Source organism: Amia ocellicauda, chromosome 3 (genome assembly GCF_036373705.1).
Source record: "Amia ocellicauda isolate fAmiCal2 chromosome 3, fAmiCal2.hap1, whole genome shotgun sequence".
NCBI classification, from domain to species: Eukaryota; Metazoa; Chordata; class Actinopteri; order Amiiformes; family Amiidae; genus Amia; species Amia ocellicauda.
Window position 1 is genome coordinate 10,939,474 of NC_089852.1, and position 144,179 is coordinate 11,083,652.

Consider the following 144,179-nt stretch of genomic DNA (forward strand, 5'->3'; position numbering starts at 1 on the left):
GTACACAGTTGCCTCCATTGCAGCCACTTGTGCCTTTAATCTCAATCAGCACTTAAACGTCGAAAGAGTGTGGTCACTATTCAGCAGAAAGTACAGATCCAATTTACTTAAAGCGGTGATTCAAAACAAGTTCAAGCACATGAGAATGAGCACATTACCAAGAGATGAAAAAGCAAGACTTTGACAAATGTGCTTCAGCCCTGAACAACGCATGGTCCAATATATACCTAGGTCAGTTCCTTTTCCTTTTTCATTTTATAGTCAGCAGGATCATTTCTGTCTTTCACACCAGTGTGAATTAAGTCAGTTTTACTGGATGTTCTTAAAATCCCCATTTAGACGACCAGCTGGTTAGTTTTACAGCATTAACAAATTTAATTGAATTATGATTAAAAAATAAACTGCAACCACTAGCTCATACAGAGGCCAGGCAACAGTTATTGTATAAGAATTTTTTCTTTTTAATATATATTTGAATTTCACCAGTGCTTTAATGATGCACACAGAATAAAAGCTTAGTGTTGTTTAGAGCAATTTAATATTTTCTCAGAGTTGCAACCAAGTCTCATACAGAGTTCTTTAAAATATTTAAACATCTGAAGTAAAAATACTGTTTTAACAAAGAACATCAGGTTTGTACTTTTTACAGCACTATTCTATTCATATTATGATGAGGTATAATATTTTAAAAATCCAAAATGAAAGACAATTAAAGAAAATAGAAACCTCTCTGCCTTTCTAAATACAGTACAGTAAACAGCAGATTGTTTATTTATGTTATTAATATTATTGAAACAGATTTCTTCAAATGACATAACTGTGCTTTAGGAAGAGTGTTGTTTTATGAAGCACAACTTAAAGGGATGTGTATAAGGTTGGTTACCTAATCAGTGGTAGAAGAAGACTTTTTGCACTTGTCAGTTTTGATGGACTATCCCCATTTTTCTGACTTTCTTTTGTGTTGGGGAGCATTCATTTAAGCAAGTAAACTTAGTATCAGTGTAGCTAGTTAACCTGAATTTAAAAAATGAAATCAACCAAACAAATAAATAAATAACATGATGCTAATGTGAGTTCTAATTCAAAATCCCTTACATATTTTCCATAGTCCTTTGTCTGTGTGTTTGGAGGGGGGGTGGGGAGTACAATGTTGCCACAGTTGAGGCGAAGCGAGAATGATTTTTATGCTGTATGATTTTTTTTCTCTCATACTTCAACTAACTTTGTCCCCCAGGGTACTTCTTTTGGAATCTATGAACCTTTTACCCCAATATAATGCTCATGTTGTGCATGTGCCGATAGGAGCTTCTGTGTAAATAAATAAGTAAATAACCCAAGCAAGAGATTTACTAGAGTAGAAAATTAAACACATTATTACAATAAACTAAAATCGCAAAGCATATATTAATATTCGTTGTTGCTTAGTAACCATATCAAAAGACAAAATCCCTGATTTTACAATCAATGAACACTGTCAGCTTCTTCAAAGCTAGAGTTTCAAATGTTTTCATTAAAATGCACCACATAGTCTATTCTACTGAACTTTAAATATCTGTTTATAGGAAGAGTATATATTTTTGTTTAAAAATAAAGTAATACAGAAAAATAGGTCACGTTACAACACCTTACTTGCAGAATTTCTCTAGTATATCTGGTAACTAAGATTTATGAGAATAGCATATCTATTTCAGTATATCTTTCCATATTAAAGTAATAAATCAAGTGCCAATTCTACTCTGCACCTATGTATCTTATCCAATCTCACTTTGATAATGGTATTATTAACACTTAATTAGCTCTCATTTATACACATCATTATCTTAATGCATACTATTTCAGGTTTGCTATAGCAGCCAGAATCCACCCCACCAGTTGAAAGGGAATACAAATAACCAGTATACAAACTTTTACTGATTAATTTAAAAAATACCAAGGAGTTTTTCTTTTGGATTATGATCACACTAAACTAAAGACAATTTACTTTCCACAGAAAACGTGTGGAATGTTTATGTAAACAAATTTAAAAGTGACAATAGAGAATCCAAGCAATTCAACAAAGAATCCAGCTGGAATTCAACATTACACTCAAATGAATGTAATCTGAATATAATTCTCTTTGACTTTAGATACCGAATCACATCACATCATCGCATAGCACCACTCACCTCCAATGTCATCAACTGACATCCCAAGGCAGCATTGACTTATCAGTTAAAAACATCATGGTTGTACTCTTTGGGGGGGGGTGCATCAATGGGTATAAATGTCCTACTAAATTAAGTTAATATGTCAATTTCTGCACAAGTGCTTTCTATGTTTAAATAATAAAGGAAGCTTTCATCCCTCCTCTTGAATATTTCACAAAGGGAAGCTTCCCAGAACAAACCAAGGAACTAAATAGCTTTCTCAGCTGATTGGGTATAGCATACACTGTATGTCAAAGTGTCCGACTCTTATTAGATGTTTAATTTTGTTTTACCTAATTAAGTGTGCTGTCAACAACACAGCAGGATATTAATTAACTGAGATTGTTGATTATTTAACCCCTTGGAGACAGCGCTTTTTACCCTTAAAGTAGAAATTAGTGGCAAGTGATTAACCCCCCGAAGGTTAACCTGTAATGATCACAAATTATCCTAATTTCTATCCAACCCTCACTAATTAAAAAACATATGCATTTTTAATTCCCATATTCTGAAACATTTTTTAAATGAATAGAATATGAGGCAAATAAAAAGCAAAGGGTTCATTATTGAAATTGAACCATCATATTTACTGTGAAAAACAATTCAAGCTTTGGCATTTGTTTACCACCCAATATTGCTACCTTATTATGAGTGTTCTTCGTTGGGCCACATGTTTCAGGTCTGAAAGTTTCTTATAACTCTTTCCAGAAGCAGATTGTTTTAAAATATCATGCAATATTTTCCCCCCAAAAGTAAATAAGGCTATTACGTTCAACTCAAAATCTTTTTTGTTTTACATGAATCATTCATAGATAATATTAAATCCCTAAGGTGCCTTTCTTTAACTTGTTCTCTGAGTGCGAGTTGAGCATCAGAATCAGTTTCCATCCAAGCATTTAATTTCTTTGAGGCTCTCTGTCTTCTGAGACAGCGTCCTCATTGCTCTGTGGACAGAACATATTTTAAAGATATGTACCTAAAGGAAAGATTTGTCTTTCTCTTAATATTATCGTAACCAAGTAAACTTTTTTTTTCAACAGGTGACCTCATAGTGTGCTGACATATTTCATATCCCAATGCAGATCATATCTCTCAAAAAACTTAGCCCTCTACTGATACCATGCCACTCAGCTACTGTGCAGTCATTAAAATGAATACCCTAGACTAGAGAGTTAATTATGTGCTACCCAGGAGTAACAAACACATCAACTAAATATACAAAATAATATCAGCAAAATGTTAATTTGTTTTCCAGTTTCCTAAAAAGCATTTGAAAATAGATGCAGAACCATCCCAATTCAATTAATTTCCTCTTGAACAGATATCCTATTAAAGATTCATGGGTTACATCTAAAACTACATCCATATTTACATTCTGTATAGAACTCTCACTTTTGTTCCTGATATTTTTCTTGCTTTCATAAACTCAGGTCTGTCATTGGCATACCGTGGCATTGCTTCCACCATCTGAAAATTAAGTGCTTCAACCAGTCAAAACACATAATAAGGCTTTAATTATATTCACTGAAATTAATTTAATAGCATTGCTGCAATTATGTAATATTGTGTTGATGTAGAAAATGTTATGCTAGTCACCAATATAAGTTGCCTTGGATAAAGGTGTCTGCAAAATAATAATAACGATGAATTATTATTATTAATAATAATAATAATAATAATAATAATTCATCGTTATTATTATTTTGCAGACATATTATTATTATTATTATTAATAATATTATTATTATTAATAATAATAATAATAATAATAATAATAATAATAATAATAATAATAATAAATAAATACATAATTAAATACATGTGAACATAAGAAAGACCAAGGCAGTGATTTGCTAAATTGTATATGAACATCAATTACACTGCCCATAATAGATATAAATATGTTTTTAATATATATATAATATGTGATTATCGCTATTCTCTGACTATAAATGGCTAATTAATCATTTCCAAATAAATAAACAGTGGTTATGCAATAAACCTCACCGCTTTTACACATGTTGATGATTTGCTTTCAGAGCTGTTGCCTTGGAGATGGAACAATTACCACAGTTAAGGGCTTGACTATAACAGGTTTTAGCCTCCACTGCGATACAGCTGAGTGACACAGAGAGGTAATAGAAGCCCATCTAGGTATTTGAAGATCTGAGGCTTCGTTTCATAACGCATTCTGCCGTGGCCGAGAGACGCTTTCTTTCTGCCCATTTGCACTTTTTGAGAAAGAGATTTTTGAGTCAGCAAAGAATATTTAATCAGGCACATAACATGGCACAAGCTATTTAATTAAAAATTAATTGTGTGATACGTATTAGCCGAGTCAGATGAATAATTAATCCCCACCCCCTGCCCAAAGGGATTCGACTCAAGGAAAGTGAACTTGCTGCTACTCTACTTGTCTGATAAGGAGAGCAGAGGGGCCAATCTCCTGAAATATACCAAACACCAGTGCAGAGCCAAAAGAGCCCCCAGCAAAACAATGTCATCTACTGAGGAACACGGGAATGGGCCCAGTCTCTTTACTTTGATTTGATTTAACCCATGCCACCAACAGCTGGAGGGTGTGGAGGTCAGAGGCAGAAGAGGAAACACATGCACAATACACATAACCCCAGGACAGTACACACCACCTTCCAGGTATCCTGCTCCTCAAGCAGGAAAATCACCTTTTCTTCACTCACCTTTTTCTAAGTCTGGTTTGACTTTGACTGAAGCCAGTTCTCTTTTTAAATGACAGCACTTTTTATCCACAGCAAATGTTCCAAAAAGTGTGACATTGGTAAAAACAAGTGACCGCCAATCCTAATTAAACCAATACAGAACCTGCTGGTTTTGAACTGAAGAATGTAATTCATACAGATCGGTAAACCTGTCATACTGTTTCACAAAGAATGGGACCCAGAGGATATGAATCATACATGCAATCACTTTATATGATAATGAATAATTGAACATTTGATTTTGTTACATCCTTTTACAAAAAAGCTATAGAGAGAGGAACAAGATGTTGATCAACTTATTATTATGATTATATTTCTTAGCAGACACCCTTATCCAGGGTGACTTACACTTGTTACACCATATTGCATTATTTTTTCCATACAATTACCCATTTATACAGCTGGGTTTTTACTGGAGCAATCTAGGTAAAGTACTGTGCTCAAGGGTACAGCAGCAGTGTCCCCTAACTGTGAATGAACCCACAACCCTCCACTGAGGAGTGCCTAGAGCCCTAACTACCACACTGCTGCCCCGTGTCCAACCTGTTGTGATTTATTAATAACGAAAAAAACTTAACCTGATCTTAAAAACTGGATATAGCAGGAGAAATAATGTATTTTATCAATTCTATTAGTGAATATTATGTGTCATTGAGAATAAATGTCTAATAGGCACTGATGATAAAAATGAGACTGAGATAGGGCACAGAGGCAGTAAAAGACATCAAACCTAATACTAAATTAGGTTAATAACAACTTCAGGAAACAAAAGGTAATGGACAACATGCATAATTAGAGATTGCAGTGAGATACACAAAAGAGACAAAATGATCTATCGTGGTGAAGAAACCTGACTCTTTCACAGCATGGAAGACAGTTCAGGCAAATGGTGATAGGGTCTTTCACTTGGGGGGAATATACGTATATGTGCAGTCTAAAAACAGACCATAGCAGAACACTGACGTTCTTTGCCTTGGCTCTGAGATTATAATTCCCACCCTGCAAGTTGTTTTTACATCATGTGGATTTCTGACAGCTTTAGACCAATTACAAAGTAACTGCAAAAAAATGGGTTTAATACAGCTTCCTCTGTGAGTGCGCTAGTTAAACTTAAGCTATGGATCATAACAGGCAATCCCTGAGCCCTACAGATAAAGGAAGCTATTCCCCATTTAATAATTCATTTTCCACCAGAGACCAGGTAATATAGTCTCAGGGTTAGGTCTGAGTAACACTAGCAGGATAATATTGAACTCCTGCATTCTTTTCAAAACCACAAATGAGATACCTGGGCTAACAGTTGTAGCAAGACGTCCAAGTCTTGCAATTGTTTAGGGAACAAGAAGACTATCTTGTTTGTGTTTAAGGGCAATTTCATAGGCCCTGTAGCAGCTCTGACGTGTGCACCACACTGAACATGGAGCAGAGAAAGCAAAGGAGAGAGTTGTCTGAGGAGATCAAAAAGAAAATAATAGACAAGCATGATAAAGGTAAAGGCTACAAGACCATCTCCAAGCAGCTTGATGTTCCTGTGACAACAGTTGCAAATATTATTAAGAAGTTCAAGGTCCATGGAACTGTAGCCAACCTCCCTGGGCGCGGCCAGGAAAATCGACCCCAGATTGAACAGAAGGATAGTGCGAAGGGCAGAAAAAGAACCAAGGATAACTGCCAAAGAGATACAAGCTGAACTCCAAGGTGAAGGTACATCAGTTTCTGACCACACCATCCGTCGCTTTTTGAGCAAAAGTGGCCTCAATGGAAGAAGACCCAGGAGGACTCCACTTTTGAAAGAAAAATATAAAAAATGATGATGAGTCAAAACTGGAGCTTTTTTTGGCAAGCCACATCAGCTCTATTTTTGCAGATGAAAAAAATTAAGCTTTCAAAGAATAGAACACCATGCCTACAGTGAAACATGGAGGAGACTAAGTTATGTTTTGGGGCTGCATTGCTGCGCCTGGCACAGGGTGCCTTGAATCTGTGCTGGGCACAATGAAATCTCAAGACTATCAGGGTATTCTGGAGTGAAACGTACTGCCCAGTATCACAAAGCTCTGTCTCAGTCGCAGGTCATGGGTCCTCCAACAGGATAATGACCCAAAACACACAGCTAAAAGCACCCAAGAATGGATAAGAACAAAACATTGGACTGTTCTGAAGTGGCCTTCTATGAGTCCTGATCTGAATCCTATCGAACATCTATAGAAAGAGCTGAAACTTGCAGTCTGGAGAAGGCACCCATCAAACCTGAGACAGCTGGAGCAGTTTGCTCAGTAAGAGTGGGCCAAACTACCTGTTAACAGGTGCAGAAGTCTCATTGAGAGCTACAGAAAACGTTTGATTGCAGTGATTGCTGTGCAACAAAATATTAGGTTGAGGGTCCCATCATTTTTGTCCATGCCATTTTCATTTGTTTTATTATTTACAATATTATGTTGAAAAAAAAAATCAAAAGCAAAGTCTGATTTCTATGGAATAAACAATGGTGGATGTCAATTACTTTTGTCAGTTTCAAGTTATTTCAGAGGAAATGGTGTGTTTTTTGTGGAGGGGTACCAACAAATTTGAGCACGTCTGTAGGTGTCCATGTTAATGCTTGTTAGATTTGAATTGAGTTTGAAAAGTCAGGTGGTGCAACCAATAAGTCAAATGGTGCAATCAGAATTACAGATACACCATGGAAAAAAAGTCATGTTAATTCATGTTTTTGAGTATAGTAAATACATAATTATAGTAAATAAAGATCATCTTTCTGTATGATATAAAGTTATTTAAGGGCATCTATTTTAATTCATTTTTGTTTCAAAAGAAACACCTGAACTAAATAAATTATCCCAGCATATCATTGTGAACCTCCAGTCCACAGTGACACAGAGTCATACACGAAAGAATGTTTGATAGTCAATGTATGTAATACACTGAAGTTATGGTCAGACTTATAAATTCATACAGTTCTTGTATTTCATGAAAACTGTGATTTTGATTTGTATTTTTGCATTTTGTGGTTCGAATTTTCTTTAAACTTTTCCACATAGGTTAGGTTATTTCAATTGCACATTATTCCTTTATTTCTTATACTATTCTCAACCGACAACTTCTACATGTGAGTGGTATTTCAAAATAAAATGTACATCTCAAAATGTCCCTTAATGGAGGAAAAGGTAAAAAATGTCTGTTTTTGTGAAACAAACTTGGTGCTAGTGTAATATAGTTTGTCTGATCATGATCAACTATGCAGAAAATTATAGTACAGTTTGTCTATTTTCATTTGATAGGCATCACATACCTGTATTCCTTATAATGTCATATTAAAAATGTATTAATATATATATATATATATATATATATATATATATATATATATATATATATATATATACTCACCTAAAGGATTATTAGGAACACCTGTTCAATTTCTCATTAATGCAATTATCTAACCAACCAATCACATGGCAGTTGCTTCAATGCATTTAGGGGTGTGGTCCTGGTCAAGACAATCTCCTGAACTCCAAACTGAATGTCTGAATGGGAAAGAAAGGTGATTTAAGCAATTTTGAGCGTGGCATGGTTGTTGGTGCCAGACGGGCCGGTCTGAGTATTTCACAATCTGCTCAGTTACTGGGATTTTCACGCACAACCATTTCTAGGGTTTACAAAGAATGGTGTGAAAAGGGAAAAACATCCAGTATGCGGCAGTCCTGTGGGCGAAAATGCCTTGTTGATGCTAGAGGTCAGAGGAGAATGGGCCGACTGATTCAAGCTGATAGAAGAGCAACTTTGACTGAAATAACCACTCGTTACAACCGAGGTATGCAGCAAAGCATTTGTGAAGCCACAACACGTACAACCTTGAGGCGGATGGGCTACAACAGCAGAAGACCCCACCGGGTACCACTCATCTCCACTACAAATAGGAAAAAGAGGCTACAATTTGCACAAGCTCACCAAAATTGGACAGTTGAAGACTGGAAAAATGTTGCCTGGTCTGATGAGTCTCGATTTCTGTTGAGACATTCAGATGGTAGAGTCAGAATTTGGCGTAAACAGAATGAGAACATGGATCCATCATGCCTTGTTACCACTGTGCAGGCTGCTGGTGGTGGTGTAATGGTGTGGGGGATGTTTTCTTGGCACACTTTATGCCCCTTAGTGCCAATTGGGCATCGTTTAAATGCCACGGCCTACCTGAGCATTGTTTCTGACCATGTCCATCCCTTTATGACCACCATGTACCCATCCTCTGATGGCTACTTCCAGCAGGATAATGCACCATGTCACAAAGGTCGAATCATTTCAAATTGGTTTCTTGAACATGACAATGAGTTCACTGTACTAAACTGGCCCCCACAGTCAACAGATCTCAACCCAATAGAGCATCTTTGGGATGTGGTGGAACGGGAGCTTCTTATATATATTCTTATATATATATAAATGTAGTCTAAGAAGCTTAAAACAAGTGAAAATGGGGGTGAGTTAAAAGCCAAAAGAAACCAGAATAAAATGCATGAACTTTTTTCTTGTTAATTTGTGATAATCAACTGTTATTGAGCATATCGGGTGGCACAACCAGTCAGGTGGTGCAACCAACACATTTATATTTAAAAAAATCTATTTTCAATCTATTCATTCAAGTCATGAATATAGTTTTAACACCATATATAATGTATACAAATAATTTGTACAGTTTTAAAAAAGTTTTTCTTTCTCCCTATGGGAAATTGGATGCTTAAAAACATAAATAAGTGCCATCTTAAAAGCTATAAAACAAACAAGAATACATAGAATACATTCTTGTGAACATAGAAATGTATTCCACATCCATTTTGCTGTGCTTTTTTTTTCATTTTGAAAACACTATTTTTCATTGACCCGCATATACAATCTAGAGAAGACATTAGAAATAAGAAAATAACTAAAAAAAAATAGATACTGGAAATAATACATTATTAATATGCAAGTTTTGGAAGATCTGAGCAACCAATAACATTGCCAGCTAGTTATGTAAATGTGTGGTGGAACATGTTCATATGTCGAAAAATAAAATGAAACACCTATATATTCTGAAAAAAAAATGTTCCACTTAGAACTTACTAGAAAACTATTGCGTGGAAAAATAATTTGTTGCTGGTTTGAAAAAATTACAGCTGTTTTGAGTTCTCTACTTAATTATTTTCAGTGAAGTGTTCTTAGTTCCTGTTTTAAGGACAAAGTAGGGGAGTTTTACTGAACATCAGAAACAATTGCTCAAGATTTGCTATATTAATATGAGGACAACAATTATAGCAATTCATAATATAGTTTAATAATTAGACCAAATCACACAGGCAAGCATTTCCTCTAAATGTTCACTCCAGGTAGAATTACATTCTATAACTTTTATTGTTGAGCATGTTATATTCTATCAGTGAGGGCTGAGGTCAGAGAAGGACACATACTATTAGGCTGCTTGAGGAAAATGACTTAGCTTGCACTGGCATTTCAATGAATAAATACTCATCTGTGTGAAAATTGGTCTTTGAGAGTTGAGACTTAAAGGCCATGCAATAGCTTGATTTCTTAATCATACATCAGGCTTAGATGCCAACTCTTTGATTTGATTACTTTCTTTACAGCACCTCCAATTGCCTGACATGAAGCAGCAGTATAATGCAAAACCTATTAATGCACTTTACACTGCTGTGGGAAAGCAAATCACATGTTTCATCAAAACCCTCTCATGTCCCCCCACCCCCACCCTACTCTATTCTTATCCACACAACCAGGTCTTGAGAGGAACAGAACAATCTCAGATTTCTTTCAGTAGGATTGAGGTTCTCTCACCATTCAATAAAGAATCATTTTAAAGAAGACATCAATAAAAACAGTTCAGATATAGTACTGTGAAACGCAAGAACATATAGTATTGCCCTTATCAACAACAGATGATGTTTGCATCCCGTGGAAGCATCATCAGCACCAATTGAGAACATCATGTGAAGGAAGCTTAAGCAGCCTATAATAAACAAGGGGATAGCTATTCAGTGAATTTATTAAAATAACCTTTAACATTGCTTGTTGTGGAATCTATCACAAAATATGACCATAGTTAACCAATGTAGAAACTCGAGAAAATATATGACTCAGTTTCTTTTTTCATGCTTTGTTGAAGCTCTGCTGCAACTGTTCCAGAATACTTGCACACATATGTACATCATGACATATTGTAGCACAAGAAAAACATCATAAATAACATATAAATTTCTGTCTTGACCTCTAAAGCAAAACTATAATGATGTCTCAATAACAGGAAATAGGTATTCAAATCAGTTGTATTCACTTCTTGGTGACAGGGGTTGGCTAAGGACAATCAGTGAAAAGAACGCAATAAATGGACAGGAAAGAATCCTAATTTGTCCTTACTGTTCACTTATTGGCATGGGTGCTCAGACTCTGAATAACCTTCTTATCATGTTCAATAAGTAGTGATACAGCATGACACAAAGAGCTGGCGGCAGTAGTGCTAACGACCAACACACCAGGGATACGAATATGTTAATTCTTTTAGAGATTTGAAAAGAGCTCTCTCACTCTCTCTCCTTATTTTTGAATGCATGCCTCTGTACAGATCAGCTATACAGCTAACCCCCACTCTCTTATGTTTCTTTTCTCTGTGCAAAATATCAGTCCTGGCCAGCTGGAATCCTTGCTATGATAACCCTGAAGGAAATATCTTCATGTTCATACCCAGCTCCCGGAGGCCCTCTCTTGAATTTAGCCCGAGGCTGAATCTTTTCGAAGGCCATTTCGATTACTTTATTCTGCATTATTCTGTTCCTGTATATTTCCAACACACATCAGTTTATTAATGTAGGTCAGGCTGTAAAATGTATTAATAGTTACAGAAGTAGGAACGTCATCATGTATTTAGTTAATTGAAGAAGATACAAGGACACTACATTGTGCAAAGTATCATACCTGACTCACCTTTTTAAATTGTTATGATCTTTTTTTTCACATCATATACATATTTTGGATACCCTGCCTTACACAGAGCAAACAGTAAGGGTTGAACAACAATTATCATGTCAACATTGAAGTGGTCCTTCTGAAGACAAAAAAGAAAGAGGACACAAGTGTAGCTAAATAACCAAGCTTGTGTAATTGCTCTACAAATAAGATAGCAGTACCTTTTGTTTCTTTGATGAAAGCCATTCCATCATGCTCTTGTTTATCTCCCATAGGTGAATGCACAAAGCTGTGCAGAGAAACAATACTCCAGGAAAGATACTAACACAAAAGCTTCCCTGGCGTGGTTTGGCAGGTTGGACATACTGGCAAATTTGCTAAAACCACGTTGGAGGCTCATGAAACATGGGACCAAAACTTTTGCATTTATATTTTAGTTCAGTGTAACTCTCAGTCTCCACTATGACATTTGTGAAGACTACCTGTGGGTTATTCAGGTTTTACAGTGCACTGGTCTATTTGATCTCACTGAGAATTTATAGGTGGACGAAAATGAAAAAGTATATCGTTTTGACATTAAAGGCAAACCCATTATGGCCTTAAACATTCATTGCAAAGCTGCGATTCATACGAGAAAATGTCTATTACAGAAGGGTTAAGCTTTTGAAGATCACCATTTGAGCTGCAATTCAGTTAGTGTTTCTTGTGAATAGGCAATGTTCCCTCTGTAAAACAAGGAATAAATCTTAATTTTGGCTAAAGCTTTGAAAAGCAGGCAGGCACATCATGTTGACAATGTCAGGATGTCTTATGTATTTTGCTATTCATTTTAAATGTATCATTTTAATGGATAGCTTTCAGGTACATTTTATTTCTATACTACAGTATACGTTTATACTAAAGCCTTGAGTCAATTTAATACTTTTGTATTTGCCCAAAATATACTAACCTCCCTATGTATGCAAAAGCTGTCTCTTACATTCTGAAACCAGGATACATTTAAACCAAAGGGCAGGGGAATCAATTAATATCTAAGTCTGCTTTGACCTTTAAGATTTCTCCATTACTCGGATCATACATGGTCTCAAGGATAAAAAAAGCAAATTGCTTTTAAAAAACAAGAAAGGAAAAAGAACCAGGAAGGCACATTAACAATGGTAGTAAGAAATCGTGACTCTCCAAAGCACATCTCTTAAAAACACACACAGAAACCCCAGAACTCAAGAGGCACCTATGAAGTCAGTATAACCTAAGTGACTACATTATGGTATGTCTAGACTCCAGCAATTCAGTTAAAGATTATAACAACAAATAGTGTAAGAATCCCTTGGACACTTCTTCGAGGTCGAGATTGTCCTGTTGTTGTTTAAATGCGTACCTTTGAACAACCCCTTGGTTTAAATGCAGTTTTATATAAAAAAAAATTGTTCGCTACCTATTAAAAACAAACTAGCGTGTACAATATGAAATACAGTTGCTAATATATATTATAGCAAATACACAGACTGTTGGTTACTGGAGTAGCTGTGACAAATCAACAAATCTGTGTGATATCTGTGTGATACTTTGAATGAGCACTCATGATCAAGACAAATAAATGTAGTTTCAATACCACCAAAATTGAATCCTATCAACAGGTCTGCAAATATATATCTCATATTTATATAAAAACCTGAATCGGAAGAAAATCTGAAAAGCAGAAAATCCTTCCTGATCAAAGTTTATGTAACTGATTTATGTACTGTTCCTACAGTTATCTTTCAATGGCTATGACACGTAAGATTACAACCTATTGTATGGTTAAGTTTTAACACAAACCTTCGTGGAAATAGCAGACAAATCCTGTCACAATGTCCAAGTGATGATGTTTCAGCACACAAATGCATTCAAATTTTTAATTAATTTGGGTGGGACAGTAATGCTCGTAAAATAGAATATATTTAGAGAGAAAGCAAAAAAGGACAAAACAACAGAGAGAGGAAGATGCCTGATTGATTGACAACATTAAAATGCCTTCACCTGCATTGAATAGAATGAATTTTATGCAATGCAATTAAGATTGGCTGATATTTCATAAATGGCAACATCAAATTAAAGCAAGAGAAAGAAAGACAGGGAGAATTATAAAACACATGTATCATAAAACAGTTAATTGTGTAATGGTGCTGTGTCATGAGGTAGCTGTGTTATAGATTGTGCCTTGGGCTGAGTGTGTGTAATGGTAGAGCTCTTATCTATGCTACAAGCCCACACTCTGACAGGAGCTAAAGTACTCGATATGGCAGTGCAAGGCTGCTTCCAATTATTAAAAATGTATGTTGTTATATATAGCACTGTACACTAACATGTTCTGCAGCACAGTGCTGATTAAAGCAGCCTCCTCCCTCATCAGGGTTTAATGAGTGTTATGGTGTCATTTGGGGGAAGAGTCATGTGACGTCATGGGAAGGCAGTGGGAATAGATGAATGCTGGCCTATAGCTTCTTTTATTTAGTGGTTAAGAAACTCACCTGCTGTAAAATCCAAAGAGATTTCTCTGCTTCACCTGCTGCAACTGTCAATAGAAACATAATGAACAGCTTCAAATACTGCGTGAACTGACATTATATTCATATGACGTACATCATCAATATGCAAATGCAAAGCTTTGTTTTTTATAGATACATATATATTTATTTGTTAGAGTTTTTGAAAGCCTAGATCCATCTCCCTCTTTATCTCTACAGTTCAGGAAAAGGAGAGGATACAGAAAGGCATTTTCTGTTTTTTTCCCTCTTTCCACAGACTGCATGTTCTTTTGATTCAGAAAAAAAGAAAGGGGAAAAAAAACCTTGAGCACTGCTGACTCAGACTTCGATAAATTCAGCTTCTTAAGGTCTTTTGAAGAAGGATTGGCAAAAAAAAGAAAAGAGAAAATCACACAAATAAAACCTCACATGCACACAAAGACACGCAACGCCTACAAAACAGCTTCAAGGTGAAATGGGACAAAGAAGTAATTGGGAAAGCTTTAACTATTATTTTTTTCTGAGGCAAGTTATGCATGTGCATATAGTCCAGGTTTTACCTGAGTTGCCCTCAAGTCCGTATTAAATAGGTTCTTCTAGTTATGACTTTGTAACATATAAGATCTTCTCTGGGTTTTGAATCATTATGTAATGAAACACTATGAGAATGTATATATTGCAAACAAATGATTGCTTCTTTACAATTTGATTTACTATCCTGTAATTGAATGTCATGTAACCACGGTCAAATTACTGTGACATAGACTGTATTGACAAATCCATATCTTACAAACAGACAATTTAATATGTGATTTAATTTAAGTACTTCTGGCAACGTTTTAAATACTAGATAGACTTGAGTATTGTTGCTAGCTAATATCTACTACTTATCTTAAGGTTGTGCATGCATATTCAGAACAATTAAAAAAATCAGAAATAATAATAAATGCTGGGTTATACATTGATCTAATATAGACATAATGTATATAGTTTATGTATGAATATCACATGATTATTCTCTATAGTGTCCGTCCTTTAGTCAGAAATTAAAAAGTCCCTTTACGTTAGAAGTCTGCGTAGTGAAACTGTATGTATGTATGTGTATATATGCATGTGTATATATACAGTATTGTGCAAAAGTTTTAGACAGGTGTGAAAAAATGCTGTAAAGTAAGAATGCTTTCAAAAATAGATGTCAATAGATTATATTTATCAATTAACAAAATGCAAAGTGAGTGAACAGAAGAAAAATATACATTAAAATCAGTATCTGGTGTGACCCTTATATATTATGTTATATATTATATTATGTTTGCCTTCAAAACAGTATCAGTTCTTCTAGGTACACTTTCACAAAGTCAGGGATTTTGTAGGCATATAGTCAGGTGTATGATTAAACAATTATACCAATTAGGTGCTAATGATCATCAATTCAATATGTAGGTTGAAACACAATAATTAACTGAGACAGAAACAGCTGAGTAGAATGAATAAAACTGGGTGAGGAACAGCCAATCTCAGCTAACAAGGTGAGGTTGCTGAAGACAGTTCACTGTCAAAAGTCATACACCAGGGCAAGACTGAGCACAGCAACAAGACACAAGAGGCACCTATTAATTTCAAGGCACACAGAGGTTTCCAGATGTGCTGTCCAAGCTCTTTTGAAGAAGCACAAAGAAACGGGCAACGTTGAGTACCATAGACACAGTGGTCAGCCAAGGAAACTTACTGCAGCAGATAAAAGACATCATACTTACTTCCCTTTCGCAATCGGAAGATGTCCAGCAGTGCCATCAGCTCAGAATTGGCAGAAAACAATGGGACCCTTCATAGAAGACTTGCAGCCAAAAAGCCATACCTCCGACGTGGCAACAAGGCCAAGCAAAACTGCCTAAAACTTTTGCACAGTACTGTATATATATATATATATATATATATATATATATATATACAGTGAGGGAAAAAAGTATTTGATCCCCTGCTGATTTTGTACGTTTGCCCACTGACAAAGAAATGATCAGTCTATAATTTTAATGGTAGGTGTATTTTAACAGTGAGAGACAGAATAACAACAAAAAAATCCAGAAAAACACATTTCAAAAAGTTATACATTGATTTGCATGTTAATGAGGGAAATAAGTATTTGACCCCTTCGACTTAGTACTTGGTGGCAAAACCCTTGTTGGCAATCACAGAGGTCAGACGTTTCTTTTAGTTGGCCACCAGGTTTGCACACATCTCAGGAGGGATTTTGTCCCACTCCTCTTTGCAGATCCTCTCCAAATCATTAAGGTTTTGAGGCTGACATTTGGGAACTCGAACATTCAGCTCCCTCCACAGATTTTCTATGGGATTAAGGTCTGGAGACTGGCTAGGCCACTCCAGGACCTTAATGTGCTTCTTCTTGAGCCACTCCTTTGTTGCCTTGGCTGTGTGTTTTGGGTCATTGTCATGCTGGAATACCCATCCACGACCCATTTTCAATGCCCTAGCTGAGGGAAGGAGGTTCTCACCCAAGATTTGACGGTACATGGCCCCGTCCATCGTCCCTTTGATGCGGTGCAGTTGTCCTGTCCTCTTAGCAGAAAAACACCCCCAAAGCATAATGTTTCCACCTCCATGTTTGACGATGGGGATGTTGTTCTTGGGGTCATTCCTCCTCCTCCAAACACGGCGAGTTGAGTTGATGCCAAAGAGCTCGATTTTGGTCTCATCTGACCACAACACTTTCACCCAGTTCTCCTCTGAATCATTCAGATGTTCATTGGCAAACTTCAGACGGGCTTGTACATGTGCTTTCTTGAGCAGGGGGACCTTGCGGGCGCTGCAGGATTTCAGTCCTTCACGGCATAGTGTGTAACAATTGCTTTCTTGGGGAATATGGTCCCAGCTGCCTTGAGATCATTAACAAGATCCTCCCGTGTAGTTCTGGGCTGATTCCTCACCGTTCTCATGATCATTGAAACTCCATGAGGTGAGATCTTGCATGGAGCCCCAGACCGAGGGAGACTGACAGTTATTTTGTGTTTCTTCCATTTGCAAATAATCACACCAACTGCTGTCACCTTCTCACCAAGCTGCTTGGTGATGGTCTTGTAGCCCATTCCAGCCTTGTGTAGGTCTACAATCTTGTCCCTGACATCCTTGGACAGCTCTTTGGTCTTGGCCATGGTGGAGAGTTTGGAATCTGATTGATTGATTGCTTCTGTGGACAGGTGTCTTTTATACAGGTAACGAGCTGAGATTAGGAGCACGCCCTTTAAGAGAGTGCTCCTAATCTCAGCTCGTTACCTGTATAAAAGACACCTGGGAGCCAGAAATCTTGCTGATTGATAGGGGATCAAATACTTATTTCTCTCATTAACATGCAAATAAATGTATAACTTTTTTGAAATGCGTTTTTCTGGATTCTTTTGTTGTTATTCTGTCTCTCACTGTTAAAATACACCTACCATTAAAATTATAGACTGATCATTTCTTTGTCAGTGGGCAAACGTACAAAATCAGCAGGGGATCAAATACTTTTTTCCCTCACTGTATATATATATTATTTGTAGTAAATGTGTAATTACTAAACCCATATGTAGTTGTTTTACTGAGATCTCAGTGTGGACTATACTAAGCAAAGATTTCCATTTTAAATTAATTAAGAGTCTTCTAAAATATGAAAAACAAAAATGGTTTATGGTGTATTATTAATGATAAACATATTTTTGAATGAACAAAAATCCAACCTGGCAGGATTTTTGTTTTCCAGCAACATGAGTAGACCCAAGAGCGTATTACTAACAGTATTGTGTTTTAAATTACACGAGTAAAAATATGAGAGAAAATTTAATAATTATGTATCCCTCTTTTGAGAAAAACAAACAAATAAACAAGAGCACAAAAGAATGACGTGACTGAACATAGCTGTACAGGATGCTCTAGATATTAGAGCACGGTGTCACTCCTTTCTGCTTCTTGCATAATAACCACTTCGTTTTTTTAAAAAGCTTGCATAACCTGGTACAGTTTTGTTATCTTCTCTTTCACTGAAACTTAAAAAAAAAGGTTATAAAACTGCCCGCCTTATTTTTGGTGTTTAAAACTGGGGGGCTGTGTCCCACATCGTACACTCGTTCCCGACACCCTTTGACAATTGTGCATTTTGCGTGATGCTGCGCTGACGTCTCAGAGTGTGTATTAAGTGAGGAGGGTGTAGGTGCAGGGCGAAGCTAAACGTGTAAATGGGACACACTTCAGTGTCACCATTCAGCGCCTTTACCTTTGATGGATAAAGTACCTACGCAGTCTTTTCTTGTCAGATTGTAGTTTTAAAGAATGGAGACTGCAATAGCATGTTGCACTGTCCCACTTCCAAATAACTTTTTCAAGGATTTTGCCAAATAGGAGATGTCTTCGCTGCGTTAGTGGCCTACTGAGCGAAACATTTTACATGCATATAGTTATATTTAAACTTAAAGATAATTTAAAAGACTTAAAATGCAGACTTTACCTCATCTTACAAACATAACAGTTTAGCCCGCTACGTATTTTTAATTTTTTAAATAATAGTAAGCCTATATTTTACTTTAAATTCAATGTTGTATATAATAGCCTAATACTAATGACAATAATAATGATGATAATGGTAATAACAACAACACAGCATAATTTGCAACACGGAGCCGAATAAGTAGAAGGGTCTCTTCCTCTGTGACTGTATTTCATAAAAATATATAATAATTTGGAAACATAGGCTATTGCTCTCCATCAGTATTTAAAAAATTGATAGGTGTCAGTGTTATGAGGAATCCGGCACCCCTGGATATCGAGCATCCCCTAGCAATCACCTTGATTTTGCTCTAGATTGATTTGATACGTGCTCCAGGGGGTGCCAAATATTACAGCAGGTATACTGAAATATTTCAACATTACAGTGCATCCGGAAAGTATTCACAGCGCTTCACTTTTTCCACATTTTGTTATGTTTACAGCCTTATTCCAAAATGGATTAAATTAATTATTTTCCTCAAAATTCTACAAGCAATACCCCATAATGACAACGTGAAAGAAGTTTGTTTGAAATCTTTGCAAATTTATATATATAAAAAAAAGCACATGTACATAAGTATTCACAGCCTTTGCTCAATACTTTGTTGAAGCACCCTTGGCACCAATTACAGCCTCTAGTCTTTTTGAGTACAAGCTTGGCACACATATTTTTGGGCAGTTTCTCCCATTCTTCTTTGCAGCACCTCTCAAGCTCCATCAGGTTGGATGGGAAGCGTTGGTGCACAGCCATTTTCAGATCTCTCCAGCGATGTTCAATCAGGTTTAAGTCTGGGCTCTGGATGGGCCATTCAAGGACATTCACAGAGTTGTCCTGTAGCTACTCCTTTGTTATCTTTTGCTGTGTGCTTAGGGTCGTTGTCCTGTTGGAAGATGAACCTTCGCCCCAGTCTGAGGTCCAGAGCGCTCTGGAGCAGGTTTTCATCAAGGATGTCTCTGTACATTGCTGCATTCATCTTTCCCTCGATCCTGACTAGTCTCCCAGTTCCTGCCGCTGAAAAACATCCACCATGCTTCACTGTAGGGAGGGTATTAGCCAGGTGATGACCGGTGCCTGGTTTCCTCCAGACATGACGCTTGCCATTCAGGCCAAAGAGTTCAATCTTTGTTTCTCATGGTCTGAGAGTCCTTCAGGTGCCTTTTGGCAAACTCCAGGCGGGCTGTCATGTGCCTTTTACTGAGGAGTGGCTTCCGTCTGGCCACTCTACCATACAGGCCTGATTGGTGGAGTGCTGCAGAGATGGTTGTTCTTCTGGAAGGTTCTCCTCTCTCCACAGAGACACGCTGGAGCTCTATCAGAGTGACCATCGGGTTCTTGGTTACCTCCCTGACTAAGGCCCTTCTCCCCCGATCGCTCAGTTTGACCGGGCAGCCAGCTAGGAAGAGTCCTGGTGGTTCCAAACTTCTTCCATTTACGGATGATGGAGGCCACTGTGCTCATTGGGACCTTCAATGCTGCAGAACATTTTCTGTACCCTTCCCCAGATCTGTGCCTCGATACAATCCTATCTCGGAGGTCTACAGACAATTCCTTGGACTTCATGGCTTGGTTTGTGCTCTGACATGCACTGTTAACTGTGGGACCTAACAGTGAGAGACAGAACAACAGCAAAAAAATCCAGAAAAACGCATTTCAAAAAAGTTATAAATTGATTTGCATGTTAATGAGGGAAATAAGTATTTGATCTCCTATCAATCAGCAAGATTTCTGGCTCCCAGGTGTCTTTTATACAGGTAACGAGCTGAGGGAGTGCTTCTAATCTCAGCTCGTTACCTGTATAAAAGACACCTGTCCACAGAAGCAATCAATCAATCAGATTCCAAACTCTCCACCATGGCCAAGACCAAAGAGCTGTCCAAGGATGTCAGGGACAAGATTGTAGACCTACACAAGGCTGGAATGGGCTACAAGACCATCGCCAAGCAGCTTGGTGAGAAGGTGACAACAGTTGGTGTGATTATTCGCAAATGGAAGAAACACAAAATAACTGTCAGTCTCCCTCGGTCTGGGGCACCATGCAAGATCTCACCTCATGGACTTTCAATGATCATGAGAACGGTGAGGAATCAGCCCAGAACTACACGGGAGGATCTTGTTAATGATATCAAGGCAGCTGGGACCATAGTCACCAAGAAAACAATTGGTAACACACTACGCCGTGAAGGACTGAAATCCTGCAGCACCCGCAAGGTCCTGCTGCTCAAGAAAGCACATGTACAAGCCCGTCTGAAGTTTGCCAATGAACATCTGAATGATTCAGAGGAGAACTGGGTGAAAGTGTTGTGGTCAGATGAGACCAAAATCAAGCTCTTTGGCATTAACTCAACTCGCCGTGTTTGGAGGAGGAGGAATGACCCCAAGAACACCATCCCCTCCGTCAATCATGGAGGTGGAAACATTATGCTTTGGGGGTGTTTTTCTGCTAAGGGGACAGGACAACAGCACCGCATCAAAGGGACGATGGACAGGGCTATGTACTGTCAAATCTTAGGTGAGAACCTCCTTCCCTCAGCCAGGGCATTGAAAATGGGTCGTGGATGGGTATTCCAGCATGACAATGACCCAAAACACACAGCCAAGGCAACAAAGGAGTGGCTCAAGAAGAAGCACATTAAGGTCCTGGAGTGGCCTAGCCAGTCTCCAGACCTTAATCCCATAGAAAATCTGTGGAGGGAGCTGAAGGTTCGAGTTGCCAAACGTCAGCCTCGAAACCTTAATGACTTGGAGAGGATCTGCAAAGAGGAGTGGGACAAAATCCCTCCTGAGATGGTTGCAAACCTGGTGGCCAACTAAAAGGAACGTCTGACCTCTGTGATTGCCAACAAGGGTTTTGCCACCAAGTACTAAGTCGAAGGGGTCAAATACTTATTTCCCTCATTAACATGCAATTCAATTTATAACTTTTTTGAAATGCATTTTTCTGGATTTTTTTGTTGTTATTCTGTCTCTCACTGTTAAAATACACCTACCATTAAAATTATAGACTGATCATTTCTTTGTCAGTGGGCAAACGTACAAAATCAGCAGGGGATCAAATACTTTTTTCCCCCACTGTATATTGTTATGTGTTCAATGCAACAAATGAGTATACATTGACTGGGTATATACGTTTTGTTAGTCTCTATTTTCGTCCCTTTTTTGTTTTTAAGCAAATCTGTAATCTGTGCTAAACCTGCTGGTGTTTAAATTAATGCAGATATTGGCATTTATACTTCATATTGTATAATAATAATAATGTTATTGGGATGTCAAATAAGCTTAATTCAAATGGAAAACAGCCTTGGTTTTAATGTGTTGATACTCAGCTACAAAACACATATTAAATGCAAATAACCTGCAGTCCGTTGATTTATTATTTTTTTCTTGATACCTGCCTCATCTGTCAAAAAAATCACCAGCTGCCACTGCCACTCAAATACTGCCTCATAAGTATATTATACATGAATACTACTTTTAGTTGAAGTTCTGAATCCATAGCTACCAAAAACAATGTGGTTCATAGAAAAATCATATTGTTTATAAGCTACAATGTAAAAGTCTGTTTCTCTCTCTTCTCTGCGCTCTCAGCTAAGGCTATGGAGCAGCGTGTAACCTGACACCTGCCTTATCAGCCGAGTTCCAGGGCTTTCAGAGGGTCCTTTGGATTGGCTAGATATTCATAGAGTCACAGTCTGTAATTGGTTAAAAAATGTAAGGGCTGCGGATATTTCATAGTAACGTACTTTCTATTGGACAGTACCACCCCCATGTTCTGCAGTTGCGCACTGGATTGCAGACCCCAGGAAAGATGCAATTTAAACAAACCGCACATGTTCCTTTTAATCGAATCTCAGGTACAAAATAAACATGTCTCTATCACAAATCATTTCATACTTAGTAATACATGCCCCAGTTTTGGTAGAACTGATATTATACACCGATCGATCAGCCATAACATTATGACCACTGACAGGTGACGTGAATAACACTGATATTCTCGTTATCATGGCACCTGTCAGTGGGTGGGATATATTAGGCAGCAAGTGAACATTTTGTCCTCAAAGTTGATGTGTTAGAAGCAGGAAAAATGGGCAAGCGTAAGGATCTGAGTGACTTTGACAAAAGCAAAATTGTGATGGCTAGATGACTGGGTCTGAGCATCTCCAAACCTTCAGCTCTTGTGGGGTGTTCCCGGTCTGCAGTGGTCAGTACCTAGCAAAAGTGGACCAGGTCATGGGTGGCCAAGGCTCATTAATGCACGTGGGGAGCGAAGGCTGGCCCTTGTGGTCTGATCCCACAGATGATCTACTGTAGCTCAAATTACTGAAAAAGTTAATGCTGGTTCTGATAGAAAGGTGTCAGAACACACAGTGCATCGCAGTTTGTTGCGTATGGGGCTGCGTAGCTGCAGACCAGTCAGGGTGCCCATGCTGACCCCTGTCCACTGCCGAAAGCGCCTACAATGGGCACGTGAGCATCAGAACTGGACCACGGAGCAATGGAAGAAGGTGGCCTGGTCTGATGAATCACGAGTTCAAGGTGTTGACCTGGCCTCCAAATTCCTTAGATCTCAATCCAATCGAGCATCTGTGGGATGTGCTGGACAAACAAGTCCAATCCATGGAGGCCCCACCTCGCAACTTACAGGACTTAAAGGATCTGCTGCTAACGTCTTGGTGCCAGATACCACAGCACACCTTCAGAGGTCTAGTGGAGTTCATGCGACGATGGGTCAGGGTTGTTTTGGCGGCAAAAGGGGGACCTACACAATATTAGTGAGGTGGTCATAATGTTATGGCTGATCAGTGTATAGCACAGTAGCTACGAGTGATTAAGTATTTTGTTAGCTAATGACTACTGAACTAGCAACATACCTTTGTAATCTGAAATTATCTGTCTGCCGTCTCCTCTTGCTGCCTTCCTTCCTTCCTTCCCTTCATGATGCTGCTGCTTCACTGGTCTGGTGGAGCACACAACAACAAGTGCAAAGACAACTTTTTCTAAATGTGCACACGCTAATGATACAGTAGCTATCTTTCGTCACCCTCCTTCGCCAGGTTTAAGTGTTAAATCGACCAATATGAGTTCAAACTTAATCTAGTCACTTATTTTGACAAATGTGTTTTCTAATATCATCACCAGCCTACTGTTTCACAAGGAGTCTCTATGAACAATGAACAGAAACTATTAAATAGTCACTTTATTTTCAGTTCAGAATAGTGACAGAATATTTTCCATATCAGCAAAAATATTTATCTTCACTACCACAAGCACCTACATGTATATGGCCTTAGGGATCCTATTTGTACATATTGGGCCTACTCTCAAACTTCATATTGAAGGGATGTATGTCATGATCGATGGCCGAGCTGTAAAGGAGGGTGTGAGCTTCATATATACTTGCACAGGGTAGAGTTTTTGAAGCTGCAGATCAGTTCCAGTTAATGTAGTCACATGCAGCCTTTTGTTGATTATATCCCTTATTGTTTTCAAAATCAAAGATCTGCAATTAACCAGGGCTGCCTGTTCCACAAGAAGTCAAGTGTGTACATTTCCAAAAGAGGGTTTATCTAGTAATTACTAACTAAAAAAACTTTTCAATGATGCTCTTTTATTCCCCCACAAACAAGTAAAAAAATTTAGCTGATGCTAGAGACAAAAATTAAAAAACACATAGACAACTTAATATTATATGTAGTGCAATCTACAGAAAAAGGAAAATATTCTACAGTGGCCTGTGAGGGTGTTTGTGACAATATTCACTTAAATGAGTCCAGAGGAGCACTAGTTAAAATATGAATGGTTCAGTAACATTTTATTGCAATTCTATTACATACAGCAACATAGAACACCAATACTGCAGGTGATTTACAGTAAAAAGTGATCACATTTTAAATCTTACATGTATTGGAAAAACTTGCAAGATAATATATATTTTTAGATATATATACACTCACCTAAAGGATTATTACTGTGTTTGACCCCCTTTCGCCTTCAGAACTGCCTTAATTCTACGTGGCATTGATTCAACAAGGTGCTGAAAGCATTCTTTAGAAATGTTGGCCCATATTGATAGGATAGCATCTTGCAGTTGATGGAGATTTGTGGGATGCACATCCAGGGCACGAAGCTCCCGTTCCACCACATCCCAAAGATGCTCTATTGGGTTGAGATCTGGTGACTGTGGGGGCCAGTTTAGTACAGTGAACTCATTGTCATGTTCAAGAAACCAATTTGAAATGATTCCACCTTTGTGACATGGTGCATTATCCTGCTGGAAGAAGCCATCAGAGGATGGGTACATGGTGGTCATAAAGGTATGGACATGATCAGAAACAATGCTCAGGTAGGCCGTGGCATTTAAACGATGCCCAATTGGCACTAAGGGGCCTAAAGTGTGCCAAGAAAACATCCCCCACACCATTACACCACCACCACCAGCCTGCACAGTGGTAACAAGGCATGATGGATCCATGTTCTCATTCTGTTTACGCCAAATTCTGACTCTACCATCTGAATGTCTCAACAGAAATCGAGACTCATCAGACCAGGCAACATTTTTCCAGTCTTCAACTGTCCAATTTTGGTGAGCTTGTGCAAATTGTAGCCTCTTTTTCCTATTTGTAGTGGAGATGAGTGGTACCCGGTGGGGTCTTCTGCTGTTGTAGCCCATCCGCCTCAAGGTTGTACGTGTTGTGGCTTCACAAATGCTTTGCTGCATACCTCGGTTGTAATGAGTGGTTATTTCAGTCAAAGTTGCTCTTCTATCAGCTTGAATCAGTCGGCCCATTCTCCTCTGACCTCTAGCATCAACAAGGCATTTTCGCCCACAGGACTGCCGCATACTGGATGTTTTTCCCTTTTCACACCATTCTTTGTAAACCCTAGAAATGGTTGTGCGTGAAAATCCCAGTAACTGAGCAGATTGTGAAATACTCAGACCGGCCCGTCTGGCACCAACAACCATGCCACGCTCAAAATTGCTTAAATCACCTTTCTTTCCCATTCAGACATTCAGTTTGGAGTTCAGGAGATTGTCTTGACCAGGACCACACCCCTAAATGCATTGAAGCAACTGCCATGTGATTGGTTGGTTAGATAATTGCATTAATGAGAAATTGAACAGGTGTTCCTAATAATCCTTTAGGTGAGTGTATATATATATATACACACTAAAGTTTAAATAACAAAACCTGGCACAAAATGAAAAGGGAACATGTTAAATATATAGGTCATCAGCAAATATTTAAATTGTAAAAGTTTCCATTAATAACAAAAAAAGGGAAAGGGTCCATTGATGATCCCCTATATTTAGAAGGCATAGGTATTGCCCTGATATGAAGCACACATCAATAACTCAATTAGCTTTGACTATGGCATTTATTCCAAGTTCATTTTGTATTCAATGCCACCTTGGAATTGAAATAAATCTACTTCTCTTGGTCTTACGCTTGTAATCAAGTATGTTGTTTTTAAAATGAAGTTCCAAAGCTGTAAATAGTATGAAACTGATCTTCAGTAAAAACAAAATCTTGTACAATAGATTTGTGAAAACAAAGACAATTTAAGTAGATCAAAAGATACTTGAAGATAGTCTTCAGTCTTCCTTGGACAACAAATATGCACAGATGGAGATTTTATGGAAGAAATCAAAAGAGTGAAAATGGGATGGTGTACTTTTGGAAGAAAAGGCACACTTTGAAATGAAATATACCCAGCACAATACCAATGCTCATCCATGGCTCCAAAACCTGATCACTGAACACAAACATAATATAGAATTTGTCAACAACATAGAAGCATGGAAAGATGTATGCTTAGAATAAGAAGAGAAAAAATGTATCCGAGAACAAACAAAATATGGACAAAAGAAGCTGGCCACACACATGGCAATAGTGTCGTGACTCAGATCAATGAGACTGATTCCGTTCAGTCGCTGAGGTTGCTGCGGAGGAGTTTAGAGGGGGAGAGTGACATGGGGTCAAGGATGAATGAGCTCATTACGGTGATATAAACCCTCTCTGCATGAATTAGAGTATACAAATCCCCCACATCATGGGATAGCTCGTTTGGCATGGTGGGTTTGTCACTTTGCTGGCAAGGCTGTGCGGAGTGGGGTGCTCAGAGGTGTGCCTGACAGATGGCGAATCCAAATGGGAGCTTTGGCCACACACACTACATATACAAATATGTGTATATACATATATACACTCACACAGACACACACATTTTTATCATATACACCAAGAATTATTTAACACACACATAACGTACACACACACATAGGGTATATTACCAGTTAAAATACTGCTCCTTTAAAGGTTACATTTAATAAGATAAAGAAAACAAAGCATTCAAAAACGTTGTTACAAGGAGGGTGGCTTGTCTACATGCTGCTTTTCAAAACCCACTGCATATTGTTTGGTTGTGTGTGGGCGTCCCATTCTGAATGGCAGAAATATAGCCTTTTGTCTTAATTAATACTGAATAATTTAAAGCTAGGTTACTGAACTGTCCGCCCTGTATTGCTAACGTTAATCCAGTGTTAACCCTCTATGAGATTTGCTTATGTAAATTACACACAATTAGTGGGTTTATAATACAATTTGATTACAAAAAGTTATGTATGTAATTGTGAAATTAACCTATGTTGAAGACAAATGTATGTATATATTAGGATAATTATGAATCTCAAATTTTTCACAAAACGTAATCACAGATATGGAAATTAGCCTATAACACAAGTTACGCTTTCAGTGAAATGTTTATTCAGCATTATGCATGCATTGTCACGAATTTTGCGATCAGTGACAACTTATTCTATATTCAGTGCTTAGAAAGTGAAGGCATAATAATTGAAATACCCCTACCTACTCTTCATAAGATTATACAGATCCTTAATACATACAATGCTGGCCTTACTGTATGATCTGCACACAGCAGCTCCAAGGCACCTTTCATAATTTAGTACTATCTTGGGATGGTGATACACTGCTCAAAAAACAAGTAGTGGAGAGGCTTCTGTATGGCACTATGAGATCACACATAGCAACTGAGAGTGTATATAATGTTGTAAATAGGCTTTCTTGTTGTCATTTTGTAGAAGATAGTTTACGTTTCAAAATGTGACAAACCTTTAAATTTAAGTGATGAAATAGCCTACATAATTTCAAGATTCAAGATTTTTATTTGCCAAATGCAACAAGTACAGTGGAATTCATTCTCTCCATGCATTTCCACAGAAACAAAGTGCAAAACAACATTTTATTTTAATATAAAATAAAAAATAAATTATATGCAAATAGATCAACAGTTGTAAAGTTATTTGAAGTTCATCAGCCAGTGGTATGTAATAGCTGTATGGCTTGTGGGAAGAAACTGTTCTTGAACCTGTTGGTCCTGGCTCGGATACTTTGGTACCGATGTCCAGACTGCAGCCGACAGAACAGTCCCTCCCCAGGGCAACTGGGGTCACGGATGATTGCACAGGCCTTGCTCCGGCATCTGGTCTGATAGATCTCGATGTTCAAATGTGTGCACCCAATGATCTTCTCTGTTATCCTCACAACCCTCTGGATGGCTTTTATGTCTTGGAAAGTGGTGTTGCCCATGATGTATGGCATACGTCTTTCACCTGCTCAGTTCCCCACTACTCCCAATCCACTCCTATTGGAACACACAGGCACATGAAACATTTAAAAGGAGGTTTGCCGACTAGCTTTGATAAAACACTCAGTATAGTTCTTATAATATTATGTTTTATGGATGTGGATGCTGTAAGGCATGTTCTGCTGTAAATAGGCTTCTAACACCCAAGAGGTTTCTGAAAAAACTAGCCCCTGTGAAGTCACTGTTGATGTCTTGTGTAATTAATAGCTTACATTGAACTGAAGTACATCTTGTATTAACTTTTAATGTAAAGGACTAGGATGGAGCATGGATGAAATGTTTAAAAGCAATGCTGGTAAAAAGAAAAACATTGCACATGGTGATAATGGAGATAATACATTCTGCAGGAACACACACAGAAAAAGGTGAAAATTGGAAGCTGAAAATTGGGATTTGGCATTATTCCAAAAGTCAAAGAGCATTAAAAGGTCAGGGACTATGAGGTGCATGGTTTAAAGTTCCTTAAGCATTTGAATATAATTTACTAACATACCTTGAGACACCGATTGTAAGGCTGATACTAGGAAAAGCAAATCAGGATTTCTGCAGCCAAGCATATTGAATATTCTCTCATCGTTTACAGCAGTACAGGACAGCCACTTACTCTCTTCTGGCTTGTGACTGGAATTTTTAAAAAATGCTCTAAGGCTGACAGGGTTTACAGAATGTTTTCACCCAAGGGTTTTGTAATGTTGTTTAATCATTTGCAAGTCATTATTTTTGAGATGATAAAAAGTAGCTTATAGTAACAACACAAGCAATCACTGGAATGGAATATTTGAGAGCAATTACCTCAAATACTCTTCAGATTAAGATTTAGATGCGGGAGGTGAGAACATGATCATCATTGATTCGGTTTCCCAATTTGTTTTGAATTTGTTAATTTCCTAAATTGGCTGTACATTCAGTTTAGACAATTGAAAATGACAATGTGTGTGTGTATATACAGTGCCTTGCAAAAGTATTCAGGTCTGTGCTGACTTGCTTTGAAAGCTCCTTGGTCTTCATGGTTGAGTCTTTGCTTGATATTCACTACAGAGACAGGTGTTATTAATCATGAGTACCACTATTAGTGCCATGCAGAAGCAATGCAACTAAATGTGTGTCTTGTTAAGGTCATTTTGTGCACCTGAATTAATTTATGTTAGCCACCCCAAAGGGTTTGAATACTTATGAAATCATGAATTTTCCCTATATATTTCATATTAACTTCTCTATTTACTTATTTCTTTTTGTTTTTACTTTGAATGTGTGTGTGAATGTGAATGTGAAAACTGTGAGAGGGTCTGATCACTTCTGCAAGGCAGTGTATCTATCAATCTATATACAGCTCTGGAAAAAAATAAGAGACCACTGCAGATTTTTCATGAATCAGCATCTCTAAGTGCATGGCAGCCATTCCATTCCATTTATATTTTTATTTGGAATTGGGGAGAAAGGTTGTCAGTAGTTTATAGAATAAATGTTCATTTTACCCAAACACATAGTAAAACCAGAGAAACTGATAATTTTGCAGTGGTCTCTTAATTTTTCCAGAGCTGTATATTCCTTTATATAATAAATTATCATCTGCAGCCATGAAAAGCCTTTGCCTTTACGTACAAAATCGGTCATTAAAATACCTGAAAATTCCTCCTAGCTGTAAATCAAGTGTTATTTGTTATTCAAAGGCATTATAAGGGAAAAACAAAACTTAAATTTCAAGTCATTTAAAGAAAAGGGGTCTGAATAGTTATCCATGTGTAATGTAAATCCATGTGTGCTTAGGTAAACTAGTAAGATGTTCAGGGAGTAATTTTCCATACTTTTCATACAAAGATGTCTTTTGAATCTTTGGCAGTAAATTTGGAAGCAGAACTGAGGGGGTTAAATTTCCTTATGAAACAAGCAGAGTACTTTAAAAAGCTTAATCAAAGCTTTAGGTGCTGTGTTAGTCATAAAAGGACATGGGCTCATAAGCTCTACAGCTCTCGAGCTCTGCTCTGTGGAGGCTTTTGTCTCTCCTGAGCAGGTGAATCATGCCCAAGTACTCAAAAAGGCTGTGCTCAAAACGGCCAAAAGTTTAGTGATTGACAGATTCCCAACTGCGAAGAGGGGGGCTGACAAGGGGCTGTCTGGAACAGCAATCCCGTTTTAGTATTTTTCTATTTCTGTCCAACAAGTAAGCTCGCCCACCCCCCCTTAAAAACTAAAGTAAACTAAAGCAAACCAAACTGAGCACTCTGCAACCCCCCCCCCCAATTGTATCCCCCTACTTATGACTTTCACTCTAACCTCAAAGAGAAGAAAGCAATAGTTTTCAGCAAAGACTATCCAAACATTAATTTGATCAATATTTGCATAGTAAATGTTAACCGGTTGGCTGGTTTTAAAAGACAGAAATGCTTACAGAGGAACGAATGAAAGTCACATCAAGATATTTCTTATGTTCAGAGCATAAATGTATTCATTTGCCTTAAGTGTTGTTACTCCATGTTTCTCATCCGAATCCATACATTTTAATGATTAAAGGGGAAGTAGAAGGGGTAAATAATGACATCATGCATTTCCATTTAATCTTCCTAACTTGGAATTATCACTGTTTTCATTTAAACCTGGAAGTGATGTATGCATATATTCATAGTCAGTGAATATACAGATCAATCTTTTTAAAGTTTTATTGCATAGCTTTTAATGCGTATAATCTCTCCCCTCAACCTGCTTTGAAAACAATTAATCACGCCATACTAATGTTTTGAGTAAACAAACATCCGTCATTACAGAGGCAAAAACCTAAATCATTTTTTTAAGAAAACAATATCTACCACACTAATTGTTTCTATCAGTCAGCAAAGTAGGACATTTGTTGGCAACATTCTTATTTTGAAGTAAATATAATATATATAATTTAAAGAATATAATAATAAAAATGTGAATTGTATTATCCCTGTAACTGCAAAAATTATTACTTGAGATGTTTTGCTACCTTTTTTCTATTCTAAAAAGCAATAACAGAAATGCAGAGTTCAGACTGAGACATGAAGTTAAATGACAAGAGTCCTGCTGATCCCCTTGCTGGCGTACAGTGCCTTCAACTGCCACACTGCCTTGGCAGAAGGAGCTCTGGCACCCAGTCTCCAAGTAAAGTCTGCCAGCTAAGGGTTAAGGCAGTACTTTGTTGGCAGATCTCAGAAATGTATGGGTCAATACCATTTGAGAGTGAGGTCAAGATGGTGTGGAAAAGACACTGTGAAGCATTAACTAAGAAGCAAACTCTTTCACTTGGGACACTCATGCACTCAAATGCTGAAATGTCACATGTGACAGTAAATGTGTGGTGTAGATGTGTAACAAAGAAACTGAAATCTGAATTTTTTGTACTCTCAACTGTGAAATAAGAGTTTATAAGTAAAGTGCAAACAGCATGGTTGTAACAGAATTGTAATTTGTCTGCATGTATATTTAACAGAAAAGTATTTTTTTCACCATAAATAACACTTTTGTTTATGTAACTAATCCATTCCTCAGAAAAACAGCATGTTCAATCCTTAGTGGAAAGGCTTTGTTTTAGCCCTGTAAGCAATTATCTTCTGCTAAAGTGCTGCAACAGATTTTTTTTCACTATTTATTTGCAATGCAATACAGAATGTTTCTTAGGGCATTGAATACAGCACACAACACATTTATCAGCATCAGCATTTATCTTTCCCATGGTTGCAAACTGATAAAGATATGATTTAAATGTACAATTCCATTGCAGAACTTGTTAAGACAGGTTATCTTGCTTGCAGCAGAACCTAGTCAGAGTATTTAAATGACAGAAAAACCCTGTTGCATTGACAGTGGAGGTGTTTTCAAGCACCACAGTGTACTTTGTGTTACACGCACAGTGGTCGGATGTATACATATAACGTGCTTTGTGTACATAGTGGTTGTGTGCAAATTCTCTGCTTTTACAATGCTGATTGAATCACAGAATGCCAGATCTGTTATAGTGGTATCCTTAGTAAATATCCCAGATGGGCTCAAGTCTCGCTTAGTCAAAGATCTTTTTCATTTCTTACTGCATATCTCTTCAATTTCAACCCGTTCAAATTTTGTGAAGCAGAAACAAACTCGGTTTCATGTCACACAAACAAACCACCGATAAATTCCCTACACTTCTCACTCATTGCCCTTTTGTCAACATGTCATGCCATGATGCAAAATAAATCTTCTTTTCTTTCTTATAATTAACTTCAGTTAAAATGACAATGCAAGCAGTTTTTGTTTTGTTTTGCTTGCTTGTTTTCTGTGGCAGAGGCTTATTTCTTCTCATTAAAGTACTAGATTGTAATTTGGAGGTTGGGTCAAAGTTTGTATTTAATGCATTACAAGGTGTAGCTTTACCACTGCTGTATCAGTCAACTGATGTGTTTTTTGTATAAATTTGGAAAATACATTATGATCCAAGGTACGTGTTGTATTAAACTAATTTCTTCATGTATATCGAACTCGAAATGTCTTCAGACCAAACTGCACCAAGTTTAAGATCCCCACTAGGGGATTTGCAAAACTGAACAAATATCTACCTGCTTTCTGACCCAGAAAATACATTTCTTGAGCTGCAGACCTGGACCATTTCTGAAGGTAGAGGACAAAGTTTCTGCCATCCAGTGATTTTCTGTCCATGTCTGTTTGCGTCAAACTGTGGCCAAGATAGCATGCTTGTAAATTCAACCTGGGATAGCGAAGAGCTGTAATCAAAATGCTTTCTCACTTCATACTGTGTTTGTCCGCCTCAGTTTGTGAAAGTGCAGATGTCTCCATGAATCAGTATGATGGCTCCATGAGTCAAGGATATTGCCACAGGGAGCAACAATTTAGACTCCATTACAGCCATTTCCTTAATATGGTTTCCATTAAATGATGTACGTACCTATACTTTTAAAGCTGTGAGTTGGAACCTAAATGAAAGTCTTTCTGTTAGGAAGAACACATCACACAAACAAGCAGGTCAATAGCTGTGTTCACCATGTAATGGTATATTTTTCAATTTGTCAAACAATGTGTTATGTTGTATATACACTGAACGTACTAACTTGGGCATAATTTTGAACTGCCAATGAATGGAGTCTGCACATGCGTTGAGAGATTACTGCTAAAATGAGCTGGCTGAGTGGATTCTGGGAGCTTGGTCCATCTCCTCTAGAAAAGTTTGTCTTTAAACCTTGAAGACTTAAAATATGAAGTCCTATTTATTTATTTATTTATTTATTTATTTATTTATTTATTTAAGAGTTTATACCTGGCATGTTTTAAACTGGCTGTTCGCCTGATGTGTTTTACTGCAAACGTATGGACTCTTTTGAATTGTAAACTCTATTCTTTTAGAGGTCATATCGTTTGGTTACATAGCTGTTATGTGTCCCATGTGAATCTTTAGAACTAACTCCTAGCTGTAGGGATTTAGAATATGGCTGATTTCTGTCAGTTTTAATTGTATTTCAAAACACCCTAATACAGTGATCTCCAATACTGGTCCTGGGGAGCCCCAGTCCACTTAATCTTTTAGGTCATCTTAAATCATCGATTTCTAAATACTGAGGACCAGGTGCATAGCCAGGATTTCAGGGCAACACGAAAGAAAAAAAGTACGGTTCCGGGTGGGTGCTGACGAAGTGCGTTCTGGGGGGGCGGTGAAGTGTGGTCCAAGTCACGTACCTGCTGCACGGGTCCCACCGACAAGACGTGCAGGGCCCCCCCCCCCTCTCAGGGTCCCCTGAATCGTCATCATCATTCACCCCTTTACTACGCCGCTGAGGGTAGTAAGCTGCGTTATTAATCAATTAAGCAACTCAACCAAGGGATTTGACCCGAGAGACTGTAGGCAGGGGTGAACTGTGCGGTCCGAGGGAAGGGGGGGGCGCCAGGGAAATGCGGTCCCGAAGGCCAGTCCGTCTATGACTGTAGGTATGCAGATGATTGCTGCAAAGGTTTCTAAATGACTGAATTTACCAAACCACCGGCTTCATTGTTTTGAATTAAATACTTTCAGGTGTTTATAAATTGATGATAGAAGGATGACCTCCAAATCCTGCTGGATAGGGGATCTCGAGGACCAGGGTTGGAGACCACTGGCCTAATACATATAATTAATCATGATGCTATTTTCACTACTGAGGAATGGCACATTATTAATAAATGATGAAAAGGATATAACATAAAGCTGTCTAGGCAGGGTGCAATAATACGTCACACGAGAGAAATCACCAGATGCCACTTATTGGCAGTAATTTCCCAGTCATTAGACACTGAAAATCACAAACCATTTGGTCAACTCATGAAGTGAGAAAATCTCATTGAAAAAATAATGTCAGTGTTAGATCATCAATTATCTGATGACCTTAACATTGTAATAAGTTTATTTATCTTTGAATTTTTTGCACATTGAAGACTGACAAAATTTCACCATAAAGGTTTGTTCGAAGAATAAAATGATCTCCAAGGAAATGTAGCTATGTATTTTAGGAAAAATGAATAAATAATAAAAAATGTGACCCTGTTAAATGCATAATGCAAGTATGGCCAGGGCACACTGCATATTCACAATAATACTTTCTGAGAGCTAATCCATGCTTCAGGGCAAAACATCGGTGCAGATTGCTTAACACTCCTTGACAGGAGCCAGCACAATAGGAGCTGACCATTCAGACAATGTCCCACCGAATCCAATCATCGTGTTACAATGTGTTTTTAAACCCTCAGCTACGTTCCAAATACATATGCCAAGGATGCTACTTTCTGGACTGTAAAATGCATGCAAATGCACTGAATGTGTGACACTTTTGGCAATTATGAAGCATGCAGACCACATCAGCACAAAGATGTCCGTGTTGTTTACTGCATATAACACAAGGCACAAAACATAGCAGTGAGAAAACTGAAAAACACAGACCTGAATATATTCATTCATTCTGATTGAAGGGGTCTGATTTGAGGGTTTACATTGTAACACTGCAAAATACACTCCATTCTGTAGCAGTATATTTTATAGTAGTATAGTTCAATTGAATATTTATTTTAAGAAAATAGGCTTTATACTGAAAGCTTTTTCCACAAATGCAGTATTATAATTCTTTACAGTGAAGGCTTTAAAGCCCTATACAAGCCACCACATGCCAAATTGTAAAATAAATGTGCTGTGACCTGCTGAATTTTGTTTATTTTGTATTTTATTCTTCTTAGAATATAGTCTCAGTAATATACAATTTGTGTTAAATCGGTAGAATATAGAGCCCAATTTACTTTGCATATGTGGTACAAAAAATATCTTTCTTGGGGAGTAGATATGCTTCTCTGGGACTGTGTGGTCTAATCTATAAAAAGTCACAGATGAAAATTAGAAAAGTTACCATACATTTAATTAATTTGAATGTATGCAAGTAGCCAAAACATTTGCCATCTGCTCCATGTTTTGTTAACTCTTGATGACTAGACTGAAAGAGAAGCAGACTGTAAACTAGGCAAGGCTGTCAAGCTTTTTTATGTGTTTTGTTATGTTTTTGATAACCAATTAATGACAGTAAGTATTGATGCCACCTGTAACTTCAAAAAGTCAACATGAAACTATGCCCTGACAGAGTTTTTCTACTGTAACATTCAGATTCAATACATCTCCCCAAAACAGCTGAATAATTAAATAAAAATAACATTTGATATAGTCAGTAATTTTTTCAACATTTAAAGATTGACTGGCAGAAAGATTTCATGATAAATAACTTCCCTTCATAAGAGATTCACATTGTTATATTTGTGATTGCCTAAAGCAGAAATTCATCTAACATAATACTGCACTACAGACGAGTTTATTATTTCCCAAATTAATTATATAAACTGGGGGGACAGCTACCTGAGGGAAGACTATTTTATCTTATGAAAATACGAGGGTTATTGAAGCTGACAAACACTGTTAACCTATTTTCATATTGTAGTTTTGATAACAGTTAGAAAAGCATCATATAGTTACAGAAGAGGAAGAGAAAGAGAAGGAGGAAGAAGAAGAAGACAGGCAGGGGTATAATTAGAGTAATTAGGAATAATTACAGAATTATTAGACAGTACATTTTGCATCTTCAGTCTACACCTGTGTAAATAATGGATTCCTTTAATAATTGTATTTATACACACTATATATATATATATATATATATATACAGTGAGGGAAAAAAGTATTTGATCCCCTGCTGATTTTGTACGTTTGCCCACTGACAAATAAAAGTCTATAATTTGAATGGTAGGTGTATTTTAACAGTGAGAGACAGAATAACAACAAAAAAATCCAGAAAAATGCATTTCAAAAAAGTTATAAATTGATTTGCATGTTAATGAGGGAAATAAGTATTTGATCTCCTATCAATCAGCAAGATTTCTGGCTCCCAGGTGTCTTTTATACAGGTAACGAGCTGAGATTAGGAGCACTCCCTTTAAGAGAGTGCTCCTAATCTCAGCTCGTTACCTGTATAAAAGACACCTGTCCACAGAAGCAATCAATCAATCAGATTCCAAACTCTCCACCATGGTCAAGACCAAAGAGCTGTCCAAGGATGTCAGGGACAAGATTGTAGACCTACACAAGGCTGGAATGGGCTACAAGACCATCGCCAAGCAGCTTGGTGAGAAGGTGACAACAGTTGGTGCGATTATTCGCAAATGGAAGAAACACAAAATAACTGTCAGTCTCCCTCGTTCTGGGGCTCCATGCAAGATCTCACCTCGTGGACTTTCAATGATCATGAGAACGGTGAGGAATCAGCCCAGAACTACACAGGAGGATCTTGTTAATGATCTCAAGGCAGCTGGGACCATAGTCACCAAGAAAACAATTGGTAACACACTACGCCGTGAAGGACTGAAATCCTGCAGCGTCTGCAAGGTCCCCCTCCTCAAGAAAGCACATGTACAGGCCCGTCTGAAGTTTGCCAATGAACATCTGAATGATTCAGAGGAGAACTGGGTGAAAGTGTTGTGGTCAGATGAGACCAAAATCGAGCTCTTTGGCATCAACTCAACTTGCCGTGTTTGGAGGAGGAGGAATGACCCCAAGAACACCATCCCCTCCGTCAAACATGGAGGTGGAAACATTATGCTTTGGGGGTGTTTTTCTGCTAAGGGGACAGGACAACTGCACCGCATCAAAGGGACAATGGACGGGGCCATGTACCGCCAAATCTTGGGTGAGAACCTCCTTCCCTCAGCCAGGGCATTGAAAATGGGTCGTGGATGGGTATTCCAGCATGACAATGACCCAAAACACACAGCCAAGGCAACAAAGGAGGGCTCAAGAAGAAGCACATTAAGGTCCTGGAGTGGCCTAGCCAGTCTCCAGACCTTAATCCCATAGAAAATCTGTGGAGGGAGCTGAAGGTTCGAGTTGCCAAACGTCAGCCTCGAAACCTTAATGACTTGGAGAGGATCTGCAAAGAGGAGTGGGACAAAATCCCTCCTGAGATGTGTGCAAACCTGGTGGCCAACTACAAGAAACGTCTGACCTCTGTGATTGTCAACAAGGGTTTTGCCACCAAGTACTAAGTCGAAGGGGTCAAATACTTATTTCACTCATTAACATTAAGGTTTTTTTAACATTAATCAATTTATAACTTTTTTGAAATGCTTTTATTCATAAATATTACCTGCTGTACAATATACAACATCATTGTGGTTTATACTGTGTAGCTAAATGTCTGCTATAGAGCAGGGGCGGCTAACCCAATTCCCAGAGAGCCACAATCCTCCAGGTTTTGCAGGTCTCTCTAAATCATCAATCACTGGATATCTTGGACACATGGGAGGTTTGACTAATTAAGTCCAATAATTGTATCAATTAAGTATAACGATCTGAATAAAGCAAAAACCAGAAGGCATTGTGGCTGTCCAGGACCAGGCTTGACCACCCCTGCTGTACAGTATATAGCAATTTACAAGTGTTCATTTAAACTGTCTGTCATACAAGTTTGAGATAAGGCAATCGATACATAGTTTTAATCTTTACCTCTGGAAACCTTTTCTAGCATGCTAGGAAAAACAGACAATAAAAAAACACTTTGGAAATGAAAATTACAATTTATATTTTGACAGACCTGAAGAGATCCTATTTTGAGCAGATTAAAAAAATCAGCCCATGCGCATCGGGTGTATAAACTGCAACAGCATCAACCATGCATTCCAGGACTGTAAATTATACATGAGGGGATGGAACATTTATAAACTGCTTCCCGAAAGAAGAATCCTTCCGGTTTTACATTCTGCAGAAATTTGTTTTAATTTAATTCAGAACGGTGAATTGTTTTAACTCTGACTCTTGTAATGGCCTATTTTAATGGCGATATCAGGAACACGGGAGATGGACCATGGTGGAACGTATGGAATACAGAATTCTACTACTGCTTTGCAATTCCCATTGATATTCCAAATCTTTGTCAATTCTGTATTAAGTGCATGTAGCCGGGTGCAAAGTACACATACCAGACACATGACTGACCTATAATATGAAGAGAGTGCCCTCAGAGAGACCAGCAAAGGAAAGGTATTAGTATAATCACATCTGGTACTGTGGAAGAAGGCTAACACAAAGTGACCTTCTAAAAGGTCTAGCACTGTTCACAGAGCTAACTGCCAAATTACCAGCTGCAGTGCATAATTAACCACATCGTCTACTATCTTCTGCCAGCTCTCCAGTGCGGTCAATGATACACATTAATTGTACTCCTCCACAGGTTATTTCCTGTTGCAAATACTTTCAATTGATTAATTGTCTCATATTGAGTCTGGGAGGGAGAACACGATGCGTCCATTTAACATAAGGGTAGAGCTGTAATTTAGCAAAAGCAGTTATACGAGAGTGCATGGGGCCAGGGAAGACGGATGTTTGTTGAGGAATTTAAAGTACAAGTACAAAAGTCAAGCCTACAAACACGTTCAGAAAATTGGAGCAGTGCACTCTGTTTTTTGTTTGGTTTTGGGCATAAGCTTAATAAAGTATTTATTATAAATGAAAATTTGAATAAGAGTTTAAAATACTGATATAGGTCACTTCCCAGTCATAAATAAGAATGCAAAACATAAATAATAATTAAAAAAAAACACATTTCCCCTTAAATACATACAATCTCAAAGGTTTGACATAGGCACACACGTAACCTATTTGAGCCTGTGCTGTGAGTAATAATGGGACTTGGCTGTGATCAGAAAAATAAATCAGTCGTGTTGCATTGGACCCGTGTTACAACTGTCCCCAGTCTCCTCCTCAATGATGAAAAAGAAAACACTCAATAAGATGCCAGTGAAAAAAAACCATTGACACCCTTTGAAAACGTCCCATAAAAGAAATCTCACTGAAAGAAGTCTTCAGCAGCGAATTGCCTTCTACAACCATTGGTAGAGAATCTTTAAAATGCCTTCAGAATTTCATTAGCAAACCTCTTGAGTTTTCAGTATATTTAATTTGCCTCAAGGCACAATTGCTTCATCTGATGGCAGGTTAACTACTCCCAATAAACCACAATATTCTAACCTGGAAGCATGACTTACTGGAGTTCTTACTGGTTCCAAACTCTCCAGTTCTCTCCAGTACCAATGGTTTGCAAGCACACACACAAGAGAACCATAACCTTTTTATTAACTGAGGATGTAATTGTTCTGTTATAAAATGTTTATTTTTGCTCACAGATATTTCCAGTATCTTAAAGAAGTATATATATGCATTTTTTAATTATGTTTAATGAGCCTGTAATGAAGACTGCATTAGGTTTAGCAAGCTGATGGAAGTTCATTGCAGTCGCTACATAAAAAGGAAATGGAAGTGTCAATCAAAGGTGAAAGGTCAAGGCATTTATGCTGATATGTGGGATGAGGCTACTCCCGGAAAGAAAAGTCCATCAATCATAACATGATGAAGATAATTAGATTAATTTAATAGGAGATTCTGTCCACTTGCATTGACTTCAATAGCGTTCCTGTCTCCTCAGCTCTTTCCAACTTCTTTTTTTTTAGATGGTGAAGCACAAATGTCATTTTCTTGACATCATATCCTGAGCATAAGTTACAGAATGGATAAAGTAATTTAGACCTGTTGTTGCTTAATCAATATTTTGAAATATTACAATATTCTACTCCCATACTTAAGCTGTTATTAGCTTCTCAGTGTAATTCTCATTTTTGCACATATGTGCAGGAATAATATACCTGTTTTTTTCTAGAGTGAATTATTTATAAGCTTAGTACTTGAAAAATGCAGGATACATGTCTTTTGAGACTCAAGTTCTGCTGTAATTCAAATAGAAAATCATAATGGAATTCCTTGACAATGTTCAATACTTATACATATATAACTGTGCCTCAACCTGTGCTGTCGGTGCTATCTATTGGCTGGCAAGGTCATTCACCTTTCATTTCATATTCATGTAACCATTTCTTCCAACACTGCAAAAGAACTAGCATTTTATTTTATAAGTTACACTACATAATGGTAATTATGGAATACATCTCTTGTGTAATGACCTTGCTTTATAAAATAACTGATGTTTGATTTTAAGATTCCTAGAACAAGTTCTGGGTGTCTGCTAATATATAAATATACAAATAAATAAATACAATAACCAGTTCTCTATTCCCTGAAAAGAAAGAATATCAGGGAATTAAAAAAAAAAATCTCTTACCAGGCACATTAGTCTTTCATACTACAAACAGTTTAAGACAATACATGTCAACTTATTTATTGTTTCTGAACTTTAGATGAAAAGGATCAATCAAGTAACATTCATATATAGTTTTAGTGTACAGTTTTTAAATATTTTTCTACAAAAATAAATATTTCCCCCAGTCACTCTACACTGCAATAAACATCATGAAAATTGTATTGGGGAAAAAGAAGCCTACAAAAGAATTACAGTATGTGAAGGTACTTGTCATTATTCAACACATTACGGAAATAATTTTCTGGGTACAGTCAGTTGCCTTGTGTGGTCTGTTAAACCTGATCCATAGGTGTCAAACTCATTCAAATCTTAATTCTTGCTCTCTCAACATCTTTAAATACCATGTGTGTAATTATTTAAGATTCCCTCTCAGAGAATCATACTGATTCAAGCATTTTCATGGATTGACTTCTGGGGATGTTGTCACAGTAAGTATGTATTACTTGAAAGAATTGTCATTTTCTAACCTCCGGGATCTCACAATCTTGGTGTTTTTTTCTTTATGAAAAAGTTTTGTATGGCAGCATTAACATTCACAACTGATCTCTCTGTGGGTGAATGGAGAAGTGGTTCATTCTGCATGGCTGCCTCTCAGCTGGGATGTCTCACAGGGCAGTATATAAGTTTGGTATTCCTCATAGCAAACTCAACACTATTACACAAGGGAACTAATATGGAGCTCACAATGTGGCACGGAATCTGCAATGATCTGCGGTAATCTTTGGGTAAACTTTGCATGCAATTGGTAATGCTGTAGTCATCTCATCGCATCTCATTTTAGCCTTCTCCATGTGGTTCAGAAGACATTGCATGAGTCCAGAATAATCCGCTAAAATCAGCATGTATCAGTTGAGATGGAGCATCTGATTTTGCAAGGTCACCAGATAAAGCCCCCAACCCCAATGATACTATTTAAGCACGCCACAGTAAAAGTTATTTATCTTGATTAAAAACTGAGAGTAGCATGTCACATCAGTAAAACTGAATATGTGTACAATATTTCATTGCAGTATTAAACTACGGTTGCTGAGAAAATCATATGTAGCACATGCATACCAACATTTCATGACAGTTTATAAGAAATTTGTATTTAAAACATATAACATCAAAAACATAATAATATTTTCTATGATAGGAGAACTAAATCAGCAGAGGTAATATCAATTATGGACAAATGCAAAGTGATGGATCTAAAATTTAAATCCAAGGGGAAACGAATGTCTTAAAATGAGCTTAAAGTAAATAAACAGAGAAGTGTTGTTTTTTCTCAGTTTCATATGAAATCGAGTCTTCTACCCTGCAGGACATTCAGCGTGGATCGCTTAAAAAAAAAAATCAATGCATGTCTAGGCAACAATCAAACGCTGTTTCTCACAGGATTTTACTTTTATTCTACGTTGCTCCAAAACAACAACCAACCACCATAACAGAGGAAAATCATCATCTCAGATACACGCTGTCTTCTCAATTGCATATTTTCTTGGTCTAGTCTGCTCTCATGTGTCTTTTCAAACACTGTGCCTTCACAGACTATACTAGGAGGAATTATCTGTGTATTTTCTAGTTACAAACTAGAGGTGGGAGAAACAACCTGTTCTAAACATACAGTCTCTTAAGCATCATTCTGCTGCCTACAAAACAATAGATTTCATCAGTGTCACTAGCCAGGGATAAGCAGCAAAAGGAGTGGTCAGCAGCTTGCCATGTGAAGAAAAGAAAAATAAAATATTTTACTAAAACACTATTTGGAACAGCAAGAGTGACGGATTTTGCCAGTCTTGTATCCTGGATCAATGGCTAGAACAGACAACTGGAGAAATGTCACAGCAACACCAAATGAAGATAGAGTAGCACTTTGGATAATCTCGTTGCCCCCCCCTCAAGTTATACAATGGCAAGTGTTCCAGCGAACAGCAACCTCAGTGGAGGAGGGTCTTGGCATGATCGGAAACACATCCGTGTCTTTGGAAGGGCCCCCTAGTGGGAATTGAGTACAGGTCAGTGAGTGTCCAGAAACCTTGCTAATTAATGTGCAGCTTCTGCAATTCTCTCCAAGTGAGGCAAGATGTGGAATGACTCTAAAGACTGATTTTCAGATTTGAAAGTGAAGCCAAAAGCTAAATTTAATTAATTCCTGGGTGCGCAAAAGTTACCAGTGTGCCTGCTCTTAATTACTTGGAAATACAGGATTATGATAATTAATAATACATATGAAAGCCAAGTTAAGGCTAGGATCTCAACTGTATTTTTTTTTTCTATTTTTTTTTAATGAGGGAGAAATACATTTCTTTTGGGATTCACTGGTTATTTTATAGTACAATGTTTATGTTCTTTTAAAGGAAGATACTCTCTGGTAGTTAATACAGTGCAGGTTTGAAACCTAGGATGTGCTGAACTCTGGTGGAGTAAAAAAGACACACAATTATGTAAAACTGTAGCAGATATATTGGAAAAACAGTCAGATGAAAAGTTTTAGAGGAAACTATCACATTTAATTGTTGTTTCAGTATCAAATACTCTTCATAGACACTATTACAAAATAAAGAGGAATATGATACGTTTCCCTGCCTGATGAGCGAAACCATACAATTGACGTAAGACAGAGGCTTACAACAGGTCATTTTTAGATAACTAGATAACACGTTGGGATACTGCAAACTGGAGCAGCTATCTTGCAGCAGACCATACTCAATTTAACACTCCTATCCCTACAACATGTAAATTATTTGTAAAGAATTTTAGAGCGAGAAAACTAACATTAATTCACACTTGCAAAAAATTCCTCATCGGCTAAATTCAAAGTAACTTCGTAAAGCCTGGAGGTGCTAAAACAGGCTTTCAAATTCGGAGGGATTCTAAAAATGTACATACAATACTGGTACCAAGTGCTGTTAGTACAAGTAATGTTGATGCACCAATTGTCGCAATACATTTAAGGGAACAACCAAAAAAAAAAAACTATTTACCTTTGTATGCATAGACAGGGGGAGGGGATAGGATGTGGTGTCGACTGGAACTATCGGAGGGGGGGGGTGTTACCTTGATTGGAAAAGGTGGGTGTATCATTACTGAACTACCTGATACCAAAACATAACAAGGCTTTAACACAATAGTGCATTTAATAGGTTTTCATGCCCATATTTATTTATTGTCCTGTGTAAAAATAAAAATAAATCATAATGCAGAACGATAAATCCCAGTTCAGTTCCGAGAAAACTGTTTTTCAAGTTTGTTTCTTTACAGTGACACTTGCTTCATGAAACCGACTTGACAGTTTTGTCAGCTAAGATTATGGTTAAATATTTCCTCCTTCTTTTTCACACTTTTGCAACAGCAGGTAGGCTAAGAATGGATTGCATGAGGACAAGGCAGCCGTTATTAAAATTTTAAAAAAAAATTAAACACAAGAGACCTGGGTGAGTTAGGATGCCACTGTACTACACCAAAGGAGACACATACCTCTGGAACCAACCGGGTGCAGAAAACAATACAAACTGAATCAGTTTTACATTTTATCTTGTGCTTGCTCTTGGCATTTCAAATGCTGTTGCAGCTGCAAAAACAGCAGCGGCTTCAAACATACAGATTTAAATAGATCAGTCATAACAAGTTCACAAGTCCTGAAAAGCAATGTGCTTCTTGTACATCTGCACAGCGAGAGCTGTCACAAGAGTTTAAAAAAAAAAAAAAAAAAAACCTTTGTGCCATCATATAAAATATACCAAATAATGAAATGTGCTATAATCTTCGTAAAGTGCATAGGAAATGTGATGGGCAGACTGCACGAGACAAGGAATCCTTCTGACTGTCCACAGCAGGTAAGCAATCCCCATCATTGTCACACAAGAGTGCTTAAGTCCTGTCCCAGAAGGACTATACTCACCGAGAGATTAGTTGTGTCAAGAAACCGCCAGCTATTGTATTTCATCTCCCTTCTGCCAAACAAGATGGCCGGATGCCTAGTTGCTGAAAATAGTGTATGTTCCGTCTCTGACAGATGACATAGGATCCTTGCCATTTGTTTTTGCAGACTTCAGATTTAAACCTAGGCCTTGAGAAGTCAATGCCTAGCAAATGAGCTCTCTGTCGTCAAACTTGAATATCTATAGTGCGTATCCTCGTCACTAAAATGGTACACCATTATTTTTTCTGTTCAAGATATTTGACAGCCTTCATCTGAAATGTCTTGCCCTTTTACCCCTTAACATTTTTTTTAATCAGCATTTCAAATATATAAAACTATGCCAAAAACAGAGGAAAACAGCAATAAATCAGTGGTGACATTTCAGTTGATGAAATATGTACAGTGCATGCCATTATCACTTTGCTATTCTAATGCCAATACCATTTTAATTATATCTGCCTAGCTGGATAATCCATTTTGTTGGTTCTTACACAGTCTAATGAATGAATAAATAATCAAGTCAGATCAATAAAATATATATTTTTAAATCTTTTTGGGTGGAACGAAAATGCATATAAAAACTTTTTTACTTTTTTAAATAAAAAGGCTATGCTGTTTAAGTTGTTTTGATCAAAAATATACATACAATCACAACATTTCAAATATATAGATATTCATAAAGGTTTGCAAAACATTCAACTGATCTTATTTACAATGCACACAAAGCTCTTGCCACACACACTAGTTTAAACAGCAGAAGTTCCCAGGAGAATCCTCTTCAAACTGGTCAAGAAAACATCTCCCTCCCTTACAGAGAAACAAAAATACATCAGGTCGTGTCTTTTCAGGACACAGAGTGCAGCTAGCCACTAAGGAGAACCACTAACAGAAGAAGAGGGAAAATTAGTGCACTAACTAATTTGCTACTACTGTCCCATCTAGGGATCCATTTTAAGACATCCTTCATTCATTCCAGATTCATTTTTAATCAAGTAAATCTGAGGAGGAATGATGTGTAAGTTTCTCGTAGATGGTCCATAAGGTCCATGATCTTCCATGTTACTCTTCACCGCCCTCTTCACAGTCTTGGATCCAGTTTCCCATTAATCAGACAAGTTTTCAACCTGGTGTATGTTTTTAGATCTCACTTCCTTCTTGTCAGCTAATGTCAGAATTTCAGTTCTATTAAAAGCTCCTCTACCACAAAGCTGGAGTGTGACGGTCACGCCGAGGCAGAAGAGTCGCACTCATCTGCAGACTCTGTGAGGGCAGGGTAGGGACGGGGCTGGTCCAGGTTCACATAAGTGACTTTGAGGCTGATATAGTGCTCCCCCTCTAGGCCTGAGAGAATCTCCCGCACATCGCAGACGAGATTAGCGAAGGTGGGCCGCTCTTCGGGCTCTGGGTCCCAACAGTGAAGCATGATAGTATACCTACAGATACAAGAAGCAAAATTAGATAAATCCTCCTGCACTCAAACATATTAACAGCTTTCACATACAATTGAATTCAATATATTCACCAAACCTTTTATGTTTTGGCGTTTTCTTTTTGTATTGCCAATATGTTGAAACAATGAGAGGAACAGTTAGGGTAAGTACTTGTATACAGTGAGGGAAAAAAGTATTTGATCCCCTGCTGATTTTGTACGTTTGCCCACTGACAAAGAAATGATCAGTCTATCATTTTAATGGTATGTGTATTTTAACAGTGAGAGACAGAATAACAACAAATAAATCCAGAAAAACGCATTTCAAAAAAGTTATAAATTGATTTGCATGTTAATGAGGGAAATACGCATTTGATCCCCTATCAATCAGCAAGATTTCTGGCTCCCAGGTGTCTTTCATACAGGTAACGAGCAGAGATTAGGAGCACTCTAGTCACCTGTCCACAGAAGCAATCAATCAATCAGATTCCAAACTCTCCACCATGGCCAAGACCAAAGAGCTGTCCAAGGATGTCAGGGACAAGATCGTAGACCTACACAAGGCTGGAATGGTCTACAAGACCATCGCCAAGCAGCTTGGTGAGGAGGTGACAACAGTTGGTGTGATTATTCACAAATGGAAGAAACACAAAATAACTGTCAGTCTCCCTCAGTCTGGGGCTCCATGCAAGATCTCACCTCGTGGACTTTCAATGATCATGAGAACGGTGAAGAATCAGCCCAGACCTACACGGGAGGATCTTGCGCCCGCAAGGTCCCCCTGCTCAAGAAAGCACATATACAGGCCCGTCTGAAGTTTGCCAATGAACATCTGAATGATTCAGAGGAGAACTGGGTGAAAGTGTTGTGGTCAGATGAGACTAAAATCGAGCTCTTTGGCATCAACTCAACTCGCCGTGTTTGAAGGAGGAGGAATGCTGCCTATGACCCCAAGAACACCATCCCCACCGTCAAACATGGAGGTGGAAACATTATGCTTTGGGGGTGTTTTTCTGCTAAGGGGACAGGACAACTGCATCACATCAAAGGGACGATGGACGGGGCCATGTACCGTCAAATCTTGGGTGAGAACCTCCTTCCCTCAGCCAGGGCACTGAAAATGGGTCGTGGATGGGTATTCCAACATGACAATGACCCAAAACACACAGCCAAGGCAACAAAGGAGTGGCTCATGAAGAAGCACATTAAGGTCCTGGAGTGGCCTAGCCAGTCTCCAGACCTTAATCCCATAGAAAATCTGTGGAGGGAGCTGAAGGTTCGAGTTGCCAAACGTCAGCCTCGAAACCTTAATGACTTGGAGAGGATCTGCAAAGAGGAGTGGGACAAAATCCCTCCTGAGATGTGTGCAAACCTGGTGGCCAACTACAAGAAACGTCTGACCTCTGTGATTGCCAACAAGGGTTTTGCCACCAAGTACTAAGTCGAAGGGGTCAAATACTTATTTCCCTCATTAACATGCAAATCAATTTATAACTTTTTTGAAATGCATTTTTCTGGATTTTTTTGTTGTTATTCTGTCTCTCACTGTTAAAATACACCTACCATTAAAATTATAGACTCATCATTTGTTTGTCAGTGGGCAAATGTACAAAATCAGCAGGGGATCAAATACTTTTTTCCCTCACTGTAAGTGTTGGAAACATAAAGGATCATTTGAGTGTTTCAGTTTATTCACCGTATGCCCCTCTTCCTGCCAATACAAATGTGTTACTCATCAGATCCAAAGAGAATCTCAGTGCTCCTGAACACTGACATGATACTGTGAAGTTTAATAATAAACCAATGTCCACTTGAAAGTTTGAGACAATGATGAATCTATACGGTGAGATCATGAAATACATTTTTGAAGATTATTTGTCTCCCGAGTAACCCATACACATGTCTCTCAAGTATTCCAGGGGTGTTATTTATTTCCATGTTAGAAAGTGATCATTAACTTTTGCTACTGAGATTGATGTAGTTTAGACTGCTTTGGGCAGCTTTTGAAATACAGTGGATCATTGAATTGACCTTTTGTGCACCATTTTAGCCACTTCATAAACGGTTAGCAATTTCTTTCAGTTAAAATGGAAAAACACCGGGTGTCATTCGGAAACCTGACAGCTAGAACTCAGGCGAACAGCTTAAGTGCAGCTTAGCCATTTCTTTCTGATTTTGCAACACACTTTTTCCTCTTTCAATAAGCAATTCGGTAAATGTTTTGAAAAAGCAGGACACAGCAGGAGGATGTCATATGTAAAAGGAAAAATCAACAGGATTAGTGAGGGAGGCTTGAGAAAGTTTACTTTCAAAAATGTCTGAAATGATTTGACTACATTCAGATGCACTTTAAAAAAAAAAAAAAAAAAAATCTCCACTTGATACCTATGGTGTTTAGCAACTTCCTCAGATATTTTGGGAGTACACTTACAGTGGATCTGGGCAGTACTGAGGCTGTGGCAGTCTGCGGCCCTTCAGGAGGTAGTGAGTGATGTCGTAGGGGTCTACCTCAGGGTAGGGACTCGCTCCTCTCGTCAGCATCTCCCACATCAGAACACCAAAGGACCACTACACAGAGAAGAGCAGCAGATTGACATATGGAGCAACTTCCCTATTCACACTGGTTACGTGTGTGTGTTTGTGTGTGTGTGTGTGTGTGTGTGTATGCGAGTGTGTGAAATTGTGTGAAATAACTTTTGTCCTCCTTCACGTGGGACTCCAACAAAAGTGAATTTACCCCAGAAATGTATACAGAAACTTTGCAGTTGGAAAGCCATATCAGCCCAATTTGTGTTAATAGGGAATCAAGCCCCTACACAACTGAAATTAATCAGCCTTTGACAACTCAAAGAGAAAAAAAAATCTGTTACTGATAACTATTATCTTCTTAATTATTGATTAACATTTTAAGGTTTGATGGTTATTAGAAGTGAAGAAGGAGCAATAAAAACATCCTGTGCCGGCCCAGGTTTTTCAGTAGGAGCTGTGTTCCTGATATATAAACTTTGGTATATTGGTAAATCCTGCGGGAGTGTGAACTGTAATTACAATTTACAGGATGTAAATCTGAGGTGCATATAATCTATATAGCATGGTACAGAGACAAGTCAATTTACCATGTTAACATTAAAAGTGATACAGCGCCCTCTTCAGAATGGAAAGTGTGTCTGCAGCTGGGCAGAGTACCTTTTCTTAAGGCAAAGCAGTTGTGAGAAAATTGATTGTTATAGAAAGGTCCCCATTTAATACTGAAATGTCAAATAATCCCTGTTCTTACCACGTCAGACTTGGTGGTGAATTTCTGCGTCTGCAGGCTCTCGATTGCCATCCACTTCACTGGCAGCTTGGCTTTCCTGTGGTCTTGAACGCTGTAGTATTCCTTATCAAAGACATCTCTTGCCATGCCAAAATCAGCCACCTTTACAGTGTAGGACTCGTCCAGCCTGTCCAATCAATTGGTGATTAGAGTTGGCCATTTTGATACCGCAATCAGAAGGATGATCATACATATTTATAGTAAATTAATTCCACTTATAACAGCTTTGCACAGAGAAATAAAAGTGTAGTGAAGAGGTGATTTCAGTCAGTTTGTTAGCACTTCATGTTGTATGACCTGAAGTAAGATTACAGTATATCAAAATCACTCCCTGTCTATTTCAATTTCAAATGTATTTCTGTAAATGCACAAACGGTGCTTTCCTTCAGAATACATTTCTATGCATAAGGCTGACCAGTCCACAAAGCCGACACTGTGACCAACAGCAGGGCTCCACCTCAGTAAAGGTGAGCTGGTGCCTTGTAGGGGGAGACCGTTAATTGTTTTCTATCAGGAAAGAATTAACTCACATGCAGTTCCGCGCGGCCAAGTCTCGGTGAACAAACTTCTTCTGTGCCAAGTACTCCATCCCCTTGGCAACCTGCAGTCCAAAGCCAATCAGGTCCTTCACTGTGGGATTCTGGGAGGGCAGACAGGGCATGAGAGGAGAGCTTAGAGACTGCCATTCAGAAAGAAAATTATAGATTGTTGAAAACCACAAGTTCACCTCTTATTTTTCAACATAAGAAAAAAATGCCCTTGGTGCGTCCCTGCCGTGCTCACCCTCTGCTCGGAGCGGATGAAGTGGCGCAGGTCCCCGTGCTTCATGTAAGGCAGCACCACCAGGGGCAGTCCCTCGTGAGGCAGCAGAATGCCCAGCAGGGAGAGGACATTGCAGTGGTGGAAGCCCTTCATCAGGATGCCTTCCTTCAGAAACTGCTCCACCTCCTCCACGTCAGTGATCCCTGCAACAACAGCTTCACTGCTTAAGGCCGATTTATATTTCTTTGTAAGTACACGTATGCGTCTCTGTGTAGAAACACAGAGCAGGAGTTTGTGTGTAAGCGTAGCCCGCAGAGGTCCGCAGATGCGCTGACACGCATTATTATTTTTGTCATTTAGCTGACGCTCTTATCCAGGGCGACTTACATTTTGTACCCATTTATACAGCTGGGCATTTTACTGGAGCAAGTGAAGTACCTTACTCAAGGGTACAACAGCACTGCCCCACCCAGGATTTGAACAACCTTCCAGTCATGAGTCCACTGACAAAGAAATGATGAGTCTATAATTTTAATGGTAGGTGTACTTTAACAGTGAGAGACAGAATAACAACAAAAAAATCCAGAAAAATGCATTTCAAAAAAGTTATTAATTGATTTGCATGTTAATGAGGGAAATAAGTATTTGACCCCTTCGACTTAGTACTTGGTGGCAAAACCCTTGTTGGCAATCACAGAGGTCAGACGTTCCTTTTAGTTGGCCACCAGGTTTGCACACATCTCAAGAGGGATTTTGTCCCACTCCTCTTTGCAGATCCTCTCCAAGTCACTAAGGTTTCGAGGCTGACGTTTGGCAACTCGAACCTTCAGCTCCCTCCACAGATTTTCTATGGGATTAAGGTCTGGAGACTGGCTAGGCCACTCCAGGACCTTAATGTGCTTCTTCTTGTGTGTGTGTTTTGGGTCATTGTCATGCTGGAATACCCATCCACGACCCATTTTCAATGCCCTGGCTGAGGGAAGGAGGTTCTCACCCAAGATTTGACGGTACATGTCCCCGTCCATCGTCCCTTTGATGCGATGCAGTTGTCCTGTCCCCTTAGCAGAAAAACACCCCCAAAGCATAATGTTTCCACCTCTATGTTTGACATAGGCAGCATTCCTCCTCCTCCAAACACGCCCAGTTGAGTTGATGCCAAAGAGCTCGATTTTGGTCTCATCTGACCACAACACTTTCACCCAGTTCTCCTCTGAATCATTCAGATGTTCACTGGCAAACTTCATACGGGCCTGTACATGTGCTTTCTTGAGCAGGGGGACCTTGCGGGCGCTGCAGGATTTCAGTTCTTCACGGCGTAGTGTGTTACCAATTGTTTTCTTGGTGACTATGGTCCCAGCTGCCTTGAAATCATTAACAAGATCCTCCCATGTAGTTCTGGGCTGATTCCTCACTGTTCTCATGATCATTGAAACTCCACGAGGTGAGACCTTGCATGGTGCCCCAGACTGAGGGAGACTGACAGTTATTTTGTGTTTCTTCCATTTGTGAATAATCACACCAACTGTTGTCACCTTCTCACCAAGCTGCTTGGCGATGGTCTTGTAGCCCATTCCAGCCTTGTGTAGGTCTACAATCTTGTCCCTGACATCTTTGGACAGCTCTTTGGTCTTGGCCATGGTGGAGAGTTGGAATCTGATTGATTGATTGCTTCTGTGGACAGGTGTCTTTTATACAGGTAACGAGCTGAAATTAGGAGCACTCCCTTTAAGAGAATGCTCCTAATCTCAGCTCGTTACCTGTATAAAAGACACCTGGGAGCCAGAAATCTTGCTGATTGATAGGGGATCAAATACTTATTTCCCTCATTAACATGCAAATCAATTTATAACTTTTTTGAAATGCATTTTTCTGGATTTTTTTGTTGTTATTCTGTCTTAAAATACACCTACCATCAAAATTATAGACTGATCATTTCGTTGTCAGTGGGCAAACGTACAAAATCAGCAGGGGATCAAATACTTTTTTCCCTCACTGTATAAACTTTTGCATGTCACTCCATAAAAAGCTATACATAACATTATTTAAGATGAAGAGTCTATATAAATTCATTAACATCCACTAGCTATAAAGCATTGGGCTTTGAAAATTTAGTACTTGTACCTAATTATTCACCTGTGAAAGTAAAGTTCCGGGCAATTAGGTTCTCAAAAATGGATATGAGTTTCTTGCATGTAGTAAGCTGTACTGCCCTTAATTTACTGCCATTATCAATCCCATTTATTATACTACATAAATCAATGTCTTATGCCCTTAATAAAGTTGTATCTTGCTTACTTTGCTCTCAATCCAAAAATATTGCTTCCAATTATTCATCTGTCCCAAGATGCTCCCCAGATCACTACAATCTGACGTGTTTATACAATATACTGGCTATATGTCAGCAAAGTTAAAGCTCCTCGGCACTCAAAGGATATAAATATGAAAAAGCAGATGGACTCACTGTTCAGTGACTTAACAGCACAATGGATTTCTCTATTCTTGGGGTCCGTTAAATAGCCATGGTAAACTGTCCCAAAATGGCCTGAAGAGAAGACAGGAAAATTATTGCAGATGTCCGCTAAAACACAAGATCCGCGTACGTTTATCAACTCTCGCACAGAGCAACAATCTTTTATTATTAACCCAATAATATGTATGTCATGGATATCCGATAATGCAGTATCTTATGATGTATACACATTACAAAGACTTTCAGTAATTCATACATTTTAAAAGCCAATGACATCTTATTCAGAATGTAAACAGTACAGCTGATTTTAATCGGACCAGTTTAAATCGCACAAATTTATCCTGAAGGAATAAAGACAGCTTTCAAAACAAATGGGAAAGAAAAAAAACTGACAACACATATAGCGCAGCATTAGACAATGTCAACAAATTGTACTGAAGGTTTAAACCCTTTGATTCTCCTAAATTATTTTGATAACATTTATTTTCAAAGTATTAACTTAAAACAATGAGAGCGCACCCTTTCCAATGATTTGGTCCCGGTGCACATTGAGCATCTCAGGTGGGATCAGCACATCTTTCACCTCTTCCAAGAGCTCTGGCCGGAAACTGCTGATGGAGATCTTCTCATTGGGCATGAGGGGCATCAGGCTGGCATCAAAGTTGGCAGTGTAGACCAGGCCTGGGAACACCACTGACCCTGCACTGGGGTTGAGGACAAAGTCCGGAGCTACAATGCAGACACATGTGCAGGGTCAGCTGTACTGTGACCATAAAAAAAACATACAGTATGAAGAAAAATATGATGGTCACTTTTGAACTGGTTAGCCATATGCAACTTTCCTCAGAACAGTTTTTCTCAAAGATCACCATGACCTCATATGGCCACATAACATAAATGTTTTTTAATGGAAAGAAAAAACATGATTAGAAGTACAGCAATAAACCTTACCTTCCCTGTAATCACCCATTGGAGAGAGGTCCAACTGACTGCCTGTTCTGTTGTGATTAGTGCTGCGAATGTGAGACAAGCGCAACTCTGCTTTTGGTACTGCAAAATGAAAGAACAAAAACAAACAAACCACCACACCCAAAAAAACAATTAAGATCAATGGTGAGACAAAACAACCCATTTACCACATTAATACAGCTCTCCAGTAAACCACAAATATAAATGTATTACACCATTTAGTTTGTCTATGTACAAAACCCCCCTGCTTTGTAAATTATAATCAGCAGGTGTGTCGAATTCTTAGAGAAAAGATCAACTCTCCTTAAATATTAACATAAAAAACTAACAAACTAACAAAAATTACATATTTTACCTTTCTTCTTCTTTCTTAAGTGTTTCATCACCAGGAAGGCAAGTACAGCCCCAACCACCAGAGCCATGATGATGCCCAGCGCAATGCCCAGCACAGGCTGATTCTGATTGACAATCACCACTTTCCCCAGGTCCTGCAGCTTGCCATTGATGTAGATCTGAGGAAAACAGATAATTGAAATGGATGATCTTCATCAATGTTTTTTTAATTATTTTGTTCATTAATTTCCTACTTGTTGTATACAAACGTGTGCATTTCTTCTTACTGATTCTTCACTGTGGTTTCTGCTTCTCCCACAGAGGATCTCTCTCAGATCTCAATTGCAAGGAGATGTTGTGAAGCATTTGAATATAACCTCACCTTCACTGGTAACCCTTCACTGGTGATGGTGACGTTCTTGGGAATTCTGCAGGTGATTTCATTGTCCAGGACTTTAGCATTGCAATCTACTCCTCCCACCGTCATTACAATTTTCATACATTCGCTGACCAAGTTCAGCTTCTTGTGCTGAAAAACAACATGAGTTTTTGAAACTTTCACGCTTGTCATCTTTGGTTGCGTTTACTGCATTTTAGGGCAGTTGCAGTTTAGAATTACTTTTTCTAATATCTACCTTAATAAAAAAAAAAGTACTGATCATAAACAATTTGCTCATCCAACAGAATATTGCATTGACAATTCTGTTCCCTAATTCAACAATGAACTTATTCTTCCTTATATTGGGCTTTGCAGAATGCCCTCCAGGTGCCTACAGTGAAGCACAATTCTTCAGTTTACTTACATGTAATGACACCTCATCTTGACCAGGATGCAAACGCAGGACATTGCCTTCCTGTTCAAAGGGGATGACCTCTGTGGCAGGGTGGTATATAAACTCCTTCTTCCACAACCCAACAGCTCCATCCATATTAAAAGACAGCACCCCCTCCTCCGAATCCTCTCTGATTGTTAAAGAGGGGGTATTACACACCATCTGCATGGGGCTCGATGCAGTAGCGCACACCTGTATGAAAGTCAGGACAAACCCTTCTTCACTCACTTAAAGTATCACACAAGTAATTACCAATGTTGGACAGCTTACTATACTACTTATTATCTTGTTTTACATGTCATAGATAGCTTAATGTGTTGCTGACTTTTCAAGTTTCTAAATCAGCAAGCAATGAATTTTAACACTCTCCAAGTATTTTGACAGCATCATTGCCATTTGAGTTTAAGATTAATGTGATAAATATTTTATATACATTTATATTTTCTTTAAACAAACAATGAACGCTAGTTGCAAGAAAAATTATCAGCTCTGTAGCTAGTTCACACACTTATGAATTGCAGGGCATCTCATGGAGTTAAATAGAAGGTGCAACTAAATGATATTAAATACAGTAGAAGTTGAGAAAAAAATCTATATCTATACACAGTACCGAGTAAAAGTTTTAGGCAGGTGTGAAAAAATGCTGTAAAGTAAGAATGCTGTCAAAAATGTTAATAGATTATATTTATTTATAAATTTTATTTATCAACAAAATACATATTTGGTGTGACCACCCTTTGCCTTCAAAACAGCATCAGTTCTTCTAGGTACTTTCACAAAGTCAGTGATTTTGTAGGCATATAATCAGGTGTATGATTAAACAATTATACCAAACAGGTGCTAACGATCATCAATTCAATATGTAGGTTGAAACACAATCATTAACGGAAACAGAAACAGCTGTGTAGGAGGAATAAAACTGGGTAAAGAACAGCCAAACTCAGCTAACAAGGTGAGGTTGCTGAAGACAGTTTACTGTCAAAAGTCATACACCAGGGCAAGACTGAGCACAGCAACAAGACACAAAGTAGTTCTACTAAAGCCCTGCACGGGCCTCAAATATAGGCCCTAGCCCGGCCCTGGCCCGAGACGCTCAGGCCCCAGCTTGGCCCTTGTCCGACAGCTGATCACAATCTCGGCCCGAGTCCGACTGGAGCCCATGTTTTTTTTTTTTTTTTTTTCCATTACACAGCCTATACTACTGTTGCAGCCATTAAAACAATTCAGTTTTGTTTTTAATGGCAAAGTAGTTATTTATTTTCGTTTCTTTATTAAGTTAATTTAGAAAAATGTTTGGAACATTTTTTGTTTGTTAAATTAAAGTTTTTGTTTTTTAAAGTGACAACCAAGCGGCCAGCGGCTGACAGTGAGTTGATCACGTTTGATCAATTCAGCCTCTCAAATCAACACTTGATTTTCCTACAATAAAATCCATAGATATAAAACACTTCAAGCATATCACACAATGTTAGTTTAAATGTTTATTATCACTACCACAGTAAAAAGGCATTTTTGACAAGCTGACCAGACTGCTCTGCTGCTCACAACGGCATGCGGAAAAACGGGGACGGGGACACTAACACCGTGCGAGCCGGTCTGCACAGGCACGGTAGCATGCTCTCGTGTCATGCGTGTCAGTGTGATAGGTTATAAAATGTCTTTCTAGGTTTGTTTAACCATCATCAACTTCTCATAGTTTCTTTTAATTAATTAATGTCTAAAATATAAAAAGGAGGAGGAGCCTAAAACAGGCCCAATGCCCGGCCCGCGTGTGAACTATGGCGTGAAAATTGGCCCGAAGCCCGGCCCGAGGGGTGTAAATAAGTCGGGGCCCGTCGGGCTCAGGCTGAAATGCAGGGCTCTAAGTTCTACTGCATCAGCAAGGTCTCTCCCAGGCAGAAATTTCAAGGCACACAGGGGTTTCCAGATGTGCTGTCCAAGCTCTTTTGAAGAAGCACAAAGAAAAGGGCAACGTTGAGGACCGTAAACGCAGTGGTCGTCCAAGGAAACTTACTGCAGCAGATGAAAGACACATCATGATTACTTCCAGCAGTGCCATTTGCTCAGAATTGGCAGAAAACAGTGGGACCCTGGTACACCCATCTACTGTCCGGAGAAGTGTGGTCAGAAGTGGCCTTCATGGAAGACTAGCAGCCAAAAAGCCATACCTTCGACGTGGCAACAAGGCCAAGCGACTCAACTATGCACAAAAAAACAGGAACTGGGGTGCAGAGAAATGGCAGCTGGTGCTCTGGACTGATGAGTCAAAATTTGAAATATTTGGCTGTAGCAGAACGCAGTTTGTTCGCCGAAGTGCTGGAGAGCGGTACACGAATGAGTGTCTGCAGGCAACAGTGAAGCATGGTGGAGGTTCCTTGCAAGTTTGGGGCTGCATTTCTGCAAATGGAGTTGGGGATTTGGTCAGAATGAATGGTCTCCTCAATGCTGAGAAGTACAGGCAGATACTTATCCATCATGCAATACCATCAGGGAGGCATCTGATTGGCCCCACATTTATTCTGCAGCATGACAATGCCGAAAGACATTAAGAACTATCTTCAGCATAAAGAAGAACAAGGAGTCCTGAAAGTGATAGTATGGCCCCTACAGAGCCCTGATCTCAACATCGACTCTGTCTGGGATTACATGAAGAGAGAGAAGCAACTGAGGCTGCCTAAATCCACAGAAGAACTGTGGTTAGTTCTCCAAGGTCTTTGGGCCAACCTACCTGCCAAGTTCCTTCAAAACCTGTGCAAGTATACCTAAAAGAATTGATGCTGTTTTGAAGGCAAAGGGTGGTCACACCAAATATGGATTTGATGTAGAGTTTTCACTTTGCATGTTGTTACTTGATAAATATAATCTATTAGCATGTCTATTTTTGACAGCATTCTTACTTTACAGCATTTTTTCACACCTGCCTAAAACTTTTACACAGTACAGTATATCTATACATCTCTTTCTCTCCAAGGTTAGAGAATGAAATCAGAATGGCAGCAATGTGAGAACACACATGACAAATTGTATACAATGGCAGGAGTAACAGCTGCATGCAAGTATTTAGTTTTGAGAGCTTTATTGAGTTTACTTCACACCTTTATCTGCTTAGACAGCTGATTATTAACAGCTGCAACTGTTTTGTACCATTTTCACTTCCTGTGCTGCCATATTTGTTTATACAACTTGCCTCTGAAATTGAATGATAAACCCTGCATGAAATAATGTAATAATGAAGGTAAGAGAGAAAGCACAGTCTGTCCTTGCCAAAAAAAAGAAAAGAAAACTTGATGGATTAATACATGCCATCTACAAATGACACTATGTGATTCTGGATTAATAATACAGAGTGTTAATATTAACATTATGCAGTATGGGATGATAGATAAATGCACATTTTGGATAAATGTATCCTGAGATTACCGTAGTCTTTAGGCTGTTGTCAGTCTTGTCACTGGGCTCAAAGATTATGACAGTCTTGTAGACGGAATCCAGATCAGTGCCTTTGATAATTATGTTTGACCCTCTGTATTATGAAGGATAAGAGAGAAATGCTGAAACTGCTAAACAGAACTCATTGTTCATAAAAAACAAAAACATTTGCATTATGAATAAAATTAGAAAAAGCCCTGTAAATCTTTAAAGCAAGGCAGGCAAAGTGTCTGATTTGTTAAGTTTAAACGTCAAGGAATCTAGACTTATGTTCAGTGCAGGGGTGTGTAATTGAGGCTGCTGTCTGTCTGTCACCTACAGCTGTGGGATAATTGCCAAATAAGGGTGTTTTTAACTGCATGTAGGTTCTCAGTAGGTGATTCTCTTGCAGTTTCCAGAGATGTCAGATAGACAGCACCAAACAAGCTTAAAACCTGAATGTGGCTGTGGTGGACTAATTAATGTAAAGAACTTGTCAGGATTTAAGACAGGACTACAAAAACAATACAAGCACATTACATAAACAGTTGCAGAAACATGTGGTTGTGTATAACGTAATATATTTCACAACTTTGCTGCTTGCTCTTTATGAGAATTTCTATTTAGTTACTTAGTGTCTACTTCTGTATATATTTGTATTCAGTTACAACAGATGACAAAATAAAACCAAACTGAAAAGGGCAAAAACCATAACATCAAAAAAGTGAATTACCTAAACTCACAATTCAGGTAATGATATTAATCATTAGAAAAATGGGAGGGGTTAGGGGGAGACTGTAGTACTTAATAAGGTTAAAAAGATGAAATGTTCCAAATGTGCCATTAATCTTGCCGTACTTTAAACTTCAACAAACACTTCTACGGTTCCTGATAGCATATACAATAGGAGCTGTGTCCCTGCTTGGCAACAACTAGTATGAAAAAAAACATCAGTAAATGGTCACTCCCTACTCTCTACTGTTTCCAATCATGATTGTAGACACACCCATTGTCTTCAGGTTTTCATTGCAAATAAGCTGTTTATTACTGTAGCTAACTGAACATTAATTCAACCATTTGATTGATTAAGTACTTCTTAAAACAGGAATGTTTAATACTGCGTAATTCCCTGGTTGCATACATCATTCATGGGTAATGTATTAGGATTTGTTTAGACAGTCATATAGTGGAGTAAGAATGTATTAAGCGGAGGATAGACTAAACAGAGTCCTGTTTTGCAGCCACAATCATACAACATGGGGTGTCTGAAAGTAAGCACTGAGCGTAGAAAATTGTCAAAAAGAATCTAAGAAAATAGTTAAATTATGGGTTTCATTAGACATAGGAAAATAACTAATTTGCAACAAAAAAACATGAGACACTGTCAGGTGACTGGATATAAAAACACTGTCCTATTGCATACGACTCCCTTGTCTAATAGCATGCAGGACTCTGAAAAAAACATAAGCGGTTATTCAAAACATTGTTGCTTTTAAACCAATACTATACAATACAATGAATAAACCACAATGATCTTGATAGCACTGTGGGCTGTGCTTTTATTGGGGTACTCCATTTGCTGAAGCCAAGCAAACGTTAGTGTCAACATCCTTGACTAAACACACCTGCTAGTTCTTGGGCTGAAAACAAGCAGCAAGAAACGTACTTGTCAAAGCTGCAGTCTGGAAGCACTTCAGTTATGGTCGGAGTTTTTTTATAGTGGAAGTCCTTGATGGTAGGCACCTGAGATTCATCGATCCTCACCTCCAGATTAGCACTTTTCACATTGGAAACAGGGGGTGACACGCAGACAATTGCAGAGCTGTTCACTTCTGTAGGTAAAACACTGAAACAGACCAACAAAACAGAAACGTTTTGGAATATTTTAAATCCATGTAACTTAATTTTAACAACTTAATTTTCAATTTTATTTTATTTTTGTAACTACCAAAACCATTTATTTTGTGGTTTTATTATTAATATCATATTCATGATATGCTCCTCCCCAGAGCCAGGGGGAGGTAAATTAATGAGCGAAGCACCTGACCTGCTCCAGCCAAGAGATAAATCCCACCTCGATAAAACAGGAAACAACAAGACTTCCTGTTGAGCAGAGGCAAGGAGGAGTGCTAGAGACCCCCCACAGTGTCACAATATATATTAACAGAAACTCCAATTTGTACAAATTGTCAAAGCCATTTATAATGTGATCCTCTCGAGAATATACAAAATGCTCACTATCTAAATAAATACAAGACCAAAAACCATTATTTAGAAAGAAAATTAGTAAAGTGTTGTACATAGTATTTTAAGAGTTAAAGACATTTTCCGATCTTCCCTGGTGTAAATATTTCAAATCACTATGCAGAGTTAATCCTAAATGAAAAACACTAAGGACAAATAGGTAACTGGATGAACAACAACTAAGCCAGAGACTGAGTGTACTTTTAAATGATTATAGGAATAAGATGTACATAGGGTAGAAGCTCTCGTAAACATGGGTTCTATTGAGAAAAATGCTGGCCTACGATATTGGCCACAAACACCCATAAATCCACTGTACAGATGCTTTATCATAGTGTCAGTGGCCTTACCTTATGATTTTACATTTGATCCCATCCAGGGTGACATTTCTCTGATTTCCTGTGTTCAGGTAAGGCCCAGTAACAGTGATCTTGGTTCCGCCTACTATGGGTCCAAAGTCTGGCAGGATCTCAGTGATATTGGGTACCTGGACAAAGAGGACCAGCCATAAACTTGCATGATACAGTAGAAAACACTGAGCTACTGATATGTACTGCCTGTTCAGACCATAATTTAAAGATAAGGCATGACCTGCTAGTTTTGCTAAGTGCTGTACTTTGCATGTCAGTGGCACTTCTTACATCGGAGTCTTATTCCTAATTATGTCCTTCACAGGGTAAATGTTACTTGATGGAACTGATATGAAACACTGTGATTTTGAAGCACTGCAACCATTTTCCTTTGTTAGTTTTTAAATACATTTCAAAATAGAAATAGCCTTCAGGAAAGTGTGTGGTTCTTAAACATTAGGAGAAATATATTCCATCTGATGACATCAGTGTTTTAAACTACCCTATCTCTAAATGGTGGCAATTTATAGATTGTGATTTGACTTTAATAATTTAATTTAAAATAAAGAGTTATGATGTTGACTTACTAACATTTACTGGGTCTTTATTTGCACTTTATGGCACTAATGGTACTTTAGGTGATTTTAGTAATATATTTCAGAGTTGCACAATTTTTCTTTGTCTGATTAAATCAGAAGTGGCACTGGTTTAGAGTGCTGTTATTTGCTCTTCAAACCACAAAAATAAAGGCAAGCCTTAAATATTACCACAAATGTGAATCCATCGATTTGGGCCTTCCCCTCAATAGAATATGGACCTTCAACTTTCCCTTCGTGTACCTCCACAGTGATCTGGAGAGGCTGAAAGAGCTCAGTGGCTCCAGTTTGAAGCCTGCAGATCAGCCTAGGAAAGCAAAAGAAAACTGACAGATGATCCCTCTTGTGATAAATCCACTTCCACTGTTGCATCACAATATCATTGGGTGAACACTACCAAATTCAAGGTTACATGTGGTTCATGTACCACCAATTTGGTATTTATAACATTTTTATGGTCTTCATGTACAACTTAATTTACATTCACTTTTCTTTTCTTTCTGTGTCAGCTAGCCCACTCATAGATTTGGGATGACACTGGAGGACAGAATATTGATGTAGATATGAAAGAGTAGTAGTTCAACTATTGATCCCTGTATAATTACACAAACTACCCCATCCTAGATGCAAACCATCACTCTATCCCTGTTTTTTAAATAAATGCAGGTCCCTTGCTTCATTCAGCCCTAAAGACTCACTGTGAGCTGTTGCTCTTGGCCGGCACCACTTCGCAGACCGTCTCTCCCACTCGCACCAGGTGAGTTTCTGGCTTTATAGCACGACGCTGAGGGGACTGGAAATCCCAGCCGCACAGTCTCAGCTCAGTCTTGCCATCAGGGGGAGCCATCTTTGGGAAGAACTGCAACAACGAGAGAAATCAAGACAACCAAGGAGTTGAATCTGTGAGAACGAAGCGAATACTGCATGTTTGAAACTAGGGTTCATCCACAGTTTCCAGTCATACCTGAGTGATGACAGGTGGACAGGATTCATCCCTCCACATGGTGGAGCACTCATGCTTCCAGGTGCAGACCCCATCACACCAACCACAGCTCATGAACTCTGGGGCCGTGAGGCACGTGTTGCAATTCAGAAAGTGGCGGCAGCCCGGTCCTTTCTTGGGCACCTTGATTACCTGTCAGTCACAAGGTAGACTGGAGTCAAGGACCCACCACAATTACTACTGTTTTAGTTGAACAACAATAATTAGGAGCCAGGTTGGGAGTGTGTGTGTGGGGGGGGGTGGTGTTATTTGTATGATTGAGATAAATCAGTAATATGGCTTGTCAATGGCTACAGTTTAGCAGTTATCACCAATGATGAGTGCAAGTTAAAAAAATATAGGCTACACTTAATTTGGATCATGACCTTTACATTCTATGGAATTATTGAAAATTAAAAATAGGCATGATCAAAAGTTTAAAGTGGATGAAGTACCTTGTTTCCAACAACAAAAAGCAAGGAATCTGCTAAATACTCAGAGGCTATTGAAGACACTTGTTGGTTTTCTGCCAGGGAATAATTTGCAAAGATAATTGGACTTGATCTTCTTAAGACAAACTGTAAAACAATCAAAACAGACACATTGGTTAACAATGTGTATTCAATAAATATTATTAGTCACAAATATTGATTTTAATATGGATCTTGAGAAACTCCTGAACTTAGCTGCTATTCTGTAGTAGCAGGTAAAAATGATATTGTAGAAACAGCTTTTTTTAATCGGTATGAAATCTTTACAGTTTGGTACTCTATCTATACGTATGCATATTTAGTCTATTAGTCTAGTTTACATACACTTAGTGTAAACCTGGCCTGCGACAATGCAAAAAACATGCAAATGATTTCCATTAGGGAAAAAAAAAAATAACATGATAAAGGAAGCCTGTGAACATTTTGAAAAGGTACAGGATTACTTCTTTCAAAATCTATGAGTGCTTTGGGATTTTCAGTTAAGTAAAAATGGTCTACTAAGCAACTCCAATACTGAGAAATCACAGCACGTCTTCCCAGAACTTTTGAAGAGAATATTTCACTAACCCCTACACACACACCGAGGTTCATGTAAAGCCAAAGGATGACAAAAGCCCATCCTTGGTAGGATATGGACTAATGAATGCCTCAGCTTCCTGGGATCATTATACCTGAAGAAGTCTTCCATCTGAGGTCCCTATGTGGGCAACAGTTTTGTTGTCAATGGGGGTGACCAAGACAGATGTCAGCAGCACATTCTTCATGTTCCCGTTGAAGAGGTCCACTCTGTAGTAGGGCTGGGACACCATAGTGGGCTGGTCCATGCAGCTCATTTCGTTATCCATCTGATGACACAAATGAAGGAAGGACTAAGACACACAACAGGCAGACACATAACTATGACTATTATACTTAGAAACCTAATGTTTAATTGGTTATAAGAGCTTTTTCTTAAGATATCTATTTCCAAAATGTACTGATGGACCTTGTATTGCTACCTTTTTTGTATTTCACCATTTCCTTGTAGTTCCTTGTATTTTTGTGGCACAATGAAAATTAAAACTATTGATTGCTGTTATGTAAAATGAAGCAGGTGTATATGCAAAACAGGTGTATATGGTACGTAACCATAGAAGGCTACACTATATCAACATTAAACCTGTCATTACAGAGGCTAAACTATTTAGAACAATAACAATGCAATGTAAACAATTTAGTGCATACGTGCACACATTGGTATCAATCCATTTGAGTTAAACTAGTTTGTAAGAAAACTTCAGAGACTGAAATGGCTTAATTAGATGTTTTAGGAAATGTATGGGAGATAATGAGTGTACAATGAACACTCATGAGAGATGTCAGTCACTATACAATCAGAATTCATGAGGCCTAAGGGAGCTGGTGTGCCTGTTAAGTCACAGTGACTAAAACAGTTGCCCAACTTAAATATGAACACCAACTTTAAGTCACGTTTCAGGATACATTTCAAACCACATGAAGAAATTCACTAGAACACTGTGTACAATTATTACTAAAACTATTTTCAAGTGTGTAATCTCAATTTAAGAATTGAGTAACAGAACGGGAAACAAACAGCAGGTATTTAGGTATCTTGGCAACCACACATGACTGTTTTTTATTTTGTTTTTTTTAGGTGCACTGGATTCTTTTATTGAGGAACAGAAACCTTCTCTGTTATTATTTGTTTCCCTAGCAACTGGTCTACCTCCAGCCCACGTTCTCATGACTAAAGAAGATCTTCCCACCTAAAGAGTTGGCAGCTGGGGATTTGGTTCATTTCTGCACACTGTCCTTAATTCCACATAGTAGGACATCTTGTCACTCAAATGTCTTGCTATTACTGTTCATGTCTTGGGTGACTCAAAGGTTTTCACAGTTAAGGGCTGTGTGTCAATGCAGATATATAGCTACATACCACAAACACACCAGCTGGACAAATTACTGTTTTTGTAACATATACATTATATATATATATATATGTATATATGTATGTATATATATGTATGTATATACATATACATATATACATATATATATATATATATATATATATATATATATATACACATACATATACATATGTATATACATATACATATACATATGTATATACATATACATATACATATGTATATACACATATACATATACATATGTATATACACATATACATATATATATATACACATATACATATTATATATATATATATTACAATTTTTAAATAAAATAAACCCAACAATGTGATGTTCACTTAGCTTTACATGTTTTTGGTGCTATTAAACAAACAAATATATTGTTTCCTCAAGGTTTCCTGTAATCTTTGGTTCAGGGTGTAATAATATCACCATAGGTTTCCAAGACACTCTTTTTACCACCACAAAAAATTATGTGTTATTAAACAGTTATTTTAGGTGCAGGAAGTCTTTAAACTAACTAGTTATTACTAAAATAACAGTAAAATAAATGTACTTTAACCTCACCAAAAGTTAAAAGGTCAAAGTTGATGACCAAACCCTCAATAGCTAATTCTCCAGTCAATGATAGACATTGTCAGACATCAATTGCTCCTGAAATGTTGTAAATACAAAGTGCACTATGTATACTTTTTCTATTGATTTTCAACCCAACATTTTCAGAATTGTGCAACAATCAGAGGGAGAGATCCTGGTCTCCTAGTGACACAAAAGGTTTCAGCAAACAATACAACGATAGCTGCCTCAGGTGAGCAGGCGGTGTTTCCTCTGAAGTATCTCTTTGGAGCAAACTGCTGTATCAGTAGGAGGGGGTGGAGTTGCTGCAGGAAGGAAAGATCGCATGGTACCAACCAGTTAAGCCACTAGAAAAATTCAGGATGAGATACTTGAACAGACTCGTATATAGGGCACAGATTACGCACTTCTGAAGAGCTGACAGCTAAAGAGGTGTGTTCTCCAGCAAGCAAGCTGGGAGAAAAGATGCAACAGCCAAAATTCCCTACAGGAAATGGGCTTGGGAGCACAGGAAAGCCCTTTATCACAGCTGTGTTGTACCCTGAAGTATGTTCCAAGGCCCGGGACTCTTCAGTTCCAGCTGCTCTGCATCCTCTTCACCAAGAGCAGTAACTGCCTGGACCAGAGCCGAGTCAGGTGGTCACACAGAGCAGCAAAATTAGGTTTTCCGAGTGCTTCCACGAACACAGTGTTCCAGGTGTTTTTGTTTTGTTTTGCTTTCAATAGCTGAAACACTGAGCAACACAGAACAGATGCTTCACGTTTTGTGCAGTTGTAAAAAGGCTGTGTGAGCACCATGTGTTCCTGTGGTACAGTAGGATTCCTGCAGTGTCATTAGACACTCATCAGCACCACTTACAAAAGCCTTTTTTTCCCCTCAAACAACTACTTCAGGAATTCCCCATTCCAGGCATCATGAATCTGAAACGTTCACATCAGCTGCTCATTTCTTAGAGATTAATTTAATCAACACTGACGCCTCACTAAATCTGTACCCTCCCAAAAAACTGCAGTTGTGAGAAATGGTCTGTCAGTGAGCCTGCTCCAGCTTGCCTTATTTCCTGGTTTGTAGCAAAGCCAGGACACATTCTCAGGTTTTTATCCAGAATCTACTGGAATTAGATGTGTCAGTCTCTATACATGCATGCATGTATATCATACGTTATCATACATTTACATGGCATTTTATAACTGGTTTCCATTTTAGTCCTTTATAACACCAAGTTTAGCATTCAGAATACAGAATAATTTCTGCTTTCTGTCATGGTGAATATGTAGGTTATTACAGTCACTTCCATTTAAATTACACAGCTCTATTTCCACTTAAATGGTATAAAAAAAAAATCAGTAAATAAAATATTACAGTATGTTAAACATGATTATACTCTAAAACCACTTGATACTCACTCAATTTTGTGTTGTACTGTACTACATTAATGATAGAGAGTTTGAGAGGGGAACAATAAATACAATATAGAAAAGTAAATGCATTTTAATACCATTCATGATTCAGTTTCTGCACTTTTGTAGCATTGCTGTGATCAGCAAAGATTAAGTTCCTCAATCCCGATTGTTTAAGGTATAGTCTCACAACTACAGTCTGAAACATACAAATCTGAGCTCCCTGCAGCCTAGTCCTGTGCCATAGTTCATTTTCTATTAATCATCACTTTAGATGATTACTACTTTCAGAGTAGTTCAACATGAAATAAATACAGGAAAATACACAGTTGGAAATATCTATAATAACCCAAGTATTCTTTAAATGTCACAAGAAAAATATGGAACGGCTTTTAGTTTCCATGGTGTTTCTCAGACACCAGACAGTAAACATGAGCCTATGCTGTGTCAACAAACAAGAAAACCTACATTTAAGTCATATCCACCACACCTGTTCCACTTCATAATAAGTAATAACTTCCTGGCTGACAATAACTGCCATAATTCCAATGGGTATTTCTATTTTTATTACAACCACCTATGAAACAATGTGTTTAGTTCCCACCGGCAACATACACTAGTTAACATTTGACTTCCAATTTCAACTACGGTTTGTTTCTGGAATTGTGGCACCTTGAAGTAGTAAAGCCCAGTGCACTTCCAGAACACCTTGAAGTACTAAGGCACAGTGTATTTTCAGAAAATAAAAGGCTATCAGAAAAAAGAAAAAGAACGACATATCATTCAAGTAATAACAGCATCACAGATAAGCTGATTACCTACAGAGCAATTTTAAAACATTTCACTTTCCAACAGAATTATGTTTAAACATGACATGCTTTCAAGGCGATCTTTGCTCATTTGTCAAACATAACAAATGCCAATGTCCTTTTCCGTTCCATCTGTGAAAACAAGGTCAGACACCAGGTCATACAAAAGGTTTGGCGCGTTTCCAAATCATGCTTCCCATTTTGCCTTTTTTTGTATGTAATGTTCAGCATGCATTAAGTGAGGCTTTTTAAAGTTATTTTTCCACCCTCTTAAAGCTTCAATAGTTTAAGTGCTGCCATTAAAAATCAAGCAGTTGAACTTGGCATTTCTTACATGCAGTTGCCTCTGGGAATAGTCACTTAAGGTTAATAGTATAAGACACCCCCCTTTCTCCATGTTCCACTATGCTGCTTTGAGAGTTCTTATCCAATAGCACCATTAAACGCTCCCTGAAGTCTGTGAGATAATGCAGTGACACAGGGTGTTAAGAATCCTCTCTCAAAATCTCCAAGAACCTTTTGTCTTCTCGTGTGTATTCATGCAAGGTTGATATGAAATATATAATAAATAATAAAATAAAAGAGATATCACAAGACACCAACAAAATAACAAAGGGTGTCTACATAAATATTGTAGTGTATTAATATTGTGAATAATGGATAATGGATTTTTTTTTTTTCATGAATCCTCTTAAGGAAGAATGGTAGTGATTGCATCTCTCTATTAGCAATGACTCTCACTTTGCAAACTGAGTGCTTTCTAAAAGACCAGTTCAATCACTGTTCAAATGTAACCTCGATAAAGCACAGAATGATGTTTGGCACTACACAGAAAAGTCCACATCAAACAGACACTAAACTCTAAGACAACACGGTGCCTTTATCCTCTTCTAGGAATCAATATCTCCTCTGCTAAGGGATATACCAGCAGGTACCATTTCATTTGTATTTCACAAATGTCTGTGACTAATATTCACCCAGCTAAGCGTTTCATTTTGAGCTTGTCTCTACATAAGTATCTTGAATTTCCCTCAGATTGAACCACTCCCTCTGCATTCCTGAAATTCATGGCTTATCCTGCAGATCATCACTGAGTGGACCTTGCTTCACAGGTGAGAATGGTTTGTTTTATCCGACTGCTTCTCAGTCCAATTCAGGCCACACCTGTCTGAATTTCCTTGAATGACAAGAACATGTAGGAAAAATGTCTTGTCTATTCCACCAGAAAAAGGACATTTGAAACCTACCAAACAGTGTAAAAGTGTAATCTATGATGTGTCCCCTTTACATTGGAGTATCTCATGACAGATTCAGATAAGTGTTTATTGAAGATGCTGTCACTGGCTTAGTGGAAAACATACTAATACTAAAAAAAAACTTAAAAAAAACCCGGAAACATAATTCACATGGTTGAAAGGGCTTGATTTTGCATGATCTACCCCAAGTTTAAATGGAAATTAGACATACTGCTGCAATATTAAGTTTGGTTTCTGAATCCATGGGTGACGAGCTTATATTTATTTCACAAATAAAGATACAGCTCTGGAATAAATTAAGAGATCACTTAACATTGATTTCTGAACTTGGAGTGGTCTCAATTGTTTCCAGAGCTGTACATTTAATAGCACCACAACTGTCCAGCAAGTAGCAGACAAACACAAAAACACGTTTCTTTTTCAATATCCCATTCTCTGTGAACTAGTTACTAAACAAATACAAAATAAAGGTAATATTAATCAATATTAATAAATATACAACACAAACAGAAGAAAATAAAGATTTAAAAGAACAATGTGCAAATTAAATTGTTTTCTTAAGTGTTATGACTTAAAATCCCGACTTTAAAAGGAGCATTTGAAGTAGACTTTTTAGATTCAAATACATATTTTAAAGAACTATATGTAAATGAACCTGTTTAAATGTTGCGGTTGTTGTTTTTAAGTGTTACAAACGTGTGATTTCAGTTATGTTGTGTGTGGAGGTTCCGTGCCAAAAATACCTACATGACTGTCTGGCTTTAACGATGATCGCATCAGAGTTGCAGTGTTTCACTATTCGTTTTAAAAACAATAAATGGAGCCTAAAGTACCTCCAAATTACAGATTCAGTGCATATTGACATACAAATTATATAAATGAAACCCCAACAGAGATATTAATACAATCATAAATAACAGATACAGTAAGTATTCAATTCAGTAGCTACATAAATAAAACCTGAATCTGAATGCTCAGACTATGCGCTGATTCTGTGCAAAATGACTAAAGTGAATGACTAAAGCCACATAGCTCTCAAGTTTTCAGAAACTCAATGCGTAAGATTTGTCACTTGAATAAAGACAGAAACCGGACAGCCTGAGCTGGAGCGTGTGTGGCGGGGGGGGGTGTGTGTCCGTATTTGTTGAGGGGGTGCACAAGGGGGTGGGGGTGTGCGCAAAAAGCATAGTTTGTTTGAAATGCTTGATATGCGTGTTACTATGTACCCAAACACACACTTATAACAATACTAAATACTGAAACAAAACCGTTTACCGGCACAGCCCTACTTCAGCCATGAAGGGGTTTTAGGTTTTTGATTTCCCTCTGTTCACAAAGGAATAATGTATATCCGGCTTATGGTAAAGTTAAAAGAACTATATCTTTGATCTTTGTTCTTTGGCAGTTATAGGTCATAAAAAGGAGACCAGCAATTATGAGACATTATCATCATGACATCAATGAGATGGCTGTGAGATTTTAGTTTAATCACAAATGACCAACCTGAGTAAGTTAAACAGTTCACACCCTGCCCCATGCGTGTCACGGGTGGGATAATTACTCAATAAGTCTCTCAGTCATCAGCCCATGAATCCACCCCCACAGTGTGCTCCCCTTCAGGCCATCTGTCCTTACCCGTTAAGGCTTGCACAAACTTCCCCTCTCTCTCCTAACCAATCGAGTATATCCAGTTGCTGTAAGACTTACATCATCGTAAATAATGATCTTACTTTCAAAAGTTCCATCACAAGAGTGAACTTTATTTTTGTTTGTTTGTTACTTCAGGCCAATTCATTAAGAAAAATAAAAAACTGTTGATGCTCTATATTTCTCCCTTCCGTTATTAACTTCGTGAACTTGAGCTAGCCTAGCCTTAACCTTTTGTATTGAGAAATGGTCAGAATGAAATGACTCACCTCATGGGGGCAGTTCTCACAAGGCATGAAAAAGCAGAGTCCACGGGAGAGGCGTTCTGTCCCCGAGGAGCAGCATGCATCTACTCCATTCTCTATGGCTTTGTTGACTCTATCCATAGGGAAGGCGCACAGAGCCGAGTCCGGAGAGGGAAGCCCCTTCTCTGGCTCAGACACAGCGAACACCCCGTACAGGATTTCAGATTTGTCATCCACCCCCAGCTCCTCAGCCAGCTCTTTGCCAGCCCTCCCGAAGTGGGCTGCCTGCAGTGCGTTGTAGACCACATCTCTATAAACTTCCCTCCTCCGTCGTTTTGGCTCGAAGCGGCACTCTAGAACCACCTCGCGATAATGGCGCATCTCCCACTCTGAGCGAGGGAGCCGTCCTAGGCGTGTTTGAAAGGGTGACAAAGGCACGTCCACACTCTCTCTCTGCACCGACAAGAAGTAGACATAATCCTGAGTGTAAAAGCTGTAAATGTAATTGATGGGGTAAGATGATAGGAACTCCGGAAGAACAGTCAGCCCCTGCACATCTGTGTAAAATCCGTCCTCTGTTGACACTGGCCGCCGCACCGATATGGACTTCCTGCTGTATGTTTGTGTCACTTTCTGGTCAACAGTGGCCGCCACAAAGAAGTACACAGTCTGGCCTTCTTCCACAATAGTGGCTTTTGTACCCAGAGGGCTAGCAACACAGTCTGGGCATTCTGAAGGTGTATTTGACTCTTTTTTATAAAGGCAAGTAGAATCAAGGAGTGATCCATCATCTAAAATGTTATGGAAGTAACAGACACCATACTGAGAACTGCCACAAGAGTATAGGTATGGAAGATATGGATCCACCAACAGGACCTGGTTATCCGTGTCCTCTGCGATTTTGGAGTCTCCATCAATGTCACACAAGCTGCAGATCTGGCATTTAGGGCTACCCACTGGACCAGTCTGTAATTCCCATAATTTACCAAAACTGCTATTTACAGATTCAATAATATTCCGTGAAGCCACATATATTGTACCGCTTGCCAATGTTGTGTTAGTCACTATGTTTTGTACAGGACTCAGAGTCTGGTAGTAAGGAAAAGTGTAGGGCACTGAGAAATCTATATTTTGTGAAGGGACTGACATGCAATCCTGGGCGAAGGCTGTCAGACTCAGCAGCCAGATACAAGTCACAAAAAGTATGGCCCCCTGGACCATCTCAGCTGAGACTGTGTGGGGAAAACAAAGTCTTCACAAACACTGTCTTCTTGTTTGTTACCTACAGGTTGCAAACTTGGAAAGGCCACTCTTCCCGGTCATCTTGGTCACCATTTAGAGATCACTTGGGAAAGAAAGGGAGAGACACAAAACAGAAGATTAACATTAAAACAAACAATGTTCCAGATGGGCCAGATGTATTAACTTTCACCTGCCCTTCAGGCTTCAGATCTCAGAAACAAACTTAGCATGTGTCCTTAAATGCAAGAATCTAATTGTGAACAGATAAATTAATGCACTTATTTACTGCATCATTTGACTTTTTTAATTATTACTTTTTTTGGGCAGAAAGTATGGTAGTGTGTTATGCTGGGAATTCTGGTGTGAACTGTTGACTTCCATGTTCCATGTTTATGTTCTTGCACTCTGAAGAGATAAACACAGATCACTGCCAGCAAGTTTCTGGGTTAATTTAGGCAAAACACTGCATGCAATACGTACATGCCGAGATGATGTCAGTAAGCTGTGTGATCTTACAATTTCCTTTATAATGTAAAGAACAACTAACAGTGTAATATGGCAAAACACCATTCAGTTGCTGTTATATAATTGCTTAAAAAATCCAAGGAATACTGTGCCTTCTATCCCACACTGTAGCTTGTAGTGCAGTGAGAAAAATGTGTCTTTGCAGTCTCTTACTGATTCACAATTCCTGTTAATCCTCTGGAATGGAGATAGGGAAGATTGGTCCATTGCTTTTGGTAAGATAAATTCTGTCATATATGTATGTGCATTAATTTAAATAATCTTATTAATTAGTCAGATTTAATGTAAACTGACTAAATATGGCACTTCATGCATCACCAAGCTGTCCCATAATGCCAGAGGTTATTCATGAAGAAAAGTCCAGGATACGCATGTCAAATATTCATGCCTGTAGGCTATTTTTTTAACTTGTTTAAAGTCCTTCTATAGCAACTTTGTCATTTGAATTCACAGGAAGTATTTCCCTAAGGCTTAGCTTGCTAGATATGTTGACACCATTGAACAACCCTCTGAAAGCCCTGTGTTGCATCAGAGTGCTACTGTCATTCAATAGCATAGCCCAAGCATATCCTCTGTAATATATGAGTTGCATAGTTCAGGAACCATCTTGTTCATTTAATACCTACATTCGTGAAAATGGCAAAATGGAAGACTAGAGCTGGATATTTTCCCCAAACACATTATAAGAAATTAAATAACAGTTATTCATATACTTTGCTGACATCTTTAGTATGAATGCATCAGAAGACAAAAGCTTTACGCTTTTGTTTTGCTTACGTCTTGCTGTTTACGGTTTGTTTGTATTTTTTATTTTATTTCACAGAATCTAAAAGAAAATCTTCTGTTTAATAAGTTATTAAAAAAACTTAAAGCAAGCTGTAAGCACATTTTAACATTCTCTGACTGATTCTCTGATTGTAAAAATGTATATCTAGTTGCAATACAACCTGCCACATTTAGGATCGAAAGAAAGGTCTCCAAAAGCTTATAACAAAAATTTAAATCAGTTTCCTCTATTGTTGTTGTTTCAGTTCAACTTCTCACAGAAGAACAGAAAAGTTGCTCATTAATAAAAAACTAGTAAAAGTATAACTTTTGTGTAAGATAAGAGCTTTAAGGGTCTTTTTTTAGTTAAACTCACTGTGATTAAGAGAACTGTCATCCTAACACATCACAAATGTGCCAACTTAATGTCAACAATAGGTCAAAGCAATTGGCTAATCCATCACAAAAATACATTTTTACACAATTCTCAAGACTGTGTGACTGCATTAGACAAGAGCAACATAAGATTTTTATATTAATATAGCGTATCCCTACTCACTCTCACTTTTTCTGCACCATGGGGATACCTCACAAAGCTCCCTATTCTCTTCCAAATATATAATTCAGTTAATTAAGGCTAATCTATAAATAACAGGCAAGTGAAAGCTCTGGAAGCAGCAGGCTGGTGCGGATAGTTTTTCATAATATCGACTGGGTACAAGTGCAGCTTGGGAGCTTGGCATGCATGCTGCTCATTTATTTGCATCACAGCTCAAGACATTCAAGACTGTGCTTTTTAATAATGTTGGTAATCTGAGCAAGGGAAGCATGTCTTTGTCTGTCTCATCTCAACTGTCCTGATGATATGTCCCCCCTATTTTTAAATTTCCACCTGGAATGACAGGGGTCGCTTCCCCCCCATGACAGCACTATTCTGTCTCTCACAATGAAATTGTGAATTTTAATTGGAAAATCAGATACTGAAGGAATAAATGGTTTTGGGGCAAGACTGATATTTATTTTATTTTATTCACTAAAAAGAACATTCAAACTGTTCAATTTTGCATAGAAGAAAATTAAATTCATGATGACTTTGTTTGATCAAATAAGGGGAATATATAGGTTTGTGCATATATAGGCCTACACCTTCGCTACTGTCTTAATACGGCATTGTTTTATAGATTTTCAATACATTCGGAGTGTTGTGAGCCACTGGTCCTGGGTCATTAATTAATAGAAGCATTCACAATGCTGGACTCCTTACAGACTGGAAACTTACTAGTTTGCATTCTTGTCACAATCCTACGTGCTTCTGAAAATAACAGATGCACCTAGGCTGAAGGTTACTCAGATTCGTGCATTAGAATTGAAATGATGATTACAATAAAACTGCAGGTGATTAATGGGCCAGTGGACCTGAAAAACTATAACATGCAGATTTTGTTCTTTTTTAAAATAGGATTTATTGCAGAAAAAAAAAAGCTTAATAAAATTCACAGTTCCGAAACACTAACCAATTTATAATCAAGTATGCTTTAATGTTTTGCGACTTGTTACATGTTAACATGGGCCAGTGTATATGAAACGAGACAGGCTGAAAGGTCATGAAGGAACTGCACAACTGTGAGTGTACATATTGATAGCACTGACAAACTAATTACTGCATGTTTTTTTTTTTTTCCCGCATTCTTAATACTTTAAACCCAAGGTCAGAAGACAACTTTCCATTAATATTTGGTGTACTCTATTCACATGTTGCATTAAGTACACAAAAAATAAAGACCGTTACAATACTTTACAGAAATGTGCAGAAGAACAGCTAGCTATCTGGCAGAAACCTTATTATATGGTAAGTTAAAATATTATAGACAAAACCTGGAGGCAGAATATTCTAACATAATGATCAATTTTTGAAACTGACAATGACAAACTCACAGAGAACAAGACAGGCTTATGTTATGAAAGGCATTAACCGATGTCTTACAGGTACAGTTTGAAACAAATGTTTTTTACGATTGAAGGGGAGACATTTTGTCAACCCGGGTCAGTTGCTATCTGTTCCCGGGGATTCATTTTAATAGAGGGCCCTACACCTGACACGAGATGAACATGTGAATCACAATGATATGACTGTGTCCTTGTTGACAGTCTTAGGTAGAGTAGTGATTAACTGTTAAGTAATTCCCACTCCTTCTGTGACGAACCTGAAAGGTAGGGTTATGGCAAACATCCACAACATCCATGGGAAAGATTCTCCCATTCACATGTAAATATACAGTTTTTATTCCATTCCTTTCACAGGAAACATTACTACTTACTACTTTCCAATACCATTTAGCCAGTTAATGTTATTTAAATATATATCTTACACATACAATTAATGGTTGTTTGATTAACCTTTTGACATTTTAAATACATTGCATTGCAGACGGAGCTCATTCAGCGATGCCAGCATGCAAGACCTCTGCTTTGAGTATACATTAGACCTTAAAGCATAGTAATCATGGTTTGGAGTCTGGTCTGTGTCATCAGTCAAATTGGCCAGGCACTGCTGGGGGTGGTATGGTGTGAAGTTTGCAACACAACGCTGACCCTTGTGTGTAGCTTAACTCCCCTCAGTGTTACCAGTGTGAGGTGTGCCAGTACTCCAACTTCTGCCTTAATTCGGCTGTTATTGTTGTAGGGCAGAAAGGTCTCAACAAGCAAGCTGTTACTTAATCTTTCTGGTGCTACTATGAGTACAATTGCCACAGCATGTGTTTTAAATGCAGATTGCATAGGAAAAAAACTCATTCAGTTTGCAGATTTTGCCATCATTTATAATAATAATCATTGTCTATATGTCTATATGTTACCTATAGATTCTGAATCCATACATAGCACTGGCAAAATACAGGTGGTATTAAGGGGTTAATTGTCCACAATCTGCTTCACAGTAAGAAGGAAGCCAGTCCAACTTAAAACAGTGGGAACTAATGGAAGTTTACTTTCAGTTGAAACATTTATTTATTTAGACATCACATAGCTTTCAACTTTTAGCCTTTAAAAAGCATGGTCGTGTATATTCTGTGGAAAGGGTCGTTCTGGCTGATCTACTTTGGCAAGTCTAGACAAGAGCTGTTTGGAGGAGTGGAGATTTGTATTTATTTTTTTCTAATCTTTTCTTCAATTGGCATTCCACGTTTAAATGGTAAACATGTCGATTAAAGCTTTAACCTCAAGTATAAACGGTAACCAAGGCTTATTAACCACGTGTCTATTCGGGAATAGTTTAAACCAGGGAAAGAATGGAAACCACAATGTGATTTATGACATGAAGCTGAACCAAAATTAAAACCAAGTTACTACACTGCTGGTGTTAATTCGATTAAGAAGTGCAGATATAATTCAAAAGAAAACAATCCCACTACACAATTAACTATTATTACACATAAGAGCTCATGTGTACTGACGTACGTGTGCGGATATTGTTGTCCAGCGTATTTGGCTGTCCCTCGTATCCGGAGCTGAAGTTAACACACATTTGGGTTTACACAGGATAGTTTCCAACTCATTTTCTACATACCGGCACGTATACTTTACTAAACACACGTCATTATGAAAAGCATGCATTACTTCTGATAAACTTTGAAATGACCAAAAACATACCTGAGAGGAGCTCTACCTCCAGAGCTGCCAGAGCATAATCCAATTCGTTTCCGAGTTTCTCCACACAAAACTTGTTTGGGGGTTATCAACCACCAGTAGTATAATTCTTTTTAAAAAGTGCAGGCCTTTTGATTTCTTCTTTCGTGTGATCAAGACGTTTACTTAGATATAGTTACACTTAAATGTGGTCATATTAAAAGCAACACCGCAAAGCTGCCTCAGTGGCTGAGAAGAGCAGTTCCGCGGGCTGCGCACTTGGTGCAGACGCGCCCCTCCCTGCCCGAGGCGGCTCTCCGGCTCTATTGCGCAATGGCTGGGCTGCGTCTGAGCGCAGGTTTATGTTGCCAAACTTGAAACATACTATCAGGGAACAATACAGTAAAAGTCATACACATACTTGGTTGTTATTATCATTTTCATTTTTCATTGCTTTTAAACTAAACCGCAAAACAACAATATTATGTGTATGATTTATGTTCACGTTATTTACTGTAAATGCCCCCCTCTTATTTCCAAAAGCATAGCTCACTCTAGAGTTTTAAAATGAAATTGGACAAAGATCCGGCCTGTACACAGTATAATCATGTAAATAACCATTTGGAAGGAGTGATTTTCCCCCTTTCCCTTTCATTCCTTTATTTTGTATTAGCTATTGTAATACAATCTGGTAAGGTTAAAAAATAGAAGGAAAAAAGGTAAACAGTTACTGGACATTGTCCAACAGAATGAGGAAGAAAGCAGCATTCCAGGATCCTGCAATAACTGCTTCCTGACAAACTCTGGCTAGACAGTGAAATTGCAGAATGTGAGTTCTGTCATCATACAATCAAGTTAAGTATCTTGGAATATTTTTGTTTTGTTTTGATTGTTCAGGGATAAGAAAAACAGAGGGTATCTGTCATATGTATCATAAGCACATATCCTGAGATTTGAAAACACAGTAATACAATAGTCTCCTAGACCATAAATTCTCTGACATCTCTAAGAATCAATTAAAGTACTGCCAATGGCCTGGATTTAAACTTCGAAGGGTTACTCTCTAACCTGTCCTCTGTGTTACAGTGCTACTTGTACATTGTGCAAATTGTCAGTAGTGTAGTGTATTTCACATTTCTCAATTGCTCCACTCCAGTATCTTGGGAAATAGTGACTGTTTTCTAAGGTCTTGCTGTTGATACCAACCCTGTTTTTACTCCTAAATAGAAAAATGGTTGTCATTCAAAATGATAGAAATGTAACAATATTCTGTAAAGCTTTTAAAGGTATTCATTTATGTATTATTTACTTCCTTCTGGGAGTCATATTTTAGTCATTTCCTCCTTTCAAGTATTATATTAATGTTCTACATTTATCTCTCAAACTATTCAGGCTCCCAAATGCTTTTCAATCGGTGTGCTTTCATGTACAATTCCCAGCTGGGTAGGGGGAATATGCATAATAATAATAATAATAATAATAATAATAATAATAATAATAATAATAATAATAATACTCATTCACAAAGAGCTGCTGTCAATGCAGAGAAGTATTGTATGCAATCACCCTTTTTTGCTTTTTGTCCAAAATGATAATGCAAACTTTGGTTAATGTCAGAGTGACAAAAATCTTAATTTAGATGCCAAAACACTAATATAATATGCACATCATTATATAATTTGAGTTGGTGCTCATTAGTATTGATTAATTGAAATATCAATTGGCTGTATATGTGTAGCTTCTATTAGTAATTTATGAATATATAAAATCACCTTTTGTACTGAGTTCCAGTAATAAATACATACAGTTTAAAATATGTGATAAAGAAATGACTAGAAGGTAAAGAAACACAAAAACAACACATAAATCAATCTAAAAACCATTAGGAACTAATTAAGGTCCATATACATTTGCAGTCTCACCACAACACGGTGAGTGAAAGATCAAGCCTGGTCGAAATCTTGTTTATCACACTTAACTGTTAGTTCGAGGATCTGTACAAATGTAATGGAAGTAAACTGATGTAATCCTTTTGTCTGTGTTGGAGATGTGGCTATACATGTAAGGAGGAAGGATGCTTTGAACATTTTAAAAAGTAAAACTCATGAATTACTTAAGTTTCTACTGTAGGTGAGGTGTTTCAAGGAGGTTGTCACAGCACATTCACAATACTGGGAATTACTGAACCTGACACTCTTCACTCTACAGGTGAAAGGAAGACAAGTATGATGGTCTTTATGCAGAAAAACTGACAGTGCAGCAATACTACTCTATGGGAAAACTGAACCAATTTCAAAATAAATGGAGTGATTCTAGTTAGTACAGGTAACAAAAATGTATGTTCTATATATGGATATGAATTGAAGGTGAAGCTATGACTCATTCAGGTATTTCACTATTAAATTCCATTATTGTTAAACCAGGAAAGAAAACAGCCTTCCCATCCCAAACAGCATTTGTCCAGTTGGGAAAATACAGAGTATGCAGATTGTATTGCAACCTTTTATTGAGTCCAGAGTGAGTAACTGTCTGGTTTCTGTTATGACAAAGTGGCTGGTTTTATGCAGAATGAAGTTGTGTCTCTGCAGCGAAACACACCCTTACTATGTAAACAAGATTAACCTCCTTACAGAGGGTAGTATACACTGAAAATCTGTTATTGAAAATTGATGGTATAGATGAACTTAAAAGATGATTTTTGGAAGATCTTACAAAAAAGCATGGAACACCATTCCACAAGAGATTATAACAAAATTATTTACCCATAGAATAATTCTAATGGTTTTGAATGAACTATTGGTTTATATTTTAAGATATATTGGATGTCAATTTGATTATTTTAATATGATTTCTTATATGTTTACAGAAGGGTTTATTTTATTTGCATTGAACACAAAATGGTGTTCTGGTCTAAATAACTAATAAGTGAGAGTGTGGATACAAAATTTAATTTTCTTTATATATGTTTGCCTTATTTGGGCCAGCACCTCATAGAAGTGAAGACGCTGTAGTGCATGGATGTTCTTAAGTTACATATATATATATATCCACACACCTAAATAAAATGTGTATTCAAAGAGTTTCCAAATTAAGGTTTTCCTTTTGATGGACAGTATTTATAGTAATTTAAAGTAGAGGGGGATTTATCATTAACTGAGAAAGACATTCAACATACACAAAGCTTTTTACTCAAATGTTGATGAACACTTTTTAATAATGTGAAATAATGACTATCCATGTATAACAGCTCTTGAATTTCTGTTTTAAAGTCTGAATAGCAAAACTAGGCTTGAAATAATAAACAGTGTTAAGGAATAAATACAGGTCCCCCTATTGTTTCCAGTGATGTCAAGTGCAGCTGTAACAACAGGGATTACTTTACCCCACCTACTGAATATAGTACTACATTGCCATGTGCCATACTATATACTTGCATTCTTGTTTTATTGATTTATTTTGTTTATTAATAGGAAAACAAGTAAGATTGCAACATAAAATAGCATTTTCAACAGAGTGCCATGTGATAGTACAACAAATACTAATAAACAGTTACAAAAACAGATTTTTGCAGGTCATATTTGGCTAGTTTATAAAACATCACAAAATGGCACAATTCAGCCTATACTAATGTTCAACAGTTACAGGGGAGATTTTGAAGAAAATAATTAATAAGCTCTTCACTTCTTCTATGACTGTATTTAATTTATGTATTACAGTTAAACAAGGAAACTATTCCCCAAATAAAGTTTCCTTGGCTATTATTTTTTTTTTAAAGTGGATTAAATCTCACAAATTAATCAACTATTGTATTGCTTTTTAAGTATGAAAATAGGTATTTTTATATCCATGCAAAACTTTTTTTTTTTTTAATCTCACCATGTAGTCTCTATAAAAAAAATGTTTAAGCATCGATTCAGAAGACAGACAACTTTGAAACCAAGGCAATCATTATTAGCTTTTGCTTTTATTATTATTGTTACAGCTTCTACTTTTGGTGCTACAGTAGTAAATGATGTCATTAGCACAATTAATGTCATAGTGAAAAAGCTGGGGAAATTAAGGTGGAATGTTTGCTCAACAGAATCCACATTTTTCTACAAAGGTTTATTTGATGCAATTAAAACTGTAGCAAATTTCCTTAGTGTTAAAATAAACAGTAAACACTTGTTTGCTATATAGATAACGAGAAAAGGACTGAAAATGGTACAGATACTGTTTTTGTTCTTCATGATTAAAAAATAAATAAAACATCTTCCTTGAGAGGATTTAATCACAATTGTTTTTAAAAATAATAAGCTGTTCAATATATTTTTAAAATGTCAAGCAGATCTCCTAACCTACATCAAAGATGACAAACCGTTACAATAAAGACAGAATGAAGTGTCAAATACATTTACAGTTTTAATAAAAGTAATCCTTTAATCACAGTCAGAAGGTCACTGGAATAGATGGCCTCTGTGAATTTCTCTAGGAATCAGCAGCCCATTTGTGTACTTCTCCAATACTCACCACTAAATAGCTACATTCATTGGAATGCATTAAAAAAAATAAAGACAATGCATTTGCATTCCCATTACATCCCACTATATATTAGAACCAAGTTTAAAAAAAACAAAAATCACCCACGCCAAAAAGAAAAGTACACAAGCTATTAGAGTACAGTACACATTTAACAAAACTAAAAGAACTGTGGGCTTATACGTTATCTTCTGAGTGAACACATGTTATTTCAGTTACTTGTACAGCAACAAGAGCTTCAATTCATCTCATGTTTGCCACCCTGATGTCACATGCAAGTACAATATTTTTAAGTGTGGCAAAGTTTGCAATTTTAATTGGTTAAACATACAAATTGTATCATTGGTTACATACAGGTGCAAATAAACATGATCCTTGAAGTCTGGTTTCAATTAGCAATGTTACATGAGGTCCCCCACCATAGATCATGGCATGTGGACAAAAGGAACAGTGATGACGTGTATATCTAGATACTGAACTGTGCTGCAAACTTGAGTTGAAGCTGAATATTTATAGCTGAGCTATAATCATTAATATTAGAGCAGACAATTTTCCTAAGCCACAGATCACGACAGGATAATCAAAATCATGATCCTCTTGTGCTTGTTATACCAGGGGGTAAGAGGCCAATTGATTTATTAACAACTGGAAGTACATTAGGCCAGTAGATCGCAGGTCATTTAAAAAACATAAATTATTTTTAATTCAATTAAAATCTTTTCCAGTAAAGCAGAATTTATAAAGCTAAGCACTGAAGAACAGAGGTGGAAACATTTAAAGTTAAACTACTTCCTTTTAGTATTGCATATTCATTAATTGGTTAGAATAACAAATAACATCTGTCTCTGGTTTTCTCAGCTTGATGGTTAGCTTCTATGAAACCAGAGAGTTTGTTACAGGGTCAGTATGTCTGTGGACTGAGAATAAAGAGACGGTCCTCCTCCTTCCGAATCCACTTCAGCAGCTTGTTAATGGTTGCCACAGCCAGGGCTTTGGTCCCCAAAGGACTGAAGCATAGGTAGAGCTCGAAGCCACTGGTCACCTACAATCACACAACAAGCCAACGATTACAACAACACACAATTAAAAACTGAACACTTTGATATCAACTGACTGATCATCTGTATTGAGTACGCTGAAGTTATACAAATTACAAATTAACAAACATTAAATGCAGAATGTTTTAAGTGAAATTCACTGTTTAAACACTAGTTCAGAATTTGAAATTGAATAATTTTTTTAAGTAACTGGGTAGCTTCGTCTCATATACACCCTTACTTTTCTGTAAACTCTTTCTGCAACACCAGTATCTGAGTCTATCTGTACAGGGTCTCACCAATGCCAGCAGGTTCTCCCTCTCCCCACAGTGATAGACAGAGCGCAGGGGTCGTGTGGGATGATGGATGCGACTGTGCAGATACTGGTACAGTCCCATCAGCCTCTCCTGCTCCTCCTCAGATAGGTAAGGTGTGGGGAGCTGAGGGCTGTTGTGGACACAGGAACAAAGAGATGCTTCATGTCAGTTAAGAAGCTACCATGATGACAGAATTGTTTTTTCTTTTTACACAAATGTATCTCAAGTAGTGCACATATGTTTCTGGTTTTGTTTATTAAAGGCTTTTGTTATGATCATTTGAAGACCTGAAATTGTTAACCCTTTCAAACACATGACAGTGTTGTACAGGAAAGAAGAGTCACAAACAGCTATTGTAAACTTCATGATCACAAATTCAATTTGTTTCAAGTTTGAAGTCTCTCGACATTTTTTGAAATAAGAATAGAGTACAAGAACAGAATGGAAGCATGTATTGGTCTTTATTAAAATGCAAATGTAATCCCACAGTTGCATTTTCATTTTCCATTTATGCACGCGTTATTTAGGTAAAAATGCAAAGATAATCATGCCATTTGTATTTTTTATATTCCAGTACGCACATTCGCTGACAATATTAACATTTAAAATTGCTTTTGCATTAACATTTGATTTTCAAAGACTTCCCCGGCAGATATACAACAGATTGGATGTTTAAAGTGATATTAAAAGCATTTAAGCATATTGTTAAGCCCTAATGTAGCCAAGCTTGAATTGCGCTTCATTCTGTAAGCACATAACGTGGCTTACTGTAAGTTAACCAATTAGATCCTAACTTTATTACGCTTGTGTACAATCGGATCACATTCTGTTGCGCAGATTTTCGCGGTTCTGTGCAGATCTGCAGAATCCCACCGATCCCATTGGTGGAGCAGCACAGATCTGCGCAGAACTGAGATTAGCTGTGCTACACAAACGCGATGACCGTGTCAAGGCATGCATGATTATGATTAGACTATGAAACAGCTCCCTGACCGGCCACCTCGCAAAATACTGTAACTTATGTCCATTCATCTTGTGTTGAATTTTCGTTTACTCACATATTTTAGTTATCGTTTTTTTCCCCAACAGTATTTTGTCTCGTTATCGTCACTGAAAATGGGTCGTTGACGATTATGGTTGGTCATGGTTTTCGTTGAGGATATTCACACTGGTCTGTTTGTACTGTACTGCTACTACTGTTTTGACTCTTGCGTTAGTGTAGCGCCTGGGTATAATAAGAGCGCATTATAGATAAAATGTACAATGTAGTTGAGGAGGTAAAGAAACAGGCATAGCTTGCGAGATGCACACCAGTTCAAGAAACGGGAAAGGCGGAGTACTTTGTGCGGTTTTAACGGATCTAATGTGCCCTCCTTGACGGACAACTTTGGATGACAGACTACAAATGACGTATGGGATGCAGAGGCAGCAGCCTGCGGCGGCTGAGCGGCTTCCTGCTCTGTCGTCACGGCTCTGCGCGTTGTCTCTTCAGTGCTCACCATCATTGTCGTGCTCGCCACGTGAGTTCAGCTGCGCATGTTGCCGCAAACTGTCTTCAATGTAAATTGAGTGTGAAGTGCTCCTATACTTTCCACGGGTGTATCTGCAGCCTCCGCCATCTTTCCATTTTTATCAGTAGCTGCGCCCCAGGTAGACCCAACTAATCGATAATTAATTACATTTAAAGATTTCAATATATTTTAATAATCAGCGTTGTCGATTACTTGTTGCAGCCCTACTGTCCCTGAGTACTATTGTACCTGTAAGTGTGTTTTAATGACGAGATGGCTGACGCCAGCCAGTGATGTTGTAAGTCTGCCAAGTCTGCCAAGACTGCCAAGAAATAATAATAATAATAATAATAATAATAATTGGATATGGAGCCAAATGAACCGCTGCAACACTGGGGCATGAACGTCATTCACGGGACTTGTAGTTTTCATTGTCTTCTCTGTTAATTGGGATAATCCACAACCGAACTACATTTCCCACATTTGATACCGTAATAATGATTTGTATAAAATGTTGTTATTATCATAATCATGTCAATGTAGTATTTCCTTATAGAGTTCAAAAATTGTATTCACACTGTGCGCCCAAATTGTATTTCACATTTGCACAACATTATTTTTACTCGCACTGTAGAGCCCTGCATTTGTGGCAGGATATGTCATAAGAATGAAGCATTATAAAAACATGTGGTTTCTGTGGTTGTGACAAGAAAGTAGGGCTCTTAGCAGAGTTAGCAGTGAGTATCTGAGTGAGGGAAATATCATCTCCATTAGCAAACATAACCACTTTGAGCCGCCTTACCTGGTGTAGAGCCCGGAGCTTTTGGACTTGTAGACAAAGTGCCTGAGTTCTGGAATGCCCACCTGGGAGACAGGGTAGCTGGGGGCCCGCAGTGCCTCCTGCAGGGCCTGGTAGGCACTGCGCCGACGGAGTCGTTCCAAAAATCTCCGCTTGCAGTCGGACAAGTTGAAGAAGTCCTCACGGTCAGTGGAGACCAGGATGAGGCAGAGGTCAGACGCCTGCTCCAGGTAGGAGATGTGGGCATGAAAGAAGCCAGCTGTGTTGAATTTGGGCAAGCAGATAGGAGTCCAGCCCTCCCCCTCACGGAAAGAACTGGAGGAACCCACCAGATTGAAAAGCAGGTGCAGGTCCATGTGATGGAGGTACTGGTCTTTCTTCCGCACCAGAGTCACTAACTGGTTCCCTGCTAGCAGAATGGAGAAGACCAGGCTTTTGGCCTTTGCAGCCTGCAGGCTGGAGGAGATGACATCGCGGGTGGAACTGGGGAGGGGGAGGCAGGTGACGGCGCACAGCAGGAACCCCGGGTCCCGGTCCAGGAGCCTGAGGAGGTTGTCAGTGAGGTGCTCCGATCCAGCCAGCAGCCGCCGCAGGTCATAGTTCTGCTTGTGCTGGAAGATGTGGGTGAGCTGTGTCAGAGTGAGCAGGCTGAGGATCTGGAAGTAAATGTAGAGAAGCTCGCGGGTCAACTCTCGCTCGGACTGCTGCGTCCGGGCCACTCCCACCAGCACCAGGGGGCTCTTGCGCAGGAAGACCACTTTGTAGCCATCTGGAAATCAGAAGACACCGGATATGGAAGCTTTGGGAAGAGTTCAGAGCACACCCAATAGACCTATCTTGGGACAGAATTATAATAAGCAAGGAATAGGTAGGTATAGGCTATAGAAATAAGAAAAGGTGAAAAATAAGAACAAAAGCTGCAAAATATATTATTATTAGACACCAAGCAAGCACGGAATTCTGAATAGGACACAATAGGATTGGATATCCTCTCTCAGCAGTACATCACAGCTTTCTTTGGCTCTTCAGGCCTCACATAGGGTGAGAAGAATACTACAGTTATGTACATTTTTATCTAAAATGCCTCTCCCATCACTACTAAGAATTCCTTGTGCAGTGCTCTTATACAATAACGACATGATATCTGTTCTCAGTGAAATTCCTAATGATGTGGGAAAAGTAAAAGCCAGCCAAGCAAATAATATATTCAATGACCTCAATGGCTTTTTCCAGCTTTTTTTTTTTCCCCCAAGACAGAAAACAGGAGACACTTCTTCACACAGAGAGTGGTCACAATCTGGAACAAACTCCCTAGTGATGTGGTTGAAGACGATAATTTGGAAACATTCAAAAATAGACTGGATAGGATCCTTGGGTCACTTAGTTATTAAAGGACAACAAACAAGCACGTTTGGTCGAATGTCCTCCTCTTGTTTGTAAACTTTCTTATGTTCTTCTAATGTTCTTATGTTCTCAGGCTGTTTGAGCAGCAAAATATCACTAGGTAAACTCAAAGGGAATTCATAAATTGCATCTTGGTTCAAACACTTTACCCCTACACAAAGATTGAAAGCAAGTCCTTGGCATTACACAACCCTTTTCACAAGATGTTTATTGCAAATTCCCTACAAAACAGTGGTGAATTTATCCAGCAATCCTTTTTAGACAGCTTGTGCCCAGGCAGTCCTCTCTTACCTGCGTGGATAGATCGGATGACATTCTTCTCAGCTTCCACGAAGGACACCAGTGCCATCATCACTCCCATAGTGCTGGACAGGGCCTCCTCGGTGCCATAGCGAGAATATATAGGCTTCCCTGCCTCACTCAGCACGAACACATGCTTCCGCCGCCTCCTCCACACCTCGCTGGTCATGTCGTCATCCTCCTCCACCCTCCGACTGAGCTTGGCCTCCTCCCCCTCATCTTCTTGCTCCCCTTCCAGCCCCCTTCTTTCATCCCCCCGCTCTTCTTTCTCCTCCAATTGTGCACTCAGCTCAGAGGCTGTCTCCACACCCCCTGCTTCCTCATTATCGGCTGTGAGGTCTTCAAAAGAGCGTGTGTGGACAAACATGGCATTGTCTTGCCCAGCCCCTGTAGAAAACAAAAGACATTGGGATGGTAGATTATAATTGAATCTCTACAGTGAACAAAGGACATTAAAATCAATACAAAAATTAATTATTGGTGATTTACTGGAGACATCTTCTGATACTGGCTTGCTCGTGTGACCAGAAACATTATGCAATATTTGGATTAAAATTGGATTCTAAAGTATATATGAGGTTTTGCTTGTAAACCAGAAATGATGATAAAAATAGCAATTTTTCCCATCTGTTCTGCCTGTTTTGCAAGGACACAGTAAGCTTGAACACTTGGTAGCTCTGTTTATTTTTTAAATAAACATGATGTTGAAGAAAGAAAAAGGACTGCCTTGTTCAACATTGGAGCATTGGGTCATGACTGTTGTGACTGTTTGAATCAGTAGTTTCAAGGACTTTTATTACGTAATATTACGTAATAGGTCAAGAGGACGTATTGTATGGAATGAATCAGCAAATTTAACTTTCTCTGAATTATTCATATCCTGTAAATGAACTTCAGTCTTCATTATCTACAGTGCTTATTGATTTGTACATTACCTTATGTTATTGCAACTATACATTTTTCCAGAGCTATCTTGTAAAGCACTCAGCCCATGTTAACAATCTTTAAAGACCCAGTTATCAGAAAACACATCATATACACTCACCTAAAGGATTATTAGGAACACCTGTTCAATTTCTCATTAATGCAATTATCTAACCAACCAATCACATGGCAGTTGCTTCAATGCATTTAGGGGTGTGGTCCTGGTCAAGACAATCTCCTGAACTCCAAACTGAATGTCTGAATAGGAAAGAAAGGTGATTTAAGCAATTTTGAGCGTGGCATGGTTGTTGGTGCCAGACGGGCCGGTCTGAGTATTTCACAATCTGCTCAGTTACTGGGATTTTCACGCACAACCATTTCTAGGGTTTACAAAGAATGGTGTGAAAAGGGAAAAACATCCAGTATGCGGCAGTCCTGTGGGCGAAAATGCCTTGTTGATGCTAGAGGTCAGAGGAGAATGGGCCGACTGATTCAAGATTATAGAAGAGCAACTATGACTGAAATAACCACTCGTTACAACCGAGGTATGCAGCAAAGCATTTGTGAAGCCACAACACGTACAACCTTGAGGCGGATGGGCTACAACAGCAGAAGACCCCACCGGGTACCACTCATCTCCACTACAAATAGGAAAAAAAGGCTACAATTTGCACAAGCTCACCAAAATTGGACAGTTGCCTGGTCTGATGAGTCTCGATTTCTGTTGAGACATTCAGATGGTAGAGTCAGAATTTGGCGTAAACAGAATGAGAACATGGATCCATCATGCCTTGTTACCACTGTGCAGGCTGGTGGTGGTGGTGTAATGGTGTGGGGGATGTTTTCTTGGCACACTTTAGGCCCCTTAGTGCCAATTGGGCATCGTTTAAATGCCACGGCCTACCTGAGCATTGTTTCTGACCATGTCCATCCCTTTATGACCACCATGTACCCATCCTCTGATGGCTACTTCCAGCAGGATAATGCACCATGTCACAAAGGTGGAATCATTTCAAATTGGTTTCTTGAACATGACAATGAGTTCACTGTACTAAACTGGCCCCCACAGTCACCAGATCTCAACCCAATAGAGCATCTTTGGGATGTGGTGGAACGGGAGCTTCGTGCCCTGGATGTGCATCCCACAATCTCCATCAACTGCAAGATGCTATCCTATCAATATGGGCCAACATTTCTAAAGAATGCTTTCAGCACCTTGTTGAATCAATGCCACGTAGAATTAAGGCAGTTCTGAAGGCGAAAGGGGGTCAAACACAGTATTAGAATGGTGTTCCTAATAATCCTTTAGGTGAGTGTAAGTCCTAACTGTGTCTGTTAGAGTATTCTAGTCAAAGTGCTCTTAATGGGCAGTGTATATAGTGTTTTACAACATAATCATACTGCTTTTTTCCTTTTCCTCTTTGGACATGTTCTGGTATCTCTTACTTATTATCTGTTAAAATACACCTACTATTAAAATTATAGACTGATCATTTATTTGTCAGTGGGCAAACGTACAAAATCAGCAGGGGATCAAATACTTTTTTCCCTCACTGTATGTGGAATTTCCATGTGTGGTTAAAGAGGTGAATTAAATGCATTCCCACAACTGCAATGTGGTTTTATGGTCAAAGACATTCTGTCAACATTGATTTTATCATGTAGTTCTGCAAAGCAAAACTAATAATATTTTCCAAGGCACATATATATTTACAAAAGGTAAAGATTTGCCAATGAGGGTGGAAGCATTGCATTCCTAAAGGATTAATCCCATTACATGATGGACAAAAAGATTTGTGTTGATTTATGTACTAGGGCATCAGTATTAACTTTTTGCAAAAGGAATCTAACTTTCTCTGAATCCAGAATAGCATTCAACACAGAGAAACAGTTCTTTAAATAGGGAAACATTGGCATACAATTATCTTCTGTTTTGGAGTTCAAGGGCTATTCTTCTGGGATGTTTGTGAGAAGATGGAAAATGCATGTTTCATTCTTGGATTCTTTGGCTCTGGCTTGTATGCCTGCCAGCACTCACCTTGTGCCAGAGAAATTAAAACTGCACTTTCCTCAAAGCTCCTAGAAATACCCAAAGGAGACTGGCTAGGAGATATAGATGATTTCCAGACTTCTGGAATAAAAGACAATGTTCCATACAAAATTGCTTTACCCTGTTAGATAATTTCATATGTGGTTAAAATAATATTGTGTTGCCCCTAGTGTGCTGCGTTATCATCCAAGATAACGATCTGCCATTCTGTGTACATATCCCAAGGGGGACAAAAGGAAAGGGAAAGAATTATATCAGGATTATTCATATATTATTAAATATTATCTAGTCCTTAAAGGTGGATTTTCTTAATTCATGGTGAATCCAAAGTGAATCATCATAGAGGTGTGGAAAAAGTTTTTGGGGATATCTGTAACAATTGTGAAACAGTATCCATCAAACCATCAGGAAAGGGACACAACACTTTAGCAACATGACTGGTATTGTTACACTCAGTCCACGATGTGACAAGTACTGATGGTACTGATGAAAACCATTCAAAAAAACTAAAACTTTAGTATTGGGTTCAAATACACATTACTAAAATTTACAATTTTAAAAGCATGCTTAGAATGTTAGAATAATATTCTATTCCCTAGTAAGGGGACTAAAATGATAGCCTGCATGTCATTCTACTTAGGCCCTTTAACAAAATACAATGTGCGAAGTACTCTACATAATTTGCTTCAACTGAAGTTGTATTTTTAGAATATAATAATAAATCAAATTAAATACTTTGTAAGTAGGAAATAACATTAATCCTTGTCTTTTTTTTTCTCTTAGTAGCATTGGACATCAAAATGTCAGTAAGATCTACTTTTCTTGACAATCTATGACAATGTAAGTCCAACATTAGGATACAAATCCAAAAAGACAAAACATACACTATGTTTAATATTCAGCTTGGTATTTCAGTGATCTCACTGCAAATTAACTTAAATGTGTTATTTTTGCTTTGTTTTGTTTTGTTTTACTTGGCCTCCCTTCTGTAGCAGTTGCCAATGCAATATGAATGAATTATGGTTTTCTTAAAGAGCAGCTTTCGAGCCAAAACCAAATCAAAGTAACATAAATATCCCTGAATATCTCTGACCAGTCTTAACTGGCTACAATTCACTGCACAAACAGATCATTACAATGTGTGACTCTGGGCCGGGAGGTAAATAAAATGAAACATTCAGGGAAAATTATTGATCAGAAAAATGGAAACATGAAGGCTCACAAGTCCATACAGGCATCTTACGTATGGTATTGTGTCTGTGTACCAGATCTTCCATTAATATGGTCAAGACATATGTGTTGAAAAAAGGATTACAGAGTGAAAATATTGGTTTGATTTGCATTGGGAAGAGTGCTCAAACCATTTCTCCTGATCTCCAGAGGGAACAACTGCATCAGGCCCCTCAGTGAAATCTAAGCATGTCTACCTGGTTCTGTTCCCTCCACCAGTCCTGGAGTGGGGCTATCTGATCTCTCGTTGCGGAGTTTGTCCACTGGAGCCAGGCTGCCATTCTGTATCTCCCACACCACCTTCTTATTGTGGACATCCGCTGCCATGCTGGCAATCAGCTACATTCAGTTAGTCTCCACAGAAAAGGTCCTGCAGAAATAAAAAGCAGTGTTAAAGCTAACCAGACCAATGACAATGTTTATAAACAAATGAGTGTAACTACATGGACTAACCTGTTAGTTCCTAACTTTACTTTTGCAATGTCTAAATAACTAATGCACTAATAAAGTGTACACTAATATCTGTAGGCTAGAATGTTGAATGGTCAAATTCCACATTTTCTAAGAAGCATTAGTTATGATCATTCATGTGTCAGAGTTTCAAAATATTTTGTAGCATGACCACAGATCACATCAGACACTGATCTTCCCAAATCTCACTACAGCTCCTTGGTATTTATTGGTCAAAGACAGATTTTAGTAATTTATAAATCAAATACAATCAGATCTCAGAATATGAACAAACTAAAAGGGAGGATACTTTAATAACAGTTTAATGGAAACAGGATTACGAGCTATTTTGTACACACTACAACTGTATTGTAATCTCTCTCTCTCTCTCTCTCATATATATATATATATATATATATATATATATATATATATATATATATAAAAATACAGTATCTTAATGCAGTAATTTAAATGTCTAGAACATATGCAGATACCTATGTATTAAGTACTGAGGTATTGCGTGTTATATAGTTTATATAATATCATGGATATATAGGTATCAAAATCGTAGGCTATAGTTTTACAAATATATAATTGTCTGTAAACAGACTATACTATATGACGTTTACATAGAATAAGTTAATTGCACATCAGTCCAGACTTTAAAGCACGTACAAGTATTCTGAAAAAAAAGTGTGTTTTTAAAATAAACTACTGGTGTGCTGTTATTAACATCAAAGGCAATAATAAGAATAATGTTTGTATATCAACAATAAGAAGCAATTGTCTACAAAATGTTCGTTATTTTCTGTTTTACACGATCAGGGTAAATGCATTGCTAATAATTACAGAAACAATATCCTTGACCTGAAACACGGGTGGTTACACAAATCTTTTCATGCAGCGGCCTTTGCAATCATAAACTACTGACTTTTCTTAATCAGTGCATATTGTCAGAACTGTAGATAGTTATGCTTGATTTATCTTGGAAGACACATTTCTTTTATCTAAAAACGTACTACGCAGTAGCTCAATTACGCGGATGTAAAGTTCGTCGCTGTCTCGGACTAAGAAATGTTGCACAGACCTTGCATTGATCCAAACGAAAGTACATCTTCTGATTATTTTCTCCTAGCTGTAAAAACAGTGGATCTGTCACAAGGGTCACTGCCCAACACCAACCGCACTGGATTCTGGGATTTGAAGTTTTGAAGTCAATCTAGCTCTTTCCAAAGGTAGTACTAGTGTACTAATTTCCAATGTATTAATTTTCATGTGTTTAGTTTTTTTTAGAGGTAGGCTATAACAAAACAATATCATATTAGCTAACATCCATAAGCTATACATTAAAGCTCATTAAAAGTGACAGTTCCTCAGAATTATTATTAAAATAAACGACACAAAACAAGCTCCTAAACTTCATCTCCCATCATGCCCTGCAAATGAAAACGTCCATTAGCTTCCGGCTGACCGACCTATTTCCGCTGTACTCCATGTTTTTCAACTTGCAAGAGAGAGAGTGGCGATAATAATACTATTAACAAAAGGTTTGTGAGATATTCTTATCGTCGTTTTTACCCCTTTTCTCAATTGTATCTTGTTCTCTAAAGCACGGTTAATCAACGAAGACCTATAGCTTTTTAAGCGTGTATTGTGGTAGCTTGGCGGACCATTCCTGTAATGGAGAAAACGAGATCCGAAAACCTGCCACCCGCAGACATGTTCATTTACACTAGATGTCTTCATATCATTTAGGTATTTGTAACGTATGTATATGGACTACGTGATGTTTATATATGTTGCACACATAGTAGCAGGAGCTTGCATGAAATATGGTAACACTTAAAATGAGTAGCTGTGTTTGATTTATCATTCATTGGCATAATTTACCGGCAAGGGTGCTTCTGATGATCACAGTGCTTTTTCACAACAGGGAGATGCGTTGCGAAAACGGCATCTTAGTTTTTATAACAACTGGGTAGTTTAGATATCGTGCTGTCATTAAGCAATCTTGCAATTCGTTAGAGAACATTCACCACATGCAGTCCTGCGGTGTGTATGGTAGTGTAAATAAATAGTGTAGGCCTGCATTCTCTATGCTTGATGCTAATTCACTATGCTTGCTTTTTGTAACCCCATAATTTTATCTATCATCTTGTATTGCTTTTTGTGTGTATTTACATGAACTTCAGGTAGCTACAACAGAAATGGCCTTCAATATCATGCTCAGTATCTTTTGTGCTACATTAATATTTGACTGACTTAAATTTAGAGTTCGTATTGATCTACAAGTACTAGTATTGTTTTCGTATGCTTTTTTCTCCAAGAATCTTAGATCAAAAGGCAGGCAAGGATCTTTCTAGATAGAAGTGACTCACTTTTGGAGAAAATGTGGGATGGTCCCCGCTCTGGCCCTCGGGGGCCTCCGTTTCGGTAAGTATTTTAACATGAGTTTATTAATCCTTCAGGGTGGGTGGGTGTATATCTCTATCTGTCTATAATCATCATCAGCCTATATCAATCCACAACTGGATGAAGGCTCTCCCAAGATGTTTCCTCTTGCTGCGATCTATAATTTCCCTTTTTCATGTAATGCTTGAAAAGTTTATTAATTAATCTTCCCATCTTTAATGTTGTCATCTTACAAGTCTTTTTTAATGTCTTGGGATCCGTTTGATTGCTTCTGTTGTCTATATCTTGCATTTTAATATTTTCACTCTTTCAATGCTTGTCGCACATCTGTTTGTCCTCAGAGCCGTTCATTTATTTTTCTTATTCCAAGCATACTTCTTTCCATACATCTTTGTGTCAGCCACTATTTCTGTTACATATTGGCATTTATTAATATATTCTGTATTTTGCTTGCATATTTTATCTGGTTAAGCTATGGGTTGCTGCTTATTTTTTGTGGCTTGTTGTTTTATGTAATTCTGTTTTTACAGAGGGAACCACCATGGGGAGATGTTTGATGTCCCAAAGCGTCCTTTCCCAGAGTTTAGGGGAAGAGACCAGATGCACATGGGCTTCAGACCCAATGAAAGGCCACCCATGGATACGAGGCTCCGGCATGAACATCCGCCAGACATGAGGGGACGAAATCTGGAACCTTTAAACATGAGAGGAGGCGATCCTCACATGGACTTCCTAAGACAGGAAAAAAATGAATTTGGGATGGAAAGAAGACATGAAATGGAAATGAGGAACAGATTTAGAGGTCCTCCAGATTTTAGGGGACCAGCTAGGCATCCTTTAGATATTGGGGGGAGAGACAGACAGCCTGTGCGTTTGCAAGAGTTCAATGAGTCACTTATGGATTTAAGAGACAGGGAAAGGTATCCAGTGAACATGCCAGGGTTTGACAAACCTCCTGTGGATTCCAGGAGACGACCTCCTCTGGACATTCTAGGTAGAGAAGGTCATACATTAAATATGAGGAGAAATGATGAAGGTTTTGGGGAATTGTGGGATAGTGAGCGACCTCGAATGGGTGTGGAAGATGTAGATGGGTTAAGTATGGATTTGCCACAAAGAGACTTTGAGAGGCGAGGTGTTCCACCTGTGAATGTGAGAGGGAGGTTTGATTCTGACATGGACTTCAGAGAAAGACACAGACCTCCTGCAGAATTTAGAGAGAATGAAGAATCCCCTTTGGGTTTCAGGGACAATGATGGTGTTCCACTGGACGGCAGGGGGAGAGCAGGTTTGCCAAAAGATTTAGGGTGTTGGAATGGACCAAAGTTCAGAGGTGGAGAGGGAAATTTCAGAGAATTCCGAGAACAAAGGGATCCACCTGTGGGTTTCAGAACCAAGCCAATTGCAGATGAGTGGCACCCTCAGAACATTGGCGAAAGAGATCCTTTCCCTATGGAGCCACAACCAAAGGGATGCCCTCCTTTTGTAAAGGGGAAGGACAGAATTTCACAACCCAGAGGTCGAGAGAGAGTACCTGGACAGGCTCCTGAATTCCCAGGAAGGGAAGGAAATTTGATGGATTTCCATGGGCTCAAGGAAGGTCCCCGTAGTTTTGCTCCTCCTGAAAGAGAGGCCTTTGATTCCCAATTGTGGAAGAGCAATGCCCCTTTTGATCACATTGGAGGCAGAGAATTGCCACCTTTTGGCCACAGAGGCCCAAAAGAGCTTCCAGTTCACCCAGCACCCCTCTTGCTTAACTCCATAATTGGAGAGGAGGCAAAAGGTGGCCCGAAAGACCAGGAGAAGAATGGATCATTTAGAGAGAAACCAGCTTATTTCAGGGGAAGTGGTCCTCCCCATGGGAAGGAAACTTTAGCACAAGAGCACTGCAGCATAGGTGATCTTTCTGCATTCCCAGAGTCCAAGGAGCTGTTAGCTGGGCCAGAATTAAAGAAATCAGATGGGCCTGAAGAGTACCAAGGCAAAAAGAGTAACGACTTCAGGGATCAGGACTACAGAGATATTGATTACCGGCTTGCATCTAGTCACACCTTTGACTATGAGCATGGGGAGCAACAAGGGCTGGAAAAACCATCAAAAGAACCCAAGCCTGTTCCACCTCCTAGGTCAAGTGATTTGAGGCTTCAGGTAAAGACAGTGAACATTCATAAGATTAACAGAATGTAGAGCATTGCTTTCTAGTGTAGAATTTACCTTTCTAATCTGGTGTCACTTAATGTGCTTTCATCTCTTTATTTGCATACTTATTGGTTTGCTAATTATTGCTTTCAGCAACAGCATATTATCTCAAGAAGATCAAGTCATTTTTAATTCCTCTTTAACTGATGCAGTTTTACTACTTTTAAAACAGAAGACTTATCTAGAACTATCCCCCTATTTACTTTACATTCAATTTAATATTTTTGTTTTCTTTGTTTTCCTGTTTTGTCTCCCCAATTGAAGGATCAAGATTACAGGAGTGCATCCCTTCAGGAAAAGGTCTCCAAAACTATTTCAGTCACAGGGATTCCTAAGACAGCCACAATGGAACAGGTACGCACTTAAGAGAAAATTGTCTTAGTTCTTATATTTATAGAAACCCTCATTTAATTGTGCACAGAACCGCAAAATTATTACACATTGGTGGTTTTAATTTTTACGTTTTATTATGAAAATACAATAGACACTGTATCATAATACTAAAACATATCTGAATCTTGTATATAAACCATCCCTGATAGAGCTAGCAATAAATATAACATTAAGGTTCAATTTCAATTCTTCTTGTTTCAGCAATATGGTTCTAGCCATCACAAACTGTATTGTAATGGCAATTCCTTTCCTGTAAAATCCATTCATTTTTATTTTATTGTATTTTATTCTAGATCCTCTCTGCATTTGCTGTGCGTGATGGGGTTCCGATGCAAGGCATGAAAATCAGGAATGTTGTTCCAGGTGAGAAAACAGGGCTAAAAAGAAATACTGATTTGGAAAAATAAATGATCAAGGCCATTTCGACCCGACACCTTTAAAAGGCCATTTAGGAATTGGCAAAGATTATTCCTTAAAATGTTTTCGCCATTATTCTTATTCGAAAGAAAGACGTTTTGTTATTTCTTCAATCGCAACCAAAATAAAATGTCATATTGTAATTAGCACTGTAAGTAAAGCTTATAAAAGCTATCGATGTAAAATACATTTGAATTTTTCTGTGCTTAATCAGATTTAAGTATACTGAACAAAGGTGTTCAAAAACAAATTGGCTAAGGGCAGTTCAAAAAACAAACCTCTCCATTATGAACATGTATATCAGGTTTTATTTAAGCAGTGTTTAATGCTTACATGAATTGAAACGGGGACGTATTCTAATCCGCTTTTTGGTCTATCTCAAATATATTACTGTTGCTAAATATAACAAATAAATAGATTTAAAAATAATAATAAAATATAAGAACCCCTACCTCCCTTACAGTGAGTCACCACAGTTTACTTGAATAAATGTATGTTCTGCAGCTGTTTCTGAAAGACAGGTAGCATAGGTCAGCTCACCTCAAGTCTCAGAGTTGCCTCTTTGTTAAAAGTTCTTAATGTCATGATAATGACAGAAAATGGAAGTTACATTACATTTAGTGGTTATTCTCTTATAAATGAGCAAAATGATCTTCTCACTGTTACAGAACCGCACGGATGTTTCTCATATTTATTTCGTTAACCTCTATGGTCCTCTCCATAAGGTAGAGTCATCACGTGCAGGATAATGCTGTTACCACTTGGTAAAGTTCTTTTTGGTTCTGATATCATCTCTACCGTCAAGTTTTTGTTCTAAGAACTACTAACATACATACTATAGATTTAAAGTTACTCATACATTGTGTATTGCATAAGTTCAATGTACTTATTCCTGACCTTTATTTTTTCTGTGCTGTGAAAAAATGATAGGCGGCAAAATATATAAAATAAAATCTGAAATGTATGGTAACACATTTAACTTGGTGATGTTTGAAAAGTGTTAGTATGTAAAATATGTAAATAAATGCAAATAATTAAACATTCAAATCCTTAAAAACTGAAGGCTAAATGTTTGGGTATGAAAGCAGTAATCACACAGGCTCATGGGCGTTTGGCATCCAAAGGGATGGCTTTTGTATGGCACACAGTGGGATCCTTGCACAATAAATCACCCCTCACATCCAGCAATGCTCAGCCAGTTGTGTGTTGCCCTTTGGGGAATCCCAGTCATTGTCTGCTTTAATGTAGTTAGTTTTTGAAACAACCGTATCTGTACTGTTAAATGCAACTTTTTCTTGGTTATTTAGCCTATTAAAGGCTTGTTGTTTTTCCAGTGTTGAGGTGTACAGTATGCAGTCATGAAGAATGTGGAAAAAGATGGTTTTAATCACAGAGAGAGAGAGGGTTTTGTGGGTTACAGTGATTGGCGGTGCTTTATGTTTTTCTGTAGCTTGTGTCCTTTTGCACTTATATTCTCAGTTTAACCATTCTATAGAAGTGTTTTAGGTAAATCTTGTTTTTCTTCATGGATTGACTCCGTAAATTCTTCGCCTTACTTTCTTCCTGTGGGTAAGAATGAAATGCTGTCTTGCTTAAAGTGGGGCCATTCTTGATTCTTTTCCCTTATTCTAGCATAAACTTACAAAGTGATAATTTGCCTTTACTCAATGGCTGGAAATCTGCTTTCGATAGAGACCTTTAAACCTCTTCAGGTTGCCAACTGGAAATCTTCCAGGGAATCCCCTCAGGCCTGGCTTGCCAGTTTGTAAAGATGAACTCCAGGTTAGATCATGCTTGCCATTATGCATTTTGTTAATATGCAGTCTCAATTCTACATTATCTTTCTGTCTTTCTGTAGTTTTATTTTATTTTTTAAATAAAGTTGCATTTATGTGTTTCCATGAGGGATGGTTTATAATAGTTTGAATTACTAAAAATTAATCTGTATATATGACTTTTAGGTTTCATAACACGTAGTTGTTTCTTTTTGCGCATGAGCAGCAGTAGTAGGATGAAACAGAATCGGCAGGTAGTTTAAGTTTCAGGTATTCTTACATTTAAAACTTTAATATCCTATACCTCTTTGTTCAAACTGAGTTCCCCAGTTTTTCATTAGCCCTTGTACGGTGACTATATTAATCGGTACTTTTGACTGTGAACGGTAGTTCCTGTTATCATTGCCACAAAAGCCCTGTTAATGGCTTTAAATTTGTCTGTTGAATGTTAACAGGGAGTAAAAGCAAGACATTCCAAGGTTTGATTGCCAAAGGAAGCAAAGGAAAGGAAATGCTTTTTAAAAGACAACCTGAGTCTCTTAACACCCTTATTTATTTTGTATTTTTTTAACAGTTAACAATACTGTTATATTCATTCATTAATTTGTTTCTCTTTAGACTGTTTACATTAGAAGAGATACTTTTCTGATTCTTTAAATACATATCTGTCATGTGCAGTCAAATGTACGCTTGTGTTTTCCTTCGAACAACCTGAAATGTATTTCTGTTGACCACTGTTCACCCTATAACACGTTCATCTTTAATTTCTTGACTTGAAAAATGACTCAACTGCATTTTGAAAACCAATCAAATTCTTATATAAAATTAAAACCTTGTTTCCAAATTAAACTTTATTTTATACGATAAATACATTAGCTATTGAAGATGTCGAAGTTTTATCTAGGGAAGTGCTGTAATCCTCACGAGAAAAGGAAGTTACACATCCTATTTTTTGTATAAATTCATACAATTTCAATCTTTTATTATAAAATCTGCCGATTTTTTTATATATATATATATATATATATATATATATATGAAGACTCCGTTTTGAAAAGTGTTCTGTGGTTTAATTAAAAAACACAGAGCTTAAAGAACATTTTCTGTGGCCATAAAAAGTATGTATCACATTTTTCTGGAGCTTGCCGTTTACAGAAGATCTTTTTTGAAATTCTGGTTCTCGCTGCTTATCAAAAGAAACGTCCTCCCGGTTGGGAGGAACAGCAGTCCTAGCATTCTGCGATCTGATCGTTCTCAGCTTGCCTCTCTTGCTGTTCCTTCGTGAATTTCAATGAAAAACACATTTTTTTCATCCTCGCAGTATATATAGGAAGACAACTACTGCACTTTTTTTTTTTCTTTCTTGTATTTGCTCTAAGATGTATTTATTTTGGCAATTTTCATGACAATCACTAACACAGATCCATCTGTATTTTAAATGCTGTCCCCAGGTTACAGCTACGATACCGCCTATGTGGAGTTTTTAAACCTCGAGGATGCAGTCCACTTCATGGAGTCCAACCAGGTGGCCTTTCCTCATCGGTCTACGGCTGGTGTCACCCCTGGGCAGGAAGCGGGTTGGGGTGTGGGTGGGAGGGATGGGCTTCAGGGAGGCATGGAGGGAGGTGTTGGGAGGGCGAGGGAGTAGTTGCTTTCCAGTTGGGATGCTATAGTATGATGGACCGAAGCTGCTCTAATTTGGTTATATATTTTGCGTCTCTTCTGACACTGTTTTCTAGAGAGGAACAGGAGGTGAATGGTTTCATAGACTTATCTGTAAGTTGGGCATAGAATCACAAAGGAAAATAGAGAGTACCTTTGTGATATTGATTGGGTGTACTGGTTACATCTCTAACGGGTTCTGTGAGGATTACAAACAGATTTTAAACTCGGATTTCAGCTAGATAATTAATTAATGATGGTGACCTAGATAGAAGGCATGATATTATAGAATGTGACTATATTCAGCAAGTGAAAACATTTTACCTTAAATATTTTATGAAGTAGGGTCCCTGCTCGAATAAGTTTGGGCTAATCAATCAATTTTCAGAAGAATGAGTGATAAGAAGGATGTTCTTTTAAGCTTTTATTTTGAGATGGTAGGAAGTTTGTTTTCTTTTTTTTTTGTGCAAATTGACTTGTCTTCAATTTGCAACAGCCTCTCAAGGTGATTTTCTGCTGAGAATGTTGTTTTGTGTTGCAGTGCAATTCGGTTCTTTGATAGTTTGTAGAAGTTATTTTTTGGATAATTAGATTGGAGAGTTTAAAAGCCATGGTAGTAATAGACCTACACTGCATCCGGAAAGTATTCACAGCGCTTCACTTTTTCCACATGTTATGTTACAGCCTTATTCCAAAATGGATTAAATTCATTATTTTCCTCAAAATTCTACAAACAATATCCCATAATGACAACATGAAAGAAGTTTGTTTGAAATCTTTGCAAATTTATTAAAAATAAAAAACAAAAAAATCACATGTACATAAGTGGCCTTTGCCATGACACTCAAAATTGAGCGCTCCAGCATGTCTCTGTGGAGAGAGGAGAACCTCCGAGAAGAACAACCATCTCTGCAGCACTCCACCAATCAGGCCTGTATGGTAGAGTGGTCAGACGGAAGCCACTCCTCAGTAAAAGGCACATGACAGCCCGCCTGGAGTTTGCCAAAAGGCACCTCAGACCATGAGAAACAAAGATTGAACTCTTTGGCCTGAATGGCAACCGTCATGGAGGAAACCAGGCACCGTTCATCACCTGGCTAATACCCTCCCTACAGTGAAGCATGGTGGTGGCAGCATCATGCTGTGGGGATGTTTTTCAGCGGCAGGAACTGGCAGACTAGTCAGGATCGAGGGAAAGATGAATGCAGCAATGTACAGAGACATCCTTGATGAAAACCTGCTCCAGAGCGCTCTGGTCCTCAGACTGGGGTGAAGGTTCATCTTCCAACAGGACAACGACCCTAAGCACACAGCCAAGATAGCAAAGGAGTGGCTACAGGACAACTCTGTGAATGTCCTTGAGTGGCCCAGCCAGAGCCCAGACTTGAACCCGATTGAACATCTTTGGAGAGATCTGAAAATGGCTGTGCACCGCCGCTCCCCATCCAACCTGATGGAGCTTGAGAGGTCCTGCAAAGAAGAATGGGAGAAACTGCTTAAAAATAGTTGTGCCAAGCTTGTAGCATCATACTCAAAAAGACTTGAGTCTGTAATTGGTGCCAAAGGTGCTTCAACAAAGTATTGAGCAAAGGCTGTGAATACTGATGTGCTTTTTTTGTTTTTTATTTTTTATAAATTTGCAAAGATTTCAAACAAACTTCTTTCACATTGTCATTATGGGGTATTGTTTGTAGAATTTTGAGGAAAATAATGAATTTAATCCATTTTGGAATAAGGCTGTAACATAACAATGTGGAAAATGTGAAGCGCTGTGAATACTTTCCAGATGCACTGTATGTGGTTGAAGGTGTAGAAGCAACATTTTCCGAATGCCTAGGCATTATGATGTGTCCATAATATTTTTTGCTTTCACATTTCATTTATGGCATCCTTACATTTCAGCTTCTTCATTCATTATGCTTTATGAAGATTAATCTTTCAGCCATGACAAATTTAAAGCAGCTCATTTTTAATGTTGTGGTTTAGTTTCAGTGGGATGTTGTGATTTGTGAGCTGATTAATTGCTGTTTTTATGTTAGATATTTTAATGTTATATATATTTTTGTTTTGTTTTAAGATTAAACCTTGTAGACTGACAATTATATATTGTCTATTTTGGCTATTTTATATTGATCAGTGTTTTGTTTAAACTCAAGCTTTTCATAATGCTCAATGAAGTATCTTATATGTTCACATTTGTATCTGAGACAATGTGCGAATGTGTGGATAATTGAAACTGGTATTGCTGTCTCTATCTTAAAAAAACAAACCCAAAACATTTTCAGGTTTGTTTAAAATGTCAGAAACTCAGTGAAACCAAAGGGAAAATGCTTAGATGGTCTGAAGGATTAAACCAACCCTTCTTTTGAAAAGTAAGCGAATTTGGCTCTTATTAGTGTTTGTGTTTTCATAGTTAGGCTAAGAAATATACTATGGTGCCTATGTTAACAGGAAAGTGGTAACCTTACACACACATAGGCTCCTTTAAGACTTAATTGACGAAATGATAAATGGTGTATTTTTGGCAGTGTCCTGGACTGAAGGATAGGGGTGCTTATTTGTGATTTATTTGGAGAGCAGGAGGCCAAATTATTTTTTCCTCTTGTCTCCCCCCTGTCATGCCTGATGCTTTTCTTGCCTGGGTTTGACGATCTTGTAGCTATGTACACTAATGGACAGATTTGATAATTTGATAATCTCCTTCAGATAAACCGTACTGATGGCTCCATCATTGCAGTTCAGTTTTCCATCTTTGTGCCTCATGTCAAGTGAGTCTGGAGCTTGATCTGAGCAGATCCCTCGTCTTCCGCTGAACTGTGTAACAACAAGGAATCTGTGCACAGTTCCAAACTAATCAGTTGTCCTCATGAAGCATTAAACAAGCTTTGGGATCGTAAGGGTTTGGCAAGTCCCCATTTGTCACTTCCCAGGTACTTGTGTAGTGCTGCAATGTGACATTTCTCCTTTCGGTCACACAACAGTTTGGGACATTTTCTTCTTTTGCTGTTGGTGCACTTGCTGCTGCTGTGTATCCAGTATCATTTAAAGGCAAAGCCATACAGGCTGTGGTTACATGCTGTCGCTTTTCATCTTGTGCATCACATTTGCAATTTTAATGGCACTGCATTCGTAAAACCTGCCTTTAAGTTTGATATCAGCATAGTCACATCCTGTTAATGTACAGTATGTGCTACTATGATGTAAGTTCACCTGCCTTTCTTTGAGAAATGCCCTTTCTCTTGTAGCTGGTAAATTTTCTTGGCCCCTTTCTCACTTGGCTGACTCCTTTTTGGGGTTGCGAGACTGTCTTCACATTTGTTACTTCGAGCAAGGAAATGTTTATTTATTTGTTTCGGAATCTCACGTGATGCTCTCTCTTCAGCATCTTTTAACACTGCTTTCCAGTAATTTTTCTGTGGCATTTCCCCAAATCCAGATGCCATGTTGGTCTTCAGGTACATTTGTTGTGTGGGTCACTTTTGTTTTTATTGTATTGTGAAGGACAACTGCAAAATGAGTTCAAAGTTAAGATTATTATTGGGTAAGCGGTCCAATTTAAATTGGTATGAACATTTGGTTTGTTTTCTTTTTTGTTTAAGTTCTGGTCCTTTTTTCTTTTCTTTCAAATTAGTCAAACTAGAATTAGTATTTTCATATTCTGTTTATTATGCACACATGTACATAATGTGTTTTACGAGCAGATGGAATTGAGTAACCATACAGATCCAAGTCCACAGAATGAATACAGAATACATATATTAATTATTAAGATAATAGATTGTAGCAATTGAATATGCATATGATTGACAATTGACTTTGTTAGATGTAGTCTCAGTCAAATTCCAAGACCCCCACCCAATCCTCAAGGGTATCGCCTAACACTTATAATAAAAAAGCAGGAATTGAAAACACTACTTACAGTAATTCTGTACTAGGTCACTTGTCAGCTTTTGGAAAAAACTTGAATTAACTGGGAATTTCTTCGTAAAGGGTACACTTAACACATTCCCATTGCAGCACAGAAAATAATAGTAAAATAGATTTTTATCATTAATGATATTTCTTAAAAACTGGTAACACAATTGCAGTTTTTCTATGGCCAGAGGCTTGAATTTCCTCAGCTCCCAAAGAAATGTATCGTAGAAATAAATGACCAGACATGTGGTTACATAGTTTGGCACTGCAGTACAGTAACCAACTTTTAATTTCACAGCTCATTAATCTAATTTCCTGCCATCTGACAACTCTCCCCCTTTTTAAAATAAATTTGAGATTTTTCCAGCAAAGACCATAGACATAGAAGTTGGACATAATTTGTTAGTCATCGCTATATAATACGCCTAGATACAAGCATTTTTAAACATTCAAGGGTGATTCTGTGTTGCTATCCCATCTAATTAAGTTGGTTATTTTCATAGCTTAAAGCCAGCATCCAAGGTTTTTGGGTATAGTCATGTTTCCAGTGGGAGTTTATATGGTAGTGGCATAATCCATCATCCAAAACTACTAACAGTAAGTTTTCAAAAAGCAAAGCGCACACCATATCTTCACCTTTCAAATCAGTATTATAACATCGGCAGGTATGACAAGAATGTTTTTCCAATTGTGCTTGGATCTATACAAAGAAACAATTATTTATCTTTTTATTGTTTTCTTTTCCACTTTGAAGACCCTTCTTGCAGCTAGTGTGAATTCAGTTTTCACCCTGTGTCCAAGCAAACACAATTCAGTGGTAGCTGAAGTTTGTCCTCATTGTAAGGATGAATTTGCACAGGGTTTTGGGTCTGTGCTGCTGAAGGAGAGCCTCCACCATGGGGATGCAAATGGTAAAACGTTGAAATGGTTAATTAATTAGATAAATCTCTATTAGTGGTGATATCACTAGAAGTGATCCTGGAATTGTAAACTATTATTCAAAATGTGGTTTAAGCAGATGCCATAGCCATTGTGTGTTATACTACAGTACCCAACATAATTGGTTATTGATTTATATTGTATGAGCTTCTGCTTTTTATCAATATGGCGTTATGGCATGTGTTGATGAGAGAAGGTTCGTATCATGATGGAGATGGTTAAACAAACATATTTTAAACTGTTACACTGCCGATAACAATATGATTCTCCCACAGTTTACGTTTTATTTTATTCAAGATTTCTTGCCAAAAAAAAAAAAAAAAATTGGTATACATGCTTAAATCTTAAGTCTTAAATCATCCACAAACCAGCAATGTTTTTCTTTCGAATGAATTCTATTTAAACATCCAAAAGTATTACAGAACTTTTAGAAATCTTTGGAAATCACTGTTTAAAAAAAGACCGAGCCTTACTTTGTCATTGAGGCACTTTGTCTGTACTTGTCATATCTTATCTGAATTATGTTGCATGATATCTGTTTAGTATAAACTGTTCTGCATTAATGGAGATTGCCCTTCAGGAAAGAAACCCTTTGCATGCTCGAACAAGCCCTTTTGCTTCACTAGTATGGAATGCTTTCAAACAGTCTTTCCCAGATGAAGCATAACATATTTTACTGACATTCATCAAGAATGGATTCCTATGCTTTGGACAAGTACAAGCATTTATCCATAGACATTTAAACTAACTTACATATTTGTGACCTTGAAATACGCATTACATTCCTTGATCATGAAGTGGATTGATCAATTTTCATTTATCATCCCTCACCCAGATCCACAGTAATAATTCAGTCTTATTTCTTGGAAGTGTGCTCTTCCTTTAATCTAATTCTCAGCATGATGTGACTTGAAGGAAAACTACATATATATGTATATCAATGTAGTTCATTCGTTGAGGTAGGCAACAACTATGGCATTTCCATGAATAGTTGGATGACATTAAATGGATCCATTTGAGCAAGAATGGCACTCCAATGAACTTGGCCAAAAAATAATCTGAACATTTCTGTCAATTTCCTAACATTTTATAACCACTGACAGTACAGTTTAATAATAGTAGTTATTCACATCAATTTCCTCTGAACATATTTAGCTTATTATGCCCTTAACTGTGGGCAAGCCAATTGTGATTGCTGGCGTGCATCGCACCACTCTAAAAGGGTAGAGCTGCGATAGTGCATGCTAAGTTAAAATATTAGATGTATATAATTTTTGCAGCCCCAAGAGTAAAGACTAAATGTGAATTAACGATGTTCATTCTTTTCAGGGGTCCTTGAAGATTGGCAGCAAAAATGTGCTAATGCAATACATTCAGATAGACTGGAGCAGCAAGAATGCTTCTGTAAGTTACTCTGGATGTTTATATTTATTTAAGCATTGGATTGTATACATTTCCCACCTAATAATATCATATGTATAACCCGCAGCTGCTGAGGAGTCCATATGAAGCATGTTCAACATAAACAGGATAGTTTACTTTGGCAGGATTTGCTTATTTTCCTTGTGTGTTTTAATTCACGTGACAATTCTGACAAATTCATTTTAGGTATCACGAAGGTAGTAGTGATGGGCTGTTCGATTTTTTTTTTTTTTTTTAGTGACTCGATTCATTTGATTCAGTTCAGTTTGGTGAATCGATTCATTTCGTTCACTGATTCAGCGACTCGAACCAATGTAGACCAAATCAGGATTGGTTAGATAGACTTGAAACCGGAAAGAACGAGTCGTTCACTGCACATCACAAAAGCCAGGAAAAGTCTAAATTTGACTGGTTTAAATTAAATATAGTTTTGACAAATAGATATTTAAAATCCCAGACATAACAACAGTTTGAAGCATTAACATTATTTAGCCAACACAATTAATCTAATTAAATTTAATATATATTGTTTGGACAAGGGCGTCTGCTAAGAAATAATAATTGTTACATAAATGTCTTACGCATAGGTGTATCTCAATTATTATTAATAATATTAAAAATTACTATTATAGGTCATTTTGTTGATTTACCTCAAGATGACTTGCAAGTATTAAATATAATTTGTGCAAAATGTTTCATGTGTATAAAACATTACAAAAACAGACCTCATAGCGATTTATTATTTTTGTTTTGTTTGGCAGATGTACCCAATGAATATAGACTAATACACACACACACACATTATGTACAGTATGTAATATTGTATAAACGTCTAATCTCATTTTCTGACAGTAGTCGATACTCAGTCTGGATGATGTAACTGACGCCATTTTGGCTCATACATATTTCTTTTTTATGCACTAAGCAAGAGGGAATTTGGAACCAACATGGCACATACGGTCTTCAGTTTCATAGCACTCAACGACTTGTCAGGACGAGCGAATCCGCCAGACTGAGAGTCAGTGAGTCATTGAACGAGATTTGATAGGCAGGTCACCGGCTCCTGAGCGCCGCTGCTGTTCACAGGGTGAATCAAAAGAGACAATTCAATGCGGACACGGATCCGATTCCCATCATTCACCAAAATGATTCATTCAAAAAGAACGAATCGTTCGCGAACTGCACATCACTAGAAGGTAGTGTAAGCAACCACATTGAGAAGGAAGAGGTTACTAACAATCAGTGAAGCAGTAAATGATGTTGTGTTCGGTGAAAGTGCACCTGTCCGTACTTTTAAACATGTTCTGCAGGTCTTACTAACCTTAGTCTGTGAAATTCTCTGCTTGCTACAGCAATCACTGCCTGAGGAGCCTAAGCCAGTGGATGCCCGACCCCCAATTCCAGGGCCAGTCCCAGCTCCCTCAGACTCCAATTCCCCAGAGGCCCTTCCTGAGGACACACATTCACAATCTGTGGAGACGTTCCCCCAAAACTCTTGGGTTCAAACCCCCCAAACCGAGGACTCCTGGCAGCAGCCTGTGGACCAACAGTCTGTGGAACCCTGGGGGGCGTGGAGCTCGCGTCCCCCACTTCGCCACATGGACCCAATCTTCAAGGAGAGCAAGAGTAAGCACCAATGAAAGAGTCATATCTCAGATTTAAACAACTCTGATCAGTCTTCTTGTGTGTCACACATTCACAGGTGATTATTATACGTCTACCTGCCACATAGTAATGTGATTAGCCAAACTTTCACTGTGACGAGGACAAAATAATCACAGGGAAGGTTTCTTGTTGATTTACCCATAACCTTTTTCTTTAACCCGCTGTGATCATTTTTACATACTTGCATAAGTACTTGTTCAACAGTGCTGAATTAGATTTTAAGATCTGAATTAGATTTGAAAGACTGCAGGTGGGGTGACTCAAAGAGGAAACGTGATCATGGGTAATGTTTTATTCTCTCTCTCTTCTCTGTGTTCAGCCATGATTATTAAAAACGTAAAGCCCACCTGTACAGTGGAGACAATTCTGAAGGCTCTGGACCCTTTTGCCTATCTGGATGAGAGGAATGTGCGTCTAGTGAGAGGCAAACCCATGGGCTCCAAATGTTTCTGCTTCGTAGACATGGATTCGCATGAGGTAAAACGCTATCCCTGGCTCTTCATCCCAGCAATTGCCTATTACACATGGCATAATGTTTTAATCCCCTCTTTCTCTCATTGTACAAAAAGCTTAAAAAATCCAAATGCTTTCAAGCCTGATTGTATGAAGTATTGTTAATTTATGAATGCATTCTGATGTTCTTAGTCAGACTTCTTTTAACATATTTACATTGTGAAATGTTTTAAGGAGGTGGTATTACATTTCAACTGGTAATATAACAGCATCTAATTCTTAATTTTTGTATTTAATGACTATTGTCTATTTTTGTAAAGTTCTGTATTCCGGACGGTGTTGGTAGCTATTTTTCTTTTTGCAGCAAGTGGTTCGCCTAGTGGAGCTCCTCACTAAACCACAGCCTTTAATAATTGATGGTGCCAGGGTACATGTGGAAGTAGCAAGACCTTTAAAAAATCAAAGGTTAGTCATTTCCAGGGGTTATTTTCCATTTACTGTGAAGGTGATAAATACTGTATAGTGTTATATTTCTTTAAATAATTATGTGGTTGGAAAGCATCTTGGTTGAATAGTGCCTTCTCTTTATTCTGTAAATGCTCCCCCAACCACTCTTGATTAGTCAAATATAGGATATGAAATTGGAGTAGACCCTTAATCTCATGAAACCATTTTTTTTGTTTCTATAGTTTCAAGAAAGACTTTGAAAAAATGTCTACTTCACTCTTGGGATATCCTGATCTCAGTGCAGAGGTGAGTGTTTAGGGTCTTTTCAATAACTTATGGTTTTGAAGAAAGCTGCCAGTCATTTTTGTTTGTGTTGATGTAAGATGCCCATGTTTAACTTTTTAAGAAGTGTAAACATCTACATTTGCTACACTAAAATACCATAACTATTTTCCTAATAAAGGAAATAAAGAATAAATAATAGAATAAAGGAAAAGTGTATTTAGCAAAGGAAGAACCCAAAAAATAAATTTAAATTGCAAGGATCATTGTAGTAGATAAATGTTATCAAAGTATTAATTCAAATGTATAAACGATTTTCATTGACCATGTAATCTAGTACTATGTCACTGCATTGTAGTAGAGACAGTGTGCAGTACTGAATTCAGTTGAGTAATAAAATAAGTTTTGAGGCCTAGCAGTATGTTTCAACAGGTTTCTTCTCTTTCAGCAACAGCAGTACTATTCCCAGACAGTTCTCACGCCCATTGGGATCCCAGCTGTTGTTCAAGGTAGAGTTTCTCTAATGCTCTTGGATCACAGTGCTCTGCTACATTTATGAACAGTTCTAATACCGGTGTGTACGGTCCTGTAGAGATTAATCAGAGGTCTTTCAATCTGATGAAGAAAAAACAGAGGATCACACTTTTTTTGTGTTTAGTACATCATGAGATCAATTTACAATTTGCATCTTCAGGGGACTCAACGGTAGTAGCCACAGCAGATGGGAAACTGAACTCTGATCTTCAGTTACAGGCATTGAACCCTCACATAAATCAGGTAAGTGTCCAAGTCCAGGCAAGGGAAGGGCCTGCTTGAATGGCATTTTGAGTTTATCTGTGCTTTAATAAGGGTGTAGATCAGGGGTCTCCAACCTTTTGTACATGAGAGCTACTGTGGACTATGGATATGGATCTCCGCGGTGGTCCCTTTTGGGGGGAGCTGACAGTATTTTCTCTGCGGCGATGTGCATGGGTGGGGCGTGTATTTTATAATTTATTTGGTGAGACCCACTCTGATGTCACGCGAGCAATCTATTGGAGACCCCTGGTGTAGATGCTTTCCAAAGTCAATGAGATCTTTAGTCAATTCAGTAAGTTTAAATATCTAACATAAACAATTACCTTTATATGAGTCACAATATTATGTACATTACTCCCCCACACCCCAATACATAAATATACACACAAAGAGCCCTTCTCTCAGTTGCCAACTTCTCTTATCCAGCTTTCCAGCCATTTAGAGTCTGCTGCCGCTGATCAGTCCTACCAGCCCGCAGCTACCACCACCTCCAGCACAGCAACCGGTGTGGCTCCAGTTGGAGATGGCTCTGGGAACTATGACTTTGGTAAGTGCAATACGTTTTTTTAAATTAACATTAAAAACAAATAATAATAAAGTCCCATTTAGAAACAAGATCTAGTCACTTGGCTGTACCCTAATATATGCAGGACATCTGATCTGATTCATTTATTTTATTTGTTCTTGGTGTTAACAACATGCTTTTGGCAGTATTTTGAATTGCTGTAAAAAAACAAAAAAAACAACCCTGTTTCTCTGCAGAGGCCCCAGATGTGTCAACATATTTATACGATGCCACCTCTGGATTCTACTATGACCCCCAGACCACCCTTTATTATGACCCGAATTCTAGGGTAAGTGTTTTTGAAAGCATGAACAATATATTTTTGGCCACACTATACACTCTTATAAATCTTAAGGTTTGAAATGTATATACTGGAGAAGATTGATTTCAAACCTTAGGTGCCTCTCTGTGTATGTCAGAGTAGTTTTCAGGTGCAGTGATTCAGAAATACTGGAATTGAAAATGAAATGTTTCTACCCCCCCCCAGTCCAGATAGTTAATGTTGAATTGTGGGTGAACTTCAAGAGTCTTTTATAGGTTTTTGTAAGACCCAAAGAAGGTATTTGACATGGATAAACAAACTCACTCTTTGACCTTTGTCCATAGGGAGTGGAACCAACTAAAAGTCTTAAATTGGCAAATTATTTTCCATTTTCCATATAAAATATTTAGCTTCAAGATTGATCTGTGATCCTAGTTCTAAAAACTGTTTCTTTTTATCTAAAGTACAATTTCTAATCCCCCCCCCCCCCCCCTCTTATTTTTAGTATTTTTACAATGCTGAAACTCAGCAGTACCTTTACTGGGACAATATCAGAAAGGACTATGTTCCAGTCCCTGGTTACACCACTGAGACGCAGCCCCCAGCCGCCCAGCTGGACCCTTCAGCTGCCCCCCCAGCAGAGCTGCCTTCGGAGGCACAGCAAGACAAGAAGGCAGAGAAAAATAAAGAAGCTATGATGGAAAAAAAGGAGGAGGAGGCAGCGGGTAAACCCGAGAAAAAGGAAAAGGAGAAAGATGACAAACCTCGCAGCCTGGCAGCACACAAGGTACAGGAAACCCTAGTCTCCAGGCCTGCTTCTTAAGGTGTTTCATTCACAAATGCAACCTTAGTCCATTTATCACAACCTTGCTTCAGATATTATAGCTGAGGTATGTCAGTCTAGCTTGTATGGAGCTAAAAATGTAAGACTTTCCATTATTATGCTCTTAGTGATGTGCCCTTGCTTGTGCTGGTGTTTTATATTTCATGCATATCTAACAACTCTACAGGCAGAGAATCACATGTTGTGTCAGTGAAAACAATGTAGACTCAGAAGTGTTGTAATTTCTTTAGAGGACCTGATGCAAGGGCACTGCCGTCTCACTTAGGACAGACCTCAATACAGGAAATAGCTTTTCACAAGCCAGTTAAGAGAACAAAAGCCCAGTTATGTGTGGAATATTCCCCAAAGAACAATAACACTACGAAAATGTTAATTTGCAGATCATGAAGGATATGGAGCGCTGGGCCAAGATTCAGAACCGTCAGAAGGAGAGTGTCCGTGCCCCCTCTCCCGTGCTGAAGCCACCGGGGATCAGCGATGAGAGGAAGACCTCCAAAGCGGCAGACGCTGCTTTCGCCATCTTTGAGCGGAAGGTGAGCGGTGGACTATAAGCTGCTGCTTATAAACTGTAATTCTTCTGTAAATAGAAGTCTTGCAGTTCAATTAACATTTTATTAGAATGTACGAAAGTGTGTGTGTGTGTGTGTGTGTATATATATATATATATATATATATATATATATATATATATATATATATATATATATATATATATATATATATATATATATATATATATAAAAAAATGCTTTTGTTTACTACTTTGTTTATAAATTCTGAATTTAGTGCTGAATAATTTGTAGCAACTTTTAAGAATTACATTTACTTTTCTTCTTGTTCATTGACTGTCTTTTCTGAACCTTAGAGCACAGCAGATGAAATTTTTAAGAAACCATTTGCTCCACCAAAGAAAGAAGACAAGGCCCCAAAGGTATGGGGCTGAGTTCTTACCCATCATAAAAATCACTGATAATTTGCAGAATGAGAAAAGAAAAGCATATTCCTTAATGAGCCTGTCACAGACTTTAACAGAATTCATTATACCCTTCTTAATATATATATTTTTTAATCTGAAAGAGATTAAGAAATCCACGGTTACACCCATAATCGATTATAACATTATTCCACGTTTATTAAGTCAGTAATTTTAATGGATATTTCAGAGTATAGATGTAGTAATCACGATTGTGAGATTCTCATTTGTCCTGCTCTACCATCCTTGTTCCCCATACTATGTGTCTGAGCCATGCACAGTTTTCGGAGTCGACATATTGAAGGATCACATTCCTCTAATGAACACCTTTTACACTGTACCTTTTAATTTTCTGCTTATTTCCATGTTACAAGCTCATCACCTGTGTAGAACAAACTCCGTTATGCTTAGTACAACAGCTTAACAGTTTGTTTTTCTACTGGTAATGTGGTCCAATACCTTTTCTTTCTTCAGTGGTGTCTATCACTCTTCCCAATTTCAATCTCAGCCCTGACATAACAGCAGATATGAAATTTGCTATGAGATTAGTTTGCACCTTTCCTTGCTCTGAAACCCAGTCCACACTCTCCAGCCCTGAGCAAACACGAAACCTGCTGTGCACTTTATAAGTCTCTAAGCTTTTTTGTTTTCTTACACAGTAGGTGTTTGCTGTGACTGTTGCCAGATGCTTTCACACTTTACATTTTCTGACTTGTTCTATATAGCGGCCTTTAGGCTCACTGGGGATGTTGGTGTCCGAGTATGGAGCAGGAAGTGATGAGGAGGAGGAGGATGAGAAGAAGGAAGAGCCCCGAGTGATGATGAGCCCCATGGAGAAGGAGGACAAACTGACAGACTGGAAGAAGATGGCTTGCCTGCTCTGTCGAAGGCAGTTCCCCAATAAAGATGCCCTGGTCAGACACCAGAAGCTGTCTGATCTCCATAAGGTACTGCAGGGAGACTTTTAGATTACATGATGCCCAATCAGTTTTCCATCAGTGAACCGAATTCTTCTCCTGTTCGTGACTCAGATTAAGCAGAGTCTCCATTTTAAAAATGAAGTCTTTAATTCATGTCTCAAAATTATTTTCTTTTAAACTTAAGTTTTACTGATATAAAATCAAACTTTATATTTAGAATTGAATGGAAAGCACATTTAACTTTTGTCACATGCAGGGTTCTGTATTGTAAAATTAAAGTGGTTGATCAAGTTAGGTAAGTTTTTAGGTTTGCTAAGTTTTTTTTGTATTAAATTGATTTAAAGACAAAAAGTGCAATTGTACAATAAACAAAGTTGACCAATCCATATTGGGACTTTCACAAAGTAAACTTTTTCTTGGTCATGTTAGCAAAACATGGAGATCCACCTGAAGATCAAACGATCAAAGAGGGAACTGGAGGCTCTTGAAACCCAGGAGAGAGAGGTGAGTGACAGGAGTTCCTTTATTAACATAAAAAACTCCAGATTGTCTTTAGTGCCTGTAGGCAGCTGCTGTTAACAGTTCAAACGTATTATTGAAATGGCAAACTGCTGCTTTACGGGTACAGGTTGAATTAGATTTGTTTGCCCCATTCCAAAAATGAAAAGGAAAAATGCTTCAGCACACCTCCCAGATCCCAGCTACAGAACGTCCTACCAATGAGAATAGTTTGTCTTATTGATAAATATTTACCTTCCTAGATGAATTCCAGAGATCCGTCTGGCTCTCCTGAGGCCAAACGAAAGAAGTACCAGGGTTCTGGATCATTGTGAGTATTTCTGTTCTCTTGCTAACATTGTCCTGGTACAGCCTTGGGTTTCATGGATTGTGTTTCTGAAGGAACCTGTTTTCAGAAAGTCAATGTGGTGTATGAGATTTCAATTATAAAGCTGAACATTGTAGAATGTAATTGTCACTTTTTGTCAAATAAAAGACAGGAATTAATTTGAGTGATTGTGGTGCTGGATCATCACTTCTATAGCAACTCTGATAAACCTGGTAATAATGAGGTTGTTGTCCACTGTGTTTAACAGCGAGGTGGAGAAGGGGGGCCGCATGCACAGAGCAGGTGGGATGAAGTCGTGTTCTGGTGACGACGAGTCGTTTGAGGTAAGAGGAAAATGCTCTGTCTCAAATGTTTGATTGCAGATTCCACAAAACAGAGTAGCTGTAAAGAAGTGTGATTACAGCACTCGCATAACTTTCTTTAATTAGTGGTTCATTTACCAATATATCCGTAACCTTCATAAAAATGACGTTCAAAGACATTGTAGATCACCCAGTTCACTTCCTCAGTATCCCATTTACTCGATGATGTAACTGAGTGAGCTTTTTCTGCCTGTTTTAGTCTCCGAAGAAGAAGAAGGGGTCAGACATGCAGGTCAGGACCCCTGCGACGTACCGGGAGGCTGTGCGCAAGGCCATGTTTGCCCGCTACAAGGAACTGGAGTGATTGGCAAGAGTGCGCTGTTAATTTCCCCAGATTCTGGATGTTTCCCTGTGTGACAATCGTCTTGAAGACACCACAGGAATACTTCCCCGTGGGAGTGAGTCTTTCTCAGCTTTAACTGGATAGTGGGTTTAAGAGTTTTTTTAAACCCTATTCCCTCTGCACACCCATGGAGCAGAGAAATGTGCCCTTCTATCAACCATCTCTAATGGATTTGCCTTACTATAGTTGTAAACAGAAACATTCTAGAAGACTACCTTGTTACAGTGTTACATTGTGCCCAGAGAACAGAGGCAGAGGAGCTAGAATGTGAATGCTTTGACAGGCATCATTTGTCTTCTTGTTTGAAGAGGACCAGCCCTTCACTGATGTCAGGGTTTGCAGCGGACTGTGATCACAATTTTTGCATCCAAACCACCACACTTCAGCAACTGACAATTATTGTTTATTAGGAGTATCCATCCAGCCAAATGGAGAGACTTGCTTGATGTCCAGACTTTACACTTGGGATCCTGGTTCACGTGCCACTGGCTGGTGTCAGCAACGCTAATAATTGAATTGTCTGTTTCTCAGTTATTGGAACACAAAACAATTTTTACATTTTATATATATTTTTTCTCAGATGTGCTCTGTAATCTGTATTATGTGTACACTTTTTTTGTTTAGTTTCTTTTTTTAATTAAAGTGGTTAAAAAAAATGTTTTGTCTGGATCTTAAAAACATTTGATATTTCAGCCTGTCATTAATTTTAAATTATGCAAAGGTTGATCTTAAAATGGTGTTCAACTGGAAGACCTGAAGTAATGAGGTTTTGAAATTAGTAGCATCACATTGAATTCTCCATCTTCTTTATGATATGTAGTGGCCATTGTAAAAAGACAGATGGCAGTATAACCATTTTTTCAGAATGCAGTTAAATGAATTTTGCTTGAAATTCACCTCCATTCCTAAGGAAGGCAGCAGAGAGCATGATGCACTGAAGTAATTCTCACTATGTATGTAATTGTTTGTTATTGGAACAATTGATGTGAGTTTTTGGAAATTGCATTTTATAATCTTTTAGATCTGTGTATGTGTAGCAGCTCAATCTTTAAATTCAGCCCATAACTGAAAACTAATCCTTGCATCTGGATAAATGAATTCAGTTAGATGCAAAGACTGGTTTCACAGACCCAGATTAACACTAGTCTTGGACTATCCAATGTTAATTTAGGTAGTGCGAGGCAACTGACCAGGGTTTGTGAAACTATCTGCAATTCTACTATCCATTCCTGCAGCTTTATTCTTTTTAATTGGCCAATATAGTAAAAAATCTGCACACGTTAGTTTTACGGTTTCTATTTGAAATTGTAATCCTGGTAATGTCACATTCAATTACATGGGCCTTATCTTAAACTTGAGAACTTGTAGGCCAGTAATTGGATGTTTTGTTGATTTTAACTTTTCACCTCCCGTGTACCTCAGGAGAGACTAACATTGTGGTCTCAGCTGTGAGGCCAGGGATCATCAATCAGTATCACAGAACGGCTCTCTTTACCTGAGTTGAGCCGAGAACCAAATATCAGGTTTTTTGTTTTTGTTTTTTGGGGTGGGGGGGGTTTCAGATGAGAACTGACATGTGCGTGCGAAACTGCCAGACAAGGCTTCCATAATGGCGCCTACAAAAACTGGGCACCGAGCCTGACATTAGACAGTGCCACGCTCCCTCACCTTTCGTGAGCGTTATATTAAAAACTTTGACACTTGGGGAGAAAAAAAAAAGAAACCTTGTAATACACAGAAGGCAGCTATCATAAGAAGTTGGAGGACTCCCAAAGACATGATGTATTTTGCAGTGCTGTAATGCTCTATTGTTTTTAATCCTGAATTACAAAGACTTGAGGTCTGTCTTGGTGTCAGCTCATCTGATTGTGTTAATCCTGCCTGTGCCCCACACCGCTCTCCAGGTGTGCCTGTGCTTGGCCTCACCCCCAGGGCAAGGCCTCTCCTGCTGTTTGGTAATCGGAGGATTACTAGTGCTTCGTATACCTTATACCTTTCTTCCAGAAAAATAAATGGGGAAACCCTGGACTGCTTTGAATGTTAAAACAACAAAATCTTTCTTTTAACAAAGCAGGGTTTTTAACTGTCTAACAAAGGCCCTCACTGGAAAAGGCATTTCATTTTTCTGTTTTGTAATCAGGCGATTAAGGAGGATGTGGGGGTAGATTATGTATTCTCAAGAGACATAAATCCCAAAATACTGTAAACCCCAGCTCCCTTGCAGAGGAGGGGGATTTATTGCATTCCAGAGGCTGGCTGGGAGGCTCTGGCTGGTGACGAAACCCGGCGTGATGGGTCGCCTCACTCGGTGGGTAAGACTGAAATGAATGTTTGTATTGAAGCATAAATGATGGGAGTTCTCCAGGCTGCCGTCACATCTCAATCTCAGAAAACTCCTCCAGCAGCCATCGGAAATCTGTTATTTCAAGAGCTTATCGACACTTGTGGGTGCTGTGTGTTAACTTGGGTTAGTAGTTTTAATTTCCTTTCAGCACCTCTCTGCAAATGAAACCCCCTTTTAAACAAGCCTCTTATTGTCCTGCTCTGCAGGCATGCCATGGTGATTTGTTTTGTTTGGAAGTGGTGAGTTTATTTACATCGTTGGGTTTTAACATATGTTTGTAGGTTCAGTGTTTCCCAGGCATTTTCCAGTGTTTATCAAACCATCTTGTAATCGCTCCCATCTGTAGTTAACCACAGGTTATCTTATAGGCCATGAGCAGTCACATTGCTTTAATAAAGCATCAATAATGTATACGTTTAACATCTACTTTATCCCCAGGTATTTATCTCATCCACTAGCATCTGCTTATGTCAATGTTCGTGCATTTGTCCCATGGTTAAATATTCTGGAACCTAAACCAAATTGGTCTGATTTGACACCTTGAGCTATACTTTTTCTTACTCTAGCATCTGCTTATTTACACCAATCCTACAAGTTTTGAGAAGCTTCCTGGACTTGTAAATATTTTTTGGTTTCTGTATTCACCTTAACTAACATTCACTTTGCTCCCTCCAGTGCAAAAATGTAAATATATAAGTTAATCAACTTCTTAATTATCATATATATGATAAAATTACAAAAGCCAACATTGCCAAGTGGAGTCTTTGAGTTTATACATAGGGTAACAAGCGTGAGGCAATGCAAGGATGGCCCGAGGGTCGCACTGAAAACTACATTTTACAGCTTGGCTGAAAGACAGGGAAATAAAATGGGAAGGCATTCAACACGCCTAACATGGGTAATAAAGGAGAGATGCATTGCAGCTGGAAAACCACAGAGCCCTTGTAGATCACTCGGCTGTTTCCCAACCTGCTAAAAAAACAAAAAACAAAACGCAACAATTCTAGACACAATGTTAATATTTTTCTACAGCTGTTAGGACTATGTAAAGCCTCCCCCCAGGAAAAAAAGTTTAAACTGAAGTCACTTGTTTTATGTGCAGTATGGCCTGCCTACACCTACAAAAACTTGTGTGAATGAGGTGTATTCCCTCCCTGTGCCTGTCTGTATTCATATACAATTTTATGACAATTTTTATTCCATTTCAAGCCTGTTCAATCAGCAGTGGAACATCCATAACGCTTGAGTCGGCTCTAGTTCATATTGTGCAATGCTGCCAGTCTGATTTTAAAATCCACATTAAGCCACATATTTCACTTCACGTTCCCTGGGCCTAAAAGAAAAAAACCTATTCACCACACTGCTGTCCAGGGTATGGCAGCATATGCAACTTTTTTGTCCAAAGGTTAAAAGGAGCATCTGTGGTGATGATGGACTTAAGAAATGCTCATATATCTTCGATCTTCCACACTCAAATGTGGCTGGCAGGGGGGTCAAATACCAAACAAGGCATCTTGTGTTTTTGTTTAAAGGAATTGTTTACTCTTAAGTGCTTTTTTAACTTCAATTTATCATATATAAATGATAAAAGAACATTATGTTCTGTGATACTAACATATTAAAATACATTACAGGTGTTAGAGTTCAGGGTTAGATGATAGCCCACTTTCATTAGCAGTGTAAATGTGTTGATTGTTCATATGTGGCTGGACCAGTCCAACAACTGAACACACTGCAAGTGAACTGAGGACAATGCATACTCCTTTACTAGTAATATCTTATGGCATGGCCTTTTTCATTCAGTAAGGTAGCAGTGTCATACATACCCAAGTTTTAGAATGTGTAATCATAAAAAAAAAAAAAAGTAAATATTTGCCATTTGTTATGAGCTCAAACTGTCCTTTAAAACATTTAAAATGTCTGCAAGTGTCATTTGTGGACTCTGGCCAGTAATGATGTTCCTCTGTAATGCATTTTATATTAAATTGCATTGTTTTTGTCCCCATATGTCACAGTTACAATCTCTCCCTGAGGTTTTCTGTGCCACTGGGAGATTAAAGCCAGCAATTCACCCTGACTTTCACTTCAGTTCAGAGGCTGTTAAATAACCCTGCCATCCCAACTAACTACACAACAGAAAGACAAGTAAAATCACCTCAAATAAACAAAGGAACATTTATTTTTTTATTGTACTTATGCTTATCCTAAGTTACTGCATTTCATTCTGTGCCAATATCTTACTTGCAATTGATACCTGGTAAAATATCTGTCAGGTGCAATTTGTTCAAACAAGCCTCATTTTCACTCAAGCTGAATTTTAGGCACAGGCGAGCTAAAAGGTGCTGTAACATTGAACAGTTAATCACACGCTTATTTCATCATTATTATTTCATCATTATTTCATCAGGTGTCTGTTGAGTACTTCTTATTAGAATGTGATGGAAGCCATACTTCAGACCCTTTCGAGGGGCAACCCAAGATTACAGTCAAACCTTTAACACTCAACACCGGTGCAGTGCAAGATTAATGGAGGGCATCTCCACTGAGGGGTCATAGTTCTGCCTTCCACAGCTGATCAAAGGCAAAAGCTCCAATCCGCCCACTGTAGACACTTCACATTCTCTCACACCTATGTCATAATTGGGATAATTAACGAGCAGTATTCAACCACAGACCAACCCAGTACGGATGAGCTCTGCTGCAAGATGCACAAAAAGAGCCTTTCAGACCAAAACCAAGCCCCAGAGACTCATGGGAATGGGAAAAGGAGGATTATGTCTCTTTGTTGCATTATGATTTGAGAAGCAGTGATAACATCTGTGGCAATTCTCTCCTATTATATTTGCTTCCCACATTACTGCACTGTATGCAGGGGCTCAGTGAGAGGGTAGGGTGGCTGTAGTTGTGTGGGGGGGTAGAATGGCATGTGCGAAACACAGACCTGATTCATACAGTGCCCACGCGTTCTGTACCACCGTTGTCCACACAGCTGATTACAATCTAGTGGCGCTGATGGGGAGATGCCAACAATGGAGAGACAGCGAGGGTCTCCTGTCTGCCTCACCCCCTGACTGAAGCGAGAGCTGCAATTACTCATGGACTCCGAGGCAAAAGAGCTGCGATGACAAAATGGGTTCTGTTGACATGTGGTCGATAAGCAGTGCCGTTTCATCTAGACCCAAGTCACTTGGAATACAGTGGGGCACAAAAGCAGGTTCTTTCAAAAGTGTGCCAGATTAATTCAAGATACAGCTGGGAGAGAAAACAGTGTTTCCGTTAGTCATGTTTTTGTTAATTCTGAGAGGGTGTGGGCCCAGCAAATGTTTTATTATTTTTATTTTCCCTTCAGGCCCATGTTTTCTCTTGAAAGCACATGCATTTTTAACAGATTTCCCACACTGTTAAAACAAAGGAAACAGCTATGTGTTTGCTACAATCTGTGCTAGTGCTTCTCGTTGGATGTACACAACGACTGTGCTAGGTGCTAGGTCATGCCTAGCCTGTGGGTCTTGCACATTTAGAGTTTGGTCGTTAAATAGAATGATTTGAATAGTCCTTCTTACACAGTCCTGGAAATTTTTCAGAACAAGTATAATATAAATTATTGGTTCAAATTTTGCAGATTGGGAGTCAGGGCTATACCATTGGCATTTCATTAAGGGCAGATTGTTTCAACCCCCCCAAACACACACACACACACACACACACACACACACACACACTACACATTATATCTGTATAAATAGTAATACACCGATCAGCCATAACATTATGACCACTGACAGGTGACATGAATAACACTGATAATCTCGTTATCATGGCACCTGTCAGTGGGTGGGATATATTAGGCGGGCAAGTGAACATTTTGTCCTCAAAGTTGATGTGTTAGAAGCAGGAAAAATGGGCAAGCGTAAGGATCGGAGCAACTTTGACAAGGGCCAAATTGTGATGGATAGACTGGGTCAGAGGATCTCCAAAACTGCAGCTCTAGTGGGGTGACAAGGCTCATTGATGCACGTGGGGAGCGAAGGCTGGCCTGTTTGGTCCGATCCAACAGACGAGCTACTGTAGCTCAAATTGCTGAAAAAGTTAATGCTGGTTCTGATAGAAAGGTGTCAGAACACACAGTGCATCGCAGTTTGTTGCGTCTGGGGCTGCGTAGCCGCAGACCAGTCAGGGTGCCCATGCTGACCCCTGTCCAATGCCGAAAGCATCAACAATGGGCACGTGATCATCAGAACTGGACCTCGGAGCAATGGAAGTAGGTGGCCTGGTCTGATGAATTACGAGTTCAAGGTGTTGACTTGGCCTCCAAATTCCCCAGATCTCAATCCAATCGAGCATCTGTGGGATGTGCTGGACAAACAAGTCCGATCCATGGAGGCCCCACCTCGCAACTTACAGGACATAAAGGATCTGCTGCTAACGTCTTGGTGCCAGATACCACAGCACACCTTCAGAGGTCTAGTGCAGTCCATGCCTCGACAGGTCAGGGCTGTTTTGGCTGCAAAAGGGGGACCTACACAATATTAGGCAGGTGGTCATAATATTATGGCTGATTGGTGTAGAGCTGCATTGCAATACTCATGAACAGCAAACATGTAGCACAACTTTTTATTTTTATTTTTTACAAACTTACTTTAATTTACTTTAACTTACTTAATTTAATTTTATATATAATCTTCTGACGAAAAAACAATATCCCCTGCACTGCACTATAATTCACTTTCTCTCTTTCTCTTTTTATTTATTTCTTCGCTTGGACACCTCCTGCCCCGCGGTCTCTGTCCTGCGCGCAGTGCTGTAAATGAACAGTAGATGGCACTGCAGGGGAGTGATATTCGTTTGGAAAATGGACAGCAAACCTTCCACTGAACAGGAAAACAAAGAGCTCAAAAGCTGTAAGTTTTGTTTTACCATGTATTGTTGTAGTAAAACGAAGAAAACAAAACAAAACAAACTGTAAAGATGTATAATGAAGTCATATGCTTTAAATCAGTTCCATGCGCTCGTTAACGGTAACGTTTTTGAAATGCACTACGCGTGAAAATTGAATCTGGTTTCATATGCTTCACCATACATTTTAAACATTGAAAAAACTTGGAGAAAAAAATGTGTTTATTTATTATGCAATTCCCTACAATACAGTACACAGATTATAAAACCAAACCAAACTCCCAAGTGTGCTGCTAGGGCGGGGTATACAGTGACAACCCCCACATATTATAAACTGTTAATTCGCCTGTTTTGTATTTTGTAAATATGTTGTTTGCAAATTATTTTAATTACTGTTTCCACAGTCGAGGTTTCCTATCAAAGACCTTTAAAAAAAAACAAATCTGTAAGGGATCCCCAGACACCTAATTCAGATCAACACATGAACCCTAATTGGCTGCTAATTGCCAAGTGCGGAATGGCACTTAATTGGGGGCAATTGTGAGTTAAGGGTGGCACAGTGAGGGGTGTGTGCATTGTGGCATTGGTGGCCAAAGTGTACCATTTGGGCCATTTCATGAGTTTGTTGATTCTATGTAAACGAATACCGGTATACCAATATTTAAAGAAACATTTAGTTTGGTGTTTTTTTCTTTTCTGTCTTTGGTACAGCTTCCATATCTACAGTTTTGTATATACACATTTTGTTTTATTTACTTTTCTCTGATTCTCTCAAACCCTAGAAGTGCATCCATTATTTAAAGCAAACAAACAGAGCTGTTTGGGATTTATTTTCAACATCTTGTATTTGTTTCAAAACCCTGGCTTCATGGATAAACGGTCCTATGTGGATCAGACCAACTATGCAGTAACACTGAACTTGTAATTGTAAATGTGAAAAGTGCTGAGAACTGCTAAATATGCAGTCTGTTTTCACTTACCTGGGTTACAGAAGAATACGAATTTCAGGTTCCCACTTTCGTTATCAGAAAAGTAGGATCCAAAAACCAAAAACTAACTTGTAAATTCGTGCCATCTTCATTTTGGTACAACTATTAATTATCAGTAAAAAAAAAGCATGCACATGATAAATTGAAACAGTGACACATCGTATTTGAATGAATGTTTTGTAAGTATGCGGCCTATCTGTTAAACAAATTATTTGACAATTACTAGTCCTCAGTGGTTTTTATTTTACTACAGAAATTGTGACTTTTATTACACAGGGCATGATTGAGTGTTCAAGAGTTACATGATAAATGAATCGTTGTCCTGAATTACCCTGACTCACAACTCACTATTCACCACTGGAATGTGGGAATGCTGATTGACTGTGTTCTGCATTTGCATTGCTTCAAATCTCAATGTAATGCTTTTACTTATTGCTTCCAAGTTTATAGGTTGCAGCCCACTTGGCAATTATAAACCTGGGTTATGGTTCTTACTGGGAAAAAAAATGCTATCTATCAGTTTCCACTTTAAAACTAAACCTATTTATACCTTTCATTTGAGGTATTTTAAGAAATAAAATGTCAATAACATTCTAAACACTTCACCATCATTTATCTTGTTGCATATCAATCAATTCCATACTTATAATAGAATATAGCACATATAAACTGGACTACTAACATGGAACTACTCTTGTAACAAAAACTTGTATTTTTGTAAATTTGTATTCTATAGAACAAGGAAAGTTGTGGTTGTAACCCTTCAAAACTTTAGTCTTATCAAGGTCACTTTGTAGCCTAACCCACATCATCATTTCAGATCTACTTTATTTCTGCACTGCCCTGTATCTACTGTTTTATAATCTACCTCTTCCCCAAAAATGATTAAAAGTCTATTTGACTTCAGGGCACAGATAAAATAAGAAAAGCTAATTTATTTTCATGTTTTGGGATATTTTTTAAAGTACAGAATATTTACATATAGATTGAGTATTTATCAGGAAGCCATATGTTGAAAAAAGATTTGACATATTCCATTTTTGTAGGGATTGAGGTTTTGTTTTACTCTGTGAAAATAGAGATAATTTGTTTAACACACAGGATATAGTTGTTGAAGAGCCAGAGTATAAAACATTGCATTTTTATGGAATATTTATACATTGGTATGCTTCTTCATTTTTAACTTTCTTTTTTAGTCATTTATATCTGTTTTTTATTCGAATTTTAGTCATTGGCTGTCGAATTAACATTTTATTTTTCTCTATTTTGTTAACTTATAAATATAATTATGAACAAGAACCATAACAATATGATTCTGTGAATAAATTTCTATTCACTGGAATGGGCCCTGGTTAGAAGGAGCTGGACTCAAGAGAGAATGGGCTTGCCAATTTAATGCTCAATGTAACTGATTATGTCTAGTACTTTTCAGTGTTTAAACCTGAGCATAAAACAATATTAAAATGCAGTGGTGGGATTCTGGTGGGACACTTTCATGTCTGCTTGGGAACAGACTATGTGTATTTTGCCTTAGAGAATACAGAGACTTGTAGACATACATTATGATTGAAAAGCATTTCCTATAAAGACATATTGAAATAATTGCCTTTATTCCCCTAGAGCAGATAAGACTTTGGAGACATTTGCTTTAGATCTTCAATCTATTAAAGGTTATAAATAAGACCAACTCCAGCAATTTGGTAAAGCCATCCAGTATAGGGGACATGGAATGATAGTTGATCTACATGTGATACAAGGCAATTTACACAGATATTGCTCTTTTTTTTAAGATTGCAAAAACCAAAAGGGAAAAATTTTCCCCTCTCTATCTAGAGTTAATGAAAAGAAGACCATCATGACATAACCAGTTTGTCTTACCAACACCAAGCAGGCTTTGTCTGGTCAGGAAGGCATGAATAACATAATAATCCTGACAACCCTCAGGTCAGCTCTCATTACTCTTCAATTCAGGCCCTGGAACCTCCGCATTCCTGGCTAGGAGCTTTCTGAGCCTGCTTTCCCATCATCGCTATCTCTTTTTGTCAGTCTGACTGAATTCTCGGTCTGTTCCTATGAGTACGCCACCCTATTCCTCATATCTGGATTAAAGCATCAATTTAATGACCTTCTTTAACATCATTTTTTTTTTTTTTTAAGTAAGAGTAAAACATGGAAAATATATATCGGTTCGTGTTTTACGTTTAAATAACTTATGAAGTATTGTTAATAAATCTGTTGCTGTGCAGTTGACAGCTGGAGGTGCAGAGGTGCCTCTGACTAGTAGAGTTACTTCTCGAGGAATTCCTCTAGCGCTTTTTCTCTGCTGTTTTGTTCCTTTTCCTTTTCTGTTATCCGCCAAACCCAGCACCTTGCTGATTGATCAGGTGTAAAAAGGAATGCAAATGAATTCTACAAGGCAGCCATTCGAAGCAGTCCCGCTGCAGCCTGACAATGAGTCTCCCATCCCCGCATGTACCCATATGTATCCACTTCAGCAGATACAATAGTGCACATTATGTTTTTACAGGCTTCGACCATTTCAAACCTTTCCTGTTCTGAAAGAATATTAATAAGGTGTAAAATGTGCTTTTAAGCTGCTCACATGTGTTCTCAATCAGGAATGGGAGAAACATTTTAAATAGCTAGATGTGTACAGTTGCAATATTTCTGACATTGTGAATGTAGAGTCTCTTTGTCCTGTGTCTTAACCTTGGAAACATGCAGAGGTCTGTAACATGAAGTGTACTGATTTTGATTTGCAGTAAGAACTTTGAAAGTAGTCTATCATATAGATCTGTCCACAATCTCATTCTTTCCTGAAGAAAAGGTCAGCTTGATATTTACTTGTCAGATATACCCGCCCCCCCCAGCACTGTCCTTCTTGTTTGTATTGGAAAATACACTCTGTATTTTAATGGAGGTTTTGAGATGATTGGCTTGTGACACCCATGTCAACAACAGAAAAAGGAAGAAAGAAAATGTGATTGAGATAACTATGGAGAGCAGCAAAAAGTGAGTCGTAAGGAAGTTGTTTTCATTTCGTATCCCATGCACGCCTCGCGCCTTTGATGCAGACGGGGAGTTGAGATTCTGCACTGGGGGCCCAATTATACCATTGCACAGCTTTCCAAGGTCTGCCAGCTGACTATGAGGAGATATAACAAGGGGATACCAGTCAAAGGAACATTGTCAGAACGGCCTTTAGATATTGAGATTTCCTTTGGGGGGGCCAAGGGATGGTGGAGTGGAGGGAAGGGGGTAGTGGGGGAAGAAACCTTTGAATCAGTCTTTTAATTAACCCAGATTTATTTTCTTGAGAGAGCTCTAGACGTCTGCGTTATGTCTCTGGAAATAGAAACTGATTTTTTTGTATTTTTCCCCCCTCTTCTTCTTCTTTTCATAGGTCACCCACAGGATATTAAAACCACGGATGCTGACTTGCGTGTGTAACACAAACCTATATTGCACAGGTTTGAGGATAGGATTCTGTAAAGGAACTGCCAAGAGTCGCAGCTAATGTGCAGTAGTGGGCTTTTCTCCTTACTTTAAGGTGTAGTGTCATTGTAGTGAGTAGAGTTAGGAAAACGTAAATAGGCTGCATGGATATTCCATTAGAGAAAGAAAAGGCATAACAGACCATTCAGCCCGGCAGAGCTTACTATGGTCTCGTATACCAAGTCCATAAATTTGTTCCATCGTACCTTCAAGGAAGACCTAAGTGTATTAGCCATCACAACGTGACTTTGTAATTTATTCCATCCATTGGTGCTTTCTATAAAAGTGTTCTTTAGTAGTATTTTCTGATATCTAGAATGTAGACAATTCTAATCCTCTTGTCTGCTTTTTATTTTGTAAATTGGCTTGGATTAAGCAGTTGTTATATCACTAAAAATTGTTAATGATACTGTCAATTCAAATTTAATATTTCATGTTCATATTTGCTCTTTGTATGAACTCTTCCATGTAACCACAATTTTGAAGATCACACACACATCATATGGCAGATGTTTAAAATAATTATTTGTAACCTATATTGTTCTTTACAAGGTACTGGAAGACACATATATCACCCTCAGTGTTGTGTAATGTAATTTGTGATTTATGGCTTGAACATACAAAAGGTTTTGTGAATTGTTAATGCATCAGCATTTGTTCTGCAAATTTAAGATGAATGCAAGTGTACTAATGGCTACAGACACAAATAAAACATGCCATTCATTCATACGGCATTGTGTATGTTTATACTTCATTTGATCCCTTCATGAATCAGTATCACGGAGGGGGGAAAATGACATGAAAATCGGAATCAGTCAAGAGAAATGAAGAGCTTAACCAAAGCAATGTAAATATTACTAACACCAATGTTACATGTGAAATGTACAGATTCAGAGAAAGATACAAAGAGTTTTAAATAATTTGTTTCTCTCTCCAGAGAAGTAATTCCTTTGAAAAGCAGGACTTAAATCCTTCTTTATCCGTTCGATTAGCGAAGACTCTTTTGCCCTAAGCTAGCAATCATTGGGCTAGAATGTCTTATTTCATGCATCCATGATCCTTTGGCTTTTATCTGTATGGATCACAGCGATTTTTATTACAGTCTCCAGTTCATGTTGGGCTTCATTTGAAATCCTGGACTAAATTTTCAGTTTTCAATTCTTCTTCATAAATAAAAGAAGAATGTCAGCAAAAACTGATTGCTTCACCTAAGCACATGTTCTCGTTTTCACAAAATTCGACATTTAATTCAATAGCAGAAAAGATACACTGGCTCTCTGTTTTCTTTGCAAACCAGAGCCAAATCCTTATGTCACTGAGAAGTGAAGCTCGGTTAGCAACTGCAGCAACATGAGTTTATAAAACATTTGGCTTTCAGATTTTTTCCAGATTAGAAGTGACAAAACTATGAAGTTTCCTTGTATAGACATACATGGCAGGGATAAGCTTATGCAGAAGAATAGGTTTGCAGACATCTGCAGCACAGAAACTGACAGAAGAAATTGTTTGGGTTTGGGTTTCTACATGTCTACACTGCTAAAACATACGTCTTTGAAAATTAAAGAACACAATATGTCAGTACTCTGTATTTACATTGTAAATTCCGATTTCTTGAACGAACTGCAAATAAGTTTAAAATTTTGTAATATTCATTTTTTGACACATTTTAATATCCTTTAGCTGTTTTCACAAGGTTGTAATATGGTTATTGAATGCATGTAGTTTGGCATGGTTTCTGTCATAGTTTACTGTACCCCTCCATGCTTGTTAAGGACTGCCAAGGAGTCTGTTTCAGGAAGAACAGTAACTTTTGGCTTCACATGAACACCTGAAGAAGGATTATTCATCAGCCCATCCTAGTAATTAGCCACCCTTTACTAAAAAACTAAAAAATCTGTATTGAAATTATGGAAGCCAGCACAGAGGGGGCTGCCTTTGTTTGGCATTCAGGAGAGCCCCGGTCCTGCTCTTGGAGAGATTACAATCAGGGCCTGAGTGGCTGACGTCATGCTCTTGGCTTAGTTACAGACATGTGAGAAACGACGGGAGTGACAGCTTGAAATAAACATAGGAGGATGGTTCTCAGGGGGCAAAGGGGGTACTAGGTGCAGTATGAATCATGGCTCATTCAGAGGACAGACATACAGCTCTTGAATCACAAGAAGTGGGCGCCAGTGTCACTCTGTTCCTCAGACACCTGAATGCCAGCCCCCAGGGCCAGAGTGAAATTCATAATGACAACAAGGCCAAAAATAAAGGAACAATCTAGCAATACAGCTCTAAAGTGACCCACTAAAGAGGCCTCTCATTATAATGCTCACATAACAAACTTTCAGGACTTGAATGTTTAAACACATTTTTATACTTAATGAAAATCCCTATATATATATATATATATATATATATATATATATATATATGTGTGTGTGTGTGTTTCTATTTATCTTTGGAAGTAAGCCAATGAAAGGATACTTCCCCCCCTCTTTGTGGCTATGTAGTTGGCAGGCATCTCTGTTTAAGGTGTCTGTGTATGTGCAGTCATCTCTTTTTGGTTTTCCACTGCTGTGCAAAGCAATTCTAAAAAATATGGCACTGCACTGTAGACACTCCCACACAGTCACATAATTTGTACATTTCATATTCAGCAGCTCACCTTGGTTATTTTATAGAACCTTTCTATGGGGAAAAAACAAATGGCACACATTTTCCATCAAGATTGACATACTTTAGCTATAGTTTATGCAGTCCTCACAAAGCTAAACTTTTTATGTGTGTGTTTAGGAAGGGAAAGAAAAAAACTTAAATACCTTTCATACACAAATACTTCACACTTTGTACTAATGTATTTTAAAATAGCAGAACAATATTAACTAGATTTAGAAGTTTCTAGAAATTAATCTGTGTCGTAAAACAATGGTTGTTTAAACGTGTAGCTGATCAGTGCAAGCAGTTCAGTGCATTAGTATGTAAACACCTTTGAAATGGATTGTACCTTTAAAGCAGCTTGGTAGATTTTCTTTGTAATGATTTATGAGCCAGTTCCTAATTTGACCTGGAGAGATCAAAGGTCAAAGTGGAGGACATTTTTTTTAAACTGACCATATATGAGTTGCTGTTCTATAGCAACCATTTGCCCATCCACACTCTTAAACAATCTGAATATTGATTGACTTTTAAGGAGAGGTCAGAAGTCAAGATCAAGATTCTTGATTCATTTCTTTAGTAAACAATTTTTTTAGAAATCCAAAGCCAGATAGCAGTTTTGAGCCTTCCTTCTTGGAGAAACTAGGACATTTTTAATGCTCATAGTGAGTTTGATCTTTAAGTAAAGATCGAAGGTAAAATTCAATATCATATTCTAATAGCACATGTAAAAGGTTTCCTATCTATGTTCCATATTAACCATGGGTCTTTCTCCCCTCTGTGATGTGCTATAATGCTAAAAGTGCTTAAATGTTGCATTTGACCTGAAAGGAAAGGTAAAAGTTCCAAAAGTATTTTTTAACAAGTACACATTTAACCGGCCATCACATGCTGTTTGATGACCGTGATGGGGATATTAAATGTGAAGTTCAAGGTAATGCGTGAGTAGACACTATATAATTTCCTATACATGTTCTGTACTGTCCATCATTCTATCTGCCACCTATCTGGTGTTATAAGAAACTGAGCAATAACAATGTCTGCATTTTATAAAGCAGACAATAATAAGAAAAGAAACTGAGAAAGAACAATATCTAAGTTTTAAAATGCAGATAATAGTGAAAATAATGCCCTTCTCCTTCTTCACTAAACCTGTTTTAATGGACATAGCCTATTCTCTCTACCAACTCGTTCAAGTTCCTTATATTTTCCATAACTGGAATTCATTAACATCTGCTTTTCCCCATGAAGACTGTTGTTATTTTCAAATTGAATTAATGTATAATTATCTTGATTTGAAACAGCTGTTTATTAATTGAATTCTCATCTGTTTCCAAAATCTGTATTCAGAAAATCTTCTGGGGACAGTCCCAATTACTTGTCTACCTGGCAATATAGATTTTGTATTGATTTCTCTAAGATGTATTTCCTCTATATGAAAACACATCTTTAGGTATGAGGGAGTTTAATAGTCCATACATTTTTGCAGCAAAGAGTTCGCTACACTAATTGATCATTTTAAGATGAAACAAGTTATCAAGTAATACAGCTATGAACTGTGTAGAATGAAGAAATGGTCACCCACTAGCATTCACGTTTTGACAGTATCCAGTTCTGTGTTTCTGTTCTCATTCCCAGTTTGGCCACTAACACAGCTGTCCTGGATTCCTGAACACACCTCACACACACCCCAAATCCCTGGCTCACTTGGGCAGGACTTTAGATGGCATCTTTATGCGGCCTGCAATATATTCTGCCCCTAGCAAAGAATGCTAATCCCTGAGCCTCATATCCCGCTTTCGACCGAATCCCCTCTGTCTCAAGTGAGTAACATGTTATTTTGAGGACTTGGCAATCTGCTGTACCTTAGTCAAAGCAAGGGGATTCAGGCCACTCAGGCATTTACAATGACACTGCTGTTTTGAGTCCTAGGCAAGACACAAACTCAGATTTTCATCACAAACACTCTGTCTTGGTACTGGAAGAGCTGACAATATGCGATGCTTATGACAGAACATGTAATTTCCAGTGTAACATAATAGCTCATAAATTATGTATTTTTAAATCATTGCGATTGTTTTTCAAAAGATAAACATATAGAAATGGCTATTGTTAAGGATTGCTTAGTGTTTATACTGCAGTAATTTGATTGTCTGAACTGACAGTGGATGTTTTGATGTGAGCTGTAAATTACACTTCAAAAGTTTCCATGGAAATTAATCATATTAATACTCGCGTTTGTGTATGTTTTTCAGGTGCGTGTGCACAGTATGAGTGTGTGTCAGCAGAAACTGACATATTAATAGTGATAAACGTGTATGGAATGCCATGGTTAAGGTATAATTAAATACCCGTGAGCTAGTTAGCTATTTCTGCACAGAAAGGCAGGCACGAAGCAAATTACATAGCCTTTAATTGTCATTTTGTGGTTTCTTGGTAAACATTGCATCTCATGATATAAAGTTGTAGTTAATTGCAGAAGCTTTATCTGAACACTGAATCCAAATAATGTAGCATTTATATCCCAAATAGCTTGTTTAATTAATGGAATATTAGTTCTGGAAATTGACAGTTGGAATTACAAGGATCTTGATGAGCTCCAAAGTTTGGCTGTTTCAATTACAATAGTTCTGATTTTGACTTTGAAAGAATCAGTTCAAATGCTGTGTCAGTACCAGAGTTGTCCTTTTATTTTACCAGAGGTGCACATGGATATGTACGAACATTATGAAACAAGATATACATCTGTAAAAATCAGCATACATCATCTAAAGAGACTTGCAGTTTAGATAAAAGCTTTAAATTTGTCACCTTGACTTGTCTTTTTGCTTACTTTTTCCAGCCCAAACTTGAATGATAGAATTCCACTGTGCCTTTCAATAGCAGGTGGGGGAAGAGAAAGTCAATATTTCTACTTCTATGAGTTTTTGATTTAAGATGTTTTGAACTGGTGAAATCCAAATTATTTTCTTATTTGGTTAAAACTCCATGGGATATCAAACTTATAGGCTATGCCAATAAATACATTTGGGCCTTGTCCTTATTAATGAACATAAATGCCTGTTCTTGGTATTTTTAGGCACTTCTTGCACTTCTCTGTTATCTCAGAGTTTGGAAATCCCAAGACTCAACTTGGAAATTCTCCAGTTTGCTGTCAAATCCTCAGTCCCACAGCTCAAGAGGCTAACTATGGATATCCTCCAAAGTAATTCCAGTATGGGGGAAGCCAGGGTCTGATTAAATATGATTGAAATTGCTGCTGAAGTTAATGCATAATAAAGTTGTATTCTCCAAACCAAATGACAATACAATTCCAGAGAGCCCCCTGTTATAAATATAAAATATAAGTTGTTGGTCTTACTCCTAAAAGCTGAACAGTTTGTGATTTAACCTTAAAAGGCATTCCATTAACAACACTACAGTATGGAGGAATAAGTTAAACCACATGCCTAACCAGATTTTTTAAAACCCTTTTGACTTCCTAACTTAATTACTCAATATTTCTCATTAAGATTTGTTCAGAAATACTATTGTAAATCATACTATAGCAGAGATAAATTAGGTTAAATTAAAAATAAGTGTTCTAAAGAATACCTTTTTTGTTTGAGTTTCTATAATCATGCCACCCTGGGTAAAGGCATCTTCTAATAAATACATACATACATAAATACAAACACAAATAATATAAATTATATTCTGATTAGGAAAGTTAAAAGTAAGGAACTGGGCAGTTCACAAAATATACACAATGAGAGATGGTTCTTTACACAGCTTTGTGAAAAGACCTCCCTAAGATAGTGACTTCTCTTGGCTCTATATTTTAAGGAGAGTGGGAGTCTGTTCTCCTATTCAGATGATTGCAGAAGAGAAATGTGACTATTTATCACACACAGCTGACAGATTTGCAGAATTAGAGCTGTCACTGGCTTTTCGTAGGACCAGCTAATAGGGAATTTCACAGTTACAGATCTCCTGCTAATACTGATTCATGAATCTGCACTTAAAGTTTTTTGGTTTGTTTAATAATGCATCCATTTTGTTGTTGTTATTAAATACAGTGTAATTGGACAGGTCTATTAGTTGGTCTGTAGCAAATAGTTTCCACTCAGATAGAGCATTGAGAAACAATTTTTAATTACTCCAGAAACTTTTTTCTATTGCTGTGTTGAGTTTGGTTTGGCAAGAAACAAATGCGATAGATTCATGGTAAATGGCTCTTAATGCTAGACAAATTCAAAACATTGACCTACCTGTGAATCACAATGTACAAATCTGTACCCTATCGTTGGTGTCTTCTATTTATAAATCAAAACACGATCGGTTACAATTTCATGATTTGCGATTAGGAGGTAGTCAGTCTATTTCTTTTGGTTATGGCTTTGGTTTTTCCAAATGGAAAGTAATTTTAGGATTTGTGTACTGAATTTGTAAAACAAATTTAGAAAGGAAAATGTCAAAGGGGTGAATAGTAAATTCTGTGCTGTGGCATAAAATACCACTTTTATCGCATTCCATATTTTACAATAATTAATATAATAGCTGTTAACCAGATATTTGTGGCAAGTATGAACATGCTAAAAGAAAACAACCTTTTACATATAGTTGCTCTGATGCTTTTTCTCTTTTTAATGATATGTGAACAGATGCCTTTTGTTCCCCACCTTGGTGGTCCCATAGGCCTCGTGTTGAGATTGACGTACCCTAGTAATTGTATTTTCAGCTTGATCTTCACCCCAAAATTTTCGGGATATCTACACTTTGTCCAGCTTCACAAAAGGGTTCATTGCTTTCCTAATCCTCCATTTGATACCCTTGAGAATGTGCATTGCCATCTTTGTTCTGTCAGCCTCTCGAGGAGCAGAACCGCCTGACATTCCTCGACTTGTTGCCCATTCAAACTGATTGTGTTGTTTTTCTATTGGCTGATTGATGGTCGTCACAATTGTCATGCCTTCTCTGACCACTAAAGCGGCTATTTTGGCTAAAGCTACTACACTGTCAGTTTTGACTTGCTTATCAGTGATGGATTTATAGAGCTGTCATCTGCTTAGTTCCACATCTTTAAGGACCTTGTTTGTTCCTCTTCATGGGACATTAACACAGTTGACTCTGCCTTCTGTCCACCTTTGGCTTTATCCTCGGCCTAGTGTTTTACGGCACCGCAACATTAGTTGTGCCATTTTTCCCAAACCGGCATTTCAAGTTTACCACTCAAGTTTGCAACCAAATAATGTAGAGAAGAAAATAATACACACAGATGTGTAAATGTAATAAAATTAAGTAGTTTCGGTAAATTGTTTCTGATGGCTTTTTTCTTCTGCAAATTGAAATTATTTATTAAGTTGACCTTGTTGTAATTATGTTAAGGTATATTTATTTTAACAAGGTATGCCCCTCAGTATAATAATTTTCCTTCAGTGTCTTAATGGTATAAATTATTAATAATGCTTAAAATAATAATATGCAGCACCATGTAAGCTATTCTTAAAGAACTGGGACTGTGGCAGAGGACCTGAATTTCTGAAACAAAAACTAGTGTTAAGAACTCAACAATACTGAGCTGACTTGCTGAAACACATTGACAAGGAGACAATTATATTCTGAAATTCATGCAAAATTCAGATCTAACCAACAGTAACACAAAGGATGTTCAAAATCAAGGCTAGGGCATTAATTAAATCCTATCAACACAATCTGGCTTTTTTTTTTTTGACAAGAAGACAGTTTTTGCTTCTATAGTGAAAACTGTTTTTCTTTTTTTTTTTTCTTTTTTTTTTACCGATAGTGAGCTCTAGATTGATTTTAGGAGGGTAACATAATGTTTTGCTGATCGTCTTGATTTGAAGTGTTTTGCTGAACCTGATGACTCTTCTTTTTCTTTTTCTTTATCTGTCTGTCCTATTGACCTTACTTTGTTTTGCCTATTCCTTTTTGTGATACACTTTTCATCTCTTAATTATTAGCCATTCTTTATTTACTTCCTTCCTCCAGTTTTAGAGATATTTGAAAAGCATGACAATAGCATCCATTTGTTAAGCTCCCAGCTAAGTTCCATCACTGCCTTTCCCTAGATCATATCCCGGAGACCTTGTCTGGTATCACACGAAAGGCAAAGAGGGGGAAGCAATGACATCGCTCGTTATTGTGGCACATTGTTGTTTTAAGACTCACACAAGACTGTGCAGGACTTTGTAAAGGTATATATGGTGATTGTGTAGATTGCCCCAGGGTGCTAAGTCATTCAATTATTAATATTTGTTTAGTACATTCATCCTCCGTATATGCCAAGAATGCTATAAACTGCCAACCTGACCGCAGACGAACAAAGCATAATAGGTTCTCCTGTAATTCACCTGACACTCTTCAATTTGGGTTTATTTCCTCATGAAAGTTGGAGGCTTTGCAGAGAACACATGATACACTTTGCTTGTGATCAAGGAGGAACTTGTAATGCTTCTGTAGCATTGAATAATTGTGTTTTTGTGTGATGTTGCCAAAGAAGCAAAAGACCCATTGGTTGAGTAATTGTATAATCCATAACACACAGCAGAGAGGATGGATATAATATCAAGGCTGTTGTGGTCAATAATGCTGCCTATCAGTAGAGATGGCAACAAATGATCTGTCTCAAAATGTCTATAAGAAATGTCTTTGTTACAAATGTTTGGGTGGTAGTTCATTTTTTGGTGGTAACTACATCAATACAATTAAAACACCTCAATTTATGACAGCCACTTGTGGGACTGTTCACAAGTGAGACAGGAACAGTTCAGTTAGGATTTAAGTTTATTAAGGTTATTGATAGGTAGCATTAGGCCTCGCGATCATATTCATTTTAGTGCAAAATGTAATGAAATATCCAAAATAACTTCAGAGTATCCCTACAAATGTTAACCAGAACATGAAAGATTAAACATTTCAGCATTTGAAGATAATTGTTTTCCAGTATGTTTTTTCTTTTCTTTTTTTACTTTGGTTTATTTGCATGTCTTGCAAGTGTTTCCTTTTGCAGTATTCTTTTCAGCATGAGGGTGATGGTTCATGTCAGTAGAGCTGTGATATACACTCATCTAAAGGATTATTAGGAACACCATACTAATACTGTGTTTGACCCCCTTTCGCCTTCAGAACTGCCTTAATTCTACGTGGCATTGATTCAACAAGGTGCTGAAAGCATTCTTTAGAAATGTTGGCCCATATTGATAGGATAGCATCTTGCAGTTGATGGAGATTTGTGGGATGCACATCCAGGGCACGAAGCTCCCGTTCCACCACATCCCAAAGATGCTCTATTGGGTTGAGATCTGGTGACTGTGGGGGCCAGTTTAGTACAGTGAACTCATTGTCATGTTCAAGAAACCAATTTGAAATGATTCGACCTTTGTGACATGGTGCATTATCCTGCTGGAAGTAGCCATCAGAGGATGGGTACATGGTGGTCATAAAGGGATGGACATGGTCAGAAACAATGCTCAGGTAGGCCGTGGCATTTAAACGATGCCCAATTGGCACTAAGGGGCCTAAAGTGTGCCAAGAAAACATCCCCCACACCATTACACCACCACCACCAGCCTGCACAGTGGTAACAAGGCATGATGGATCCATGTTCTCATTCTGTTTATGCCAAATTCTGACTCTACCATCTGAATGTCTCAACAGAAATCGAGACTCATCAGACCAGGCAACATTTTTCCAGACTTCAACTGTCCAATTTTGGTGAGCTTGTGCAAATTGTAGCCTCTTTTTCCTATTTGTAGTGGAGATGAGTGGTACCCGGTGGGGTCTTCTGCTGTTGTAGCCCATCCGCCTCAAGGTTGTACGTGTTGTGGCTTCACAAATGCTTTGCTGCATACCTCGGTTTTAATGAGTGGTTATTTCAGTCAAAGTTGCTCTTCTATCAGATTGAATCAGTCGGCCCATTCTCCTCTGACCTCTAGCATCAACAAGGCATTTTCGCCCACAGGACTGCCGCATACTGGATGTTTTTCCCTTTTCACACCATTCTTTGTAAACCCTATAAATGGTTGTACGTGAAAATCCCAGTAACTATGCAGATTGTGAAATACTCAGACCGGCCCGTCTGGCACCAACAACCATGCCACGCTCAAAATTGCTTAAATCACCTTTCTTTCCCATTCAGACATTCAGTTTGGAGTTCAGGAGATTGTCTTGACCAGGACCACACCCCTAAATGCATTGAAGCAACTGCCATGTGATTGGTTGGTTAGATAATTGCATTAATGAGAAATTGAACAGGTGTTCCTAATAATCCTTTAGGTGAGTGTATATGGTTCTGATATCGAACCACAAAACTTTATATATCTGCTTCACATTACTTTTTACCAATACATAACCTTTTTATTTTCTATGTCCATAATCAATATGTGCTACACCATAAGCACAATGTTACTGTGTGTGGATACTGTATATTTATATGATTCATTTGTAGGTACCACAATACCTCTTTGCTGAACTTAGAAATATTAGAAAAATTGCACAATATTTTAAGAGACATTAACTTGATCATTCTTTTAGTCAGCACCATGCCATGATATTGCTCTTCATTCAGACAGCTAACAAAATCCATCTGTTTTCTAACCTGTGTGCCTCCCCTGAGTCCTGTCAGTTTCAGTCAACATTAATACAAATACAGGTCTCCTTATAAAGGGCAAACATGTGCGTGATATTCACATACATTTATGGACCATATAGCAACAAAGAGTGGCGCATCTAAAGGTGATGTTAGGGGTAAAAAACAAAGTGTTTATTTTTGGACAAAATATGAGTTGGATAATAGTATTAAATATTAGTAAGTGTATCAGTTAATTTTACTGTTGTAAGGAAAAGGGTATACTCAATTTTATTTGAAGATTACACAACAATATATGAAAAGGTCTCTGAACTCTGATGAGTGGATATGATGAGTTTTGTCCCAAGCACCTTGGTGTGCTGTAATTGAAGATGATGCAAGACAGTTGATGTGACCTTGAAGGAAAGATCAATGCTCCACACATCTTCCCGCTGAATTATAAAAATTGTGACTGTTCAAACATAATGCAAGCTGTGAAGTGACATCAATGCATTATACATAAGTGCAGTGTCTTATATTAAAGCCTATTTTGGAGCTCAGTTAAACAATGATTGTGCAGATAAACAGCTGGCCCTTAGTAGCCATTGTCTCGAAAGTATAGAATGCAGAGTTCTACAGAAGGTAACAACAGTGTGGATAATACTGCGCCTCTTCATTGAACAACTGTTAATTCATTGGCAGTGTAGGATATATCCATGCTTGATCTGAAGATGTAATGTCAGAATGCTGTCAAATCACAAGATTGGTCATAGCAGTACAGCAAGGTGTGCAGAGTGTGGTGAAATTTGAAAATTGGCCCCATAACCTGTCCCAGCATGAGTGAGGTGGGTCATGAATAAAACCCTTAAAATCATTAGGTGGTCTCTGATGGTAGACTTCACCCCGCACCTTTTCACACAGGGTGAACAGGGTGGCAGTCCTTGATGTAGGCAGTCTGGTGAGAACACGTATACAGTTTAGTAATAGCTTCATGCATTAAACCTGCACAGCATTGCTGTAGGTCTCTCCTACAAACCGTACAAATGGTCACAAACCATATAATTACAATTAATCCTTATCTGGTGAACTTCACCCACACCAACATTTAAAACAGTCTTGCATACCTATCTAATGACCTGCACTGGATATTCTAAGAAAACGTAGAACATGCGTTTCTGTATCTAAAGTAACCGTATATATTACACACAATGACCGAAGACATTGGTGTGTAATGAAAATCACTTACTGAAATAATATTGCATGAATACAAAGATAAGTGTTGTATAACGCATACTTTCTCCTGATCAGACAGAACATCTTTCATTACATCATTAAAGATGCATTAGTAGCCTAGCATACTGAAAACAGTACCAGTAAACATACTGTACCCCGTGTTCTCAGAGCATATGGGTTACAGCAGAAATGCAGCCTATAGTTATAATACTTAGTCGCCCTCTGTAGGAAAGGAACTGCAAGTAGAGATACACTGGCTGCCATCAACGCCACTTTTCATTGGTAGCCGTGCCTTTGCTTTGGCTTACATTGGGAGTTAACCCTGAATTGAGCTACATCTGCAAAACCACAAAGCAAGCTTTGCACATGCCCTTTATTAATGCCTGGGAGAGTGTGTTTTTCCAGCCTATTTACTTCACACGATCCTTTATTTATCTGCAGGTCTGCGGTGTATCGCAATGGTAATCATGGCAAGGAAATCCAATTATGATTTGGATTGGGTAAAGTTTGTCTATGTCACCAGGAAACATGCCTATTGTCGAGATGTGTATTGTTCCTCTCAATTCTTTTTTGTGTGGTTTATCTGAGGTTAATTGAATTTAATGGTGGATGTCAGTGGAGACGTTTATTTTCCGTGCAGGATCAAAGTATCAGAGGGAGTTTGAGAGCACATAGAGGCAATGCCTCTGGTGCAATTTAATGGAGGTAAACTTGGCTTTCACACATGGCAATGAAAATAATCTGTGCATATTAGAAGAATTCTTGTGTCTTCTTCTAGGTGCACATGGGGTCCCTATTAAAATGCTAATAGCTGTAAACCTGAACTATTTTGGCGGCTGTTGTGTGGGCAATTTCCAGATAATTTATTCATGCTTAGACACGCAATGTAACTTCTACCTCTCCACATCAACTGCACAGCTGGTAGTAAGAGATCAGTAGATTTCATCATAAAGTAACATAGGCACTCAGCAGAGAAGCAAAAAATAGTATTAACTGACAGCACTACACCTGTAAAATCTTTTAAAATATACAATAACTGCAGTTGAAGGGGTTATTAAGTTCTTCTTGATATCAGGGTATGGGTTAAAATCAGTATCAAATTGGTTACATTGCTTTGCTTTGCTTTGTATTGCAAATAACTAACAAGGCTACAATTTAAAGCCAAATTTACCATTAATTAATTTACCATCTTTGGCACAGGTTCAAAGAGCCCCTTTTGCATGTAATCAGAGCTCATTATGGGAGGGTTACTGTAATGTGCTTTCCATACAAAGGGGTTCAGTTTGACTTTCATGTTAAGGTCAAGAGTGTTGTGTTTCAGCTTTCTAACTATAAACCATATGATGATGTAAGGTATGTGTTAGAAGTCTCTAACCAGATTTTTGTCTCTTTCTAGAGGAAGACTCCTGTAGAAGATGTGGGGTTCCTTTCTAATAGTTGTGTAATGCAAAGCTTAATCAAGCAATTATTTCTCTCCTTCTAAATATACTTTAAATGTACAATAGGAGCTGCCTGCAGCGATCATGGAGAGACAGTGTTTCAGACGGGGCTGGTGTCTATTCAGAGTGTGTTCTGAAAGTCTGTGATTCAGATAGCCCCTGGTAGTGGGGTGGATTTCAGGGGCTTTAGATGTCTGGAATGTCCTTTGAACCGAGGGGGGTAAAACTAAAGCCAGTTCTGAGCTTGGATACAATTCATCTAATTATCGAAAGACCCAATTTCTCTTTCACAAAGGATTGTTAGCCTTCCTTATGTTACCAGAGCAAGGACTCTTTATTCAGGAGATATGGGTAAAAGGCCTACTACTTAGGACAATAATCACATTTCATCTAAAGAAGCGTTAGGGGAATGCAGTCTTGGGCAATAAAAATCAGCTGTATTTATAGAGTGATTAAGTACATACTGTAGTCAGAAAACTGAATTTCTTAGTTATGATTTGTTTAAAAATGCAGTTTCCTTCTCCCTCATCATCCACTCGGATTTCGGAGGTCCACTCTGTTTCTGGCTGTGTTTTCCGGTTTCTTTCAACACATCCTAGTTACCAGTCAGTTGCTGATAGGAAAACATTGAAAACTGTGGACAGCTAATCATAACTGAATATTTAATCCAAGCAAACCCCCAACAATACCCAGATTGCAAATAATTGCCAGCAGTTTAAATTCATTTTGTTAAAAAAAATACATTAACATTAACCCGGTTTGAGAGGCAAAAACACCTCTGTTCAAAGGCGTTCTCTAGGGTTTCATGGGCTGCACGTTAATTCATTCATTTTAATTTAGAGACTCAGTCTGGTACTCCACCTTCATTCCAATCAGTTGAGCTACATATTATCCTTCTCAGACATCTGTAATTAATTTTTTTAATCATCTGTGTTTGTATTGTGAAACGCAGAAAAGGGAAAGGTTATTCCCTGGGAGAGCAAAAGCTCTTTTAACATTGACATTTACAAGTTGTCAGCCTACTTCGTTCTGCACTCTTTCCTGTTCAGTGACATTGCTCTTTCTCGTACACGGTCTGTGGGGAGTTCTAATACATACTCCCGTTAAACTTTCCTGATTGCTTAAATCTACTCTGGCCCAGTGTTTTAATTGAATTATATGCTCCATGCAATTCTTCCAAATGAGCTTATAAATGTTTCTTAAATGGAGCAGTGAAATATGGCAAAGGGTCGGGTCAGAAGGTGCATGAACAGCCAGCATTTATTAAGTTAGAAAAAACAGGAATTAATTAATTTCAATGCCATCATTCTAAGTTGAATTCCAATTAAGGCATAATAAAATTTATGTTAGTGATCCAATATTATTCATGGGCAAGACTCTGCCAAGTCAGGAATAATGCTTGTTTTTTTCCATTTGTCTCCAGTAAATTAAAAGCAGTTAGTTATTATTCTTTCTCTCAAAAAAAAAAGTTCTCCATTTACACAATAAAATCTTACAGTATGTCCAGTCTCTGGAGTTTTAGATTCCAACTGCCCATAGTTTGCAACTAGCCTTTAGTGATCTAGTTTATATTCTGTACTGTTCATTTCTAGCTTCCTGGGTCCAGACCTGAAAACCGATTGATTAATTAACCTGCATCCATTCATCTCACATAATATTTGATAATGTCTATTTTAACGACTCCAGTTATAAATCTGCCTTGTGCTCTGACATGCACTTTACAGTGTATTTTATGTTGCAGGGGGTGGGCTGGTAAAACAAGTAAAGGTCTTGTTTCACAAGGGTGTGATGTTACAAGGAGTGCCACAAACATAATGGCGACATACTTGGCAGACACTGTGATCTGCACTGAAGAGTCAGTCTTTATTAGAAAGCTGTAACTTCAGTCTTTTCTGCCCTCTGGCTGTGGTCTTTGTTTAACCTAATTTAACTACTTCTAATAGTTTGTAATCTCTTAAGGTGATTTATGGCAGATTTCTTTCTGTACCCGGGGGCAAATAACTATGGTTGCAGGAGAGTGGATAGGAGAGTAGATGAGGAATGATCTAGTACCTGCAATTATTTTGAGAAGGATTTTTTTTTTAAACACTAACAACAGGCCCAGTTGGTTTGTTTTCTTCTTCTTTCCTGCAACCAGATATTGGAGCTGGAATATCTGTGAATGTCCAGGGCTAGGGCAAAGAGAGACTGTAGAGTAAACGTGTCTCTCTGATTGGCCAGTTCACCTTGTGTTCCGCCAGTTTAGGAATGTCAGTAGGGCTATGAGCCAACCTACTTGGGAAAATGTTTTTGCTCCAATTAAGGGGGTTTAGTGAGCTGTTATTGAGTGTAAGGTGCTGGCAGGTGTGAGTCTGGACACAGACACAGAGATGCTGATGGTAAAACCTGTCATAAATTTAACCCGATGTTCAGTTCCGGAAGTCCAAAACATAGTTTTCTGCACCCATGTAATTTAAGTCTTCGACAGAAAAAAACATAGAACATTGACATTAACCTGCTGCAAGATATAAATCAAACCTCTTTTGTTACGGACTAAAAAAAGCGGTCTATGGTTTTGGGAGTGGGCTAAAGGACCACAGCTTGCAGCAGACGACAGCTGGCTAACAAATTATCCACAGGCTTCAGATGAGTGACTGATTAATAGCTATGATTCCGGCCACACTTCTATGTAGAGCCAAGCCTGAGTAATCTCTAGAACCATCTAACGTAAATCATTGATGACTC

The 144,179-nt window shown here is 38.1% G+C and overlaps 3 protein-coding genes across 4 annotated transcripts; 1 reads left to right on the forward strand and 2 right to left on the reverse strand.

Moving 5' to 3' along the window:
- Nucleotides 1-44,408: 44,408 nt before the first annotated feature.
- Nucleotides 44,409-77,704, reverse strand: mst1rb (macrophage stimulating 1 receptor b). Its single transcript, XM_066698131.1, has 21 exons — nt 77,434-77,704; nt 71,278-72,598; nt 64,054-64,227; nt 63,347-63,469; nt 62,874-63,044; nt 62,608-62,768; nt 62,081-62,216; nt 61,314-61,450; nt 60,386-60,565; nt 58,732-58,834; nt 55,282-55,503; nt 54,861-55,007; nt 54,501-54,657; nt 54,128-54,226; nt 53,696-53,905; nt 53,168-53,248; nt 50,728-50,909; nt 50,475-50,584; nt 49,906-50,071; nt 49,060-49,196; nt 44,409-46,632 (listed from the first exon to the last, which is right to left on the reverse strand). Exons 2-21 carry the CDS (start codon nt 72,472-72,474, stop codon nt 46,422-46,424), a joined length of 4,104 nt encoding a protein of 1,367 aa, XP_066554228.1. The 5' UTR covers nt 72,475-72,598; nt 77,434-77,704; the 3' UTR covers nt 44,409-46,421.
- Nucleotides 77,705-81,354: 3,650 nt separating this feature from the next.
- On the reverse strand, nt 81,355-93,152 carry mon1a (MON1 secretory trafficking family member A). Its single transcript, XM_066698132.1, has 6 exons — nt 93,040-93,152; nt 91,697-91,869; nt 87,287-87,682; nt 85,595-86,360; nt 83,264-83,411; nt 81,355-82,969 (listed from the first exon to the last, which is right to left on the reverse strand). The coding sequence occupies exons 2-6, from the start codon at nt 91,824-91,826 to the stop codon at nt 82,829-82,831; spliced, it is 1,581 nt and encodes a 526-aa protein (XP_066554229.1). The 5' UTR covers nt 91,827-91,869; nt 93,040-93,152; the 3' UTR covers nt 81,355-82,828.
- Nucleotides 93,153-93,428: 276 nt separating this feature from the next.
- On the forward strand, nt 93,429-116,977 carry rbm6 (RNA binding motif protein 6). 2 transcript variants are annotated; one of them, XM_066698133.1, is made up of 23 exons: nt 93,429-93,499; nt 94,280-94,385; nt 94,895-96,512; nt 96,828-96,917; nt 97,250-97,319; nt 100,600-100,673; nt 106,994-107,068; nt 108,439-108,712; nt 109,071-109,228; nt 109,569-109,669; nt 109,894-109,957; nt 110,382-110,442; nt 110,628-110,710; nt 111,158-111,278; nt 111,494-111,585; nt 112,064-112,345; nt 112,783-112,935; nt 113,268-113,333; nt 114,101-114,322; nt 114,725-114,799; nt 115,057-115,124; nt 115,390-115,465; nt 115,704-116,975. In XM_066698133.1, the coding sequence occupies exons 2-23, from the start codon at nt 94,342-94,344 to the stop codon at nt 115,806-115,808; spliced, it is 3,972 nt and encodes a 1,323-aa protein (XP_066554230.1). In that variant the 5' UTR covers nt 93,429-93,499; nt 94,280-94,341; the 3' UTR covers nt 115,809-116,975. The 2 variants fall into 2 exon arrangements, with proteins under 2 accessions (XP_066554230.1, XP_066554231.1); XM_066698134.1 differs by lacking the exon at nt 113,268-113,333 and having other exon boundaries at nt 115,704-116,977.
- The last annotated feature ends 27,202 nt before the right edge of the window (nt 116,978-144,179 follow it).

Coding starts and splice junctions, on each gene's coding strand:
- mst1rb (XM_066698131.1), bottom strand. CDS start 72,474: ATGGTCCAGGGGGCCATACTTTTTGTGACTTGTATCTGGCTGCTGAGT. Junction 62,217..62,607: donor GCCAAGAGCAACAGCTCACA/GTGAGTCTTTAG, acceptor TTGCTTTCCTAG/GCTGATCTGCAGGCTTCAAA. Junction 55,008..55,281: donor AAGATGAGGTGTCATTACAT/GTAAGTAAACTG, acceptor GTTGTTTTTCAG/CACAAGAAGCTGAACTTGGT.
- mon1a (XM_066698132.1), bottom strand. CDS start 91,826: ATGGCAGCGGATGTCCACAATAAGAAGGTGGTGTGGGAGATACAGAAT. Junction 87,683..91,696: donor GGTGGAGGGAACAGAACCAG/GTAGACATGCTT, acceptor TGTTTTCTACAG/GGGCTGGGCAAGACAATGCC. Junction 86,361..87,286: donor CATCCGATCTATCCACGCAG/GTAAGAGAGGAC, acceptor TCTGATTTCCAG/ATGGCTACAAAGTGGTCTTC.
- rbm6 (XM_066698133.1), top strand. CDS start 94,342: ATGTGGGATGGTCCCCGCTCTGGCCCTCGGGGGCCTCCGTTTCG. Junction 111,586..112,063: donor ATTATGACCCGAATTCTAGG/GTAAGTGTTTTT, acceptor TCTTATTTTTAG/TATTTTTACAATGCTGAAAC. Junction 113,334..114,100: donor AAGAAGACAAGGCCCCAAAG/GTATGGGGCTGA, acceptor TGTTCTATATAG/CGGCCTTTAGGCTCACTGGG.